The sequence below is a fragment of the Acomys russatus genome, chromosome 19 (genome assembly GCF_903995435.1).
Source record: "Acomys russatus chromosome 19, mAcoRus1.1, whole genome shotgun sequence".
Classification (NCBI taxonomy): domain Eukaryota; kingdom Metazoa; phylum Chordata; class Mammalia; order Rodentia; family Muridae; genus Acomys; species Acomys russatus.
Genome location: NC_067155.1, coordinates 55,942,241 through 56,086,419, shown reverse-complemented (window position 1 = coordinate 56,086,419; position 144,179 = coordinate 55,942,241).

The window sequence follows — 144,179 nt, the reverse complement described above, 5'->3', positions numbered from 1 at the left end:
AGGAGATGTATGGAAGCACCCTCCTCCCTGTACACACACACACACACACACACACACACACACACACACACACACACACCATGGAAAGAGACAAACAGGGGAGAGACAGGGGCTTATGCTGTAGGCAGGGACCCCAGGGCAGATGTGAGGGCAGCAAATCCCAGCTATCACTGTGTAGTGGCCGGCTTAGGCGGGTCCTTAAATTCCTTGAGCCTTGGTCTCTGCATCTGTGGAATGGGAATAATTACATTTTCTAAAGATCACACCAAAGGACAGCTAGGAAGCCATTAGCCTGGGGTGTAGGGCCTGGGCTGAAAGATGGAGAACTGTTAGCTCTCATTAAGATGGCGGTGTCCACAGGTTCCTGGCACATGCACACAGGCCCAGGCATCACGTGGGGAATGTGGTGTGGGCTTGAGGAACAACAGTGGGCCAAGTCCTCCCAGGCTGCTGGAGACACCCCTTGCTGCGTTCTGAGTGGCCATGAGCTGGGGCCACATAATGCACTTGAGTTCTCTCCCAGTTGTGTAGGTACTAAGGCCCTCAGGTCTGGTGTCAGCTGGTGCCCTTGGGAGCTCTAAGGAGGAATCAATTTCCCCGTGTTTCCCAGCTGCCAGAGGACACCCACATCCCTTGGCGTTTGGTCTCCTCTTCTCTACTCAAAGTCAGCAGCACTCTCTTCTCATGTCTATCTTCCATTGGCATATCCCTCTCTCTGGCCCTGATCCTCCTCCTTCTCCTCCTCTCCCTCCTCTCTTCCTCCCTTTTTCCTCTCCCTCCTCCCTCTCCCGCCTTTCCCTCCTCTCTCCCCTTTCCTCCCTCCTTCTCCTCCTCTCCTTCCTCCTCCTCCTTCTCCTCCCCCTCCTCCTTCTCTTCCTCCTCCCTCTCCTCCTCACCTTCCTCCCTCTCTTCTCCCATCCTCCCTCTTCTTCTCCTTTTTCTCTCCCCTCCTCCCTCTCCTACTCACCCTCCTCCTCCTCTTCTCTTCCTTTTCTTTCCCCTCCTCCTTCCTTCCCCCCTCCTCTTTTCTTCTATACTTTTCCTCTCCCCTCTTTTTCCCTTTCCCTTTTGAAATAGAATCTCAATATGTGGCCCAGGCTAGCCCCCAAATCACAATCCTCCAGCCTCAGCCTCCAGGTGCTAGTATTCTACCCCACTTCCCTCCCTCCTTCCTTCCATGAGGACCTCTGGTGACAGCAGCTCTTCCTACATAGACCAAGATTATCCCCCTATCTCAAGACTTGAAACCTTGGCACATCCACAAAGTCCTCCTTGTGAATCAGGTGACATCTTTGCTCTAGGAGCAAAGCTGAAGATGGTGTTGGGGCTCAACCTAGGCAACAGGAAGATGCTTGACTCCCTGAGATTAGTCCCATAGAGACTACTGAAGCACAGAGAAGTGTCATCATTTGCCCAGAGTCCCCCAGCTCATAAGTGGCTGGTCTGGGACTCAGCCACATGCTATGAGGCCTGGAACCTCTGGGTGCACTCCTGGGTGCAGAAGATCCACATGGAGAGAAGACTGGCCAGTGTAGGCTAGATAGATGAGGCTGCACACACCAGCACAGATGCTGGTACCCCTTCCCACACTTGGGTACCCACCTTCAGATAATCCCCCACATTGGACACTCAGTGTGTGCAGGTGACCTCCTGCATCCCTCTGCAAGGCACCAATTTGATGCTTGGACATCAGGCCCTATAAACATCATCACTGCCAAGTGTTTTACTTTGTGTGGCTTCTCCTTCACATATAACACCCAGTGGACAGGACACAGAAGATTTCATATTTATCCCCATTTCATATTTATCTGGCACCTCCTTGAGAGAAGGGTCTCTTTCCAACTGTTTCCATGATGTCTATGTTCCTACTGGGTGCCCAGCATTGGTATATGGTGGTAGCTGGTCGATCAATGTGCTTTGAGCTGAAAGAATAAATTAATTAATAAATGAATAAATGAATGAGTGTGTGAGGGCAGTCATCACAGGGCCACTCCTCTGAGGTGGGGACACAGCTTACCTGGATTGCCTATAGATTCAGGCATGGAAAATATGATGTCCAGGTGTGTAGATATCCCCATGGGTGCATATTCTCATCACAGCCCCTGACCTTCTTACACCATATTGCCCACAGATAACAAGACAACATCAGCTCTGTCTAAAATGCTCTCTGAGCTGTGGAAATGCCTTCTGGGTGACAATGACCCTGTGGCCAGCAAAGTGGCCAGAGTCTCTGCATAGTGTTCTTGACCATCAGGAAGCCATAGTGACTTTGCAGAGAAAAGTGGTCTACATCTGTGCTTGGTCTCTGCCACCGACCAGCCACATGGTCCCTGGGAGTTGTTTGGCCTCCCAAGTCTCAGTTTCTCTATCTACAAGCTAAGTCCCCAGTAAGAAGATACACCATAAGCAGGTATAAAGGGTTGCTATCCAGTGGGAACATGCATGCATGGTCACCACTACATGTTTAGGATAAAGGCACTAAAGGGATTGTGTGAAGCCTGCCTGTGAGCAACTCTCATATTCGGGAGTGCATAGGATGATACTCCTAAGTCCTTGAAAGCAAATAACTGCCAATTGAGAAAAACTATCTTTTAAAATTGGCGGAGAAATAAGGACATTTCAAGGCAAACTTAGGTAGTTCACCAAAACACTACAGAAGATTCTTAAATACAATATACAGTGGAGTAAGAAAGTCTCAATTAGGAAAGAGTAGATATCAAGGGAGGGCTGAGTAGAGGAGAGCTTGGGAGGAATCCATCATGGCCCGCACAGAAAAATCAATCAAACCCTGATGCTAATAGAAAATGAAGAACAAACAAAACTCCAAGCAGAAAAGCAACCAACAAGGTAACAGGAAGAATAAACAGCTCTCAAATATAATACTAGATGTAAATGGTCGCAATTCACCAATAAAGAGACATAGATTGCTGGCTGGATTAACAAAAATAGATGCAGTTTGATGTAGTCTCCGGGAAACACACCTCACTGGCAAGGCACCCACAGACTGGGCGTCAAAGGATGGAACTAAATTCTTCAAGCAAATTGAAGCTGGGAACAAGTAGGCATCCTGTTCAGATAACAGATAAAGTTGATTTCAATCAAACTAGACAGAAAACAATAAGGAAGATAGCTACATATAGTCATAAAGAATATATAGTAGACCTAAACATATATGTGTAAAACACTGGAGTTTCCAGCTTCATAAAATGAACACTAATGAGCATAAAGGATAACACAGGACATCATATATTAATAGTGGGTGATTTCAATGCCCCATGCTCATTTCTAGATCATGCATGCAAACTAAAAAATCAACAAAGAAACGTCAGAGTTAAGCTACAATGTAGGTCAAAGCTATTTTTCTAGATATGAACAGAACATTCCATCCAACAGCAGCAGAATTCTTCTAAGTAGCCCACAAAATCTTCTCTAAATTTAGACCACGTTCTAGACCGTTAAACTAAGTCATACCAAATAGGAAAGAATAAAAATAATCCTAATCTCTTACAGCATACCAAGTCATTCTACGTAAAAGAAATGAGAAGACTCAATAGTGAGCAAAAACAATGATGCTCATGGAAGAAATCAAGAATTAAATGAAAGCAAAAGCCTTTGGAACCAGATAGGGCATTTCTAAGAGGATCTCAAACAAATAACCTAATGATGCATCTCAAGGGCTTAGAAAAAACAAGAGCAAGCTAGATCCCAAAGGACTAGATAATAAGATACAAGAAACAAAAGGGCAGATGCTATTGAGATGGAAACTCAATAATGTATTCAACAGAAAGTTGGTTCTTGAAAAATAAATAAGATTGACAAAATCTTAGCCAAACTAACCGAAAGAGAAGGATCAGATTAGTAAAAGTAGAGGTAGAAAAGACAAAGGTTATCATGTGTGCCAATGAAATCTATTGAGTAATTAGAGAATACTTTGAAAAGTCTATATCTCTCACCCAAAATCTAAAAAAACAAAAAACAAAAAAACTTAAAGAAATATATTGTCAAACTATCTCAACCCTCTAGCTCCCAAATAACGACACAGACACTTATTATTATTTATGAAAGCTTAAGCTATTTCCCAACTGGCTTGTATAATTTAATTAACCCATTTATCCTAGTCCGCATTTGCCACGTGGCCTGTTACCTCTCATTTCAGTCCCGATATGTCTGACCTCCTCCTGTCCCTCTGGAAAATCTCCTGCCTCTCAATTCTCCCCACAGATCCTATCTCTGTCCGGAAGTCCCACCTTTCCTTTCCTGCCTCAGATCTTTGACTATTGGCTGTCAGATCTTTATTAAATCAATCAGAAAGGGATGGAAAAGAGTGTACACAAAATTCTGAAGCAGATGATGACTTATAAAAATCACCTTACCAAAGTCTGGCCAGTAATCAACTCTCTGCTGGTACAGAAATCAACATTCAAATAACACAAAGACAACCTCTATACAGTACACAAAAAGACCATCCCAACAGAAATGGGTGAATTCCTAGACACATGAGACCTACCAAAATCAAACCAAACAATGTAAACACAGCCAAAACGATCAAGAAGATTGAGTCAATAACCAAATGACTCCCAATCAAAAACAGTCCAAGAGCAGATGGATTTGCTACCAAGTTCTACCAAAGATTTAAAGAAAAGCTAACATCAGCTCTCCACAATCTGTTCCATAAAACGGGAATGGAGGGAACTATGCCTAAACCATCTTATGAAGCCAGAATCTCCCAGATACCAAAAGTAAATAATGGGCCTGAAGAGATGGCTCAGTGGTTAAGGGAATTGGCTGCTTTTGGAGAGGACTTGAATATGGTTCTCAGCACCCGCATGGCTGCTCACGATAATCTGTAACTCCAGATCTGGGAGATCCAACATTCTCTTCTGATCTCTAAAGCAGTGGTTCTCAACTGTGGGTCATGACCCTCACAGGGTCACATATCAGATATTTGCATTATGATTCATAGCAGTAGAAAAATTAGTTATGAAGCAGCAATGAAATAATGTTATGATTGGGGTCACCACAACATGAGAAACTATATTAAAGGGTCACAGCATTAGGAAGGTTGAGAATTAATGCAGTAGAGGAATAGACCAGACAGAATGAATATATATATTATATATATATATATATATATATATTATATTTCTTAGATTGGCTTGAGCAATAAGATCTGGGTAGTCCGACAGCAGCTGCCTCACACTGGAGAGGATGAGGGTAGGACACTAAAGGAAGAATTTGAAGAAGATTCTAGAATACAAAGAGGCCTCCTGGGTAGGCAGAGCATAATATCATGCAAATATTACTAGAATTCTGGCCCAGGAAGCAGGTCATTTAACCCTTTCATGTCTCTGCCTTTCATTCTAAATGGGGGCAAGGATCACTCAGAGTTGGCTTCCGTGTTGATTCAATGAGAAAACCCAGAAAGATGTTGAGTGGCACCAGGCCTGTCACAAAGCAAACACTGGGTGAAGGCATCAGGTGGCGAGGAGAGCTGAGGTGGGGACGAAGGGTTGACCAGGCAGGCATAACAACTGCATAGCCTGAAGGACAGACCAAAAAGATGGGTTTGGGCAGCAGATGGCTCAGTCAGGATAGTGCCCAGAGGACAGCCGGTCCTAACTCAGCCTGGGTCACAGCCCAAGCTGGGGAAAAAAAAAATAATTAAAAAATTAAGATACTCACTCGATTCATACCTCACTCCAGAAGGGTCATGGACCATAGCTTCTCAGTCATGGCACCATTAGCATCCATTGTGGGGGGTGGCCTGCACACTGTGAGGGATATGGCAACACTGTGCCACCACTCACGGCCAAGGGCATGTCCTGCTCAAGTGGTGACAGACAACCAGAATGCCTCTAGGCACTGTCAACCATCTCTTGATGGTACAATGGCCCTAGATGAACCAGTGCTTTTAAGCCACCTGCAAGAACCCACAGGGCCGCTTGACCTGAACCACTCTCATCTCCTCACCCCTCCTGGAACATTGCCCTGGGACAGGCTGTGGAGGAGAAAGCTCATTGGACAAGGAGTCAGCTTGACTATCCAAGCCTAGATCTGTCTTAGAAAATGGATTTGGGTAGCCAGAAGGTATGATGTTCTATGCCTTACTCCCCTGGTTTGGTCTACAGACTTCTGTGTCATTCGTGGTCTCTTTCTATGAGGCCATGGTCTTCTCTGGATCACCCCAGGCCAGTGGCTGGGCAAAGTGGTGCAAGCTGAGGGCACCTGCTTCTTAGAACCATACCTGTCCAATGAGCAAGAAGGTGAAACCAGGTCCACACTCACTTCCACCCACCATGGGTCTCTATCTCACTGTGACCATCCCGCTGTATCCCCTGCACTTCCTCTTCTCTTCCCAGCTCTCTAAGCTCTGTCCAAGATGACCCACGTGACTGAGGAGCCAGGGTCAGACTCAAGACCCTGAGCCTTTCATGGTCTCCAGGTAGGCCCAGTTCTCGGCCAGGTTTGGAAGTAGCCAGTGTAAATCTGGTTTCCTGCCAGCCCCGTCATTTCTAGAAACTTGATCTGACTCAGGATGGGGCTGTGTGATCGCAGCAAACGATGCTGGTCCTTGGTTTATATCTCTCCCCACCCTACCCTCCAAACACACACCCAGGCACTGCTGGCTCCAATCTTATTAGAAGACAGAGAACCCAGGGTCCTATTACCTCTAGCATCTTGCATCCTGTAACTTTGAAATACCCCAGGATGAAGAGATGGTGGCCCAAAAGGGGACACTTGGCTTTGTTCTGTCCCTTTCTTTGGACACTTCCCAACCAGACTTCCTGAGGCCATGGAGGCTGACTCCCATTTACAACATGGTGCATGGTGCCTGGCATGCTGTGGGTATGGGGTTTCTTTCTCTGTTGTCTTTTTTTTTTTTTTTTCTTGCGATGCTGGGTCCCCCACATGCTAAGTAAGCATTACACCACTGAGTGACAGCTCCAGCCCTCTTCTCATTTCCTATTTTGAGAAAGGGTCTGTGTAACTTACACAGTCCTTGAACTTATGACCCTCATACCCCAGCTTCCAGAGCAGCAGGGGTGACAGACTTACACCCCCAGGCCTGACTTGTTTCTTGAGCTGACTTACCACCTCTGTGAGCCACGGTCCAGTGGCCCAGGCAAACAAGATTCCCAGAGACAGTGTCTTCTGGAGCCACTGCAGCCACGCTCATGGTCGCCAGGCCTGGGATGCAGAAAGCTGGAGGAAGCTGTTCGGCTGAACCATACTGTCCTCCCTCCCCTACAGTACAGACACATTAGTGGCAGCAGGAAGAGGAAGTGGGGGCTTGTGATCTACTCCAGCGACACCTTGATGGACCTATATATCACCCGGTATAAATGGGGCCACTCCGAGCAGTATCGACAGTGGGCAAACAGCGGCACACGTGTGGATGGCTGGCTCGTCCATCAGCCCCCACTGCTACCCAGATCTACGCCATTGTGCCCCCCCCCCAGCTGTGCACCAACAGAGCACTGCCCCCTGCCACCAGATTAGCCATCAGGTCTGATAGTGTGTCCTCTTCTGTCTGTGACCCTTCTGTCTTGGATGTGAGCAGAAGAGGATGAGGACAGCAGGGTGGAGAGTGGTGCTGGGTGGGGCTGGCAGGGGTGGTGGACAGGTCAGGGCCATCACTGGTAATTACGGTGGATACAATCTCGACGGGTCCAAGACAGATGGCTATGGAGAAGGAAGTTCTGCTCTGGAGGACTCAGGGCTGGGGGTCGACTAGACAACAAGATGCAGCTAGCATGAACGACAGTGGGTGTGTGGCTTAGAGGACAGCTCAAGGCAGGCAAAGGGTGGCCTCTATCACTCTCCTCCTCTCTCTTACCTGTTTCTCTCCTGGTGTGTCTGTTTCTTTTTTCTCTCTACTTCCTGCTTCTGTTTGACACTCTCATACCTTCTCCTCCATTGCCTTCCTCCTTCCATCCTCTTGTTCCCAGCTTCCCTCCCTCCCTCCGTCTCCATGGGGCTCTTCCCTTGTTCTCCCTCAATGGGTGTCTTTGCTTGCCTCCATATAGGGCATCCGCCTCTGTGGCTCAGTTCTCACATGGTCTGGAAGAAGGGAGGGAGGGGTGGATGGAGGAAGGGTTGGGGGAGGGAGGAGCCCCAACCCTTGGTACCTATGGGCAGGATAAACACACAATTCTAGGTGGTGGCAGATTTGGTTTGGGTCCTTGCAGCTTTCAGTGTGGACCACATGTCAGTCCCAAGAGGAACATAGCCTCCGGTCCCACCCCAATCCAAGATCTACAGAATTGGGTTCAACACTCACAAGTGCGTCATTTCACACTTGCCTAAGTCTCAGTTCCCTCCTCTGGAAAATAAAAGGTGAAGGAGTCCTTCCCGCTTTGTCATAGTCCTGGTGCCAGCTGCAGTGGGACACTGTGTATGTAAGGTTCCACTGAATCCTCTCTTCCTGTCCCCCACACCCTACCTCCCACCCCTGCTAATGCAGCGCACCACTGTGCAGATGTTTGTACTTGTGGCTAGAACTCACAGGTCTGTCCGCAAGAGTGTGGTGAGGACTGCTTGGAGTTGAGTGTGCGACACTTCCAACAGTCTCGCATCACGTCATCCACATATGGATTTTCTCTTGATGCAAATGATCATTTGATGCAAGACCTCTTGATCAGACACACCCCTGCCTGAGCTGGAAGGTGTGGAGACCGGAGAGAGAAATTCACATTTTTCTCCTCACCAGAACCGGCCTGCGTCCCAGCCTGTCTCTTCTATAGGCCCCCTGTGGGGATCACATCCAATTACAGACGGACCTCAAAGTCCAGCGTCTGCTGCCACAACCTGTACGGCTCTGGAGGCTCTAGGAGTGAGTCGGCATTTATGGATGTTTGCCACGTACCGGGTGCGCGCTGGGCACTCTACAAACATTTTTATGGGGTGACTCGGGGGATGGTGTGCAGCATGCAGTGAATGCCTTTCCTGAGATGAAAAACTCCACCCACTGTAGCCTCTTCTCTGAATTTAATAACAACTGCATTGAACATGTGAGTTGCATGTTCCCTGCCTATGCTGAAAGTGGCTCACAGACAGAGTCTCCCCGGAGAAGCCAGCAGATCCCACCACAGAGCAGAGTGTCCGGGGGAGGTGTGTACACATTGGATTTGTATGGACATGGAGGTGTGAGTGTACTGATTGCAACTCCTCCCTTGTTTTTGGAAGCATTACAATACGGGTGAGGTCTGAGGATGTGGCTCAGTGTGCAGAGTGCTCATTAGGCAAACAGGGAGCTCTGGGTCACATCTCCAACATCTCATAACTGGGTTGGGAGGTGCTGCCTGTAGTCCCAATACTCAAAAGGTGGAGACAAGAGGATCAGAAGTTCAAGGTCATTTTTGGTTACATAGTGAGATTACATTGGTCTGGGCTACCTGAGACCCTGTTTCAAAGGACCACCTCCTCCCACAAACAAACAAACAAACAAAAAAAAAACAAGGCGGAGCATAACAAGTTTGAGAATTAATGATAAAAGGAAGTTTTCATTTCAAATGAAGAACTTGGGCCTCAGAAAGACAAAATTACTTGTTCAAGGTCACACAGCCGAATTACAGCTCTGATCTCTCAGGGTCATGCTGCCTGCAGCTTCACACAAAAGGACCTGCAAGGACAGCTGCAGAGGGCAGAAGGAGGCACTTTCCACCACATTGCATCCCACCCTCAAATAGAAGAGGTCACTCTCATTGTCATCCACGACAGTCAATTCTTGGCTTCTGATGCCAGTGGGAGATGCTATCAAAGGCTGGTCATTCTTCTTGTCAACCTGAAAGACCATCCCAGTTTACAGACACTGGTCCAGTTGCAAATATCCCTGGGGTTTAGCTTTTATTTTTCTAATTTCATTTGTGGTGTGTGTGTGTGTGTGTGTGTGTGTGCGCGCGCGCGTGCGTGCACATGTGTGTGTATGCATACATGTATGCATGGACGCACTTTTTTGTTTGCTTGTTTTCAAGACAGGGTTTCTCTATGTCGCCCTGGCTGTCCCGGACTCACTTTGTAGACCAGGCTGGCCTCAAACTCACAGTGGTCTACCTGCCTCTGCCTCCTGAGAGCTAGGATTATAGGCATAGCCACCCCTCCTGGCTGTGTATGCATGTTTGCATGTGTGTAGGGACATCTAGTGTGGGGGTATGTGCACACCTGTGTGCATGTGGACATCTGAGGCTGATGTCAGGAAACATCCTCCATTGCTCCTCCATCTTATTCACTGAAGCAGGATCTCTCGGTCAAACCCAAGCTTGCCAATATGGCTAGTATATATGTTTGGTTTGGTTTGGTTTTCAAGACAGGGTCTCTCTATATAGACCTTGGCTATCCTAGGACTCACTGTGTGAGTTCCACAGGCTGGTCTCAAATCAGAGATTCGCCTGCCTCTGCCTCCCTAGTGCTAAGATTGAAGGCATGGGCCATCACTGCAAAGCAACATGGCTAGTCTTGCCGTCTAACTTGCTCTGGAGATCCTTGAGTCTGCCCTCTAAGGCTGGAATTGCAGGCAGTCCACCCACCACATCCACCTGGCACTTGCATGAGTTCAGAACTCTGGTCCTCATATTTATGCAGCAAATGTTTTAACCCTTGTGTCATCTCCTCATCCCTTTCCCTGTTATTAGATGACATTCTGCAGAGCTTTACCATAGTGCTGTTGTACCATTTTAAAACAATAAGCCACATGCAGAAGAGCCTGTGTCGGAAAAGCCTTTGGCCTGCCATTTGGGTCTTATGTGTGTCACTTCCTCAGAGAGTATGGTGAGGTCCCAGTTACCTGGCTGTCTCTAGTGTATCGCCATATCTCACCCTCAGCATGACATCATCGTTAGCTGAACTGATGTGCCCCTTTGTGGGCTTGTATGTGAAGTGTTTTCCTTCATTCAAATGCCAGCCTATGAGGATTTCAGCCCATGGAAATGCTAACCTATTGGACTGTCAGCCTACGGGAATACCAGCCTATGAGACAGAGATCATATTTTCATTGTCTGCACTGGATCTCAATGACCAGAAGATCCTGGTATATACCAGTGTTACCTTGATGAGTCGCTGAGGATGGATGAGTGGATGGATGGACATGAATGAACAAATGAGTTGTGGATAGATGGAAAGATGGATAATGAATGGATAAGTAGAAGTTGCGTGGATAGATGGATGGATGGATGGATGAACAGATGAATGGATGGATGGATGAGTGGATGGATGGGTGGATAGACAGATGAGTGGATGGATGGATGGATGAACTTTAGACAGTCTGAGAGCTTTGACAAGATTACTTTTCTATCCTAGACTGTGAGGCCCCCAAAGGAAGACCACCTGTAAAAACACAACCAGTTTGAAGCATCATTGCCATGAAAGCAGAAACAGAGAAGTTCTCACCATGGAAAGAGAGAATCAGAAAATTAGCAGAAATGGCTAGTGGGCCCATAGTCAGGTGGGTTCTCTCTGATCTCCTGGGCACATAAGAAAGGCAAGGAACTCAAATTCTCTCCCACAAATTTCCTTGCTCTATGTGCCCACCCACGGGACCCTCAAAAACTCTGCAGGCTGAACTCCAGCCTCCTGCTCATGACTCTCTCTGGCTCGAGAGTAGCCCGCAAGGAGGAAGCTTCCTGGGCTTTGTTTCATTGTACGCATCTATGAAGTTCTCAAGAATAAAGAAAGGTTAGTATATTTTTAAAGGTCCACCCAGTTGAGGAAAAAAATGACACTAGAAATGGAAGGTGCAAGGGAGGGAGGGAGAGAGGGAGGGAGGGAGAGAGAGAGAGAGAGAGAGAGAGAGAGAGAGAGAGAGAGAGAGAGAGAGAGAGAGAGAGAATCCCTTAGCACCAAGAGAGCAAGCTGTGCCAAAGGAGCTAGAGGCTGGGTTATGCTGTGTCTGGAAGAGTGACCTTCCCAGGCTCCCAGTGGACCTTGGGGAGGTCTTGTGAGAGAGGAAGTGGGGAAGAGGAGAGGACCAGTGTGATACTATGTCTAGGATCAGCCTTCAGCTCTGGGCTCAGTCTGTAACTGGGATCAGGGCTCATATAAGAAATGGTTCAGTCTGTGACTGTGGTTAGAGTTCAGAGTTCGGCAGGAAAAAAATGTGGGGCTAAGGACCTGGGGACATGGCGCAGTGGGTGAAATGCTTGCTGCATTGGCATGAGGAACAGGGGTTGGTTCCAAGCCCCTGTATCAAAACTACATAAAGATAGGTGGCTGTGGCAGCCTGCCTGTAATGCCAGCAATGGTGCCATGGTGGGGAAGCCCCAGAGAAGGCTGGCTAGTCCATTTAGCCGAAATGAAGCACTCTAGGTTTAATGAGAGACCCTGCCTCAGTATCTATATAGGGGGGCAGTAGTTGAAGAAGATATCTGAAGTATCTAAGGCTTACACACACACACACACACACACACGTGCACACATGCACCTGCATACACATGTGCCCACATACATTCAGATGTGCATACACACAAACACATACCACAGAAAGGAAGAAAATGACAGTTTGGATTGTGAGTGGGAATAGGGCCCAGCCTGTAACAAGGATCAGGCCTCAGTCTATAGCCAGGATCAAGGCTCAGGCTGTAACAAGGATCAGGGCTCAGGGTCAGGGTTCAGGTTGCAGCATGAGCCAGGGCTTACTCTGGAGTCAGGATGAGGACTATATTCCAGTAGCCACGTATCAGATTGGAAGCTGGGGGTTCACACGCCAGAACCTATGTACTAAGCATTGACTTTGCCTCCCCCTATTCTGCCTCTACTTCCCCAGGAAAGTGCAACCCTGACTTGTCCTGCTGCCCCAGGTCCTCTGCTTGGTCCTGGTGTGGCCATGAGAACCGAGGGCTTCAACTGCGTACCCCATGCTTCCTCCTTGCCTCCCTCCCTCTGCCACCAGCTGCCGGCTCCGTCTGCTCGCTCCTCTCCTCTCCCCCTCTCTGCCTTAGAGACAGCTATAAGTCTCCCGTGAAATATATACAGTGTAAATATATAAAAAGCTTGTGCCTGCCTGCTGCTTATGTATTCATGAAATAGTAAATAAATTTTATGGGATAATTTGAAGGCTGCCAGGGAGCCGGGAGATGAAAACGAAGGCCTAATGAGATGGAATATCGGGGCAGCACACACGATCGATCGGCTGCTTCAGGCTCAACTGGGAGGAGTCCGGCTCCGGGGGCCCAGGGCCACGGGATGAGGGGCTCTGAGGGGTTTCCGGGGTCATAAACCACGGCAGCGGCAGCCGTGGAGGGGAGCGAGGGAAACCCCGCAGAGAGGAGATGCGGGCTGAGTTCTTTCCCTCTCTCTGCCAAGGAGGTAAACCAGCTGAGTGTCTACTGTGTGCCTCAGTTTCTCCACATCTCTGATGAGTGTCTACTGTGTGCCTCAGTTTCTCCACATCTCTGATGAGGGCCGAGACAGTCAGTCCCCTCAGAAGCCCCGGCCTGCCCTTGCCCTGTGCTTGCCGTGTGAATGACGTGCTTCCTGATGTTTAAGAGGTCTCTCCACCTCACTTCTGCGTGGTCTGAGCAATCTAGTTTATTCACTTAAGGTTTGTTTTTCCTATTTCTCAATAACGATTGACTGGTTAGATAATCAAGGGAATTAATGAATGGATAAGAAAAAAAAATCCAATCCCACTCAATCTTCTCACCCACCCCACCCCCACCACTACCCTGGCCAAAGCCACCAGGAACTATTGCTTGGACACCTACCTGCAGGAGCCGCTGTTGGGACCCTGCCTCTCTATAGGTTATTTCCCCACAGCCACTAGAGGGCTCCAGTCAAACTAATACATCAGGCTACGTCCCTCTTGGTCTCTCATCTGAGTCCTCCAGAGTCTTACCGGGGACCTGTCCCCTCTGGCCCCCATCTTCCTTCACCCACTATTCTTTCGTTCCGTCCTTCAAGGCGATTCAGTTAGTGGGATGCCTCGCCGCTCCGGGATGGCACCTCAGGACCTTTGCACTGGTTGTTTCCTTCTTCAAAGCAGATCTCACCCCTTTTCCAAACTTCCCCCCCCCCCCAAACTCTGCTCAGCTACAAAGCCATCCTGAGCCCTGTGCAAAAAACCCCAGCAGTCCGCTCACAACTCTCCCATCCCTCCATCCTGATTACCCCAACCAGCCCTTCCGTTGTAACGTGCGTGTGGCAAAGTCCCTTCATGTGGGCCCCAGGGGAGCAGAGGTGTTGGTGGGTGTTCATTGCAGACCCACCCAGAACACTGGGTGACACTCACTAGAGACTGTCAGTAATGAGTGGTGAGTGAATGAGTGAGAAAATCAATGACTAAGGGACCTTCCAAAGCTGATTTCATCATATTTGAAAGCTTGATTGATAAATTGATTGATTGATTGATTGATTGATTGATTGATTGTGCTGAGAATGAATCCCAGGGTTTTACACACACCTGGCCCCACATACACCAGGCCCCACATGCACTAGGTCTTACACACACCAGGCCTTACACACTCCAGCACTCATACACACATGCCAGGCTATGCACACGCCAGGCTTTACATATACCGGGCCTTACACACATCAGGCCTCATACACACAAGGCCTGCTCTCTACCACTGGGCTCCACCCACAACCTCATGTTGCTTTTTAGTTTGAGACAGAGTCTCATAAAGTTGCTCAGTTTGGCCTTGAACTAACTCTGTCACCCAAATAGGCACGAACCTTTTACAGAGTAACTTTTGAGGTGGGTTATAAGAATGGCAAAGGCCAGCCTGGGACCTGAAAGGGGACAGGTCCCACTGCATGGGACCCAGGCAGATCTCAGAGGACAAACTCACCAAGCAGTTGGGCCACTGTCCTGCCTTGAGGGATGAACAGCTGGTTTCCCCAGGAACACCCTCAAAGCTCTCCTCAGGGTCTGTGAGATTGTCAGGAAGTCCATCTTGGAGCTGGCTTAAATTCCACATACTGCGGTTTCTGCTCAATTTTATTCTCAGAGGGAACCCACGGAATGACCTTCACACACCTGGAACCTGGGGTAGATGGCACCTCAAATTTGAGGTCTTTACTAGGGTGCCGGAATTGAATTCATAACTGGGTTTGGTCGCTCACTTGATCCCTGGGCTTCGGGCATATCAATAAGCAAGCAGACAGGGCCACACCTAAGTAAATAGCAGGCAAGCAGTAAAGAAATAAAGCGCTGAGCTCAAGGCCAGATTCACAGTAAGCACCCCATCACAGTAGCTAGAATCATCATGGTCAAATGACCACAGGGCCATTGTTACTGGTCTACACGATGGCCTTGGACTTCCCAGGAGCACATTACTAGCTGCTAAGGGGATTTTTTTCCAATATACGCAAAGATGAATACACCCTATATATTGGCCATCCTGGCCACAAAGAGGTGAGCTCTGGGGACCAGGTGCCACTGGCCAGCGGGCTTTCTCCACCTTGCCAAAATACCTCTACCACTTGTCTCTTCTTCCTCTGCTCACCCTCCTCCCTTATGGTGCTCACCCTCCCCCCTCTGACACCATCTCTGCTTCAGCAGTGGGCTCACCCTCTCTTCCTCGTGCAGTATATACCATTCCCTGAGAAGGACTGAGTCCTGTCATCTTGGACAGGCAGAAACTACAGCTAAGTCACCAAGACCAGAGGGGCAAATCCCCTGGCCCTCTCCCCCCTCCCCCCTCCCCCCTCCCTTCTTGTCTCTTTCGCCTTCTATGAGGAGGGACCTAGTGTCTCCTACACTGCTGCCAGCCTGCCTCCAAATGGATATACAAAGGAGCAGGGTGGGTATTAAAACCAAAGAATAGGGAAATTGTAAGAGTCCCAGGTCACCCACATGCTCGCTGCGTGACCTTCCTCATCTTCCTCATCCAACAGGGTCCGTTAGATTCAGCTGAAGCGCTTAAGTGGGTCTTATGTGCCCAAATCCCTTCCAGAAGCTTCCATGACTTTGCACAGGCTGACCCCTCACAGTGTTTCTTCTTTCTTCCCCCTACCCACCATGAAACAAGGTCTCACTATCATAGATTCAGGCTGGCCTTGAATCACAGAGATCCACAGGCCTCTGCTGAGATTAAAAGTACGCGCCACCATGCCAGGCTCTCCCAGCGTTTGAGTGACTCCCCTCTACCCAGGCACTGCTCACCTTTTCTTTTGAGGTCCTGTCTTTTGAGGGGGTCTTTTGATAGCCTTCCCACCCCAGTCCCCAGTCAGGGTTCTCTGCTCAGAGCTTCCTCAAAGCTACCAATGGAAACTCCTGGCCCCAGCTCTCTCCTGGATAGCCCATCTTGCCTCTTTCCCAACATGATACTGGAGGTGCAGGAGCAATCACCCCAAGGAGACAAAAAAACAAGTCTTGGTCTTTTCACTGTAGCTCAGCATCCAGAGTCACAGAACACCCCCGCCCATGCGCACAGAGTTGTCACAACCGGGGGCTGAGGGGGGAGCTAAATTCAAGCATGCGCAGCCCAGACCCCTACTGGAGATGGAAACGGGCCTGGCTAGAACATGGCTGTGGTCTTCAGCTTGATGTGACATTCTATGCCCGACACTCTGTGGGGGAGTGCTGAGGCAGAAGGATTGCCAGTTCTAGGCTAGCCTGGGCTACACAGTGAGTCTCCTGACTCAGAATAGGTAAATACATATGTATTTTTAAAATGGCATCAGCTTTGAATACACAGGGTGGCTCAGCCACTGTCACCCTGGCCCATTTTTCTACCATAAGAACAAAGTGTGGTAGAATTGTATGGCCCCTGGGTTCTGGGAGAAGGAAAACAAGAGTGTGCACACAGCCGGCCCTGCTATTTGCACTCCAGGAACTCATCAGACCACAGAGAAGCTGATGGCTTCTGTATCCAGTTGTCACTCAATAATTGCTTCTTCGATGTGTGAATGTCACAGGAAGGTGTACTAGTAAGGGGCAGAGTCCAACCCCCAGGCCCCAAGTGACCCATGAACATGGCTTGGTGACATCACTTCCTTTATCTGGGATACCCAAAATGCTGTCAGTTCTCCCCTCCCCCACCTTCACCCTACCTTCACCCATCTCCTGCTTGCACTTGCCCAGCAGGCACTTTTCACACCAAGCCAGCTCCTCAGCATGGGGGGTGGGGGGTGGGGGGGGCAGGGGCAGCGGGGGCAGTGGGGTACTTTTAACCTCAGCAGTGGAGGGGGGGTGGAACTGCCTGTTCTTGCCCCTGATGGACTCTATGCAGAAGTGTGATTTGAGGGGGGACTTTGCCCCGCTCCAGCCTGTTCTTGGATAAGGCTTGGGAGGCATGGGTTCTGGACCTGTCCATCTGCCTGTCTGCAGCCGCCTCAGGATCAGCGAGGCAGAAAGTGTTTTCTTTTCTCTCTCTTCTCTCAAACCAATCTGTACATCGATTCCCACACCTCCACCTCCTGCCACATCCCACAGGCGACAATAGAGCCTGAGTGTGTCAGCTTTGCTCACAAGATCCACTGTGACCAGCGTTACCACCAGCTGCCACTGCGGGCTGCAGGGACCAGGCCTCCTGGCCCCGGAGCCTCTGGAGATGGACAAATCCCATTCTCTTCTAGGATCTGTTTGGGAGAATGCTAGGTGAGTCATCCATACCTCAGCATTGTCTGAGCACCTATTCTGTACCAAGTCACACTCAGGCTGGGGAGATGCCTCAGTGGTAAAGCTCTTACCACAAATGTTGAGGACACGAGTTCAAACTCACAAAAGCCACATAAGTGCCAGGTAGGCATGGCCATCCTCCTGAAATTCAGGCCTGTGAAGGGAGAGACAGCAAGACTAGCCATTTTCTCAAGCTCTGGGTTTGAGTGAGAGACCCTGCTCTGGCAAATAAAGAGGTGGAACAGTGGAAGGATGTAACACACACACACACACACACACACACACACACACACACACACACACACACACACAAATAGAAAGGGAAAATAAAGTCAAGCCACTGTGATTCATCCAACTACCACCAAATGAGCTCCTGGGTCAGAGAGATGCAGCAGCTTGTAGACTCCAACACCACATTGAAAGGCTGGGGGAGCAGCATGGGTGCCTTCCCAGCATGCCCTAGTAAAAATAATAAATTAAATAAATAAAATTGCCCACACCATCCTCGATCCATATGGATCCTTTTCCCTTGTCCTTATACCCAAATAATAGAGTGTCGCTGTCCCTACACAGACACACTGAGGTGGTGCACACTTCAAACCAGCACTTAGGAGAGCTGGGCACAAGAGTCAGGAGTTCAAGGCCAGCCTGGACCCTGTCTCAAAAGAGAGTGGGAAGCAAGGGAAAGGACAAAGGGGGTACATGATGTATGGTGAGACCCAGGTTTGCAAGTCTTTCCTTCTAATCCTTGATTGTGTATGCGCCAATGCATGAATGCAAATGTACCGGGGGAGGGGGGTGCGCATGTATGTCCCCACGGAGGACAGAGCAGGACACTGAATGTCTTCTATCAGACTTTGCCTTTTTCCCTCAAGATGGGGTCTCTCATTGAAGCCAAAGCTTGCCACTTAAGGTGCGCTGGTTGGCCAATGAGCTCTCAAGATCCACCTGTCTTCACACCCCAGTATTTGGCACCCATGCCAGGATTTTTATGTGGGTGCTGGGGATTTGAACTCGGGTCCCTTAAAGATTCTCCCAAATACCCTCTTTTATTTCAGCTTTTTAAGTGTGTGATGCCTACGGCTGACACAACACCTGGAAGACACAGAGGATACAAAGAATGAAGCCCTCATCTCTGACTTCCCCAGCCTGACAGCCCCATCGCTAGAAAGCTAGCAGTATTCACTCCTGTGATTCTTCTGGAGAATGTTCTAGACTGTGTAAATAATAATGCATAGACTGTTGGTCATCTCCATCCATGGTTCCATGACCACAGACTGAACCAATTACAGGTCAGTAATATTCACAGCCAGAACTACATCTGCACGGGAGATATACAGACTTTTTCTTTCTTATACACATATATACATATGTGTATATAGACATATATAATCAATACAGTGTGCTAAACGCGTCTCCAATATTGTGATGTATTTCTGTCTTGTTTTAGAGCCTCCACCCTGGCAAACTTTCCAATATCAACATATATATTTTCCTGCATTCTTTTATACAACTGCATAGTATTCCATCAGGTGCAAAAACCAACGTTTATTAGCCTGGCCCTCGTATGCATAGGCACACAGGACTTTTTTTTTTTTTTTTTAATGTTGAAACATTTTGGTTGTACCATCATTTTAAAGACTGTGAGACAGACCCCAGCCCTCCCGGATGGATAAGTGGAAGAGGAGGGGGCTTCTCTCATTACTACCCACAAAGCATCATTAAGCCCTGTGCTTCCCCACTCCAGCTTTTATTAAATTATCCCAATTTGTTCTTTCAAATAGATGTCTTTTCTTAAGTAGTGATTTACCACAATTAAGCCCCCCAAAATTAAATTAAATGAATTACGCCTCTCAGGTTGGGTGTCTGCAGGACCTAAAGTTGGATGCAGCAAGGGTCTAGATGCTATTAAAAGCGAAGGCAGGGGGGACTGTGTGCTGGGTTAGAAGGGAAAATTCATGGCTCCACTGATACGCCATGATAAATAATTATGAGTTATTAATTTTAAATTACATCTTTAATGCGATGCATGATTTTAATTCCCCTTACAGTATTAATATCGGACTGGCTTTGATTAATTTAAGGCAGAACAGAAAGGTGCCAATTAAGGAAGCTGGTTGGAGCTTGGAGGTGTTTAGAGCTGTCTCCTGGTACCCCTCGCTGGGGGCCCAAGGTCACTGCTCAAGGGAATCTGCAGATTGTCCCCAGGAACCCAGGCTGGGCCATGTCAAAAAGAATGGGAGATGGATGTTAACCCTTGGTGCATCTTCAGCGGCAGATGGAGAGAGAGGAGACCTGATTCTGTGACAGTCAGAGGAGTGCTTTGCAGCAGCTGGGTGGTTCATTCAATATGTGTTAAGAGAGGAATTGGACTGTTTTTCATAGTATGATGCTCTGAATGCCATTTTATCGGTAAACTTTGGTTTAACAAATTGGGGGGGAGGGATGGGCACCCAGACAAGGCCTTACTCTGTAGTCCAAGCTGGCCACGAACTTGTAGCAATCCTCCTGCCTCTGCCTCCAAAGTGATGAGATTACAGGCATGAGCCACTGTAACCCATTTTCAAAAGAAATCTGTGTCTGGTGTGGTGGCCCATACTTGGGAGGCTGAGGCAGGAGGATTGTGAATTTGAGATCAACCTAGGCTACAGAATGAAGCCTCAAGGAAGGAAAAGGGGAGGGGAGGAATAGATGGATGAGGGAAGGAAGGAAGGAAGGAAGGAAGGAAGGAAGGAAGGAAGGAAAAGAAACATAATGGGTGGGTGGGTAGATGGATGCGTCCTAGGTAGAGGATAGATAGATGGATGACAAACAGGTTGATGGATAGATATTGGATAAGAGGGGAGGGAGGGGAGAGGGAAAAAAGAAGAGGAGGTAAGGAGAAGAGGACGGGAGACTGAAAAACCATGGTTTCACAGCCAGGACTTCTTAGGCGGAGGGTAAATTTAAGTTGAAAGAAGAGACAAAAATAAAAGGGCCACTTAAAACCTCGCTGTCGTACATGTGAGACTCACCAAGGCAAACCATGATAGGGAAGCTAGTGGCCCTCAAGTGATTGTCAGTCCAGCCCAAGGTGACAGAGTAGCAAGCCATATGTCCATGGCCTCCAGCTAGGTCAGAAATGGCTTTCAAGGCAGCTCATGGTCACAGCTCTTGCCTCAGGCCACCTGCCATCAAGGCCTCATCTTAGGTTAACAGTCAACCCAGCTGAGACCTGCTTTCATGGGGATCGAGGCTTGGCTTAAATAATCCCAGCACTTGGGAAGGCAGAGGCAGGTGGATCGCTGTGAGTTCAAGGTCAGCCTGGTCTACAAAGCGAGTCTACAGAGAAACTCTGTCTCAAAACAAACAAACAAACGAAAATTATTAATTCAAGTTTTAAGAGCGATCCCAGGATCTGAGAATTTGTTTCCAGGACTTAGGTGTTTGCTGAGCGAGCACGAGGACCTGAGTTTGAATCGTCAGTGCATGTGAAACAGCCGGGCTGCCAGGCTGAGGCAGGGGCTTTCTCAGGCTCACAGCCCAGTCAGTGTAGCTCAATCAGTGAGCTCCAGGTTCGGTGAGAGATCCTGCCTCAAACACCAAGGGACCGGACAACGCTGATGGTTGCAATGACTCCACACAGGAACCACAGTGGTAAAGATACAATCACTGGCTCTTCAACAACACTGGACAGACATCCCAGCCCAGGGCTCACTAAGACCAAGGCGTAACGGGAATGCTATGCTCCACCAAGTGAATTCCCACTGCTTCTGAGAGGCAACCAGCCTATCCAGGGCTTGGAACTTCTTAAAATAAGTCCACAGAGCCTAGGAAACTGCCGGAATTGGGACAGAAGCCTTGAGGGTGATCGGAGTGTGAGGGGAGGGGCGGGAAGGAGAGGACCAGGAGGAAGATAAAGAAGTGAAGAGTCTGGAATTGAATTTTAGCACATGGGAGGCTGAGGCAGAAGGCTGCAGGGTGAGACCCTATCTCAAAACCAAACAAAACAGATGGAAGGAGAAGGAAGCAGCAGGGCTTGGTCACCACCAGCCATTTTCCCTTTTGGGCTCTCTCCAAAGAGACTTCTGACTCTAGTAACGGGCACGGCAGGTTTGTGCTTGTGTCCTCCTGGGTCCTGATGCAAACTGAGGTCCAGAGAAATAAAGCAACTTGTTTGAGGTCAACTAGCAATGGGGCCATGGAGTGTGTCCGTTGCAGTCTAAGATTCGAAGGTGCAGAGAGGTTGCACATCAGGCCCAAGATCACACAGCCACCAACTGAGCTAGGCTGCCCATCTGCAGGGGTAGGCGGGGAGGACAGTTCAGAGTGTTGGTTCTCAAGGTATTCTGGGTAGGACCCAGCTGCATCACTGTCAGCCCAGAGGGGCCCTTCTGGGGCCAAACAGAGAGGAGGTGTGCACGCTCCATGGGGCATAGACACCCTGACCCTGGCTCTGCCCAGTGTCCTGAGAGCATGCGCATGTGTCATGCTCCCCTGTGCTGCGGCTTCTGGAAGGCCAGCCAGAAGCCAATCAGGCAAGGCCCCTGGGGTGGATTAGAAAGGCGGGCTCTGCCAGGTGGGACTGCAGAAGCAGAGCGCCTAGCTGGTTCATGGCCAACACTCGGTCCTCTAGAGGAATTAAAAGCAAAAGTCTAATTCCAAATGAGAGATGGGCCAGGGAGGCCACTCCCAGAGATAAGCCAGTCAGCAGGTGCAAGCTGCCTGGTCGAAGGCAGCAAGATTCAACCTAAATGCCCAGGACACCTGTCTTTAGCTTCCTCCCTAAGCGGGGGTTCAAGGCCAGTCTGTGCAGACCATTGTCTTATACCAAATCCCACTATAGCTTTGAAAGATGGACAAGGATCCCACCAGAAGACTTGCTCACCAACTGAGGGAAGCCAGCCAGAGACGGGGCTAAACTCAGACACCAGATCAGCACAGCTGGCTCCTGACCCCCTCACTAGCATGACTTCGGTGGGTTATTTGTGAGTCAGTAAACTTCTGGCTTCCTTCTTCTTTGCAAGATCAGGGACTGAGGTCATGTCTGTTTCCTGTGCATTCGGCCTGAGCCCCGCCCCACAGAATCAAGCAGGTGACTGGCAGTGGTGCACAGAGTGTTTTTGTACAATGAGTGGGAAGAAAGGATGAGGGTGTGACAGAGAAGGAGGAAAAGAGGTAAGCTACACGGATAGGTGGATATGTGCAAGGATAGATGAATAGATGGATGAGGGAAGGAAGGAAGGAAGGAAGGAAGGAAGGAAGGAAGGAAGGAAGGAAGGAAGGAAAAGGAACATAATGGGTGGGTGGGTAGATGGATGAGTCCTAGGTAGAGGATGGATAGATGGATGACAAACCGGTTGATGGATAGATATTGGATAAGTGGACGGATAATGAAAGGATGGATAGGTATTTTGGTGGGTAGACAGATGGATGGGTAAATGGGTAGATGGATGGTGGATAGGTTGATGGGTGGATTTTGGATAAGTGGAGGGGTGCAAAATAGGGGGGTGATGAGTGGATGTGTTGCTGCAATAATGGATGGATGGATGCATGGATGGGTTTTGGGTGGGCAAATGGGTAGATGGATGGTTAAATGAGTGGATAGGTGGATAGATGGATGGGTGGACAGATGGAGATGGATGGTGGGATGAACGGATGGATGTATGGGTGGGTGGATGGGAAAGGAGTACAGATGGAGGAAAGACATGTGTTGCTGGGATGCTGCCTGTGTGCTCTGAATGAATGGTGATGTGTGCAGAGGGAAGATGCTGTGAAAAGGTTCAGAGGCAGGAGTGTGGACCCTTACGAAGACCTTCACCATGGAGATGGGATACTGGGTGGGTCTTGGGAGAGAGCAGGCAGACACTCCTAGCTCTGGAGCGACTCTGCGATGTACCATGCAGCAGTAGACAGTTCTGTTTGTTTCCTACTGGTGTCCTCACATGGTCCTGCCTCCCTCGTGGGACTCATGATGCTCTGCCATGGCTGATCTGGTGACAGTGTCATGCTACCTGCCATTAAGCGGGTGGAGTAAGAGCACAGATGCTGTCAGCCTCCACACTGTGCTTGGATCTTTGCTCACCCTGTGGCCTTGAATGACTGTCTCATTCTCTCTGATCTCATCTTCCAATCTATCCCTTGGGAAAAACTACATAAGCGCCAGCTTGCAAGGGGTGGTGCTGACTAAGTAAACTGGGCTCATGAGGTGCTTAGCGGAGTACCCAGAGCGTGACTGGCACAAACTGGGCAGTAGTGTCTTTTTGTGACCAGTAGCCCTTCAGCCATGTGGAACAATGGGCAGAAAAGAAAGCAGATGGATGGAGAAGGTGAAGTTGGAAATGACCAAATGGGAGCGGGGAGGGCCCAAGTTCAAATAGTGTGTGCCTGTAATCTCAGTGCTCATGGGCAAGACAGGAGGCGGGGCAGGAGGATTCCCGGAAGCTTGCTGGCCTGCGAAGCTGGTGGACACAGTAGCAAATAATAGGAGACTCTGTTTCAAATATGGTGGAAGGGGAAGCTGGTACACAAGACAGTCGTAGCATCTCTCACAGGAACATGTGCTTACACACCCATCACATTCACACATGGGAGAAGAAGGAGAAAGAGGGAGGAGGAGGAGGAGGAGGAGGAGGAGGAGGAGGAGGAGGAAGAAGAAGAAGAAGAAGAAGAAGAAGAAGCAGAAGAAGAGAAGAGAAGAGAAGAGAAGAAGAAGAAGAAGAAGAAGAAGAAGAAGAAGAAGAAGAAGAAGAAGAAGAAGAAGAAAATGGCTAAATTCTCTCAACTGGGAAAGGCAAGCTTGCAAGGAGCTGAGCTCAAAATGTCTCCTAAGCCTCTGCTGAGCTATGCTTTGTTTTTGGGTGTTGGAAGAGGTCCTACAGCCCACGTGTATCAGCTATTGACACTCACATGCGCTTCCTAACAAACACAAATGCGGGTTTAAGCTTTGAGTCCACCCACAGACACAGAGGCTTCAATACATTGCTTTCCTCCACTGTTCGTTCTTTCTCCTCTGAGGAAAGGGGACAGTTGTGGGACTTTGGGGGGGGGGTGACAGGAGGCTGGCAAACACTGCACGGATGGAGTGCCTAGCTTGGGAAGCTGCTGAACGCATGCAGAGTCACACCACTTACTGTCTGTGTTGCATCCGGGGACCCAGTCCTCTCGGGCTCCAGGCTCTGGGTTGGAATTCCCAGCAGGAAAAGGCTTTGTGTCCAGGTTGGGCCCTGGGCGCCTGTTGGCCATCTGCTGGGGGAGATTTCTGGTTAACAAGCCTGTAATCTTCGCTGTGATCACAGCTCCCAGCCGCCCTCCCCGGGGCTCTCCCAGGGGCTCTAGCCTGTCTTGCTAAGCCCCTGCCACAGCTATGAATAGCTGAACACCTGACCCGCATTTCAATATGCTCACTGTAGCCCGGGAACTGGGCAGCCCAGAAGCTGGGGCAGGCTCCCAAGCTGGCTGCGGCGCCAGCAACGTTTACTTATTCAAGTCTTTCACGCAACAAACATGTAATGGACATGCAAACTCGATGCCTGGCTAGACTCAAACATGGAGACATCTAGCTGCTGCTTCTGCACCCCAAGACCTTCCAGGACCCACTTATGGTGACAGAGGAAACATTTGGGCTGAACAGCAGTGAGAGCTGGCGAGCTGGTTCAGTGGGTAAAAGCACTTGTGGCCAAGCCTAACGACCTGAGTTCAATCCCTGAATCCAATGTAGAAGGGGAAAAGAAAAAATACTGACTCTGGCTTGCCCTTGTGTTGAGAACCCATGATTATATGGCTCCCAACACTCTCTCAAAGCTCACATGACATTGAGTAAATTCAGTGGTGACAAAACAAACAGAGGGATGGGCGTCTGAGGAAGGTGGGTTCCTGAGAAGAAGTCCTGATGGACACCTGGAAGGGCAGAACAGGGCAGTGTGACGGGCACGTGAAGTTTCGTCCCAGTCCACCAACTCCACTTAAACTGTCGTGGAGAGTCTAACATTTTGAAGCAAGCAGTTTACTGTCCTCAGCAGGAACCTGACATTGTCTATAGGCCACCCCCAGTGTCTGGAGGAGGCAGACCTAAGCCTCACTGTTCAAGGATAGGTGTACCGAATGGTTACTTAGTACCTGCGGCAGCTGGGCGCTGATGCACAGAACCACAAGAGACTGCCCATAGTCATCCTCAGTCTCCGCCCCCCCGGCATTGCCCCCGGCATTGCCCCACTCCTGGCATTGCCCTGCGCCGCCCCCCCCCAGCATTGCCCTGGCCCCTGGCATTGCCCCACCCCTGGCATTGCCCTGCCACCGCCCCCACCAGCATTGCCCTGCCCCTGGCACTGCCTTGCACCTCCCCACATTGCCCCGCCCCCAGCACTGCCCTTTCCCAAGCATTGCACAACCCCAGTCCAGGGTGACAGTGGTTGTAGACTTCACAGAGGCACAGGGAGGTGGCTTTAAGCAGTTTGGGATGCTACCTCATAAGATCTTGGAGAAACATCTCTAGTATTTCTAGGCTTCAATTTCTCGTTGTTGTTTTCAGGGTTTTTTTGTTTGGTTGCTTGGTTGGTTGGGTTTTTTGTCTATTTGTTTGTTTTTTGTTTTTGTTTTTTTGAGACAAGGTTTCTCTGTGTAGCCCTGGCTGTCCTGGAACTCACTCTGTAGACCAGGCTGGCCTCGAACTCACAGAGATTCTCTGCTTTCCAAGTGCTGGGATTAAAGGTGTGCACCATCATGTTCCACTATGCTTCTTTTTTTTCTTTTTCATCCACAGAATAAGTTATTGGTTTCCCTACAAGGTTCTCTAGGACCTTGGAGGCTCCAAATCCAGACTCTCAAGGCCCACAGTCTATGCCAGAACTCCAGTCTCAGGTTCCTCTCCTCAGATGAGGCAGCCCCTCCTTTCTTCCCTGAGGAACCCGAAACAGACAGCTGACCCTGTGGTCTCAGTTTCCCCCTCAAGATACCAAGTTGCCTCCAGCTCCGAGCACCTCTGAAAAGCAGCCCACGGAGCAAAGACATAGCTCCGACCATCTCAACCCTCTTCTGGGGGGCAGCCCTGGGCAGGCTTCATAAACAGAGGAGTGTCACCCCCATTTTATAGTGAATACACGGAGCCTTCCCTTTTGCAGGAAGGGTTTTGTTTTTCCCTACATGATTACACTGGCTTTAGTCCCTTCAAGTCAAAGCCAGGACAGAAAGTGGCCTGCTGTCACTCCCTCCACTGATGGTCAGATAAAGGCGGTTCAGCTACCATGCCTGGAGATGGAGAGATCTGCTCCAGGGTGGCTGTGCCCAACTCCCCGCCCCCCCTGCAGACAGGACAGCTGACACAAAGCTGGAACACCTCTGGGGTCCCAGAAGAGTTCTGGAACCCTGAGGGGACCTGACCTCACTCTGTAAACTCTCTCCCTGTCCTGGCCCGTATCAACCTTGCTCTGAGGTTTCCCTTTGAGCTCCCTAAATAAACTACCCTCCTGAGAGCCCAGTCCCAGGCTTTTAGGCCCAGGGCAACATTCAGGATGATACTGTGTGTTTTTACAGATAACCAAGTGTCCTCTTCCTAGGTCTAGGCATAGGGGAATGGGGTGGGGAAAAGGGTGGGGTGGGGAGTGCAACATCTGCCTGGTTGATACTGTTGCAGCCACTGTGCCCAAGTAGAGGTGGAGATGGTGGGAGCTTGGAGCTGGATTGAGTCTGGGTCACAAAGCCTCTCACCACCAAGGCTGCACGACCTGCCCTTTGGGTGAGGCCATGAGACACACAGGAACAAGAGAGGGTGGGGAAGGACAGCAGGAAGCTAAAGGAGGCAGCCACGACATTGAAAAGGGGAGGACTCAGAGCCACCCACGCACAGCCTGCACGCTGGGTCTCAGGTGGCTGTCTGCTGCGGCCAGCCTCACCCTCCACTTCAGAGGCACTCCAGTCATAATAGGGACACTGAGACCTGTCTTCCTGCAGCTGGGGTCCCCAGCCACCAAGACAGCCAGGCTCAACCAAGGACTTCTACAAAAGCCGGGAGACAGAATGGGCCCCCACCCCCCACCCCTGAAAGGAAGCATTCTGGAGGCCAGGGCAGGCTGTCAGGTGCAGAGCCCTCCCACAGAGCTCTGGGCAGGAATGAGAAATACAGAAAACCATTCTGCCCCTCAAGCCAGGTGGTCAGAGTACAGCTATGTAGTGATTTTGAGTCCAGCCTGATCCACAAGAGTCTAAATAAATAAATAGGAAAACCAGGGCTGGTTAAGATAGCAAATAAAGGCAGCTTCTTCTGAGCCTGATGGATGACCTGCATCTTACCCCCCAGGACTCCCCTAAATGTCCTGTGACTTCCACAAGTTCTCCGCTAGCACCTACATAAATAAATATAGTTTTTCCCCCCAAAGGACAATCTCCAGCTCACTGTATTTAAGATACTGTTTCAACACATCATCTGAAATGTGTGCAAATGACCTATTTTACATTCTTTTGTTTTTGCTCTACTCTGGGATTCTGCATTTTATCATACCACACGCCCCACCCCAGCCCCTGAAACACACTTTCCAGCATTGAGGCCCCTGGGTGACATGTGGCCGTCCTGGGCCACCCAGTTCACATAGGCATCACTTGAATCGTGCTGTACAGACCCCCAGAAGATACTCAGAAATACAGAGTACCAGGCTCGGTCCAGGACCTCCAAACCAAGCCCCCACTAGACTCCATACCCAGAACTCTACTGTCTGGACCAGCCCTGGCTGAACATTCCACAGCGGTGGATGCTTTTTACAGATATGGGACAGTTCAAAAACCTCCAGCCACCTGTACCCCGCCCTCCCGCCCCTGCATGCACTAGAAATAGGGAGTAAGCTTTATATTTTATTACATTTATGTTCGAGTAACCAAAAGCACAGTTCTTCGGGAAAAATAGGCATGCAATCCTATAAGTTCCCATATGTTAGCTATATGACTTTCTTTTCTCTCCCTCCCTCCCCCCCACCTTTCTTTTTGGTTTTTAGAGACTGAGTTTCTCTGCCCTGGCTGTCCTGGAACTCACTTTGTAAACCAGGCTGGCTCGAACTCAGAGATCTACCTGCCTCTGCATCCTGAGTGCTGGAACAAAAGGTGTGCCACCATGCCTGGTTGGTTATGACTTTCACCATCATGGATTTTTTTTTTTTTTTGTCTAAGGAAGGGGAGGGAATCAAATGCAGATATATTCAGCGATATGGACATGCCATGCATGCTTTACTTATTCGTGTGCTGTGTGGAGGATGGAGAACAACTTTATGAAGTGGGTCCACCCCTCCCTCTCTATGTGGAGTCCAGGGACAGAATGTGGACTCCAGGCTCATATGGCAAGCACCTTTACCTACCCAGCCAGTGTACCTCACTTTTTTCTTTCTTTTTAAGTGTGTGTGTGTGCATGCATACATTCTTAACGTGTATGGCTGTCTTAATTGGGGTGTCGATTGCTGTGATAAAACACTAACCAAAAGCAACTTGGGAAGGAAAGGCTTTATTTGGCTTATAATTCCACATCCCTGCCCATCATGGAAGGAAGTCAGGGCAGGAACTCAAGGCACAGACCTGGAAGCAGGAACCGAAGCACATGCCATGAGAAAAACAAGCCAGGAAGGTAACCCTCCTCCATGCCTCTGCCTCAATTCCTGCCTTGAGTCCCAGCCTAACTTCCCTGGAAGATGGATTAGGGCCTAAGAGCAGTAAGCCAGAATAAAGTCCTTTCCCTAAGTTGCTTTTGGTCCTGATGTTTTACGACAGCAACAGAAACCCTAACTAATTGGGGAGGACAGCCTTGGGTGCTAACCTCAGAAGTGTCGTCCACCTTCTTTGAGACAGGGTCTCTCAGCCTGGAGCTCACCAGTTAGGCTAGACTAGCAGCCAGCCCCCCGCCCCCCATCACTGCAACTACATTGTACTATACCTGCTGGACCCAAGCCAGGCTGGCATGCTTGAGAGGCGAGCTCTTTCATATATGCCCTCTCCTCAGATCCCTTTCTTCTTTTTATCAACTTCTAGGGAAGAGGCTGAGCGATGGGCCATCCAGCCAGATTTTGGAAAGTGCCTTTTGAGTCCTGTGAGCAAGAGAGTACAAACAACAAACAGTCCCCATGCTATCGGTGAGGTTCATTTGTGAGCCTGGACTCTCACAAACTGTTTTGACCCCCCATAACGTCCCAATGAGGAGATGCTATAACCTGCATGTCACAAAAGGAAGGCCTGAGAGGCTCAGGGAAGACTAGACTTTTGTCCAGGGTCACACAGAGCAATACTCATACATAACGGCCATACACAGCAGTCTCCCGAAGCTAGGCATGGATGGACCCGGTGTAATGGCAGGGCTTAGCTGGGCCCCGACGGTGGTGTGCATGTGAGGGGAATGAGGTAGAGGCCACTTCAGCCTGGAGATGCTCCTTGGAAAATAGAAACCATAGATTCCTTTGGGGAGGGTCCCTGTCTGTCTTCCAATTGGACAGTGGCAGCTGCCAGGCACACATGAAGGCCCAGGAGCCTTCGAGTGACTTCTGCAAGCGACGTTGGATTGGCTGTAGCTTCAGGGGACGTGAGTGGCCTCTTGAACAGCATTGTGTGTGGCCAGCTCTCGAGCCAGGAAGCCTGAGGAAGCGCCCCGTCCTTGTGGCTGGGCCTCGGGCTTCCGCTGTGCGCTTGTATTTAACGCCTCGCTCCATTTCCGAGCGAGTCTGGGTGCTGTGTGTTTGTTTGTCTAGCGACAGAAGGCAGCCTCCCAGGGAAGGGCCCTCCCTCAACCCCCTCCACGCTCACACAGCCGGCCTAATGCTGCGTGGCGGCAGGGCACGCTGATTAGGAAGCAAGCTGAGGATCTCCTGGCACCACCCACTGGATCAGGTTCTCCCCTGCAACGTGAGCCAGCCTGGATCCCAAACTGGCAAAGACTCAGGGTTAGGGTTAGGGTTAGGGGTACTTTACCCCACAGTGAAGAGTGCCTGAGCCAACCTCACAGAAAACGAATAGCTGGCAATAGAAGCCATTTCCTGTTTACCAAACACCATGAGGCTAATACAATCCATGCAGGAGCCTGTGAGAACACACATCAGGGCCAGGGAGGCATTGCCTCAGTAACATGCTGCCATTAAAAGCACAAAGACACGAGTTCGATCCCTGGGACCCACACAAAGAGCTAGGCATGGAGATGCCAACATCCTAACCCCAGCACTGCAAAGGCAGAGATACGAAGATATCTGGGTTGCATTAACCAGTCATACTAGCCTATTTGGTGAGCTCTAGGCAAATGAGAGACCCTTTCTCAGAGTAGGTGAACAGGTCCCTGTTAGGATGTACTTCCACCTCCACAGGCATGTGCACACAAATGTGCCTGCACACATAAGCATTCGAACACACATTTTTTAAAAAAAAATCAAAATTAAAAACAGAAAATCCAAACACACTCCATAATACTCCAAGCTAGACAAAAGCAGCTGAGTGTCCTGGGGCATCTTTAACCCAAGATCCACACTACAAGGGCCTAGGAAAGCTAGGGTTTGAATACAGAACTGTGATGGTGTTGCCTTTAATGCTAGCACTCCAGAGGCAGAGGCGGGTGGAGCTCTGAGTTCGAGGCCAGCCTGGTCTACACAGCAAGTTCCAGGACAGCCAGGGCTACACAGAGAAACTCTGTCTTAAAAAACAAAAAGGAGGAGGAGGAGGAGGAGGAAGAGAGGGGAAGAGGAGGAGGACAGAGCTGCCTGGCAAACACAAAATGATTTAAAATCCTGGTGTTGAGAGACAAAGGGCCTCAGGGCGTGTAAACATCACATATACAGTGTCTTTGTTGTATGATTACAGGGACCTCTTGGCCTCAGTTTCCTAATCTACAGAGTGGGTTGACAAGGCCAAATTTATATGAACAGTATAGAGTTGAGATCACACAGTGGATGGACAGGAGGGGTGTCACAAACAGCAACTGTTTGATGTGAGTTCACGCCACAGGGGTCTCCTCCTGCCTTAGTCTCCAGGATCTGGTGTCTGGAGGTCACAGGACTCTGTTCCCAAAGGGAATTTGGTGTGGCAATGAGCACATATTCCTCTAGGTGTATCAGTCCATTTCAAAGACATGGAAGCTGAGGGTCTAGCCAGTTTGTTGGCCCACTGGCATCTGCATGGGAGCGGGGTCAGTTGCTGGCTCCGGATGGTGTGAAGAGGTGTGCGCTCTCGCTCTCTCTCTCTCTCTCTCTCTCTCTCTCTCTCTCTCTCTCTCTCTCTCTCTCTCTCTCTCTCTCACACACACACACACACACACACACACACACACAGAGCTGCTTCCATTGCTGATGCTGTTGTCACAGACGTCCTTGCCCAACCGCTGGGGCCAACCATCACCATGGCAACTGCCAAAGGCCAGCTGGCCTCAGGTGCAAGGAGGGGCTGTGGTCACCTTGAGCCCTAGCCCTGGTGCCCTCCTTGACCGTGCATCATGATGTATGCAGCCTGGTGGCCTTCAGAGGTCCCTGACTCTAGCAACTGGGTGGAGGCTGAGCCCTTCCCTGAGGACAGACCCCCCCCCCCACGGTCCCCACCTGCTTCCCTTGCATCTCCATCCCTCCTCCTGCCCTGAGGAAGTGATGCCCTCAGGGTCCGAGGTCTCTGGTGGAGCAGGGTTGCAGACCCCACTCCTTGCGAGTGCTGCTCAGTCAAGAACTAGCTGGAAGAGCTTAGCAGCCGGCTCTGTGCTGCAAATATTAATTATCTGCTAACGACTCTCCAGGCAGTCATTAGACTCTGTTGCTGGCAGCTGTTCCCCCAGACCTACCAGAGGCAGCGCGGGCAGAAGGAGCTGCCCATGTCCGGAGTGGAGGAATAGACCCTGTGAGCAAGCATGAGGCTGGGGGGCTCTGGGAGAGAGGGGTGGGGAGGGCGCTGCGGTCTCTGGGAGAGAAAATTAAGGAACAGAGTGTGGGGCAGGCTGGGTACTGGGAGAGAATCCAAAAGGAGTGTAAGCCGTATCAACGCCAAGTCTTTGAGTCTTGTGAAACATCAGGTGCACTTATTGAGCACCTACTGTGTACTTCAATGATAGGGAATGCCAGCGAAGGCCTCTACCTGCAGATCTATTTTCCCCTCACTATGAAGGCAGAGCTGTCTCTACCCAATGATCCCGACTCCTGCCCTTCCTCAGAAAATGTCCCTGGTCCCTGGTCACCGGTGGTCACTGGTCACAGCTCCACACAGACCCTGAGCTAGAGACGGAGCCAGATTCAAGGGCAAGATTTTCAGTGTCTCCACACTTCATCTGCTCCTGCTGTGACTAAAGCCAGTGTCCATCACTTTGCACTGCAGCTGATGAACCACTGAGTGAACGGGACAGCATCCTCCTCAGGGTCCCCACAAGGACAGGCAGGCTTGATGGAGAAGGACATCTCCAGGAACCATATGAATATCTGGTACATCAGGGGTTTAAGGGCAGGTCAAGGCTCTGATGCCACCTCCCCTCACCCCACCTCCACCCTGATTGTCCCTGAAGAGAAAGGAGATCAAGGAGGAGGCATGTGGTGGGACGTGGCTGGAGTTGGCGACCACAGAAACTACCAGGCTAGGGCATCTCGCGTGACTATCAGTGTGAGGTACACAAGGCACACACTTGTAATCCAGCACTCAGGAGGCTGAGGCAAGAGGATCATGGGTTCAAGGCCAGCTTGGGCTACCTAGTGAGACTTTGTCTCCAACTAAAATAAACAAGAGAGGCCCCAGAAGCTGTCAGGGCCAAGCCTCATGGTGGCTAAAAGGAGTCACTCATTGTCCAACAGTGAGACCAGTCACCTAGGGTGGTGATGCGTTTCCTTTACCAAGGGAAATTTAAAGATCTAGATGACAGCCTGGCAGGGCCCCTTGGAAGAGGAGTGACAGAAGCATCCAGGCTGCTCAGATCCAGGTCTGAAGAGGCAGGAGAACCTGTGGGTTCCAAACCTCCCAGCTTTCATATCTTCAGAAAAATGGGATTACGGCCACAGCTCAGGACATCCGTGTTCCCTACTAAGAGGGCAAGGTGAGGACAGCTGAGCCCTGAGCCCAGGGCACAGTGCTCGCAAACTCCCTTCTCCTCTCCCTCCTCCCTTTCCTCCTCTCCCCTCCCCCTTCCCTCCTCTCCCTCCCCCCTTTCCTCCTCTCCATCCCTCCTCCATTTTTCCTCTTCTTCTTCCTTTTCCTCCCTCTTTTTTTTACATGTCCTTCCCTTTCTCTTTCTCCTTTGCCTTTTTTGCCCTCCTCCCCTTCCTCCTCCTTTTCTTCCTTCCTCTTTACACAGAAGTGTAACACACACACTAAGGCACAGAAGTCTTGACACACATAGCTCAGGCACTTTCAAACACTCCCCTCCCAGAGCAAAGCACAGTCTGCCTCCAGCTCCTGCCCACCTTGCCCTCCCCACCAGTGTGTGCCCACTCTCCAACCCCTGTGCCCCTGATGGCGGGTCTTCAAATCATGAATGTCAGTTCTGTTTCTAATGCAGTCACAATGCCGTGAAGCCACTGCCCCAAGAAGTGGTATGTAGGCCATCTCACCATTTCAAAAGGATGCCTGTGTTGCTCCATCATCACCGCCCCCAACACCTGGCACCCATCCTCCAAGTCATTGGCTACCCAAAATCTGCTTTATGGGTTTACCTCGTCTGAGTGTTTCGTGTCAGAGAAACTACACAGTTCATCTTTTGTGTCTGTGTCTCTCACTTATCATGTCCTTCCATGGCTTATCATGTAGAGGGGCTGGTCCTTTATTTCTTTTGTGGCTGTATAATATTCCCCTGAATGGACATACCGCATTGTTATTTACCCACTCCTCGGCGGATAAGTAAACATGTAACTTTTTATTTTATTTCTTTGACTTGCTTATAAGCCACTGGAACTCACCCATTCTATTGTGTTCTCAGATTTTCACTCCAACACAATAGTCCTGATTACCCACTACCTTTGTTGCCATTTTGGGTGGTTTTTTTCTCAGTATAAAGCAGTCAGGAGTATTCGTGTAGAGATTATCTGACAACTGCTTCCGCTGGGTGAGTCCCTGTGTGGAATCATTAAAGTGCAGCCACCTGTGTTTGTTTAGTAGCTTTTTAAATAAAGAGCTAGCAGGGCTTGGTGGAGAGTGTTGCTGGCTGTACCCTTTGTAAATGTCTGTCTCTTTCTTTTACTGTGTTTAGTTATTCTGTTATGTTCTGTTTATGAAAAGGGGATGTTCTGTGTTTAGTGTTGATCTCAAGAGTCTTTTTAAATGGTGTTCTCTCTCTCTCTCTCTCTCTCTCTCTCTCTCTCTCTCTGTGTGTGTGTGTGTGTGTGTGTGTGTGTGTGTGTGTGTGTGTGTGTGTGTATTAGGCAAGTTCTTTACTCATCAGCTACAGACCAGCCTTCAAAACAGTGCTTTTGGGTGGGAAATAAAAAGGAGTTAGTTCAAAGAATATTTTAGCAAATAATAAATAACCATACCGTCCAAGCTCTCAATGTTTGAGCTCTGGCCCTCTCGGCTCATCGAGTCCAGCCTGGTTGGAGTCTGAATGAGGTGGTGGGTGAGAACTCAGGACCCCTGGATAAATTCTAAGAGTGCGTGGCTGTTAGGTGGGAGATGAGGGTGAAAATGAGCAACTGACCGAAGGGGCTAAGACTGGGCTCTGGTGGTCGAGTGCCAACCTAACCTGTGGCGGTGACACCAGCAATCCCAGGGAGGAAGCAGCAGGAGGATTAGGAGTTCAAGGTCACCCTTGGCCACATAGCAAGTTCAAGCCTGAGCTAGGAGACACAAGCCCCTGTTTCAGAAAGAAAGGAAAAGACGGAAGGAGGGAGGGAGGGAGAAAAGGAACTATCAAATCACCAGCAAAGACCTGGCTTCTCTCCTACCACAGGGGTCCCAAGCCCAGTGACCTTCAACAAGCTCTTAGTTCCTCTGTGCCTCAGTTTCCTCAAATGCACCAGGAGGGTCCTCATATGGACCCATGCAAGCATTGCTTTTCAATTTTTATTATTTAATTTAAAATTATAAGAAACGTTTTGTCAGAAAATAGTTTTCTTGCCCAAGGGTGCATATACATTGTGGTGCTAGACTCCCTAAGGTCATTCTCAAGCGAATACATATTGCATGTTGGGCACACGGCCTGATGCGTCCCCACCCCTTCACCCCACCTCCTGTGAGTCTCCTATATTCCGCTGGATGTTTTTGTTTGTATTTTCTTGTCATCTATATAAATGTGAGTTAATTTTCTTAGCCCAGCTATCTCCAGTTGCCCTCATCTTCCTGCAAGTGGCCCTGCTTTGATTTTTACGGCAGCAAAAGTCTTTTGTGTGTGTGAACTGTATTTTCTTATGTGTTCCTACGTTGACAGGCAGGTAGGTGGGTTCTGTTACAGTGGCTGTTGATGAGCAAGAATGTCTGTGATTAGCAGGTCTGGGCAGCTTGGGGGCCTTCTGTAAATATCCTGGTGTGGCACGGGTGGGTCACATGGTGGGTCTATTTTCAGCTCTTAGAGGAACCTCTGTACCGATCCTCACAGAGGCTGTGCTCACATCCACCAGCACTGTTTGAGAAGCCTCCTTTCTGAAGCTGAGGCAGGTGGATCTCTGTAAGTTCAAGACCTGCTTGGTCTACAAAGAGAGTTCCAGGAGAGCCAGGGCCACACAGAGAAACCACGTCTCAAAACAAACAAACAAACAAACAAACAAACAAAATGTTTCTCCTTTCTGTACATCTTCCCCAGAATTGCTTGATTGCTTTCTCTCAAAATATTTCTCAATGGCTTATTTTATTTTATGCACATTATATGTGTTTTGCCTGCTTGCATGTCTATGTGCCACATGTGTGCATGTCTGAAGAGGCCAGGATATTAGGTTCCCTGGAACTGGAGCAGTAAATGGCTGTGAGCAGCTATGTGGGTGCTAAGAATGGAACCCAGGTCCTCTTTAAGAGCAACCACGGCTCTCAAGTACTCCCTGGGCCATCTCTTTTTGTTTAGTCTTTGTATTCTTGTTTTGTAAGCCAGGATCTCACTGTGCAGCCTGGACTCACCTGGCCCTCCCTCTCTTGCCTGGCCCTCCTAATGTTGGCCTGGGGGGAAGGACACAACACTCAGCCATGTGGCCTTCTGTTCACATCCCCACAACAGATATCTGGGATGTGAGGCGCACAGTAGGCCTTCAGCACAGCCCAGGGATGACTGAGGTCGTGAGTCCTCTCTAGCTGGCCCTCCATAGAGATGTCCCCAGCAGCCCGCAGAGTCCCTGGCTCTTCTAGCAGAGAGCGGCTGGGAGGTGGGGCCAATGAGTGGCTGCTTAACCGGAGAAATGAATGAGGCAGGTCTATGCTGACATAAATCTCGGGAAGAGAACATTTAGACGCTCTATACTGGGGCTGGCTATCATTTAAATTGCCAGGCTGCTGCCTCGGCCCACATTCTCTTATTAGTGTGTTTCTGAAGCTCAGGCCTTTAATTGCACATCACTGAAGACTTTGCCCACTGTCCCTGCCCACCTATTTGCAGATCCTCCATTCCTGGCTTGGCAGCACCTGGCCTAGGGACTGGGCATCAGAGAATACACAGACTGATACAGCAGAGTGTGGAGGGTGCCTCTCAGTCCTGCCTGCCTCCATTTCTGCCCTCTGCAGGGCCCCTTTCCAAACAGAGCCCAGAAAGACACAGCTGTGAATGACACCAACCTTGATCCCTCCTCTGGGTCCTAGTCAGAGCTGCAGAGATGGCTCAGTCAATAAAGTAACAGCACACAAGCATGAGCTCATTCCAATCCTGGATCCCGCCACCGTCCCATTCCACTTGCTGGCTGTGGTCCAGCCTCCTCCACCCACCTGGATCTATCTCAGGAAAAAAAAATCCCTCATGCCTCAGGACCTTGGCACCTGCTGCAGCCTCCTCCTGCCTTGCTCTTTCCACAGTGTTTGCCTAGTGGACTCATCCATCTGCCTCAGAACTCTGTTTTGTTTTGTCTTTCTAGGTCTTACCTAAAATATATCTCCTTTTGAGCCTCTGTGTTCCTGTTGACAGGAGGGCACAGGTCACTCTGGACCCTCTGACAAATGGAGACGTTGAGGCTCAGAGATAGGATGTGACTTCCTGAATCACATACTCCCAATCTGTCAAAAAGGTGGCACATGCCACCCACCCCGGGGTCTTTGCACAGGTTGTTCCCTGCCTAGAATGCCCTTTACTCTACTTCCTCATAACCTCTTTGTTGGAGCTCAGATCTTGACTGCCCTCCAAAGCCCCATGGTACCCAGCCCCGCAAGGGAGACATATATCTCTTAGGTTGTAGGACCTAACAGAGAGAAGTTAGATCCCTGGGGGTGTGCCTTTGAAGGGGCTCTCAGGACCTTGACCACATCTTCCTCTGTTTGTTTCTCTTCTTGTTCCATCATGGGTTCCTGCCGCCCTCTGCTGTCACAGACCCGAAGAACCAGGACCATCAAAGGCTGAAATCGAGAACTTTTCTTCTCTTTAAGTTGAAAAGCTCAGGTATTTTGTCACAGCAACAGAAAGCTGCTTGGCATACTCGTAGCCTCCATTCATATCTCTTTACCACATTCCCTCTTTGCAAGAATCCATTGCTCCCCATCTAAGGTAGATACACCTTACAGTTTCATGTAGCCCAGGCTGGCCTCAGATTCACTAGATAGCCAAAAATGTCCTCCAATGCCTGACCCTTCTGCCTCCATCTCTAAGTGCTGGGATTACTGGTGTACACTTGGTTTTATGAGGTGCTGGGAACAAAACCCAGGGATTCCTGACTGCCAGACAATCTACACCCTGAGCCACAAACCCAGTATCGTCTGGAGGTTCTTAGCCTGTCTTCTTTTCAGTATAAAAATGGAAGAAGGCAAGCTTGCTAGAGTATGGGTCTGCCAGAGGTGCTCCCTGGTGAGACACAGAAGAGACCACTGCAGGGTGTTTGGGGAGAAGATGGCATCTGTGGGCAGCTGGGTTTCAGCACCGCTGCGACACATTATGAGGACAGCTTGGGGCAGGGATGTTGAGTCGTTTGTCTAAAGACACACATCCCGTCTCCCCCACCCCCATCCCCTGCCCCGCCAGCAGCCATTGGTTTATAAGTTTCTCTTGGGACACAAACTCAGAGACACCTCTGGGGTCAAGCTCATACCTGCGGCTATTGGCAGCCCTCAGCAGTGGGGAGTGAGTGTTAGAAGTAGGGTGATCTCAGTATGTCTGAGAACTGCCCGCCCTTCAAACTGTCCAATAAGGACAAAGCGCTGTGTAATCACTGACAGTGTCTCAGCTGCAGCCTCCTGAGGTCATTGCTATTTTCACAGTTATAAAACCGTCAATCCACAAACAGTGCTTAGTAACTTGGTTCACTTGTCCAGCCCTGACTCTGAAGGAGACCTAAAACCTGTGACTTGGTGGCTGCTTCTCTGTCCCTGGGTCAGTAACTTCAGCTGAGGAACCACAGATCACCTTGGAACACTTCCAGAGTGGCAGACACACCCCACAGACAGGATGCCGAAGTGCAAAGAATTAAGGTGTTTGTTTTTTTTTTTTTTTTTTTTTCCTGAGGAGGTGGCAGCTAGTCAGAGTTGGTGCTGAAATCTGAACCCAGGGCCTATGCAGTTCCTCCCTTCATCAGCACCCCAGCCCTCCTCACAACAGCTCTTGTAGCTTTGTAACAGCACAGTCTCATGCCATAAGTGCATTTCTGTCTATCTTCAGGTGAGGAAACTGAGGCTCAGCAGTCCCATGATCAGAGAACAAGTGGGAGTCAGATGGAGGGGTTAGACACGGAGTCAGTTGCCATCCTGGAGGCTCACCTCAGCCACTGCTGCTCCATCAGCCCTCTGGAGACCGTCAGACAGAGGACAGAGCGGAAATCATAGGTTTGTTGAGAATCACAATCTGTTCCCCTTTGGTGTAGTAAATTCAAACCCATTCCTCCATCTCTCAGCCAGGGAAACTGGAGGCACAGGCTTATGGCTTTTCCCCGACAGAAGTGGCTCAGCTAGAATTCCAAGCCAGAGTAACAAGACCCCAGAATGGAGTTCCATCAGGGAATCCAAAGTTGATTGCCTCCAGTTGACAGAGAGCTCACTACCTCACAGACATGGGAGGCTGGTGCTGGCAGCTCCAGTGGCGTATGTGTTTGCTCCCAGGAGTATCCCAAGCTCCGGATCTGGACCCACTGAAACTTGTACTCCTTAGAACCCTGAGGCGCCAGTCTGGGCTTTCTGGACCAGGCTATCCTGTGCTCTACAGCAGTGAGGACCTGGCCTGATCCCTCGGTGGCATCCAGGCACAAAAGCAAAGAAATAGACTAAGACCAAATAAATACATATTCCAAATGAAGATCAGACTTCCCCATGGAAGACGCATGCCCAGATGTAGGGAACAGGCCTCCCTAGAGCAGGCTGTCACTATAGTCAGCAGCAGGAGAGGAGGGGATCTGGGAGGAGCTCTAGGGGTCTACAGCATGGGGGGTAGGGTGGGGGTGGTCCTAGAACCTACATCCACCTGAGATTATCTACAAGGAATCAGTCACCCCGCTTAAGTTCGAGTTCACAAGTCACAACCCATCACTCCATTTCCACCCTGATGTCAGGTGCTCACGGGTCCAGGGATGCAGGCAGGGAAACTGAGGTGCGCTCAATAAGGCTTCCGGTCCAATAAGACCAGCTGAGTGACGTTAGCTGAGATCCATCCCCCTCCACAGGTCCATCTGGAGACCTGCACCCTGTTACCTAGACTGGGTACATATAGCAGGAAAGGGGTGCAAAGGAGCCCCACAGAGGTCAGGCATGGAGGTGGAGCCTGGTCCCAGTCGCCTTCTGCATGGGGCCCACCACTCCCCACCCCACCCCCCCCCCGCCATCCTGATGCAGCTCCCAGTTCAGGGCCAAAGCTTTGTGGAGTCTTATCTTTGTCCTCGCTATTTTTCTTTCTGAGCATTGAAGTTCAAAATCCTCTCCCCGCCTCTCCGATGGGCGGTTTCCGTGTCACCACCATATCGCTGTTTAACATGTGCTGCTAAGAACTGGGGACAGTGGCCGGTGCCTGCAGATTAGCTATTCCCACGGAGAAGTGATTTATCGTGAAGATCCCCCTCCACCCCCCGGAACACATTCATCAGAAATTAAAGCTGGAGGAGGAGGGAGGGTGACGGGATGATGGGGAGGGAGGTGGAGAAGGGTGAAGAGACAGGAAGGTGGGAGAGGGGCCAGGTGGTGTGGGAAGGAAACATGGGGTGGGGGTGGGGGTAGGAGGGGGGACGACTTGGGATCTGGAGAAAGCAAGCGGTGTGGGGGCTGGTGAGAGGAGAGGGGAATGGGAGAGAGAAAGAGGAATTAAGGGGAGGAGAGGGAGGCTCGGGCAGTAAAGGGGGAGGAAAGGAAAGGAGTGAAGAGGAAAGGAAAGGGGAGGAGAAGAGAGGAGAGGGGAAGGGAAAACACTGGAGGTAGAAAAGAGTCAAAGAGTCAGAAGCTGAAAGCCACGGGAAGAGAGAAAGGGAGAGATGGGGGGCGGGAGGAGAGAAGCAGAAGAGAGAAAAAAACAGCAGAGCTTAAAAGTAAAAAGCAGACAGGACTGTGAATGTGGAAGCAGAGAGGAGAGACAGGAACCCACAAACGCGAGGGCTCCAATGCCAGTGGTCTCCAGGTGGGGACTCCTCCAGTGCTCCCACGCCAGATTCCTAACCCAAGTCCTGTCCCCTCTGCAGACTCTTTCCAGGGCAGAGGGAGGCAGCCTGCGACTCTGGTTCGGTATCTGCTCTTTTTGGGTTCGTTCATGGAGATCCATATATGCTTTGCTCCAAAAGGAAATATATCCGTATAAATCTCCGGCTCTGTCCCGCAGGCCCTGGAGATGCGTGGGCCTGGAGCAGAGGTGACAGCGATAAGCAGATTAGAGAGGGTTGGTTCATTTGTTGTAAGATGCTCCGGGAGGGGGCGGGGGTTGTTCTCAGAAGACCAACCGGAAGGTTATCTAAATAGGCTACGTCTGAACTAACCCAGAGCCGCCCCCCACTGGGACATTAATGGTACAAAGAGCGAAAGACAGGAGGGCGGACATGAGTTACAATGATTATTTGATTATCTTGGGCTTTAACAAACCCAGCCAGTTCGTCTGGGTGTGAAAAATTAACTGTTCTCACAGTGGCAAATTTCACAGCGCTCTGAGTTCTCTCTCTCTCTCTCTCTCTCTCTCTCTCTCTCTCTCTCTCTCTCTCTCTCTCTCTCTCTCTCTCTGCTCTCTTTTTCCAGACAGGCGGAGGGCGCTGGGCAATGGTGAGGGGGTGACAAGGATGCTCCCATTTCTCTTAGATGGGATCCCCAATAATGGGGTCCTCTGGATTGAAGAAATCGCCCATACATCTTAGGGCCCTTTCAAAGAAGGTTCTAGACCAACCGTTTAAAATGTAAACATAGCCTGACTTACATAACAGGTGCCTAGCACTCTGCTGCTGAAACAGTTTTCTTTTTAAAGTGAGAAGTGGCAGCCTGTAATCCTGGCATTTGCAAGAAGCAAATGGATGGCCTGGAGTCTGAGGCCAGCCTGGGCTATGTACACAAGTAGACAATAACAAAATTGTGTGTGTGTACGCGTGCACGTGTGTATTTTGGTGCACACATGTGTTGAGGTGCATGTGCCCATGTGTGTGTGTGTGTATGTGGGTGGGTGGGTGTGTGTCTGGATGGCAGAAATCAACCTTGAAGGTGGCTCCTCAGGCATCACCCCCCTTTCCTTTTTGAGACAGGGTCTCTCACTGGCGCTGGGGGCTTGCTGATGCTTCTAGGCTGGCCAAGAAAGCTCCTGAGAGCCACATGTCTCCATCTTGCTGAGTACTGGGATTACAGGCATGTCCCCCAACACCTGATTTTTCACATGGGCTTGGGTAAAATTCAGGTTCTTATTTTATACAGCAGGCTGTGGATGAGCCTTCTCCCCGGCCCAACAAAAATTATATGCACATTTAAAGACCTTCTTTACTTGGTGTCTATGTGTGTTTAGGGGGGTCCCTAAGCCACGAGAGGGCACATGTCCTCTTCTGTTCCTGCAGACACATAATACGCAGTTGGACTGGGCACAGGGGACACTGAGGAACAGGAGATGACCTATCTGTGATGGCATATGTAACCTCTGTGCAGGGCCCCTGCTGTCCCAGGAGGAAGCTGGGAAGGCTTCCTGTAGAAAGGAACATCATGGCAGGTTTTTTTGTTTTGTTTTTTGTTTTTGATTTTGTTTTGTTTTGTTTTTTTGAGACAAGGTTTCTCTATGCTATCTTGGCTGTACTGGACTTGCTTTGTAGACCCGACTGGCCTCGAACTCACAGTGATCCACCTGCCTCTGCCTCCCAAATCATAATGGCAGTCTTGAGGAAGGAAGAGAGAGCTGTGAGGAGGGCGCTGGGCTGGGGCACAGCGCACCTTTTAAGTATGGGGATGTCACATCAGCATCCCCCACACCATGGGAGCTACTGACACCTAGCCCCACCCTGAAAGTTTTATGAATGAAGAGAAGAAATATCCAGGAGCAAATCTGGATCCTGGAGCTGGGTTCAAGTTCTGTCCCTGCTGTGCAGCTCCTCAGACCCTCAGTGATCTCTGTAGAATGGTGTTCATGCTGCCTCCTCGCTGTGTGGTGCTGGGGGTGGAGCCCAGGGCTCCAATGTAGATCAAGCTGGCCTCAAACTCACAGAGATCTCCCTGTCTCTGCCTCCTGAGTGCTGGGATCAAAGGCACAAGCCATCACATCCAACCTTTTTATTTTAAAGTACAGTCTCACTACGTTGCCCAAGGCTGGCCTTGAATCTGCCATCTTCCTACCTTAGCCTTCTAAGTAGCTGGCTTGAACAACCAGTCCTGAATTGTCTGTCTGTCCTTCCTTCCTTCCTTCTTTCCTTCCTTCCTTTTCTTCCCTCTCTCTCCCTCTTCCCTCCCTCTCCCTCCCTCCCTCTCTTTCTCTCTATCCCTCTCCCCTCCCTTCCTCTCCCCTACCTCTCTCCTTCCCTGTCTCCCCCTCCCCTCCCATCTCCTTCTTCTCCCCACTTCTCCTCTCACTCTATAGCCCATGCTGGTCTCACATTTACAAACCTTCCTGCCTCAGCCTCCCACAGACTGAGCTTGCAGAAGTGCACCTTGCTAAGGTCATAGAATATTATGCCGGGCATTGCTGGGACCCAAGAGCACCCTCTTCCTCGCTTTCCTTGCAGTGAGATTGGCCAACGAAGAGTCAGTGGAAGTTGCTGAGCTAGTCTTAGGAAGCTCTCCACAGAAGATGCCACAGCTCCCTTCCACCTTCCACCTTCTTTGAGCTTGAGCTCGTCTCTAGCAAAAGCTCATGGCCCAGACCTCACTCACCATTGGAGAGCCAGGCAAGGACCAGACTCATGGTCACATCAAGGACATCAACTATCAGCTCAGCCTAAGCCACTGGGGCTGCTTCTCCTGACAGATCCGAGGACAAAGCACCTGGGATTCACCAGAGCCACTGTCTCCGTCCTGCCGCTCCTCCGTTGCCCTCCCTCCATCTCTTCCTGTCCCCTTCTTCCTTTCATGTCCCCCACCTCTACCCCACCTCCTCTCCCCCCACCCCATATCTCCTCTCTTCTTTCTCCTTCCTAGTTATTTTATCTCAACTTGCCACAAATCTGTCCCTCCACAAAGCAGCTGCCATCTTTGTTCTGGACCATTATGTGTGGCAGTGCGGCCCGAGTGGGGCCGCCGGGCAGACAATCACCGGCTAATAGAGTGTCTGTGAGCTATTGTGGAGTGTGCCCTGGCCGATCCATCACCCGCTGCCTGACACCTTGCACAGGCAGCCACAGAAAGCCCGCCAGGCCACACTTGGAATCTCCACCCCCGCCCAAGCACACAAAGGTCAGGGACTTGGGCTAGGGGACCCAGATGGGCCACAGTCACATTCTGGTTCTTCGGAGGTACTTAAGGACCAGCGGTTTACCCTTGCTGCCTCTCCATCCCAACAGAAGCAGGAAAGTGGGTTTAGTTGACTCTGTTTTAATGTAGGGGAGTCGGCTGACTCAAATGACACAGTGAAGTAGAGGTATCAATGGGATTAGAATCCAGTTTTGTCTGCCCCCAAAGCCCCGAAGCGCCATGTAATGGTGTTTCCAGAAATTGCTATTGCATATCTGGGACACAGGGTGATGTCCCACATACAAGTGAGGAGAGTCACTGAAGGAGTCAAGACATGCCACTCTCTCCACCTTGGATTTCACGGACTTTTATGGAGCTTGTGGTTGAATGGGAAAAGCAGGCAGGGCGGGGCGGGAGACCAGAAAATAATTATTATCATGAGGGGAGAGCAGACATAGTAGCTACCCACAGAAGCCCCGACTCCCTCAGCTCTACCCCTCCAGCTGCCATGGCTTGCTTGGGTCAAGTGGTTTCACTCGTCCGTGTGTGACTCGGTTTCCCTATGGTGAAAAGGTGAGGTTTCCACCCTGGGCTGTGCTGGGAAGGCTCAGTGCATCATGGGATAATGTGCCGGGTCTCATTTATTCTTATTCAACTCAAGGCCCAAATTTGATTTCCACTGGGCCACCCCCACCTCCATGGAGCTGTTTCAAAGATCAAAGTCAGGCCCATCAAGGTGGTCCTCTGATGTCCCCACTTTACAAAGAGGAAAACGAGGCTCCAAGAGGCCAAACCCTTCCTAGCCATTTGACTCCAAAGGGCAGGCTCTCTCTCTCTCTCTCTCTCTCTCTCTCTCTCTCTCTCTCTCTCTCTCTCTGCCAAACACAAAAAGCAAAGTTCTCCTGATACTCAGAGTGTCCCCAGAAGTCTGAGTAGGACCTTCCTCCACAACCACAGAAGGAGTGCCCCCACCCCACCCTCCTGGTGACTTCACCTGGTCCTCTCCCGATAGGCACAAGACTCAGCAAGGCCTGATGTTATCTGTCTACCAACCAACTCCTACTCACCATACAGAGCCCAGCTGAAATGTTCCCATCCCCAGGAAAGACTCCATCTTGGGCCATTCCTCCTGTGTTTAAAGCCTCTTGTCAAAAGCCATTCTCCTGGATTTCTTATGTTTGTTTTCATGCATAGAGTCTTGCTGTGTAGCCCAGGCTAGCCCAAAACTCACAATTCTCCTATCTCAGCCTCTTGAGTACTGGGTTCACAGGCTTGCATCACTATACCCGGCTCTCCGGGGCTTCTTGCTGAGACCCACTGGGATTCATATACAGTGTAGGCCAGGGTTTTGTGCATAGCAGACGTGGCTCCAGAATATCCCAGGGACACCGACACCCAAGATGTCAGCTCCATACATGCAGTGATGTAGTGTTTACTCAGAGCCTACACACGTCCCCTTGTCCACGTTAAACAATCCCTGGATCTTTCCACACATGAGCCAGGGCAAGTGGTGTACACAGGTCCCAGCATTGATCAAGGAATTGTGCTTTAAAAGCCCAAACACAGTCAGTGTACACATACAACTTCCCCTGGGATAGTTTCCACTCTCTTGGTTGAACTTGTGGACCTAGAACCCACCAAAATAGAAGTACAGGCAGAAACTTCAGCAGCTGCCCTCCGTGGTGACCTGCTGTGTGCCAGGTGATGGCTATGCCCACCGCAGCAGTTGTCAGTCACAGAGACACTGCCCACCATCCTTGGTTGGCCTGGTAGCAGTGGGCTGGGCAGAGAGCATCGTCAGTGCATTTTTTTTGTTTTTTGTTTTTTTTGTTTTTTTGTTTTTTTAGACAAGGTTTCTCTGTGTAGCCTTGGCCATCCTGGACTCACTTTGTAGACCAGGCTGTCCTCGAACTCACAGCGATCCGCCTGCCTCTGCCTCCCAAGTGCTGGGATTAAAGGCGTGTGCCACCACGCCCGGCTCGTCAGTGCATTTCTTAGACAGGAGAAGTGGTGCTTACACAGAGGCCGGGGCTGTCCAAAAAGAGGCGAAGGCAGGACAAGAGCCACAGGGTAGGCGCCCCACCCAACGGAAGTCCTCCCAAACTGCTGGCCAGCTCCTCACTTCAGCTCTCATCTCTCTCTTCCTTTGCTCCCCAAAGACGCTGCTGCCCCACCACATACACACTCATATTTGTTCACACACACACACACACACACACACACACACACACACACACACACACACACCTGGGCCCACCATACCTTGGTCCTGAGTTTGGTGAGGGGCACCATGGAAGTATATGTGAAAGCCAAGGAAGGGAAGGTGAGGAAGGGTAGTGGCTGGTGTCATTTCTAAGGCCACCTCTTGTGAGGGGAGAGGGCACCCATGAGGTATCCAGCTCCAGTGAGACGCAGGGAGCCTTGGGGACAGCAGAGGGGGCTGAAAGGTAGGCCTGGAAGCGGGGTGGGGGGGGGGGGGTATGGGAGGGTGGGGAGTGGAAGGCAGATCGGCAGGGAGGCCCACCAAGACCTGGGGACATGAAGAGAAGGTGGGGACCCTGTAAGGGTCATGATAGGCCTCCTGGATAGGGAGTGAAGGAGAGAGAGGAGAGACAGCTCAAGAATGGGTAGGGGTCTGTGTGTGTGTGTGTGTGTGTGTGTGTGTGTGTGTGTGTGTGTGAAGACAGATATACTGTAATGGTCATAGGACCTTTCCTCATTGCTCAATTCTAAGAAACACACACATACACCAGACTCTGACTCTGTGCACTTCAAAGCAAACATACATATACACATACATTCCCATATATAATATTATTCATTATATAATTGTGTGTGTGTATATATGTTTGTATATATACATATATATATCCATTTCACAACCCAGAGCTGAGGTGATTTTTGTGGGGTACAGCCCCCCACAAGCCAGGATTCAGAGGTAATTAACAAAGGAACCTCGGTTTCCCCTACCCCCTCGCCCCATGTTTACTGATCTCTGCGCGAGCGCACTACGAGGTGAGCCGGGCTGAATGGCTGATTTCCCAGAGGCTTTAGCTCCGGCTTGCTGCAAAGTTGTGAACAAAATGACTGGCCATGCATTGAACTGGCTTACACAGCTCTCCATATGGAAATGAAGATAATCCAGGCCTAGCTTTGTGTCTGGGCTAAGGCAGGGGAGCCAGGAGGGGAGCAAGGAGGGAGGAGGTGAGGCTGGCTCCGCAGCCTTTCAGGAGGATGTTCTGCCTCGCAAAGGCTTGGGAGGGGGGAGGGACTCAGCTAGATTTTGTTGGTCAAACACTTAGGAAGATGTCTTCGTCCTCCCCCCACCTCACTTTCCCCACACGCCCAGCTCCGGCCACCCGGGCTCAGGACCTCAGTGTGATGTAAGGCTTGGTTGGGGTAGGAAGGTTTTAGGCAGCAGTACAAAAGAGGAGGGATTATGGGTAAGGTCAGAGGGCGCAGGGATTAGAGATATGAGGTTTTAAGAGGGCAAGGCTCCAAGAATGCTTCCCGTTTCTATGAAGCTTGTGTTAATTGATGGGGGGGAGTCTCTCCCCGCCGACCCCTCCCTCCTCACTGCACCCTTCTCTCAATCTCTTCTCAACAATCCGTGCTCACCTCTCTCTTGCTCTCTTGTTTCTACCCACAGCTTTCCTGGATGTAGAGGATGCGGAGTAAGAATGGGAAGTGCCAGGCCAGAGAGCCTGGGTGTGATGGTGGAGGTGTGGACTCCGGGTTCAAGCTGAGTTCCTTGCAACCACGCAGACAGACACACACACACACACACACACACACACACACACACACATACACACACATACACACACACACACACACACACACACACGAGACTTATTCAATCTCTCTAAACCTTAGTTTTCTAATCTGTAAAATGGGACTAAGATATTATGACTACTTGATGGTGTTTTGTTTTGTTTTGTTTTGTTTTCAGGGAGAAGTGAGGATGCTAAGGGGAGCCCCAGAGGGAATCAGGCAGGACAGAAAGGTGGGGCAGAGAGAAACCTTATCCCAAAGGAAATGCAGAAGTCTCCTGACATGAGGCAAAAACACAATCTATTTGCATTTTATAAGATTTATTATGTATTTAGTGTGTGTGTGTGAGAGAGAGAGAGAGAGAGAGAGAGAGAGAGAGAGAGAGAGAGAGAGAGAGAGAGAGAGAGAAAGGTATGTGCATGTGATTGCAATTGCTCACAGAGGCCAGAAGAGGGCATCAGATCCCTGGCACTAGAGTTAGAGGCACCCAATGTGGGTGCTGAGAACCAAATTCGCACCCTCTCACCAAGCACCCTTAACATTGGCGCCATGTCTCCAGGCCCCACTTGCATTTTTACAAGGTCACGGTGGAGGAGGGCCCTGGAGCTTGGCTGGGTAGCAGGAGGCAGGCTCTGGGGCCAGGTGACAGCTGTGTCAACCTCTCTCCTCTTCAAAGAGAAACAAGACTGGAATCCAACGTGCACCTGTCAGTGCCAAGTAAACTTGAACAAGTCAGTTAACCTCCCTGGACCTCAGCTGCTCTGTCTGTAAAATGGGGACTCAAGTAACTGAGGATTCACAGAATTAAATGAGCCTACATTGGGCGAAGCGTAGGGACAGGAGCTCCCCAAGGAAACCAACAGAGCCAACTCACCAGGGCCCAAAAGGGCTTGTAGAGACTGAAGCACCAACCAAGGACCGTACATGGACTGGACCTAAGTCCCCTACACAGATGTAGCTGATGGGCAGCTTAGTCTTCACGTGGGTCCTCTGGTAAGGGGAGTGGGGCTCTGTCACTGACATGGCCTTTTTGCCTGCTTTTTGATCACTTCCCTCTGGTGGGGCTGCCTCACCAGGCCACAGGAGAAGAGGGTGCGCTCAGTCTCCTGATGTGATTTGATGTGCTGGGGGTGCTGGAGGGGCTCCTCTTTTCTGAGGAATAGGGGAGAAGGGAGCGGGGAAGAGAAAAGGAAGGAGGGACCAGGAAGAAAGGAGTGAGGGGCTATGATTAGGATATAAAGTGAATAAGTAAATTAATTTTTAAATACTAAATAAAAATATATAATACTTCTTTTTTTTTTTTTTTTTTTTTTTTTTTATGAGCCTACTGGGGCTGGAGAGATGCCTCAGAGAACAAGGGCACTAGGTGCTCTTCCAAAGGTCCTGAGTTCAGTTCCCAGCAACCACATGGTGGCTCACAACCATTTATAGTGAGATCTGGTGCCCTCTTCTGGTATGCAGGCACACACGCTGTATAACTAATAAATAAATCTTTAAAAAAAAATTTTTTTTTAAATAAAATAAATAAATAAATAAGAATGAGCCTACATATGTAAAGAGTCTGCCGATGGCTAAAAAGAAAAGACTTAGTGGTGATGAGATCCAGCAGGATTTTAGTGAGTGCCTTTTGTAGAATATAAAGATGTTAAAACAACAACAAGGTTCACGGTGAAAATAACAAGTGAGCAGTTGCTTGTCCGACACTTCACTCCTACATCCCTAATTTCCCAGAATCCCCTAAGGCCCCTGTCTCGCTGTCATCTCCATATTTATATAATAGATAGATCTCTATGAGTGACCAACAGCCAAGTTTTGACTTCCAGTTCTGGGGCAGTTTCAAGCCCTCCCTCCCTTGCCCTTAACTATGCTGATGTCACCAGGTTTTGATCAAATTAAATATGAACAAAGGCCACGTTTTTTGCTTCCTAAGGAAATATTTCATTGCCGGTGTTCTCCTTCCCATCCTCACTTGCTCTGGGAACATCTGTTGTGATAGAAAAGTGATATAAAGGTCACTGACCCTCAAGATGGGTCCCTTTACAACTTCACTGAGTAGGGGTGCTCTGCTGATTGGCACCAGACAAGGAAGATGAGCCTTCCCTGTTTTAGCCATGAGATCGTTGGACTATTTGTTACTCAGCATGATCCTGCCTGTACTGACTGGTACAACTCCTACCCAAAAGCTGCAATCAGAAGCATTGTCTGGATATGTTCCAGTACAACACTGCTGAGTGATCAGCTCTGGAGCCTCTAGGAGCTTTCTCCACCTCTAGAGCCTCATACTTATATTGTAATCCAGCACAAAGTAGAGGCTCAGGCCCCAGTCGGCAAATTCTGGAAAGAACCTCAGTGGAGCCTCCTTCTCTCGGTGTCTCATGTCCAAAGCCATACCTATGAGTAATGACACCCACACAGACACAAAAGGAAATAAACACCAGTGAGCGTGAGACATCCCCGGGAACACATCCCCTCTCTGCTAATGAAGGGACATGTTGCTCTAACCAACAGCCACCGGCTCCTTAACGAACAGATTCCTCTCCGCTAAGCACAATGAGACACTTGAAACACTGTGAGCAGGGCTTGATTTTTTTTTTTTTTTAGAAGAATGAAGAAAATAATTATTCGGTTCTAAGGGGTTTGCTCAGAGGCATTGTTCTTGAGGAGATGGTTGACTCTTGGTTTCCTTTTTCTTCTTCTTTTTTTTTTTTTTTGGCTTTGAGAATTGTTCAGGGGCTAAAACTACATTTTGTACCACCTGCTTCATTTGCATGACATTCATCAGTCCCTCACTTGCAAACGCTAAGAATGTGTCCTCTTCTTTCGATTTCTTAAGATGCTCTTGGGTCTGTGGGGGAAACTGAGTGTTGGCTTGTGGCCTCTGACAGCAGAGAGCTGGAGATCCCGGAGACACTGCTGGGGCAGTAGATAGGTTCCAGAAAAATGCACCTTACTACCCAGCCAAGGAACAGCCTGCTGAGTTGCTCCACACACAGCAAACCTGGCCTCCTGGAAGCCACTCCCAGGGTTAGTTCTTTGGCATGGAGACTGGGCAGGTCCTCTACCTCACAGGGACCACAGGACAACCAACAGTGACACTGTGTGACTTCCTGGTTGGGTCTTCTTTACCTGGTTGTGCCCTGGAAGCAGGTCCTGTCTGAGGACTCTGATTCTCTTGCTAGAGAGACCACCACATGAGAGAAAGAAGACCAAGACTCCATGTAGGAAGTGGGGGGTGAGAGTGATCACCGTGAGCATCATTCACCTTGGTGTGTGTGTGTGTGTGTGTGTGTGTGTGTGTGTGTGTGTGTGTGTACCACTTGCATGGGCTGCTCATGCCCATACCTTTTAGGTTTACGTAGAGGTCAAAGGTTAATGTTGGGTGTCTCCTCCTCTACTGATTTCTATCTTACTCTTTTAAAATTACATTTATGTACTTATTTGTGTGTGTGCCTGTATGTGTGTACATGCATGAGTGCGTGTGTGTGTGTGTGTGTGTGTGTGTGTGTGTGTGTGTGCGCGTGTGTGTGTTCGCATGTGTATGCCATGGCATAGAAGCAGAAGCCAGAGAAGAACTTTGGGGAGGGGGGAGCGAGCCCTCTCCTACCTTGTGGAGCTCAGGTCCCCAGGACTGGGGGGCAAGCGTCTCCACCCACTGAGCCCTCTCCTGGGCCCTTACTCAGAATTTAGGATGTGGGTTTCTGTTGTGACTATTTCAGACCAGATCCTCGCCCTGACCCTGCTCCTTCACTTGGACCCCGTGAGGGCGGCTGTTTATCTGCAGCGTATTTACACAGCCACTCGCCAGGCTTTGATGACTCAAATTCTCAAGAGCCCCTGTTATTACCCCGCGATAGTCCCTCTTGATTCATCTTTGCTCCTTATAATTCGATTTCAAGATCCTAAGCATAACTGGCTTTCTCTTTAGGCCACTGACCGGCCATTGGCCCCAGCTGTCTGATTCTCTGTTATAGGCAGATTTGAGAGCAAGCTCTTGCAGACCCGAAGCCCAGGGCCCACTTGAGTTGGTCAGACTCTGTGGCCCGTGGGCCCCAAATCCCCAGAAATCTCAAACCCACACACGACTTAGTCCCTGGGATTGAAGACTTTTGATCCGCAATCTCACCTAGCCAAAGAGACTTTGATTGGCAGAGGCAGAGGCAGGCCAGTCCTGAGGAGTTCTTAAATCAGACCCCTGCAGCCAGAGTGTATGAATCCATAATCCCTAGCTCGGGCTGGAGTGTGTGATACATCACCATCCATAACGGTAATGCGGCGCCATATATCAGCCGCCTGTAATAAATAGCAGATCATCTGCTCATCATATTTTATCATATATCATGACATCGGTTCCCAACATCATATTTTAAGTGATTGACACTCAGCATCTTCCCATGAGAAGAGCATCCTCAGGTGTGTTTGTCTAAAAAGTGCCATGACTCTTGTTCAAAGATGAAGAGTTTCCCACAAGTCCCTGAGGCCGGGCTGGCCGGCACAAATAGGCTCTGAGGTGCAGTTACAGCCAGGAGCAGTCAGAGATGCAGACCCTCAGCTCGCTCTGGCCTGCTGACTCCATCTGGTCTGGGGACAGATTACTTTATGAAGAGTGGGGCTGACGTCCTGGCTACTGCTCATGGGCCTGCCTAGCATGCCTGAGGCCCTGGCTTCTATTCCTAGCACTCATGAAACCAGCACGGTGGGTGGCACATTCCCATCATCTCAGCGCTTAGAGAAGACATAGGAGTTCAAGGTCATCCTCAACTACAAAGTGAGTTTGAGGCCAGCTTTGCCTACAGGACATAGCCTCCAAGGAAGTGCTCTCCTGTGAGACTAGAGGGCCCCTGGGGCTCTGTGTGGCCCATAGCAGCAGAAACATGACACAAGCATGTGTCTTGGAAAGCTGGAACCCAGCTAGAACCTCTCACAGGGCTGCGCTCCTGCCTCCCCCAATGATTCTAAGGGAGACTTTTGGAATCCTAGGGTTCATTTGTACTGAGCATCTGCCATACATTTTCACTCAGTTGTTTAGCTGGTAAAATTAAAAAAAAAAAAAGTCTCTGTCTCTCCTTCTCTTTGTCTCTTCGTCTCTGTCTGTCTGTCTGTCTGTCTGTGTCTTTGCCTCTCTCTCTGTCTCTCTGTCTCTGTCTCTGGCTCTCTGGCTCTCTCTCTTTCTCACATACACACACACACACTGGGGCCAGACTGGGGTCAGACTTCAACCCCCTTCCTCAGCCTCCGCAATGCTAGGATAACAGACATAAGTCAGTTTTTTATATCTGTTCATGTATTTTAACATCTTATTGCTTAAAACCATCTTTTTAAAAAAATGTACAAATCCCCAAATCTTCCCTCACTAGTATTGCTAGAAAATAGAGTCCCATACTTATAAAATAAACAAATAACCACCTCTATTCCCCTAGACCTGAGCCTTGGTACCATTGATTCTTGAGCTGGATAATTCATTTCTTCCTGGCAGAGCTAGAGTGGAATCCACCAGGCAAGCCATGCTCTTGTGCCCTGCACTGCGGCAGGATCAGCAATATCTCTGGTCTCTACTCACTATAGACCATTAGCATCTCCCTTCTCCCCTAAAGAAAAAAAAAAAAATGGCTGGGACATTGCCACTATGAGATGTGTCAAAAATTGGCCCAGGATTCACAACTATCATTTAAAAGCCAAGGGTGGACAACAGGTTTGTACAGGTTGGTACAGGTTGGTACAGGTTTGTACAGGTTGGTACAGGTTTGTACAGGTTGGTTTTACCTCTAGCCATGAATCACCAAACTGGGTGGAGCCTCTGTCCATCACCTCCCTCCCCTTAGCCAGGCCCCTGTGTGCCCTGCGTGTACTGGTGGCTGAGCACACGCGTGCAAGCTGTACGTGTGTGTGTGCCCACAGTGATTCTTTTATCTTCCCCTCACACCCTGGGCATTAGGGGCATTCATCAAAATAATTGACGCGGATGAAATTAGCACTTCCTCCTATGTCGGCCAGATAAACTTTGGTGAATATTGATTCCACACAAAGAAAATGACATGTGCTTGGGTCTAACCCTTTATCTGGCCGGGCCAGGGAATGAGACAGGAGGGGGACAGAGCTGGCCGCCTCTGGTGGAGATGCAGCCTTAAGACTTACTTTTATCTCCCCCTGAACCAGAGGAAAAGCTCAGATAAGAAACCAGAGGGAGAGAAAGTGCAGCCTGAGATCTGCAGAAGTCCTGGGATCGGGCAGTCCTGGGGGACCAAGAGGGAAGCTGGTGTATTCAGAAGAGGGGGGCAGGGCGGGATGGAAGACAGTAAGCACGTGCTGGGGCTGTGTGGGACACCACTTTGGGGCACCAGTCATAACCTGGTTCCTGCAAATAGGATGAGCAGCCAGGCCAGCTTGCTGGGGTCTCTGAGTTTTCCCAGGATATGAGGGTTTGGATGCTGAAACTCAAAAACCAAAATGATCCAGGGAGCCAGTTACATCTTAGCCTTGTGACCTTGGGTAGCAGGACCTGACTTTACTCTGTAGGACTGACTGAGGTGGGGACCACCACCAGCCTGGGTTGAGGGAGGTTAAAGCCCCCTGGAACACCCAAGTAGGTCAACAACAGCTCTGGACCGAGGCTGCCTTCCCCAGGAAGCCCTCCCTACCCATCCCAGTCACAAGCTCTCTTTCTAGAATGCAGCAGCACTGACTTGGTTAGTTAGGGTGCATCAGCTTTCTCTAGCTGCTATTTGGAAGTAGGGAACTCAGAGCCTCGGTACTGGATGTCTGCGTAAAGGAAAAATGCTTTGCATTCCTGAGATTCCCAAATTTCCAGAATACACCCTCACATACATAACATATACATAAACACACACACACACACACACAGAGTAACACACATTCACATGCACACTCACACACACATACACACACACTCACACACAGACACACATACAAAAACACACAGAACACACACTCACATGCACACACATTCACACACACAAGACCACACACACATACCTATACCCACACTCACACACACACATACTCATAAGTACACACTCACACAAAGACACACACAGTAGCACACACTCACATGCACACACAAGACCACACCCACACACCTACATCCACGCTCACACACACATACTCAAAGACACACACTCACAGGCACAGGGAGGCTGATGCTGCTACATGTGCCCATGTCCATCGTATGTGAAGTTCTAGGTTCCATGCCCAGCACTGCACAAAGCAGGCTTAGTGGTGTTCACCTGCAATCCTAGTGACTGGGCAGTAGGGGCAGGAGGATCCAGAGTTCAAGGTCATTCTTGGCTACCTACATACTTAAGGCCAGCCTGGGCTACATGAGAACCTATTTCAAACAGACAAGGCAAGAAAGGGGGAAAGGTGCTTTGCCACCAAGCATGACAACATCGTTTCAAGCCCCAGGACCCACATAGTGGAAGGACAACTAACTTCTAAATGTTAAAAACAAAACAGCTGGCACACGCCTTTAGTCCCAGTACTCAGAGGCGGGCGGAGGCAAGTAGCAGATCTCCGAGTTCGAGGCCAGCCTGGTTTATAGAGCAAGTTCCAGGGCTAAACAGAGATACCCTGTCTTGAAATAAAACAAAACAAAAGAACAAAATAAAAAACAAACAAACAAAAAAAACAAACAAATAATATCACCAGCAAAAAAGAGCTATTGGTATTTGTAAGACACTCAAAGTTTGGAACATGCCTGGCCCCTAGTGAGTATTTGCCGCTTGGACCACGTCAGAGTCACTGGATTGCTTGACTGAGCACTATGGGAAAGCATCCGCCGGAGTATAGATCCACCATCCATAATGGGGGAGTTGCTGGGACAATGTCACCTCCTCCGAGGTGTCCTCCCTGATTGCTCCAGTCCACAGAGAACTCCCAGTGTAAAGGTCCAGAATGCCAACTGCCCAGCTAGCAGTTCTTCCAGAAGAAATGGGGAAGAAGTGGCTGGGGTTGAGTCAACCTAGCTCACTCATCCCCACGCCCCACCCCATCCAAGGTGATGTGCACCAGCAGGCTCCATTGGAAGAGGAGAACAGCACTACCACAGTCATATTCTAGAGCCAGGAGACCAGGACAGTGACGCCATGTCCAGGTGACCCAGCAGGAATCCATTCATCCCGCCAGGAGTTTCTTCCCCTACAAAATGAAGGTTCCGTCCCTGTCACTGAGGGTTGAGAGGACTGACAAGCATTTACAAAATGATCTAAGTATCCATAGTAGTGGAGTGGGTAGTGGGGAGAGGTGCACGGAGGTGGGACTCAGCACCCCTCTGACAAGGGGGAGACACAGTTGGCTGTAATACCCCTCTGGTCTGCCCAAGCCTTGGATTTGAGAATGGGTGCCCCTGCATCACCCCTGTCCAGCTCCCCCAAGTCAGGCTGTGAGACTATCCAGAAGCTCTGCCTGCTCCTGCCTGCCGGCAAGTAGCTCCACCCCCTTGGCCATTTCCCACTTGGTGCCTGCGCCTCCAGTCCCAATGGGGGGCCGCGGGGCTGCAGCTAATTGCAAATCGCGTCTCAGAACTCCCCCGCTGTTCGGCTAAATTCACCGGAACTAATGTGTCCCGAAACAAATTTCACAGAAGAGCGGGGCAATTACATGATATTTAGCTCTCCTTCCACGTCCCCCACCCGAGGCTTGGGCCGGGGTGGAGGGGACTGAGCGAAGGGGGGCAGGCTGCTTTTCCTTCCTACCTTTGAACCCCGCCCATCCAACCTTCCTCGATGGTCCCTTCTACTCTCAGATCTTACAGTTAACACTGGGTCAGTCCCTCTGGGTCAGCATCTCTACCCGTGGATTTAGAAGCTGGTTCATTATCAGTGACATAAGCGCTGGCTCTGAAAGCAGACCCAAGTTAAATGCCAGCTCTGGCACTTCTCAGCTGTGTGTCCCTGGTCGACTCTCTTGACCTCTCTGGGCCACAGTTTCCTAATCCTTAAATAAAGGTGTTGGCTATTATGAAGAAGAGACATAAAGACAGAGCGAATAGATTTTTCGAGAGGCGGGGGGGTGGGTGGGGGGAATCATCTAGCATGCAGGAGGCCTTCAGTAAACGCTGATTACCTTCAGTACTCCAAAGTGGTCTTTTCAAGTTCAGATGAGCATGTACCCAGCCTGATCTCTCAAAAGCAATGAGCTAAGGTGCATCTTCCGGGCGCCACCCACACCTGCCACTCACCCTCTCCACTCCACTGCAACCTGATGTGGTGTTCCTCCAGTCAGCACTCCCCAGAAGCCTGTGCTAGAACCTGTCTCCCTTTCTTAGTTGACTTGAGTCCCGCAGGCACATGACCAGCTTTCCAGCATAGTATTCACAGTGGGCAGGCTCAGGCCTGCACTTGACCTGCAGGGGGTAGTTTTCCTACAAGGTAGCATGCCAGCCTGCAAGCAGGGGCTTGAAGCAGTGGGGGGATGGGATGGGGGGCCCGGTGGGGGGTTTGGGGGGGACTCCACTGGATGATGAACTTCATGCTACGTTCGTGTTCTAATTGCTCACCCACCTACAAAGACAAACAAAAGAATGCAAACGCCAAGGTCAAGGGTTAAATAATACCACCACTACGCCCAAACTCCCCAATGCAGGAACAAAGACGTCCAACAAGAAATGAGAGAAGCCCGGGTATGAATGATATAAGACAGACGATATAAGCCGGGCGTGGTGGCGCACGCCTTTAATCCCAGCAGAGGCAGAGGCAGGCGGAACCACTGTGAGTTCGAGGCTAGCCTGATCTACAAAGCGACTCCAGGACAGCCAAGGCTACAGCTAAGGTTCAAAAAACAAAACAAGACAACAACAACAACAACAACAACAAAACAAGAAGATGATACAAGGGTCCCAGACACCTACTAAGGGTGACCCTGAGATGTGAGCCTTGGGGTGAGGAGCTGTGCTCAATATCTCCTGAGACTAGCCAGTGCAAAGGCCCTGAGGTAAAATGGCTAGATTGAGATAGCTCGGGAGTGAAAGAGATAAAGGAGCTCGGCTAGGTTGGGGTTCTGAGGGTTGGGGGGGCCCTTCTGATAGAGGCCAAAATACAGAGAACGGGTGAGAGGAGGGACCATAGGCCAGCAGGGAAGCTAGTGTCCAGAATGACAAATGACAAATGGGGGAGGCGAGGCACAGATGCCCACAGCATCAAAGACACAAGACCTGGCCAGGCGTGGACGTGGACCTCGCTGTTCCTCACAGGAAGAACAGAGCTGCAGTGAGGAGATATGTTCCAGTCACGAGCCCCAGTGGACGGCATGTCCCTCGAGGTTGCTGAGGAAGGGAGAGTCGGGCATAGCAGGGAGCTCCCGTGGGAGCAGGGGGTTACCTCTGTGTCCCATTAATGAACCAAGAGCAAGCAATATAGAAAGCAAGCGTGGGCAGCTGCAATTCTACCTCCCTGTGTGCCAAACTGCATGCCCAGGATATCTTTGGAAGCTTCCATTTCACCTACAGGGAGGGAGGGGTGGGGGGAGAGAGGGAGGGATAAAGGGAGGGGAGGCAAAGAAGGGGAAGGGGAGAGAAAGAAGGAAAGAAAAAGATAGCTGGAGATGCACCGGGTTCCCCATGCACCCCCGAGGCTCCACCTCTCTAAACCTTGAGGGTCCCCCAAGGCCATCTGAGAACAGGCCACAAGGTCTCTGGCACTCTCAAATCCATTTTCTGCCAGGCACTGTTTATGGCCAGTGTCCCCAGTGTCTCAGGGGGAAGGGCAGCTTCCCTCCCAGCCTGCCTGCCCCCCCACCCTACCCACCCCCACCCCAGTCTGTGAATCCGTGCACAGATGAGTGAGTTGTCTCTCACGACCCCACCTGCCCTTGGCTAAATGAATGCAGTGTCAGCCCAGATCATTCCACAGTCATAAAGATGATATATTTATATAAAAAAGTGGGGCGTCACGGGGGGGGGGATGGTGGTGAGAAGGTGATTACAGAAACAGGGGCTGAGCTGGCGGGCCAGCTTCTTATCTCCCCCCAGCAGGCCTGGCTGGGGGGGGGCGCTTTCTGGAAGGGAGGGAGCCTGGCTAGACCCTCCCTGCCCCCACCCCAGTGTAGCAGGAGGTTCCAGGCAAGACCCATCTAGTTGAGTGCTGGGTTCTAGAACTAAGCAGGAGACAGGGCAGCAGCCTGAGAGTCATCCCCAGCAGGAAGGGAGTGTTCAGGGCTGCACTAGAGGGGTCCTTATCTGCTGGGGGGACACCAGCTATAGTGGGGAGGGGGAATGTCCTGGTCCTAGGATGCTGGAAGTCATCCTGAACAGCTGGATGATGTTTGCAGGGGGCAGGGGGGTGGGCAGAAGGCAAGTGTTCCTGGGGATACGCCAGGAAATATGGGAAGATGTGCAAGAGAGGACCACTCCCCCCCCCAACTTTCCACTCAACCCCCACATGACCCACAGGGCAAACATTCACCTTCTGTCCCTGCACAGATGGACAGACAGACAGACAGAAGCACAGACGGGGCTCAGGAGGTCACTTCCCATGATGCCTTGCTCACATTGATCTCAGCTCAGGGTGGAAAACAGAGAGGCCGCTGAGGAATAGCTACAGAGAACCTGCGTCTGGAGTACACTGATTGCCTAGACTGGTCCACTGATTGGCTAGACTGGTCCATTGATTGGCTAGACTGGTCCACTGATTGGCTAGACTGGCTGGCCAGTGAGCACCCAGGATCTGCCTGGCTCTGTCGCCTCAGCTGTGCCTCAGTTTCCATAGTATGAAATAAGGGTATAACCCACTTTTTTCTTTTTTCTTTTTTCTTTTTTTTTTTTCTTTCTTTTTTGAGACAGGGTTTCTCTGTGTAGCCCTGGCTGTCCTGGACTTACCTTGTAGACCAAGTTGGCCTCGAACTCACAGAGATCGGCCTGCTTCTGCCTCCTGAGTGCTGGGATCACACCAGGCTTACTTGGAAGATGGCACGGTGAGGGTGACCCTGACCAAGAGACAGGTGTGAGGTACAATGGGATCAGAAGGGTACCTTGGCTCCTTCCAGAAGGCCCTCAGAAGAGACTGAGTGCCCAATCTTTGGGAAGAGGAAGAGGTCCCGAGATTTCAGAGGGTTGGAGTGGAACCTGGCTGGGGAGAGGGGTCCCTAAGCTAAGTCACGCCTGAGCGGACATCATCCCTTCTAGCCTGTGCCCCTGCAGGATATGGTATTTATTGAAAGGATAGTGGAGGGACCTTCCAGTCACCAAGCGGCCATCACCACCCACAAAGACAGCCACAGTCCAGAGAGTCAGACCGCTTAAGTGATTGTGTGCGCATGCGCATGCGTATCCTCCACACTCAGGAGTTCGTGCCTTAATAGACACCCGAGCACTCCAAAGACTGGTTACAGACACTGAAGTAGAGGCCAGGAGACAAGATCTCAAAGGCAGAGATGGGGACAAAGTGACAGAGAGATCACTCGAAGCACAGAGCTAGCGAGACCGGAGGCAAAACCAGAGAGAAGTTGAGCTGGAGACAGGGAGCCGAGCAGACAGAGAAGAGAATGGATAAAGGAGGCCCTCAAAGGAATCAGGAACAGAACCCCAAATGCTTTTTTTTTTCTCCTCTCCAGGCTACCTCAGGTTCAGCCCTCAATCCCCTTCTAAGCGTTTGCCTGCTGCTCACAGCCCTGCTTCGTCCATCTTGCCCCATGCTCTGATAGGACCCACCCCTTAACTCCACTATTACCTCCTGGGCCCTTGCGCCTACCCTCACCCCTGCACCCTGTGTTGTACCCCAACTATGTCCCTGTATCCCACCATTACCCCCACACTCCACCTGTACCTTTAACCCCACCCCTGCACCCTAGCTATCCCTGTACCCGACTCCTACCTCTATCCTCACCTTATGCCCCTGGAATCTGTCTTACACTATCCTTGCATCTTCACTCCACCCACCCACCCCCGCCTCTGCCCCCACCCTCGTGTCTCCTCTTGAAAGCCCCCGCCTCTCCACCTCCTTGCCAACACCGCAGGGTTTTCTGGCGCCTTTGTGGCCGCCCTGAAGTGCGCGGCGACAATAGCCGGGTGACAGGGTTAATTCGCGCGCGGCGGTGGGAGCGGCGCGGCGGGGACAATGCGGCGTCTTTGAGCGCGGCCTTTGTGCCCGTGTGAACCGGGAAATCTGTTCCTGCACCCGGCGGGCGGGGCTGCGCAGTTTAACCCCCTCCCGGCCTCCTCGTGCGCGGCCTTGAACCTGGGTTGCGCCAGGAGGTGAGAGCTGCAGCAGACCTGACTGGTCAAGGTTCTGTCCAGAGACCTCAGACCTGCAGGGTGACCCGGATAAAACCCAGACCCTCCACCAGCCTCTCATCCGGGGAGAATCAGCCTACAAGGCCACGTGTGACTGGTTCAGCAGCCTTGGGGCTCTGCTGTATCCAAATGGCCAGGCTCGAAGGTCACTGTGCTTTTTCACCCAACCCAGCTACACAGCTATGCATCCTTAGGTCAAGGGCCTGCTGGATTTGGTGGCTTCTCCCCTGGATCGAAAGTTGCCTGGCCTACCTTAGAAACCATGAATTAGAGAGGAGGCCAACTGTTAGCGGGTCTGTGTACATGGGAAACCTCAATGATAACAGCCCTCCCTGCCTGGGCCCTTCACTCTTGCCTGGGACTAATCTTATTTTTTAAGCACTTACAGAATTTTGTACCACAAACATGCATTGAACCTCATCATTTTTCTAATGATTCCTTATTCGCCTGTAAAATGGGAGCAGGGGATCTGCACCCACAGGCAGAGAGTCCTCTTCCAGAAGCCTTCATGCTGTACTCTGACTTGCTATGGGTACCTTCCATCATGTTTCCCATCCACCTCTGACCCTGAGGAGGAGGATGTGTCTATTAAGCCGCCAGTAATAGATTCCCACCTCCTGAGAAGGGAAAAACAACATCTCCCTGGGTATCACCACCCGACTAGTGTGGTCTTCGTCTCCCACCCCTTAGTGAGTGGGAAGTCCGGGGATTGAGGGGTGTGTGGCACTCAGAATCAATATGGAGGTGCTGTAGGAAGGGGGAGAATCAGGGAAGGGTGGAGGGTACCTGTATGGCAGAGGGTCGCTTTTGTTGGGACTTCTGATCCTTTTTGCTCCTAGTGTGAAAGACTAGGAGGATCCTTCTAGAACAATGGACGAGGGAAGCTGGGAGCCCGTGGAGTTGCCCAGTCCTCTAAGGGGTTGTGGAAGTTCCAGACTCCCTCCATAGGAAAAGAATCATTTACTCAGAGGTTTGACTTGAAGCCTCAGGTGGCTGTCACAGTTGTCCCATCACCCTTAAACATGAGGGCAGAATCAGCAAGAGGGCACTGAACTGGAACAGGCAGATCTGGGCTAGCCTCAGACTCACAGCATCCAGTCCACAGCTCTCCTTTAGTGAGATTTCCCATCAGAGGCTCAGCTTAAACTTCTCCCAGGCACACAATCTGTCTGTTGAAAAACTACCGGGTGCCTCACACCAGGGCTGGGTCTTGGTGGGTGTGAATCTTGTCTGGGTGGCCTTTGTGTGGCTGACACAACACTATCCGTGATGCGTGTGTCCACTGGTCCTTACTTTGGTCTTCCTCCCCGTCTCTCACTCCAGGGTTTTGTCTTTTTTGTTTTGTTTTGTTTTTCGAGATAGGGTTTCTCTGTGTAGCCTTGGCTGTCCTGGACTCATTTTGTAGACCAGGCTGTCTTTGAACTCACAGTGATCTGCCTGCCTTTGCCTACCAAGTGCTGGGATTAAAGGCATGTGCCACCCCGGCTGGCAGAATTTGTCTTTTCGTTTTAAATTATTTGTTTTTTTACGACAGCAGGCCAGGGTGTCTTGGGGTGGAGGTGGGGGTTGTCTCCTATATCCAAATTTGACCTTGGAGTTCTGAGCTTCCTGCCTCTATCCTACCAGTGTTGGAATTACCCAGCACCACCATACCCAGTTTCTGCCACGCTGAGGATGGAAATTAGGGCTTTAGGCATGCTGGGCAGTACTTTGCCAACTGAGCCACACACCAGCCTTTATCTTTCTTCTACCGGAAGTTGGAAAAGCCTTTCTGGTAAGAAGGTCAAAGCTAAGTTTCTAAGCCTCCTGAAGGTTCGGTTAGGCTCACACTTTTACAAGCAGAGGGACAGGGTCTCTCGAAAAACCTCAGAGTTTTAAGAGGAAGCAGCCGGGACAGGGAGGTACCCACGAGGCCCAGTGTGCCTTGGCCAGCACAGATGGAGTGGCTATGGGCTGGGGCAAGGGGCAGATGCGACCATCCCCTCGGTCTCAGCTGCCATCTTATCTCTTCATTGTCTCCTCAGTCACCCAGACCCACCCCCTCCCTATCGTCCTTCTGTCGTCTCTGTGTGTCCCAGGCCCAAACTCCAGAGGGAACCTGGGCAAGGGTCCTTATGGGCCTCCTTGTGTTGGACCAAGTGGGAAGGTGGGGGCTGCGGGAGGGCAGGAAGGAGGGAGGTGGAGAGGCCAGGAGGGGGGGTGTCAGAGTCTATAAATCACGGCCCACTGAGCTCCTGTTTAACATACTTCTCCAACGAGTTGTCAGCGAAACCGTTAATTAATTAGGTAATCCCGCAATGAAGTGGATTCTAAATGGCTCCCCCCCTCCCAACCCCTCCCATTTAGATAATTGCTGCAGAGGGATCTTTTGTGAGAGTCATTTTTTTCCAACAGGGATGGGCCTGGAACAGGAGGGAGATGGATTTAAAGGCAGGGTCAGTGTGCTGTTCCTGAGTGGTTATCTTTGGGGTAATTCCTGTGGTTTTGTTTGAGACATGGATGTAGCTCAGGCTATATAGTCAAGGATGATCCCCGCCTCCAGCTCCCAAGTGCTGGCTGCTAGAATTAGCAACACTGCCACACCCAGTCCAAGAGCCCCACCCTTACCCTTTTTAGAGGTAAAGATTGAAGCAGGTTGATTGCTGGTGACAAGCAAGGGACAGGCAGTGGGGCTGAGCTCTGGTGCTTGAGATATTTTTCTGAGCTAGGATGTTGTGTGATTCTACAGAAGTCTTCCTGGCAGAGTAATTATGTTAATAAGTACAGTGGTAGGTGGCACTGATCATGATGGTGATGGTAATGGTGGTGGCGGTGGCGGTGGTGGTGGTGGCAGTGATGGTGGTGGTGGTGGTGGCGGTGGTGGTAGTGGTGATGGTGGTGGTGGCAGTGATGGTGGTGGTGGTGGTGGTGGTGGCGGTGATAGTGGTGGTGGTGATGATGGTGGTGGTGGGTGATGGTGGTGGTAATGGTGGTGGTGGTGGTGGCTGTGGTGGTGGTGGCTGTAGTGGTGGTGGTGATGGTGATGATGGTGGTGGTGGTGGTGGTGGTGATGGTGATGGTGATGGTGGTGATGATGGTGGTGGTGGTAATGGCCACTACCAAGTTTGGATTGCTAACTAGGGACAGTTAACCCATAGCTACAGTCTTCCCACTCATGATCTGTAGCAGATGAGTACGTGGGGCTATGGAGAATTAGAAAAACTGAAGTCTATGAGGAGAAAAGGAAGTGACCTGGCCAATGACAGAACTAGAAGGAACCAAAACCTCTTAGCAATTTGTTGACTTTGTGAGAGTCTAGGGACACCGGACACATGGCAAGGGTTGAGTCCAGTCTGATGTCACACAGGGAGAGTAAGGAATAATAATCAGATAACACAGAACCCAAGTGACTTACGACTCGGGATTTGCCCTTCCCGTGTCGTGTCCCAAGTTAGCCCTTAGCGACCTGCAGTCCATGTCACATCAATGGGACTGACTTCAGCTATCCTGGAACTCCAAGGGAGGGCGCTGCCCAGAGTGGACAGTCAGCATCTGTTTCCCAGCACAAGCTCTGCCCTAGACATACTAGATTAGCGAGGTATAGACATGTGACCCAAGTCAAGGCACCATAACTGAGGTCGTGGCTTCTTGTTGGAATTGGGATTATGGAGGAGGCATTGCTCTCACTTCCTGGGTCATGAAGCTGCTATGATGTGTAATGCAAGTTGCTGGGAGCGGTGTCGCAATCATAGAGCTCACAAAACCACGATATCTGGTAACAGTATTGACTCCCTTTACAGCTATGCCTGGCGGCCATGTACACTTAGATATCTTTCCCTTTAAATAAGTTTTTACTGGTGCAACATTTGCTACTTGCTGACCACCAGCCTTCACTGTCTTCTTCCTGGGTTTGTCTGAGGCAGATAGACACCCAGTAGTCACACCACGTGGCCCTAGGGACAGAGTTCTGTCCTTCTGCCCCCTCTGCCTGCATTGCAGACCCTTACTCCTCTCTTCGTTTACAGTTAGTTGTGGGGTGATTGCCACGTTTATTTATTTGGCTGGCTCTGCACTGCCTTTACTTGCAGCCAAATGCAGTCCTAGGGGACAGAGTGAAGGTCCCCACATTTACCACTGAAAACCCTTGCCTGGTGTGCCCTATCTGAAAGATGGCAGATTATCAGAAAGAGAAAATGAAGGTGGAGAGATCAGCTCTGGGAAGCCCCTACCTGCTATGAGATGGTCACCCACTGTGTTCCCTCATCTCTGTAGCAAATGCAACAAGTAGGAAGGACCATAAATTGTAAAGAGATACTAACAGAATTGGTTTTAGCAAGCTCTGCTCCAGGTAGTATTTCAAGATGAAAAGAGATGTAGACAGCCCTTATTATCTCTTCATCCATGCCAGGTCCCAGGGCCCACAGATAAGTAACCTGCAATTTACAGCACTCACTGGTCCTGTGTCCTAGTCTCTCAAGGACCCGTCACGGAGCCTGAGAGATGGCTCAGCAGTTAGGAGCTCTTGCCGCCTTGCAGAGGACCTGCATTCCAGCACTCACAGCCCGCAGCTCGTAGCCTCCTGTAACAACAGCATATGTATATCTAGCGCCCTCTTCTGGCCTCTATGGGTAACTGCACCCATGCGTGTGTGTGTGTGTGTGTGTGTGTGTGTGTGTGTGTGTGTGTGTGTGTGTGTGTGTCACACACACAAAGTTAAAAATACATCTTTAAAAAATAATAATTCCAGCCTTGGCATGGTGGTACCCACTTTTAATCCCAGAACTCAGGAGGCAGAGACAGGCGGATCTCTGTTGAGTTCAAAGCCAGCCTGGTCTACATAATGAGTTCCAGGAAAACAGGAGCTGCATAATAGAGAGACCCTGTCTCAAAACAGTATAATAATAATAATAATAATAATAATAATAATAATAATAATAATAATAATAATAATAATAATAATAATAATAATAACAACAACAACAACAATAACAATAATAATATACCTTAGACATACAGGATTCTAATGTGAGTGTGGTGGCGAGACATACCTGTAAACCCTGGGAAGGCTGAAGCAAAAGGATTTCTATGAGTTTGGGGCCAGCCTGGACTACAGTTGTAAGACTCTGTCTTTAAACAAAGAAAAGGAAACAAACACAAGCCAGGTAGGGTTTGAGATTTATAGAAATCTACAGCATTAGATGCGGAGCTTCTAGAATCATAGCTTTATAAGACGTCAGACCCATAGAATTACAGAATTAGAAATGTCTTTAAAAATGGAGCACAGGAAGCCTAGTAGCTGCCAGTTTGTGGACTCTAAGGCTCATGAAATGTTCACAATGTACTGAGTAAAACCTTAGAATAAAAAAAAAAAATTCTAGCATATGAAGCTAAATAATTGATACTTGTTAGATGTCGGGTAACAGATCATTGATGTCTTAGAGTTATATAAGGTCATGGAAACACCGAATATCAAATTAATAAAATCTTAGGACAAAATATAAAGAATGAGAATTGCTGGGGTTTTAAAAATCTTAGAATTACAGACTTCAGAAGAGCCCAGCCTTGTGCCTCAGAACTGTAGTCCTAGCACTGGGGAGACCAAAGCAGGGGAGTTACAGGTTCAACATCAGCCTGAGCTACAGAGGAAGCTCAAGTTCAGCCTGGGCCATTTACTGAGTCCTTACCTCAAAATGAAAAATGCAAAAAGAGAACTGGGGCTATGGCTCTGTGGAAGAACGCTTGCTTGGCATGCTCAAGGCCCTAGGTCAATCTCAAGCACCCTAAGGAGTTAGAATTGTAGGACCTTAGAGCAGCCAAAGGTAGTGGGTTCTTCTCCAGTGACCAGCAAGGAGCTCTGAGAGCCACAGTCACTTGTGAGGGCACAGACTAGGGGCTCTACAGAGACATCAAGTAAAAATACCTTTTAAGTAGAACCACTAAAAGAAGGGGGAAAAAATACAGTGTGTAATTTCTCAAACAGCAAGGTGATACTGATGCCCTCAGTCTTTCCTACAGAGAGCAGGGAGGGGGTGTGAGGAAGGGGGAGCATCCTCACATCGTTGCCAGAGAGTGAAAACTGAAAAGGCAGAAATTATTTCATCTGTGCAAATTACAATAAATGTAAATGGTTTAAGTATGTTTTTTAAAAAGACAGGAGAGAGTGGGTGAAAGCATTTCCTATGCAAGCATTAAGAAGATGAGTTTGGATTCCCAGCACACATGTAAAAACCCTACATAGCAGCAGATGCCCATAATCCTGCTGCGGATGCGGGATGGACACCGAAGGATCCCTGGTGTTCATTGACCAACCAGCCTAGCCAAATCGGTGAGCTCCAGGCATAACGAGAGAACAAAGGGGAAAAAGAGGCTGGAGGGGGCTGAAGAGATGGCGCAGGAGTTAAGAGCACCTGCTGTTCTCGCAGATGACCTGAGTTTGGTTCCCAGCACCCACATGGAGGCTTTTACAATCATCTATAACTTCAGTTCCAGGGGATCTGATGCCACCTTCTGGCTTTTGTGAGCCTGCATATACGTGATGCACATAAACACACACAGGCACACAAACATATACACATAAAATAATAAAGAAACAGACAAAAACTACAATGGAGGCAAGATGGCTCAGCAAGTAAAGATGCTTGGCACCAAGCCTGACAGTCAGAGTGTGATCCCTGAAAACCAAATGATGAGAAGAGAGAACCAGTTCCCGCATGTTGGGCTTTGACCATCACAAGCATACAACAAAAATATATAAATGTAATTAAAAAATTTAAATAACCCATGAGCATATACAGGGGGAGGAAGTCCCCCTCAGTCACCGTCATAGGGGAGGGGAGTAAGGGGAAAATGGGAGGAGGGGAGGAATGGGAGGATACAAGGGATGGGATAACCATTGAGATGTAATATGAATAAATTAATAAAATATTTTTAAAAATTTTAAATAAGAGTGAGCTTTTTAAAGGAAGGTGCCTAACAATGAAGGATGGGTGAGCACTCTTGCACACACATATCATGAACGAATAAGTGAATGAGCGATGAATGAATGAATGTTTTTTTCCCAAAAGATCAGGGTTATTGAGTCAGATAAAATATCAAATTGATGACAAGAAATAAAAGGGTGTTAGGGCAAATTAAAAAAGGGCAGGGAATACTAACAGAAAGATCAAGCTGATGTAGCCGTGTTTGTAACATACGTGATAGAGTTTAAAGACACTAGAAATAATAGGTGCTGGATAGATGTTTGTTGGTTGAATGCTTGTTGTCAGCTTTGCATAAGAGCTCAGTGTATACTCAGTATATGCTCAGTATAGCTCAGTGTCTACGCAAGCCAGACCATTGTGATGCTATGGACTAGACACTCTCCTCACCACCCACAGGTCCCTCCATTAACTGGAGCTCACCAATTCAGCAGGGACGGGCAGTGAGCTACAAGGACCCTCCTTACCTCTGCAGGAGACACAGGCTGCCACCATGCTCTACCTTTTCACATGGGTTCTGGGATAGCAAGCTCAGGTCCTCGCGCACACATTCACGTTGCACGCCATCTCTCCATCCTGATGCAGGGGAAGCAAGTGCAATGTGTGTACCAGTTGGTGAAAGAGAAGCCAGTCTGATGAGGGTCTAGATCACAGGATCCCACTCATGAGATGCTCCAGAAAACAGAAAAGCACGGAGACCATGAGTGATTCTCTATGTTCAACGTGGGCGCAGGGCTCAGACTGATAGCTGCCTCCAGCAGGGGGAAGTTTTAGTGCAGTAAGATTATTCCACAGGATGCTGAGCTCGTGGGTAAAAAACACTGTGGCTATGCAAAACCTGTAGACGTTTATAGAAAAAAATGGGGTCCCTATGCACACACATTTTACAGTTATTAGGGGATAGAGGGTGCATAAATGTGACAAAATAGTTCCTGTTAAAGGTGTCTGAAACAACGCTGGAGGGTGGGGGGTGGGGGGCACCATGGCAGTCAAGTGACTTTGGATGTAAATGACATTCATAATGACCAAAGGGACTCCCCATGGGCATAATCTTGTTTGATAAGCATGTTTCCCACAAGAGCATCAAGGATGATTCTGAAGCTACGCTGTGGTGTGCTGAGATTGAACAATAAAGGGGATTGAACATGGCAGATGGTGGGAGCCAGGCTCTCACTGTTGAAGGGGAAGGTTTCCCATAGGCCAGGCAAGGAGGAGGAAGATCCAGGCACTGATGGCTCAGAGTCAGTTCCTATAGAATGGTAGAAGATACACACATGGGTGGAGTCCAGCCATAGAGCTCCTGCCTAGAATCTATCAGTGAGGATCTGGGCCATCTCCATGGTAAAATGTGTGCCTAGCATGCATGAGGTCCTAGTGTCTACCAGACACTACAGAAAATACACATGGAAGATTATAGATAGGTGAATAACAGGTGGATTATAGATATATAGAGGGTTGATGGATGGATGAAAGATATAGACGATAGATAGATAGATAGATAGATAGATAGATAGATAGATAGATGATATATATAGATAGATAATAGATAAAAACAGATATAGATAGATAGATAGATAGATAGATAGATAGATAGATAGATAGAAAATAGGTGGGTAGATTATTGATAGGTAGAAGATAAATGATTAATAGGTAGATGATAGAGTACTGATAGATAATGGATAATTGATAGATAATGGATAGATGTGATCACACATAAAAGCAGAGAATCGCTTGCTGTAGTGGTGTACCCTTTGAATCCCATCACTCAGGAGACAGAGGCAGGCAGATGGATCTCTGTGAGTTTGAGGCCAACCTGGGCTACACAGTGAGATCCTGCCTCATAAAACCAACCAACCAACCAAACAAAAACCACAAAGAAACAAAGCAGAACAGCCTGTGTGCTGGAGGGGTTAATATTCACGAACCTTCCCCTGCTCTGACAGCCAGGCCAGGCTTGAAGCGAGCCCAGCCAGCCCAGGGGCAACGCATACATTTAGTGGCTTATGCCATTCCACTGGAAGGAGCGAGATCTCAAGAGTGACAGCTGTGCCAGGTGAGGGAGGAAAGGCACAGGACGAACCTGGAATCTCTTGTTACATTAGAACCTAGCACTTTGCTCAAAGGATGAACACTTGATAGAGATGGCAAATGGCATGAGGCCCTCCTGAGGGAGTGCCCATTGGCCAAAGAATCTGAGCAAAAAACCAACCAAACAAAAAAAGAATAACATAGAAGTAAGTTCTTACCCATGCTACAAATTACGTAGCCATGACTTCATACTGACACGAAGAAATGATCAACCAGATAGATCATCTCAAGGGAAAGAACTCGGCACACACACACACACACACACACACACACACACACACACACACACACACACCAGAGTCCCCAGGAACTGATCATTCTGGGCTATTCCCCCAGGAGGTAGTTCTAAACACCTTAATCCTCCAACTGGTTGGCGGGAGAAGGACTCCGGGGTGAACAGGAACAGTGATCTCCACTCCCAGAATGCAGTGCAGGACTGGAGATGCTTAGTCACCAGCCAGAGTGCTCACCACACATGTGCAAAGCACTGGCTTTCTTCTCCAGAACCTTACAAGTATTGCATCTGTGATCTCACATCTCAGAAGGCAGGAGGATGAGAGGTCCAAGGCCATCCTTGGACACATAGGGTGTTTGAGGCTAGCCGGGGCTACATGGGACCCTATCTCAAAAGGGGAACCAATACCATGGAAAAAGGGGGAGGTGGGGTGTTTACAGTGGTGACACTCAGGAAATAGAATCTCAGCCAGACGCTCACAGTTGGTACCAACAGCCATAAGACACGAGGGTGGTTTGTTGTGATATGTGATTACGCCACACAAACGTATCTGGTAGAAGGAAGTTCATTTGAGGAAAGGGAAAGGGAAAGAAGTTAGGGCCTGTAGGAGGAGACGTAAAGGCAGACATGTAGACAGACAGACAGACAGACAGAGACACAAGCATTAGGGCTGAAAAGGACAGAGAGGAAAAAATGTGGGGACATACGGAAGATGGAAGAGAGAGAGAGACAGAGACAGAGACAGAGACACAGAGAGAGGGGGAGAGAGAGGAGAGAAGGAGAGAGAGAGAGAGAGAGAGAGAGAGAGAGAGAGAGAGAGAGAGAGAGAGAGAGAGAGAGCGCTAGAGTAGGGGTGGAACGGAGGGGATCCTCTTATCCCAGAACACACCTGGTGCACCTGGTGGTGGTGGCAGGTGATGAAGTAAGACCCTAGTTGCTAGGGTCCCAGTTGCTAGGCCCCTAAAGGCAGGCCAACGGGATCGACTGTACACTAACATGGTTGATGTTGGATGGATTGGATGTATGCATGTGCGTGTGTGGGGGGGTGTATCCTGTACCACAGCCTTCCTATCCAAACTCACCATACTAGTCTGATCATGGAGAAAACCTGAGATGTGTGAACAAAGCATGATTTCATGACAGTGGACCAGACCATGTTTGCATGAGGGTTAATGGCAGGGGCTCTGGGCGAGGCTCTTTGTACTATCATTGTGGTGATTCTGTGTGTGTACAACTTTTCTGACAGGAAGTCAATTTGAAAAGAAACAGAGCCTTTAATCCCAGCACTTGGGAGGCAGAGGGAGGTGGATCGCTGTGAGTTCGAGGCCAGCCTGGTCTACAAAGCGAGTCCAGGACAGCCAAGGCTACACAGAGAAACCTTGTCTTGAAAAACCAAAAAGAAGAAGAAGAAGAAGAAGAAGAAGAAGAAGAAGAAGAAGAAGAAGAAGAAGAAGAAGAAGAAGAAGAAGAAGAAGCATTAAAAGAAACAGAATGGATTTACAAAGCTCTACCCATTCTGAGTCAGTATACAGGGTGTGTTTCCAAGCCACAGCAGGAGCTGGGGGGAGCGGGGCGGGGAGGCTGGAGAGACACCTCAGCTGTTCAGAGCATTTGCATTTGCAGAGAATCCAGATTCAGTTCCCAGCACTCATGTGGCAGCTCACCACTGCTAAGACCTACACAGCTCGGGTCCTGGAACCTGACCAGGGCAGTAAGGAAATGAAGTAAGAGCAGACACACATATTGAAAACCTGGGGTCACACTCTGATGGAATAACACTTACTACCTCCCCCACCTGGGACCTCAGCCCTCTTATTATGTACAACATGGGGAGGGCCAGCTAGTCTCTGGACGAGGCCTCCAGAGTTGAACAGTCTCAAGCTGCAAAGAGGAGAGAAGAGACTAAACTTGCTATTTTTTTTGTTCACACTTTGCTAAACACCCCTGTCCATGGATGGCAAGTCCTTTGCTTTTCCAGTTTCCCAAGTGTCAGAGGTTTGGTTGTTTTCTACAGAGCTGGGTCCTGGCCAACCATGCACGTTCCCTGATTCACTCACTTAGCCTTCCTCCATATTCTACACACAACTACCTGTAATTCCGGCTCCAAGGAATCTGAATGCTGCCCTCTTCTGGCCTTCATAGGCAACTGCATGCATGTGTTACACACACACACACACACACACACACACACACACACACACACACACACGTGCACATTAATTAGACAGGCAAATCTTTTAAAAAAAGAAGGCGCCTAGAGTGTGGGGAGATATGACAGGGCTCCGGGTTCTGTTTGCAAAACACTTGCCACAAAAGTATGAGGAGCTGTGTTTGATTCTCAGAACACACATTTTCAAAAAAGCTGCTGTGTGCACAAGGAGATGGAGAAAGGCAAATCCCTGGGCCTTACTGGCCAGATGGTGACCTCTGGCCCCCACACATGTGCATACACACATGTATGGGCACACACATGTGTGTGTACTGATACACCCAAAGCCAAGCCCACACAATTTGAATGATTCCATCCACACAAAGCTTGAACAGGTGCCAACTCCTGCCTAGTGACTTGAAGACCTGTGGCCATGTAGGAACAGGAGGAGGGGCAGATTTTTAAAGGAGGCTCACAAGGGGGGGGGCAGTCTTTAATGGGGTCTAGGTGTGGCGGCAATCTCCACTGTGGCCGTGGCTTCACTGTTTATCACAAATCAAAATCACCTCAGAAACCCTGCTTTTCAAAGAGACACAGGTACAGAGGAGGTACATTTGGAGCTGTGCCCATGGGGACATGGGAAGGTGGCCAGACTACAGGATGGGAAGCTGGGAAGCTGGGAGTCAGCCCTCTCTGGTTCTGATTGGCTCGAGGAGCCAGTGGTGGCTAATTCCTCCTCCCTGGGGGATCCTGGGAAAGCAGGCCTCATTAGTCGAGGCCTGGCCCCGTGGAACTCCATGTTTGTTAAGAATTAATGGGGTGTCCCCAGAGTAAGAGTAGAGGGGTCTCCTAGACTGGCTCCTTCCAAGTCAGCCCCCTGCCATGCTCATGGGCAGTCAGGAGAGCAGGCCACCACCTGAGAGCCCAGAGGGAGGGACTGAGCTGGCTAATGGGCCTCGCCAGCCTCCCGCAGGCCTCAGGATTCTGCCACAGGCCAGAGAGAAAGGAGCTAGCAATACTGTGTCCTGGGCTTTTTCTAACACAGCCCAGAACTCAGCCATCCCAAGAGGCGTGATGCCCTAGACGGGGTGGTCATGGGAGGCCATGAGTTTATCCTAAGGATGAAGATGTATCCAAGACAACTTCTCAAAGCCACTCCTCTCAGAGAGAGGTCTCCTTAGCACATCTCCTCCCTGTGGATTGGGTCTTCTTCTGACCCATGTTTTCCATTTCTGGAAATAGCCGTAGGATGGGTAACAGACATGACTTCCTGGCCCACATGTGTCTGTCATGTCCAAGCTTGGTATCTCTGAGCTGAACCACAGCTTTGTCTCCACTAAACCCAGGGACTGAGCAGCCCTTGACATCCAGGAGGTGCGCAACAGTTTTTGGTCCCTGAGAGGCAGCTCTGTGTATTTCCTACCACCTTGTACTGACCTTGCCTCAACTCCTGCATCAGCCCCTCCTAGGGCCCCACTGAAAGGAAACAATCACAATTTTGACAGCTTGAATCCACCCAGAACTTGGCTTACAGTCAGAAGGTTCACACCCTATCTTAGCTCATAAGGCCCCACTCACATCCCTCCAACCCTGCCTAGTCCACAGCCCCCTTCCCCCAACCCAGTCTACCAAACTGGGGTTTCTTGCTGCTCCTTAGTTACCCCCAAGCATGCTCCTGCCTCAGAATGGCTGTCCTCACAGTTCCCTCTGCTTACAGACCACTGCCCATTTCTGCCTAAGACCCTCTCCAGCTGGGTGTGGTGGCGCAGCCTTTAATCCCAGCACTCAGGGAGGCAGAAGCAGGTGGATCTCTATGAATTCAAGGCCAGCCTGGTCTACAAAACAAGTCCAGAACATCCAGGGCTAACACAGAGAAACCCTGTCTTGAAAAACAAACAAAAAAAGACCCTTTGCAGCTCCCTCCTGTTTCTCTATGAAAACACCTGACAAAAACAAGCAGAGCTTTAATGTAATTGTGTGTGTGTGTGTGTGTGTGTTTGCACATGTGTATACTGTGTGCATGTGTGTATACACTTACAAGTGTGTATATACACTTATGAGTGTGGTGCACATATGCGTATGCACTTACAAGTGTGGTGCACGTGTGTGTATACATTTTTGAGTGTGGTGCACATGTGAGTACATGTGGAGGTCAGAGGGCAACCTCAGAAGCGCTCCACCTTTTGTTTTTGAGACAGGGTCTCTCACTGGCCTAGAGCTCACCACATAGGCTGGGCTGACTGTCAGGGAAGTCTACCCATGTCTGTCTCCCCTGTGCTAGGCAAGCTCCACCAGGCCTGGGTTTTTTGTTTGTTTTAATGGTAGCCCTGGGACTTGAACCTGTGCCCACATGCGTGTGTAGCAAGCACTTTATGGACTGAGCTATGTCTGTGGCACTTATGTAATATTTTTTAAAGTTATTAATAGGAAGGAGAGAGAGAGAGAGAGGTGAGGTAGAGGGACACATGGAAGGCAGGAGTGAAGTCTATGCAGTCGTGTCTCTCAGCTTTATTTGCGTTTCAAAAGTCAAACTCAGACCATCAGTCTTGGCCACAGGCACTTTGCTGACTGCATCATCTTGCTGGACCAATGTCAGAAGTCTAAATAACCACAGGGCCTGTGGCAGTACCACAGAGATCCCATGGAGCCTGAGGTGACAAGGGAAAGGGTTTGCTATCCTGTGCCCCCTCTTGCCTGGAGTCTGGACTCCCAGGAGCCTTTCTGAACCATCTACTGTGCTGGTTGGTTTCCTTCACCTCACCCGGCCTTCTTGGTTCATCTGCTGCCTGCTTCTGTACGTAAGCTCCAGAGAAACAACGAATGCCCAATAGGAAGCAAGGCATAGGTACCATAGCCTTCCCACACCCTGTCCCGCCTGACTCAAGCCACTGGTGAATGAGTGAAAGAAGAAGGGAATGTGTTCAAGCTGGAACAAACATGTTACCTAGACCCCAGAAGGCAGATACAATGGAGACCAACAGATCATCCATTCATTCAAGATGGCGAGATAGACTACCCCCACCCCCCCAGCACTGGAGCATGCTGATCAAAGAGGCTGCTGCCAGTGCCAAGGATGCCTCTGTCTCTCCCCTTAGAGCTCCCCAGGCCTTGGTGTAGGGAGGAGGTTTCCAGCTGCTAAGGGAGCTCTGGGGACTGTGGTGCAAGGAAGGGAATTTGTGATGTTTGCTCAGCAAATACCGTGGGGGGTGGAGTGGGGGGAGGAAGCTGCCGCAAGGCTTTTAATACACGTGGTGTCTGTTGGCAAATACTTCAGCCAGCCAGGCCTGGGGATGAGATTGCTGGGGCCAAATCACGGGAGAAGGTAGATAGAGACTCCGTCCCCATGGGATGGAGAGGGACAGAAAGCAGGGCTCACACATATTTACTGTCTAGCCAGGCTGGCAAGACCCTCCAGCTCCTTCCACATCCAAGGCAGTGTGAGGCCTAAGCATCCACAGTGGATCAGACATACAGGGCCCACCAAAGCCGAGCTCTAGCCACTTTCTTGCTGTTTGACAGCGGATGGGGGTGGGGGTTGGAGGAGTGGGGGGTGAGGGGGTGGAGGGGTGTCACACAACATATCTGGGTCAGGCATCCACATGCACAAGGAACCAAACTGCCCAATACTCCGGAGCATGTGCCCTACAGCTTCTAACTCTCCCAAATCTCAGTTTCTGCAACGCGGGGGGGGGGGGGGGGGGGGGGGGGGGGGGGGGGGGGGCGGGGGGGGGGCGGGGGGGGGACGACGACAATCATGCAGTCACCCTCGGAATGTCGCCTTTCCTGCTCATGTGACTGTTTCAAGCGTAGCAACAGGGGAGAAGGAAATGACTGTTCGGGTGCTTGTGTTTCCTGTGCTTTCCTTCCTTCCTATGCGGTTCTCCCTGCCTCCATCTGACCATCCGCCAGCCCATTTTCTACTTTCTTTCTTTCTTTGGGCCACTTGTAATTTTGCAGCCCTGTGGTTGACTCATCCCCAGGTTTTCCGTGTGCACTTCCTAACCGCAAGGACCACGTGGAGGCATCATAAGCTCTCAAGGACGTTGACATCTCCCCCCTTCTGTTGTTGACAGACGTGGCATAAGCTTTTTAATGAATTAACTAATTGATCGATTGATCTATTTACTTACTTATGTCTATTGTGTATGTCTATGTACAACGTGCAACGAGGTGGCCACAAAGGCCGGAAGAAGGCATTGGATCCCCTGAAGTGAGCTTCACCTGAGGCTCTTAAAACATGCCTAAAGGTGTCATCCTGGCCACCTCGAGCCAAGCCCTGCTTCCCATTTTTCAGGGTTCCTCTGTGCCCCCCTCCCTTCCTCCCCATCTGCCTCTCTGCCACCAGTTCTCTCCTGGCAACCATCACTGTTGACCCCGGTTGGATTGCATTCTTGTAAACCGAACCATACATGTGTGTTTGATATTTAAACATAGACCTATAGTTTGTCCTGGGAGGCTCTATGTGCCTGTGATATCTGACTGATGTTGTCACTGGACATGTGCAGGCTCTGTTAAGTATGTCTTTCCAATTCTTCTTGACTACGAGGCAAAGTTCATCATGGGAACCGCACCGTGGAATTTGACAGCTCTATAACTGGGATTTTTTTTTTTTTTTTAGGGCATTATTGAATGTATACAAAAGCATTAACACTCATAGTGGTTTCAGATACACAGCACTCTCTGTCCTCTGGTCCAGAAGGTCACAGAGGTGAGGGTTCTTTGCTTTATTTAAGAGACATCTTGGCTGAGTTTGGTGGCGCACTTGGGAGGCAGAGGCGGAGGCAGGTGGATCTCTGTGAGTTCGACGCCAGCCTGGTCTACAAAGTGAGTCCAAGTCAGCCAGGGCTACACAGAGAAACCCTGTCTCAGAGAGAGAGAGAGAGAGAGAGAGAGAGAGAGAGAGAGAGAGAGAGAGAGAGAGAGAAGAGACAAATCTTGTGGCTAGAGAGCAAGCACAGCACAGGAAGAAATGAACTCATCCTATGCCAAACCAGGATGGAGTGGAGTCCACAGGAGCTTCTAACATCCCTTCACCCTCCCAAACCCAGCCTTGGAGCCCAGAAAGTTTAGGCAGGCTCCCTGCTAAATTCTCACCTTCCCCCTCTGAACACTCTAAGGGCCTCATCATCTTATTCCCCCACACACACAGACCCTCCCACACACCCCCCCACCCCCGCCTGCAGTATGCAGCCTGAAACCAAGGTAGCAGGTTTTCGGCCCAAGAATGAGTTCCCGTAATTGGGGCTCCTGGTTGTGATTTCTCTGTCCTTCTATTTTATCCGAAAAATGCCTGGCAGTAATTGCCCATCCTTGGACATGGAGAGGAGCCGGTCCTTTTCTCGTTCATACTCCCAATTGGACTATTACTGCCCTGGCCCGCTTTCCCTTAAATAGCCCCTGCTCAATTTGTCGGCATTTTCTAGGAGAGAAGATTCATCTCTCTCAGACCTGGGTAGAAGGAAGAGACAGCCAGGCTTGCTTTGTCTGTCTGGGGATGGAAGGCAATGTGATATTCTCTCTCTCTCTGTCTCTCTCTCTCTGTCTCTCTCTCTCTCTCTCTCTGTCTCTCTCGCTCTCTCTCTCTCTGTCTCTCTCGCTCTCTCTCTCTCTCCCTCCCTCTCTCAAAAATTGTTGCTCCCATTTCATAGATGGGGAAATCAAGGCTAGTGATTAATTGTTTTAATCATGAAAACAGGACTTAAATCTGGCAGCGGTTCAGATTATTAGGAGGCAGACCTGATGAGAAGATACGATGGCTCCGCCAGTAAGAGTGCCTGCTGCTGCCAGGTCTGACCTAACGGACCTGAGGACCCCACGTGGTGAAAGGAGAGTGCTAGGATTCTGCTTCAGTCGGCCTACCTGTGACGTCATCGCCTACCTGCCACAGGTGTGTGGCCCTGCCCAGGGCTATATAAAAGCACAGTCCTACCTCACCCATCCTTCTGACTCTCCCCCTCTTTCTCTTCCTCTGTCTCTGTCTCTCTCTGTCTGGAGTACCCCTCCCCCCTTTCCTTCTCCCCCCTCCCCATGCTCATTTAATAAACTCCTCTATAACATAATATCTGCTGCCTGGCACCTCGTTATCTTATTGCCTTGTATCTTATTTTAATCATAAAAGAGAGCTCTAACTCCCACAAGTCAAAATAATTTTTTTTGGGGGGGGAAGAAAGATTATATTTAGGAACCCAGTGACACTTGCAAGGAATGAAGGGCTCAGAAGAGACTAGCACTGAGTCCACAGACGGTCCTAGAAAGTCCAGTGTGTGGGGGGGAGGGGTTCACGGGTATTCATTTTACACAACGGGAAGGAAGGGAGCTGGAAGCGAGGGAGCTGGTTACTCAGGACAGAGGAAGCAATGCATCCACCTCTGGGAACATTTCCCAACTCCATGGAATTTTTACAAGCTGGTCTGAATGTGACGTAAAACACATTGTGTTGCTGGGGTGTGGTGGTGGCCTGCCTGGCATCCTAACTCTCACAAGCTGAGGCAGGAGGATTGATGTGAGTATGAGGTCAGCCTAGGCTACAGTGGGAGACCTTGTCTAAATGAAACATAATAATAATAATAATAATAATAATAATAATACATCTTGTAAATATTTGACATCCAGTGTCTATTGGTTTTGAAATATGGGATCGCTTTTCCTATTTTGCAGTTTCATGTTTTCTGCCAGCATTTTAAAATGCTCATTAACCAATTAATTAATTTATGTGTGTGAGCATGCAATCCATAGCAACGAGTCAGACAACTTGCAGAAGTCTCTCCTCTTCTTGCACCATGCTGGTCCCAGGGATTAAACTTAGATTGGCACTCTTGGCAGCAAGCACCTTTACTGGCTGGGCCATCTTGCCCAAGTCCACATCTTTGGTGGGTTCTGACAGTCCGAAGCAGGACCCCTGACTCAGTGGATGGAATGGTCCAGATGGGTGCTGAGCAGAAATGTCCCCAGTTGGACTTGGGCCATTTGAGTCAGGCTAGAGGCCCCTATACCTCCCCTGCCTGAATTACACTCTGGTTGCCTCTCTGTCCTGTCAAGGAAGCTGACAAAGCCCACACCCGAGGCTACATCTCTATCGCCTGTCACCAGGCGCCTGTCACCCGGCCACCTTCACACCTGCCTTTTCCCTCCCCACCCACGTGCCACCTCTACAAAGCCACCCTAGGGCTGACCGAAAGCCGGTGCCTTAAGCCAGAGGCCTCCCCAAGCCTGTCGGGGGTGGGGGACGGGGGGGGGGCGGCAGTGGGCTGGTCCCCAGGAAGGCCACTGTCCTCCGCTTTCCCCCTCTCCTCCCTTCCCCCTCCGGATTCTCCGCAGCCTCCCGGATCATCGCTGAAAGAAATACTTTGCAGCGATGTTGGGTCTTTGTTGGGGCGGAGGAGGGCGCAGCATAAAGGGGCTGAGAGAGTGAACTGGGGGGCGCAGGGCGGGAGGGGAAGAGGACGGATTCTCTGTGTCTAAAGGGGAATTAAAGTGCTTTTACCGGAGTGAAGAAATCAGATGAAGAATGGGCTGAGAACAAAAGGCGAAAGTCTGCGCGCAAGGCCGGCTGAATAGGCCCCGATCCCCTTAAGTTTGTAAACCCCCTCCCCATCCCTAAGCCTCCCTTCCTCGCTGCTGCCAAGAACAAACGCGCGGGAGGAAAAACAGAGCAGGGGAGGGGGAGGGGGGACGGCAGGACCAGGGCCCAAAACCCCTAAAATAAAAGGTAATCCCTCGGGCACTCTGCCCTCCTGGACCCTACCGGGGGTCTGATTAAAGGTCCCACATGAAGCCACCCTTCCATTCACATGCAAGGAGCAGGATTTACAAGAAAAGAGGCAGGGGAAGAATAGGCAGACAGGAGAAAAGGGGAATTATTTGTGTCCCGTAATGCTTGTTAAGCGCTCTTCTTTGAGGTGCACCAGACAAGACAAGGCTCAGAACTGGAAGAGAAATCCAGGGCACCCCACCCTCTATCCTGCCCCTCCAGCACCCCCCAGGGCCCCTTAGCATTTCTCATCCACTCAATACAGACTGGGGGCCAACAACACACATACACACACACACACACATCAGACATGCACACACATACACACATGCACACACCCAAGGACACATGTGAGCAAGGCTATAGACTCACAAGAGAACAGTAATTAACCTCAGGTCCCCGGGCTGACAGTGATCTAATCAAAGCAGCCCTTCACATCCTCTCTGTGCCCAGAGCTGGGCTGCCTAGGTGGTGAATGCTGTTTGGGAGGAGGGCTGAAGATCTCAGAGCTTGCAGCATCCTCTGGGGATAGATGGGCTGGGGCTGCTGCTGATGGGGGTAGCCCATCTCTTGTGTAAGATGCCTTGCTGGGTCCTGCCTCAGGACCTTTGCACGTGCCAGGCCTTAGCCTAAGGTGCTGTTCACACCCCATAGGTCAGAGTTAGCTTGTATGTCAGAGGAGAGAAAGCAATGCCTTTTTGCCTGCCCTCCCCATCCCACTAAACTGCCTCACCTTTCCTTCATCCTAACTCTCAAAAGCCCTCCAGACCCAGCAATTTACAGTTAATGGAATGTTACAATTTACGTGTGACACACTGCAAGGTTCATACGATATAAATAAATGTATGGCTGTGAGTGTAAATGCATTAGGGATGTGTGAAAGAAGGTGACATTTATTTCTTGGTGAAATTGTTGAAGAGTCATCCGATCAACGCCAGGATGGCGGAGGAAGTGAGCCACTAAAGTTGATCTCGTCAGGACGTTATTCCTGCACTCTCATCCCTGTTGTTATTTGGGTCTGGCCAGCCATGATGTGAACCAGCCCCTACTACACGCTCTGGCGGCTACCAGCATTCCCCCTCCCCTGCCTTCTATTGCGGACTGAAACCATCTGAGACTGTGAGCCCAAACAAACCTTCCCTCCTCTCAGGTTCTTTCTGTCAGGTATTTTGTCATAATGACTTGAAAATAACTTAGACACCCAATATGAAAGATATCTATGTGTCTGGTCCCTCTTGTGCCCTATCTAGTTGACTCTCGTCTCCTCTCTTTCTTTCTTTTCTTTCTTTCTTTCCTTCTTTCTTGTGTGTGTGAGTGTGCACCCAAGGTAGAGGCCTTGGGTATCTTCCTCAATCGCATTCCATGTCATCATTATATCATTATTTATTTTATTTTGAGACAGGGTCCTACTATGTAGCTTTGGTTAACCTGGAACTCCCTCCTAAAGACCAACTAGTGCTCAGACAGATGCTGACCATCACACACAGACGTATACATACATGCCCACATACAAAGACACATACACACACAGTCATAGACTCCGCAGATACACACATGCTCACACATACACACAAGGACACACACACACACACGGACACATACATGTACACACATGACATTGATGTTGAGGAAGAACATTTAGGAGTTTTGAATAGAAGAAGGAGCGTCCAGACACCTTGACCCTCCTGCCTTTCAGGGCCTTCCAAAAAGGATGAAGAACAGGAGAATGGATTTGGAAGAGACACCTGGGTGGGTGCCTTGAACAGAGGTAGGAGCCTTGCTCAGCACAAGGCGATCCCATGCAGGCACGCACACGCATGCGCGCGCTCATACACCTCAATTACACCTCGGCAAGCAGAGCCGAGGGAAGCTGGATTGATTCAAAGATACCAATTAGGGAAGAGCTCTAATTCCTGCTGTGATTGCGACACTCAGTTTATTTTTAATTTGTATCCATAATAAAAATAATAATTACAAGGGCTGGCAAATTGTAGCGTTAGCTGAGAAATTAGAGTGACACCGCCCACCTTCCCCCCCCCACCCCCACCCCCACCCCGCGTCAGGAACGGAGCCTCCTCTCCTACACGGAAGCTCCCCTGCTCTAGAGCCTCAGACCTCACTTTAAATATATAGAGAGTCATTAGTAAAAGGAGGCTGGAAGTGAAGTTTCTTGTAGTCTACTGTGGGCTGGGCAGGATGCTAAGTGAGCGCCCTGTAGATTGGTGCATTTAGCCTTCGGGGTGGCCTGGGAATAGAGAACTGCAGCCTCTTCTCCCTTTATGGAGGAGGCACAGACTCAGGTGCTTGCTGAGGGGCACCCAGCTGGCAGTCCACAGGCCTCGGTGTGATGCGAGGTTCAGGGTCCAAATTGGTTCCTCAAAGACCTCTGGGGGCGGGGGTGTGGGTTTTTCTTCCTTCACCAGAGAACACAGTCGTCCCACCAGAGTGTGACACAAACAGCCTAAGGACAAGGACACATCAAGGCTCAGGTTCAGAGTCTCTGTCTAATGCTTAATAGGATGAGGGAAATGACAAAGATGAGATTAACCCAGACTGGGGCCTGGGGGTGAGGTGGGGGGAGAGGAGGAAAGAAAATAAGGAAATGAACCCATGCTTGGCCTCAGCCCTTTCTCTGGTGTGGTCTCCCAGGATCATGCGTGTGGGTGTGTTCAGTTTGAGGCCATCCATCCGTGCAGCCTTCCGTGCACATGTATGTGTACAAGCGTGCACATGGGGTCCCTAAGCACATGCGCGTGTGGGGGCCAGAGAGGACATCAGGTGTCTGCCTCTATCTCTCTCCACCTCATATTTCTGAGACAGGGTCTCTCACAAAACCTGAAGCACCAGCGAATTCCCAGAGGCAGAGGGATCTCTGAGTTCGAGGCCAGCCTGGTCTACAGAGTTAGGACAAGAAACCCTGTCTCAAAAAACCACCACTGCCAACAAGAACCATAAAGGTGGCTCAGTTCACTTCTCGGCACTGAAATAAAGATTCTGAACGCCAGGAGTCAGGGCTGTGAGGACTCTAGATGTCTCCTCGGTTCCCTCCTGCCATCTAACTTGAACTCCTGAGTGTGGCTCCCAGCCCCACCCACAGAACACGGGAGCGTCCATCTTGAATCCCATCCCTTTAGTTACCAGGTGACTGAGCTAAACATTCCTTCCTACGGAGAGAAGCTGTGTGCTGTGTGCCTTTGTGGAACCTCAGCATAGACACAACATCAGACCCTAGCCACCACCCCAAATCCAAGCTCAGGTTCAAGAAAAAGGGTATGTAGGCAACCCGAGTGGAAAGTCCACATGTGTCACTGAAGGACAAAGAGAGATCCCAAGGTCCCCGTCTGAGATTATCCCCTTTCTACCTCAGCAAAGCTAATCCAAAACACAGCGTTGGCCTCGTGTTTAGTTTAGAGCATGACTGACTGATAGGGATTCACGTGGGAGGCGGGCAGGGAGGAACCATGGAGAATGAGCAGGCATCTGAAATCTAGAAAGACTCATTCATTATAGATGGTGCCGCCAATCTGCCATCTTGGGCAGGTGCATGTGGGTGACAACTAAGTCAGTCCTTTTTCAAGGTCACTTCCTGTGTGTGTGTGTGTGTGTGTGTGTGTGTGTGTGTAGCCTTCAGTCTGCTCCCAAGGCACCATCCCTCCAAGTGAATATTTCTTGCTCATCCAGTCACCTCTCAAATGCTGGCACTTCTCCCCCTCTTAGGGAGGGGATTCTTGACCACCACGCCATTGGGTAGGCTCTCTGAGCCATCAAATTACCATGTCTAGAGCCTGGAGAGATTCAGCAGTTGAGAGTACTGACTGTTCTTCCAGAAGACACAGGTTCGATTCCTAGTCCCCACATAGTGACTTACAACCACCTATAAAGTCAGGTTACAGTGTATTTGATGCCCTCTTCTGACCTTCTCTCTGGTATGCGGCACAAATGTGGTGCACAGACACTTGTGCAGACAGTACACACTTACACATTAAATAAGCATCTTTTTTTAAAGTGCCATTTCCATGGGTCAAATCACAGCCCCAACCAAGAACAGAAAGAAGCAAATGCCTCACGCCTCTTCACTCAGGCTTTCCAGAAACAAGGTGCAGAACGCTAGCTTTAGTGTTAGGCCAGTGGTGGTGCATGACTTTCATTCAAGAACTTGGCAGAAGCCGGCAGATCTCTGAGTTCATAGTCAGCCTGGTCTATAGAGTGAGTTCTAGGACAGGCAGGGCTACACTGAGAAACTGTGTCTGGGGTGGGGGAAAGAAAGGAAGAAAGGAAGGAAAAATAGATAATTTGGGGTTGGGATCCCCTAGAAGCCACATTTTAAAAGTCAGGTTGGAGGGTGAGGTTATAATCCTTGTTTTTGAGAAACAAGGACAGAAACATTCCTAGGGCTCTCTGGACAGGTGGTCTAACTATCAAACTGAAGATTCTGCAAGGGACCCTGTCTTTAAAAAAAAAAAACAAAAACAAAACAGTGAACTGGGTGTGGTGGTGGCACACACCTTTAATGCCAGCACTTGGGGAGGTGGAGACAGGTGGATCTCTGTGAGTTTGAGCCCTGCCTGATCTACAAAGGGAGTTCCAGGTCAACCAAAGCTCCGTAGTAGGACCCTGTCTCCAAATAAAATGAGCAATCATAATGATGACATGGAATGTGATTGAGGAAGACACCCAAGGCCTCTACCTTGGGTGCACACTCACACACAAGAAAGAAAGAAAGACAGAAAGAAAGAAAGAAAGAAAGAAAGAAAGAAAGAAAGAAAGAAGAGAGAGGAGAGGAGAAGAGAAGAGAAAAGAGAAGTCAACTAGACAGGGCATAAGAGGGAAAGTGAAGGGCAAGGACTTGCCACATGACTAGGTGAGACCCAGGGCTGATTTCAATGCTTTGTTCTCAAGGCAGAGGCTGGAGAGCCAGCCATTTTCAAAGGAAGATATGTTTGTGTGTGTATGTATGTATCTCCTTGCCATACTTAGGGATGAATTGGCCTATTCCATTCTCTTCTGGGCTAATGGCGTTGTTAGCTGTGGCCCCTCGCAACTGCTGCCTGGAAGGAGGGGACAGAAGCTGGGTTGGGGATGAGGAGGAAGACACTGGCTGCTTCAGAACACCTAACTTCTTCACACACTCTGAAGCAGATTGGTGGGGCAGCTCTCTCCCCTCATGTGGCAAAACACAAAACATTAATTAAAAATAATCGCCACTCCCTCCCCAGAATTAAGAGTGTGATGTGCGGGTTCATTTTAAGAAAGGCAATTTGACGCCAATAAATCACAATTATAAAAACTTCATTACAGTCAAGAGCAAGCTCTCTGCCATTGTCCTAATTACACACTGTAGGGATAATGAACGTTAATGATTTAACGTGCAATAATTGCGATTGAAAAATAAAACACAGTAATCGCCATCGTTATTGTTATCAATAAGACAGCTATTTTGGCATGGCTAATCTCCACTTGAGTCTGAGATGAAATTGTAGATATCTCTCTCTCTCTCTCTCTCTCTCTCTCTCTCTCTCTCTCTCTCTCTCTCTGTCTCTCTCTCTCTCTCTCTCTCTCTCTCTCTCTCTCTCTCTCTTTCTGTCTCTGTCTCTGTCTCTGTCTCTCTTCCCCCCATTCTTTCCCATTTTTGTTAATATGGTTCAGAGCAGGTGTGTCACCCATCTTAGACAGTCAGTAGAGTTGAAGGTTGAAATCCAAGACTCCTCCTCACTGACTGGGAGGTCATTTTGACCTCCTTCCCAAGATCAGCAAGGGTGGCACTGCCCACTGCCTCGGACAAGAATACGAAAATAAGGACCCTTGCTGGGCGTGGTAGCACACACCTGTAATCCCAGCACTGGGGAGGCAGAGGCAGGCGGATCTCTGTGAGTTCGAGGCCAGCCTGGTCTACAAAGTAAGTCCAGGACAGCCAGCGCTGCACAGAGAAACACCACTTCAGGGAGAAAGAAAAGAAAGAAAGAAAGAAAGAGGAAGAGAGAAAGAGAGAAAGGAAGGAGGAAAGAAAGAAAGGAAGGAGGAAAGGAAGGAAGGAGGACCCCCCTCTCACCCACCCCTTGGGGATCTCGGGATGGTGTCTGGCCAAAGCTCTTTAGTGAAACCGTCTGTAACCCCCTACCAGAGGAAGAAGACACCCAGGTTCCCCAGTTAACCTGTGTAACGGGAAAATGTGTCCTGGGCTTGAGCCTGCATTCTGTCATGAGCTGGAGGGGAGGGGCTTTGATGGGTCCTTTCCACACTTCTGCATCTTGCCCCTTCCCCATTTGATGAGGCTTGAAGCAGAGGCCACCTCAGGGTTCCATGGGTTTAAGTGGGGGCGACATAGCCAAAGAACTTGAAACAAAACAGGCATGTAAAGCACTTCTCAATGAAGAGCAAGATGCCAGCTGGGCGTGGTGGCGCACGCCTGTGATCCCAACACTCAGGGAGGCAGAGGTAGTAGGGTCTCTGTGAGTTCGAGGCCAGCCTGGTCTAGAGGACAGCCAAGGCTACCCAAAGAACTCTTGTCTCAAAAAAAAAAAACAATTACTAATTAATTAATTAAAAAGGAAAAAAAGAGTGCACTGTTCTCAACTGCTGACATCAAATACAACCCTAGCCAGCCTTGGCCGCCAACTGGCTCTACAAATGGCCTGCATCTTCCCTGCCACACAGCTCACTGTGAGCAGTGCCCAGTCTCCCAGGCAAGCTTGGCCATCCATCCTTTAGGACACCTTGCCCTGCTCTCAGGCAAGCCATACTTTCTTCTTCTGTGACATATCCAAAACTCCAGTGTCATGTTCTTTATGCACCGGCCTTTTCCATCTCATGCTAAGGTTCTTCATGTCTGTGTCTTATCATTCTATGCATCGCCCAGAAATATTATAAATCCTCAGGAAGAATTTTATGTTGCCTCCATTTTTGTGTCCCTAACATAATGCTCAGTGTAGAGGCTGAGGGCATAGCTTGGTGGGTTGAGTCCTTGCCTAGCATACACAAGGCCCTTGGTTCTATCCCTTAACACCGCATAAACAGGGTATAATAGTTTTCACTTGCAATCTCAGCACTCAGAAAGTGGATGCCAGATGATCAGGAGTTCGAGGTCATCCTTGGCTACATGAAGAGGTGGAGGCAAGCCTGGGCTACATGAGACCCTGTCTCAAAACAAAATAAACCAAATTCAATAAAAAGAGCTTCACCATTTTAAAATCCGTTTTTATTACATTTATTTGTCCACTTTATGTAAATAAATACACGTGTGGGGGCACATTGTCAAGCCATGATAAGCCCGTGCAAATCAGAGGACAATTGTGGAGTCACTTCTGTCCTTCCACCTTGTGCCTCCTGAGCATGGAACTCAGATCATCGGACTTGGTGGCAAGTGCTTCTACCCAATGAAGCATCTCACCAGTCCTACAAGTACTGCACACAGTATAATGGAATAGTTGGAAAACACACACACTGAAAAGGAGAAACATATGAGCCAGCCACACATCTATGAGTCTCTGCCTCGTCTACGCTGTCCACTGGTTTTGTCTTATTTCACCCTGACAGCCACCTACACGGTAGGTGCAGGCTGTCTCCGCCACACGTACAGGGAAACGGAAGCCAAGTGGTTCACAGACTGTCCCCCAGCTGGCATACGGCCAAGCCTGGCTCCCACACAGGTGCCTGGCCTCCAGCCACAGCAGCCAACCTTTGTTGCAAATGTATAAGCAAGGCCATTTCCCGTGTTGTTAGACTGTCTTACATATCTCGCAGCCATACATGCCGTGTGAGTATTGCCACTTGCTTCTCCCGCCTCTACAATTGGACATATTTCATCTATGTGCCATTACTCATGATAATATATAGTCCTTGAGGACCATTAATGTTTATAAATCTTTGCCCACATCTTGGATAGTTCCTTGGGATGCCGTCTAAGGAGGAAGACAAGAGAGGAGGAGGATGTGCACACTCTGGTCACCTGCTTCCTTGAGCTCCAGTTGATGAATGATGGAGGCTAGCCAATTCTAGTTGTGGGAATCAACGCGCTCTGATCCATGATAGAGGGCACAGTAACCAGGGAGGTTCCATCACCCAGAAGGTGTTTCTGTGAAACCCAGCCTCTTTGCTCTGTGCTTTCCAACCCCAGACCACCAGAGTCTACTCTCTGTGACTTTAGCTGTGACTTTTCAAGTATCCACAGAACCACGACATTTAAAAAAAATTTTTTAATATTTTTATTTAATTTTAATTTATGTGCATTGGTGTGAGGGTGTCAGATCTTGGAGTTACAGACAGTTGTGAGCTGCCATGTAGGTGCTAGGAATTGAACCCGGGATCTTTGGAAGAGCAGACAGTACTCTTAACCACTGAGCCAACTCTTCAGCCCGACATTTAAAATTTTAAATTTTTTTAAAAATTATTTTTATTGATGTCTGTGTGTGTATGTATGCATGCAACATGTTTGTAGTACGTAATGAGGTGAAAGGGGGCACTAGATTCCCTGGAATTGTAGTTATGGATGGCTGTGAGCTCTTATGTGGGTCCAAGGAACCAAACTCGGGCCCTCTGCAATGGCAGGCAGTGCTAACCACTGAGCCATCCCTCCAGCCCCCTTCCTGACTTCATTCTTATCTCCGCTGCTGTGCATGTCAGCAACCCCCTTGTTTTTATTGCTGAACCCGTGCAATGTGTATGCCGCACTTTGAGACCCCTTCATCAGCGGATGGCTGTCTGAGTCACAATGACTGGCCCTTCTATTGAGTTGAGAACATGATTCATACTCTTTCTAGACTTAAGAGCCGTGCCAGAGCAGGGGGCCGCTCAGCTCCCACAGAGTATTTGCACCTGAGAAACACCTAAGCACTATGTTTGAGCCTCTTCCTCGCTCGGGGCTGTATCTCCACAGGACTTGGTGCTGCAAAGCATTGGAAGGGGGTCAAATGTTTAGCTGAACAGAAGCATAATGAAACAAATAAGATATGAATGTGAGTGGAAGAAATGAGAATAATATGACAAGCATAAGATAGTAACATGTTAATAATCCCTAGGTAAATTCTTGATTCTATGTGAGAAAGAAAACGTGCTGCTTGTGACTGCTTTGCTCAAGGTCCCGATTGTCAGTTCCATCCATTTTTCCTGTAATGACTTTTAATTTAATTCTTCTTCGTGGCTGAGTAATATTGTGTGTTTTGTATGGGTGTGGGCGGGTGTGAATATACGTATATACATATATATGTATATATAAAAATATATATTAATAAAACAAATGTTAATATATTGATAATATATCGCATTTATGATATCTATGTTGATTCTATGATATCTACTGTGAATAATTTAGCCGTAAACATTGAGAGACAGCTCAGTGGGTAAGAGTGCTCGCGCTGTGCAACATGAGAACCTCAGGCCAACTTCCCAGGACACACACAAAAACTGGGCGTGGCTATGTGTGTCTGTGACTGCAGCATTTAGAAGCGGACACAGGAGGATGGCAGAAGGTGGATGACCAGCCCTTAGCAGAAAGAGGCAGCTTTAGGCTCAACAAAACCTCGTTTCAAAATGTAAGGTGGATCGTGTCAGAGAAAGACCCCCTCCGTGTCCTCCTCTGGCTTCCACATGTATGAGCACATGCACATGAATGTACACACACACAGAGACACATTCACACACAAGCATACACACAGAGACACACTCACACACAAGCATGCACACAGAGACAGACACTCACGCATACACAGAGACACGCACATGCATGCACACACAGACACACTTGAACTCAGATACACACTCACACACATGCATGCACACACAGACACATGTGTACACAATACATATGCATGCACATAAAGACGGACACACATGCAAACACACAGACACATGCACTCACACAAAATATGCATGTGCAGATAAAAGGGGCGGGGAAATCACCAAATAGTCCTGCTTCACTTGCAACAGCTCCGCCCAGACTTCACGGGGTACCCCAAACCCCCAAAGAGCTAGTTAAGTCACCAATTCCTCAGCCTCAACCCAAGATTCTGATCCTGGAGATCTCGGGTCAGGGTCGGGAGGAGCATGGGAGCCTGAATTTCCAAGGTGCTCCTTGTGGATGTCACCATGGGCTCTGGCAAAGCCTTACAGTCTCTACCAGTGACCGATGATGGGCTGGAAAGGTCAAGACCAGGTCTCCCAGAGGCCCCTGCAGTGATACCTTGGACCAAATCCTCCTTTGCTGGACCTAGACCCACCTTTGACCCATCACAGCCTCTCAGAAGCAAGGCCCTGGAACCACACGTTTTACAACATAGCCCAGTTAAGCCTTATAATGCAGGCAAATGGAGGCAATCCATGTCCTATGTAGTCCAGGCTAGCCCCAAACTACAAACTACTAAATGTGTAGCTAAGAATGACCTGGCTTTCCTGACTCCAAATGAGATCACAGGTGTGAACCTACCACGCCCAGCTTATGAGTGCTGGGGACCAAAGCCCGAGCCATCCCTAACCCATTTTTTTTTCAATCCCCAAGTTACAGATGGGGAAACTGAGGTTCTGAAAGGTGCAGATGCTTGCCCAGAGTCACAGAGGCTCAGCTTCCTCCAAGCCTGGGAAACAGTGCCAAGTCTGACTGTAGGGAAGATGAGACACTCACTCTGAGGGAGCAAGCCAGATGAAGCACCTCAAAGGCCCTGAGGAGGATAAAAATAGCCAAGCATGGGTGTGGAGGTGAGGCAGGCCAACGCTCCTAATTTACGGCTCCCAAGATGGTGAGGATGCGGGCTGAGAGGCAGGTGAGGACAATGTAATTAAAGAATTAAAAGGTAATTTCCAGGGACAGAGCTCACCAGGGCTCAAGAAGGGTAATTGATGGTACAGTTCAGGGAGCAGCCCACAGCAGCCTAAGCTGGCTCTTCCCCCTCCTCCCACTCCTCCCCATACGCCCCCTCTTCTCCTTCTACCCCTCCTCTTCTTCCTCTTCCCCCACTCTTTTATCTTTTCCCTCTCTTCCTCCTCCCCCTTTATCCTTCCCTACCTCTTTCCCCTTCTCCTCCTCTTCCTTCCCTTCTGTCTCCTCCTCTTCCTCTCCCTTTTCCTCCTCCTCCTTCTCCTCCTCACCTTTTCCCCTTCTTTCTTTAGCTTGCTCACTGGCCTCTCTCTTTTCCACTCTCTTCTGCACCCCTTCCTCAGGTTTCCCTTCCCATCTCCCCTTTTCCCTCCACTCATGGGGCTGGTCTTGGGACCCCAGAAGAGACTATCTGAATTACTGCCACAGAACTGCCACCCTCACTCCTGCAGGCCTCCTCCTTGTGGGGTGGGCTTGAGTCCTGACACCTGTGCAGGTCCCCAGCCACCAGGTGCTTGGATCTCATGTGCAGAGGCCCAAGTCTGTCCTCAGGAAAGGTGCAGGGGGATGAGTCGGTGAGCAGGGAGGCGGCTCGCGTTGAGTCTTAGATAGATGTTTGGCTGGGTGGTTAGACGGATGAGTCTGGAGCTGAACGGTAATTGTGTGGGTGTGGGAAAGAGTGAGTAGAGAGGCGGGCAATGGATGGGTAGATGGACGATGGTAGATAAATAAAGGACTGGCTAGCATGTATGAGCTAGAGCAGTTACATTTGCTGTGGAGAGGAAAGCTGGATGCCAATGGTGGGGTCGGGTGGGTGGAGCTATAAATGCATATCTGGGCAAGGGAGCAGACAGTAGGTGGGAGATAATTCAGTGGATGGATGGATGGATGGGTGGGTGGATGGATAGATGGATGGGTGGACAGATGGATGGATGGGCAGATGGATGGATTCAAGTGTGGGTTGTTGGGCGAGTCCACGCCTAGTGGATAGGAAGGAAGACATTGATAGATGCTGGGTGGATGCATGCATCGATGGATGGTACATGGGTGCACGCATGAGTGCATGGGCACATGAGTGTATAGACAGGTGGACTGGTGTATAGGTAGGTGAGTGGGTGGGTGCTAGGTGTCGGTGGGCAGATGAAAGGGTGAATGCATGGTGGTTGATCTGCAGGAGTGGGGGAAAGCAGCTGGAGAAAGGGTGGATGGGGCAGATACAGGGGAAGTGTACACTTCCTGGTGAGCTAAGTAAGGAAAGCCAAGGACAAGCACAGCCAAGAGCAACTTGTGGCTCCCAAGGCATCCCACAGCGCTGGACTCTCAAGGACCAAGGCTGACTCTTCCGTAATCTGTGATCTCTCTTCCAGAGGCCCTGCCCTGACATCTTCGCCTCCTCACACTGCGACTTTGGCCTTCACACAGTGCCACCCACCCGAAGCTTACCCAGTCAGTCATTGTCCACCCTAACCCTGACACGCAGGACCACTAATGCCACGGAAGAAAGTACAGATTTGATTAGCAGGTGGATCAAGTTGCAAAATCCTTTTGAAGCTCAAGTCCCTTCAATCTGTGTGTGGACCAGCTCTTGCCAGGGCCTGCCCAGGCCCAGAGAAAGGATTCCCCACCCCTCAGTTTTCAGCATACATGAGTGAGTCTAAGACTGACATTGATTGTTGACCATTAGGGAGGAGGTCTTATTTGAAAGGGTAGCAATCCATTTCTGTCCACTGGTCCTTCTGTTGTGTGCTGCCTCTCCCTTCTGAGGGGAAACAACAGGCCAGGAGAGATTGTCCCTCTGCACCCCCAAACTAGTCTATCACCCTTGCCCCTCTCCCTGCCCCCCACGCCCCAGCCCAGGTCTAACCTAAGAAGTCAGGATGGGACCGACCACCAGCAGAGGATGGCTCTTTGTTGTAACATAGAGAGGTAAGGGGGGAGGGTGTATGCTGGGGATTAGGGAAGAGCCTGGAGGCAATTCCTTTCTTATTGGGGCTCAGTGGGGAAGGGTGCTGAGGGGAGGCATGCTCACTGGGGAGGGGTGTTGAGGTTGGAGTTTTCACCTGCCCCAGAGCCTGCCCCAAAGCTGCTTTCCACCTGCTGGGCAGGCCCAAAGCCAGTTTGCAAGATCTGCAGGGGTGGCCACCCAGCACACCTGGGCCAAAGGACAGGGTGAGGTGGGGGTGGGGGCGGAACAAAGGGGCAAGATTTGTAATAAAATATAGGTGCTCCGTGCACATCACCACAAGTACACACAGATGTGGGGGCGTGGTTAGGTGGGTGTGCACGAGGGCTGTACACACTCATGTCCAGTCACACACACGCAGGAGGCCATCTCCGGCCCACTCATAGTTCCACGAATGATCACAGTCAAGTATGGCGCATGCACGGGCGCGCGCGCGCACGCACATACACACACACACACACACACACACACACACGCTCACTGTGTGGCCTCACTTGGCTTTCTCTCACAGATGACTCAGCCACTGGGGTAGAAGCAGGAGGATCAGGAGTTCAAGGTCATCCCGAAGGCCAGCCTGGACACGGGAGCCTTGTCTCAAAACACACAAACAGGGCCTTGGCTTAGCAAAATGCTTGCCAGTGTGTTGGAGGGCCTGGGTTTCACCCCCCCCCCCTCTGACCTAACAATTCTCTCTTGCTCTCCCAAGCCAGAGGACTGTGGTGTGCTGTTGCTATGGACGACTTAAGGCGCACAGTAAAGCCTCTTCTCCCGCATCCCTCCCTGAAAAACAACTATGATCTTACATGTATCACCAATTACTTCAACCAACCACAGAGCACCTGACACTGAGCAACCCCACCCCCCAAAAGTGCACATCCCTAAAGAACACACCACTAGGCATGCCTTCCCACGGCAGGGTCTCTGACCCAAGGGCTGGATGTTTCTCTACCCGGGAAGGAGCTGTGCCGCAATGGCAGGATATCGCAGTTTTCCTGGTCTCTTCTCACCAGCTGCCAGGGCCACGGTGCCCACCCCAGCTGAGACAACCAGTAGCAGACTTTCTTAAGACTTTGTCATGTTTCCTTAGAAGACCAGATGCCGGAGGCTGGGAGCCTCACTCCTGTCCCCTCTCAGTCCCTTCACTGGCTTGCCTTGTCCCCTCGCACTGCACCTCCCTGGCTTGCCCTGTCCCCTCTCACTGCACCTCCCTGGCTTGCCCTGTCCCCTCTCACTGCACCTCCCTGGCTTGCCCTTCTCCACAATGAAGCCTTGGAGAAAATCCCACGCTCATTCATTCACAGCTTCTGCTGTGTAGGAAAAACCTCAGTCCACGGGACTTTCTCTTTGGGGCCTTCACAGCGTCCCTCAGCTCTGGTGCTTACAAACAGAGCGGCTGGGGATGGCATTACCTGGAACACAGGTGCAAGCTTGTCTGTCCCTCCATCTGTCAGCCCCTGCTTCCACGTTTAAACTCCATCTGTGCCTGGACTCATTCAGGGACCCAAATAGCAGCCTATGACCTCCTGAACCAGGTCCAAGCTTCTCCACAGAAGGAATGCTGGGAGCTAGGATAGCAATTCCACTTGTAGCCAATTCCTTTTCTAAGTTGCATCTGATTGTTTATAATTGGTTCTTGTGAAGGGGGCACATATATGGAGATCAGAGGACAGATTTCAGGAGCTGTTTCTCTCCTCCCTCTAGGGATTTTACTCAATCCTTCAGGTTTGGTAGCAAGCACCTTTCCCCCTCCTGAGCCACCTTTCTCTGGGTCTCACTTTTTCCTTTTCTAAGGTGTTAATCATGATAGCCAGAGGGAATTCAGGACTTGCCAGCCTCATCCATGAAAGAGAACAGCAGTTGGAGAAGAAGGTTCCACTCCACCTTTGTTTTTCAACTGGGGAAATGAAAACACAGAGAAGTTAAGCAACTTGCCCGAGGTCACACAGCTAGTAAGTGGCAGAGCTGGGATTTGAACCCAGATATATCTGACTCTGGGGCCCATGCACTCACTCATTTGATAAGTCGCTTGCTTATCTGCTATATGACAAAGCCTTGGTCTCATCAAGATAGCCAAGATTTTAATCATTAGCCTCTTGAAGGCAGGGATTGCAAGAGAGATTCATTGCATTTGTTTGTTAACTTGCATAAGCAGTGGCTCCTGGGAAAGCAGAGGAATGGTGACCACTCTTGTCAGGGAAATCCCTTCCAGCGGGCATGTCATCAACTGAGACCTCAGTATTCTAGAATCTTCTAGAATAAGGCTAGGGCAGCTCTAGAGGGATCTAGAAACAGGAAGAGGCAGGGGCAGGGTGGTGGGAGAGCTCAGTGGGAGCTTTGGAGGCCTTCCACACACTGACCCCACCTCCTCAGCTCCCACTTCCCTGCCCAGCCCTTGGTGTCTGCTCCAAGAGAGAAGTGGGCTGAGAGGAGAGGTCATGGCCTGCCACCCAGAAAGGTGGCTTCCTGCCTCATTCCCAGGTGGAGCCTTCACATTAGAGAAACAGGGAATGTGGGTAGCTTTATATTTCCTTGGAACCCAAGTCACTGGCCTCAAAAGAAAGTGTCCCCACTGAGTGAGGATCATATTCCAGTTTAGAATTCCTAGATCTCTAAGAAACTACCCAGGGAGGGCCAGTGGCCTCCTCCCCCTTCAGGAGAAATGCAGATGAACAGAGTGGAGGGTGCTGTGTGTGGAGGATGCTGGGTGTCCGAGAAAGGTACTGTGTGCCCTCAGGCCAAAGGCATAGCCTCTTTGACTCTGCTTCTTTGCCCAGCACATGAATGAAGCGTTGAGGAATAACTCTCGCCTTGCCCATGGTACACGGGAACCTTTCAGCCCGTATTAATTCCCAGTTTCCTTGGGGACTAATTTTTCAACCCCGGGGAAGCTGGCTTTGGCACTTTCGATGAAGGCTGGCCTGAGTCCGTGAAGGGCTTGTTAAAATCTGCCTAGCCTTGATTGCCTGCCAGGGCAAGCTATTTCCTCACCTCTTCTTGGGGCACATGGGGGGAGGGGGCTTCTCTTGTCTTTGGTGGGGGTTTCCCACTCCCCTCTGCACCTCTGAGTTACAGCTCTCTGACCCAGGTCACAGAGCAGGGAGACTGGGCAAGGGCGAGGATGACCTCAGGGCTCTCTGGGACTCAGCACTGGGTGTGGGGCTGTCATGCGGGTACTTTTTCCTCGCTCTTCCTAGAGGAGGAGTGAGGGCTTTCACACTTGTCTGGGCTGACTCCAAGTGTGTGATCACTCTCTCCAGGTGTCAGAGCGGCTGGGAGATTTGTGATATGCCTGGTTCCTAATTACCTCCCTGCTGCCCTCCCTCCCCTCCCAGCTCTTCCCAGAGCCACCACCACCTCCATCACCTCCAGCTGCCAGGTCTGTCCCCCACACTATCTACAGAGGACAGACATGGCGGGAAGCTCAGAGAGTCCAGGTTACCTCACACTGGCTTACTAACCTCACAGAGGCCTGATAGCATTGATGAGTCCCTTTATCCCACAGAGGCTGCATTAAATTACAGAGGCCTGGTCATCCCACAGAGAACTGGTCACCTCACAGAGGCCTGGTCACCTCACAGAGGCTTCATCACCTCACAGAGGCCTCACCACCTCACAGAGAACTCATCACCTCACAGAGGCTCAGGCACCTCACAGTGGCCTGGTCACTTCACAGAGAACTGGTCACCTCACAAAGGCCTGGTCACCTCACAGAGGCCTCAGTCACCTCACAGAGAACCAGTCACCTCATAGAGGCCGGGTCACCTCACAGAGAACTAGTCACCTCACAGAGGCCTCAGTAACCTCACAGAGAACTGATCACCTCACAGAGGCCCAGTCACCTCACAGAGAACTGGTTACCACCTCACAGAAGCCTGGTCACCTCACAGAGGCCACAGTCACCTCACAGAGGCCCAGTCACCTCACAGAGAATTGGTCACCTCACAGAGACCCCAGTCACCTCACAGAGAACTGGTCACCTCACAGAAGCCTGGTCATCTCACAGACAACTGGTCACCTCACAGAGGCCTGGTCACCTCACAGAGAACTGATCACCTCACAGGGGCCTAGTCACCTCACAGAGAACTTGTCACATCATAGAGACCTGGTCACCTCACAGAGAACTGGTCACCTCACAGAGGCCCAGTCACCTCACAGAGAATTGGTCACCTCACAGAGACCCCAGTCACCTCACAGAGAACTGGTCACCTCACAGAAGCCTGGTCATCTCACAGACAACTGGTCACCTCACAGAGGCCCCAGTACCTCACAGAGAACTGATCACCTCACAGGGGCCTGGTCACCTCACAGAGAACTTGTCACATCATAGAGACCTGGTCACCTCACAGAGAACTGGTCACCTCACAGGGGCCCAGTCACCTCACAGAGGCCCAGTCACCTTACAGGGGCCTGGTCACCTCACAGAGGCCCAGTCACTTCACATACTCAGATGTGTATAAAGTGGCCAGAGGCCTACCCTTTGTATAGGGGTTATCCCAGGAATGCAGGCACAGTTCTGGCATAAGCAGTAACACCAATCACCGCTTTAAAGGAAAATGTCCAGCTCATCCATACCCATGCCAACAAAGAATTCAGAAGACATCCTGGTTCAGACTCCAGAAAACAGACCCTCCTCATCAGATGTGGTATAAAGGAACAAGGGAACTGAGGCATGAAAGGACAGATTCCTGATTCTTGGGAAAGCAGAACTTTGTGGGGCACCCCCCGTGGATGTGCCTCTAACGCAGTGGTTCTCAGTCTTCCTGATGCTGTGACCCTTTAGTACAGTTCCTCATGTTGTGGTGACTCCCCCTCCCCTGCAAACCATAAAATGATTTCGTTACTACTTCATAGCTGTAGTTTTGCTGCTGTTATAGAGTGTAACATAAATAGCTGCCCTCTTCTGGCCTCTGTGGGTACTGCACATAGATGGTGCACATAGCCCCACACAAATACACATGCTCCTCTTGCTTTCCCAGCCTCTGTGAGCACTCCATCTCATATGTTCATGAAAATTATGTCATCTATTCATCCTCCACAGTTCCCCCAAATGCCTTCCCCCTTCTTGCTCCTCATTGTAGGCATGCACACCTGTATTCTGTTTACTGAACTGCAAGAACAGGGAACCAGAGATTGGGTGGTGCTATTTCGTCAATAACGACACTTTGGGACATGGAGGAGTCATCTTCACATCCCTATCCTAGCACCATGTGTCCTTTCCCGTGGCTCTTAATGTAACAACTGAGAGTTGGTAGGACTATTTGGGGATTTGTATTTAGAAAATCACCCGGCACAAGGCAAAGGGACACTGTTGTGGCTTGTCTGTTCATCCCAAGGGCCCAGAGCAGCACAGAACTCCTTCACGAGCAAATTCTGGCTTGTAAATATGCCTCCAGGGGCTCTGGTTCATTTTGAGGCACAAAAGTCAAGAGACGCAAGAAGGAGTTAGACCCAGGCCCAGGTCTCCAAGGTCAATGGTGCCTCAAGGTAAAAAGTGCAAGAAACACTGTGCCTAAGTCAGAATCGAGCTCACTGGGGTCGCATCATCTCCCCAGCCCATCACTCTCTTGTCAGAATAGCCGGTCTGACATGGAGGCCTTGGGAGGGGAGGTCCACCTTGGGCTGTGCAGCAGACAATGCCTGTTCTTATTCTAGCTCATCACTTGGATGCATTCCAGGCCGTTATCTTATCTCCTTCAGGCTCCTCTGCTGCTGAGTGGGGACGGTGACAGTGGCTGCCATTGTGGGGCAGCTCCAGAGTCTGACAGAAAACCCAGACCAGAAGAGCTGAGCGGAATGCCTACACATAAGCCCTCTGTTGATGCTCTCCCTCCCTCTCTCCCTCCCTCCCTCCCTCCCTCCCTCTCTCCCTCTCTCCCTCCCTCCCTCCCTCTCTCTCTCTCTCTCACACACACACACACACACACAAACACACACAAATACATGCATATACACACATATACACATATATATGCATATAAACACATACAAATATATGCATATATACACAGACATACACACAGACATATGCAGACACACACACACACACACACACACACACACACACACACACACACACACACACTCCTGTCCCACAGATGAGACACTTAGGTCCAGGGAGAAGGGGGAAATGTCGTATGTTATGCTAACTATATTGGTTCTCTCTGCCACAAAGCTGTTTTTATCTTGTGATTTTCTGTATCCTGGTCAGCTCTAGACACCTGAGACTCTATAAGGTTTTACAAAGATGAAGAAAGGGGCTTCTGGAGGCTTCTCTAGCTGCTATTGAGCCAGCATGAGACTAGACCACAGTTGATTTACTGGATCAAATCCACTTGGTGTGAGTGCCCCACATAAGGGGTCCTGTGTTCCAGGCTTAGTCCCCAAGACACTAGTGTTAGGTTGGTTCAGAACCCTTAAGAGGTGGAGCTGACTGGGAGGTTGTTGCTGAGGCTCCTGCAAAGAGACTGGTAGTCCCTTTGTTGTCATAAGAACAAGCTGCCTGTCCCCTGCTTCCTCGTTTATGATGATTCTCCCACCATTGACTGCCATGCAATGATACTAAGGGAATGATTGCAGGTTCCTCCACAAGAGCCCATGCCATGCCACTGAGATGTTCAGCCTTAAAAACACTGAGCTAAGTGTTTTATACTTCCTATTGAATAAGGTAGCCAGTCTCTGGTGTTTTGTCACAGCCTTGAAAAGGCAATTAATGTTGTTTGGGTACCTCTGGGTCTCATTCCAAAGGAGGTACCAGGACTTTTGGGTTAGGTAATAACATCAGTTGTCCACTGCCTCCGCTCACCACAAAAAGGACATGAAGATACCTTCTCTCACCTCAAATCACATTTCAAAAATGGGCATTCTTAACAAGGTAGACCATTGTATGTTGACATAACAAGTTCAGTAAAGGAAAGAATTAGGAAACAGCACAGACCCTGCTTGGTCCAACCCATTTGCTCAAAGCATACATCTGGGGGAGACAGCAACAGTGTATCAAACCAGGAGGTACTGCTGCCTCTGGCTGAGAGTGGGACACAGAACTATGTCCATAATATCTAATTTTACATTGCTTTCAATTCAGGAATAGAGCGTAGGGGGAAGGCCATTCTTTGGGTCTTGGACAGTGGAGGAGGCCAGGTGGATTGGCAGGAGAGTTCTAGAACAGGACTCTGGCCAGAGAGACCACCTGCCCAAACTGGGGAATTCCAGCCTTCATCCAGGATCGAGTCCTTGCCAGCAAGATGAATGCCATCTCCCCGGGGTGACACTGCCCCTGGAAGCTTGCAAGAGACAAGTGTTACTGTTTCGCCCCAGGAAGCAGAGCCAGTAGCCAGGGAGCAAGGGGACAGGTAGCAGATTTACCTGTCCTTGGTGTCATCTTCACCATGAACAGTGTGAATACATTCCCACTCAGAAAAGAAAACAAATGTGGATCTAAGTGCACATGCGTCAGGGCACATGTCGAATATACACCATTTGTGGACAGCCATTCGAAACAATGGATTCATTTAAAACACCCATTAAAGAGAGAGAGAAAGAAAGAGAGAGAGGGAGAGAGAAAGAGAGAGAGAGAGAGAGGTATCTTACTTATTTTTTTCACTTCCAGTTCCACCACTCACAGACAAACACTTAACGTTTTCTTAGCGGCTCTCTTCCAAGCCTGTTGTGTGTGGGCTGTTTGTTTTGTTTTCATAATTAGGGTCATTTTATGTCAAACTTTTAGTAACCACTTTGGAAAGAACTGCGTGTGACTAAAAGGCTCATGATCATAGTATATGACTGAGCAGTCTCGTTCTCTGTTGTTTCTGCTGGGGTTAGGATAGCATCAGGGCCAGCAAGCTCTGCAGGTAAAGGCCTTTGCCACCAAGGCCAATGACCGGAATTCCACAGTGGAAGAACAGAACTGACTCCACAAGGTTGCCTTCCGACCTCTGATCTCTGTGCGCTCTCTCTCTCTCTCTCTCTCCGCTCTCTCCTCTCTACTCTCGCCTCTCTCTCTCTCTCTCTCTCTCTCTCTCTCCTCCCTCTCTCCCTCCCGCTCGCCCTCCCTCCTCCTCCCCGCTCTCTCCCTCTCTCTCTCTCCCCCTCTCTCTCCCCTCTCTCTCTCCCCTCTCTCTCCCTCTCCTCTCTCTCTCTCTCTCTCTCTCTCTCTCTCTCTCTCTCTCTCACACACACACACACACACACACATTAAAATGTTATTTTAAGAAACGTAAAAACAGAGATGGAGAAACAGCTCTGAGGTTGAGATCACCGGGTGCCCTTTCAGGTGTCCCAGGTTCAATTTCCGGCACCCATATGGCAGCTCACATTGACTGTAACACCAGTTCTAGGGGATCTGACACCAGTGCATAATTAAATAAAATTATATTTTAAAAATTAAAAAAAAGAAAAAAGAAATGTAAAGACAGGGCCTCCTGTAGCCCAAGCTGTCCTGGAACTTGCTATGTAACTGAGGGTGACCTTGAACTCCTGATCTTCCTGCCTCACTGGGACCTGCACTGCACACATGCTAGGCAAACACTTCCAGGGAACTACTCTCAATCCAGGTGTTTAGAGGTAGGTGCCTGTGGTCTTCCTCTGCGGAATGATGCTCTGAGAAATCTCCAGGAAATTCTGTCTCCCTGCGTGTGGCTGAAGGGGGTTGGGGGAAGGGAGGGAAGCTGCCGGATTTTACCTAAGCATCACTGGCCACCCTGGGTCTCAGGACACCTCACTCTCCATCACCAGCCCTACACTGTTTGTGTTGGAGAGCTGGAAAAGAGGGTGAGGGTCCATGGGAGAGTGACGGAGGTGGGTTAGAGGAGGATGCAGGAATGAGATGATGGATGGAAGGAGTGACAGCCCAAGACAGGGAAACTGCCAGGGAAGGGTGTGGGAAGCGGGGATGGGGATGCGGGAGATGGAGATGCCAATGCTAGCTGGCTTCAGCTTCTTCCTCCCTGGAAGGGTGCAATATGGTGAATCTGCTGGAGTGTGGGTCTACTGTGTGCTGCAGAACTACTATGTGCTGCCGGCCTACTGTGTGCTGCTTCTGGGGGAACTTGGCTCCAAGGAGACTTGTGAACTTCAGTCACTGTGTGTGAATCCTGGGTCTTCATGGGGACAGGATCCGAGCCACTGGGGGGGGAAGGTGTGGTCGCATGGGGGGATGGGGAGAAAGAAGAATGAAAAGCAAGGTGGATCAGGGAGAGAAACCAGAGGGCAGGACAGAACTGAGGAGACCCCAGATGCCTGGTGCAGGAGAGGATCAGGAGGAGGGTGACAGAGATGGAAAGAAATGCACAGACTGGCACTGCAAACTGAAAGGGTGCTCCCTCCGAGGCCTGCAGAGATGGGGACATGGGGACAGGGAACACTGAGGCCTAGCCAGAAACAGGGATGGGACCTGGCTTCTGTCTCTGGCATCTTGGAGCCTCCTTAGGCACCCATCCATCTCCCTTTCTTGTTGGCATCCAGGCCCTCAAGGCTCACCGCACTCTACACCATCCCAACATCCCACCTATGCCCGGACCCCACCCCCACTCTGACCCCACTGCAGCTGGGTCCCATGCTTACCCCACCCACCAAGGCTCCTCTGTCCCTTTCTCCTAAGACAAGAAAATTGCAGCCAGTTCCCTGACTGGTGCATGATGACACCGCAGTCCAGAAACAGAAAAAGCCTAAGGCAAGGAAGCCCAGATTCCAGGAACAAGGCTATGTAAATAGAAGCTGCAGGCAGAGGGACCCAGACCCCAGCACCAGCCTGACTGGACCTTAGGACCCTGGCATCTCTAAAACACACTTCTGGGTCCCCCTCTTCTGCGTGGTAGTTTCTCTCAACGAAGCCCAGCTCCCATCAGTCTTCATTCTGTTTATCTGGTCTACCACCAGAGACAGAGCAGAGTTTCCTGGGGTGGGCGATGGCAGGAAGCCTGAGAGGGCAGGTTTGGACTTGAACCTGAAAATGGGTCCAGGAGGCCCAGGCACAAAGGAGGACGGGGAGGGATGCTGGAGAGTTGGCTCAGAGGTTAAGAACACAGACTGCTCTTCCAGAGGACCAGGGTTCAAATCCCAGCAACCACATGGCAGCTCACAAAGGAGGAAGGAGGATGCTACAGAGGGAGGAGTGTGACCCAGGCTCTGCCTTCCCTCTCAACCCTTTGCTTCCTCGTTGCAGACCTCTCAACCCTTTTCCTGTCCTCTCTGAAGACCCACCAGTTAGGCTTGGGGAAGCAGCTGAGGTCCAGAGCAGACATCACCTGCAGACCACACAGCAATAAACCTAGGGCTCCCCGACCCCTCCGTTTCCTCCTCCCTCCTTGCTCACTCCAAACCCAGCCCATCTTTCTCCTGCCTCTGGTTCCATTCCAAGCCACCTTCCTCCTCTTCATCTTATACCTCCTTGCCCAGAACTGTCGGATCTCAGCCTTCATCCATATTTAACCGATGAGCGTTGTTTTCTTAGTTCTAACGGACTCCCCTGCCACGTGCTTGTCCCTTCCCTTCCTTTCCCTCACTCTCACTCTGTGTGTGTGTGTGTCTCTCTCTCTCTGTCTCCATGCCTTTTTCTATATCCGTCTCTCTTTGTCTGTCTCTATTCATGTGTCTTCCTCCCTAACAATCCCCCACCCCCAACCACATTCTGACCCCGTGTTCCTTCTCCCTGTCCCCAGGCCCCTCCCTGACTTGCCCCTCTCTGCATCACCCTCTTCTTCCTCCCTGTTAGCTTCCACCTCCTCCTCTCCTGCTCCCCTTTCTGTCACACAAGCCAGCTATACACACACACACACACACACACACACACCCTCACTCCCAGACACATATGTGTGCAGGCTGTCACACACTCACACACCTGGGGGCACATCACACCCACATGCACATGCACATATTCGATCTCATCACCTTCCAGTGAAAAGACACCCCCACCTCCCCCCCCCCCCCCCCACCCCACTCCCCACCCCCACCCGTAAGGCCAGCGCTGCCTGTCCAAGTTCTGGAAGAAGGGAAGAAGATAGGAACACGGGGGGGGGGGGGTGTCTGGGGAGGAGCAGAGGACAGTGGGAAGGGTAGTGAGTGCCCCTCCACACTGGCCCTGTGCTCTGAGCATGTGGCCAGATATTATTTTAATAAACTCGGCACATCTTGCCCTCACACCAGCTGCTGCACGCCCTCGCCCATCCTGCGGATCTCGTTTATTTCTCGTTAACAAAATCACCTGTTTGTCAAATAGGGACAGCTCGGTGAGACATTAAATTGTGGTGAAGCTGAAGGGGCTCGGAGACCGCTTGCAGGTGGCGGGGAGGGTGGGAGGAAGAGGAAGGGAGACAGAAGGTGGAGGTGACCTGAAGCCTAAGGATAGTCTGCCCATGGAGCTGAAGGCTCCATCCCAACGCAACAACTGTGCAACAGTCACAGAGAACAGGGCCAGTCTGGGGCTCAATTGGAGGCAGAGATTGAGCTGGGGAACACCAGGGACTTAGTGGCCCACTTCTGCCTCTTGGAGAGAGATCTCTACAACTGTGGAGTTGTACCCCACAGTGCACTGTTGCCTCAGCAAGAAGGCAAGGACTCTTATCTCCACAAAGCACAGGAGATCTGGAGTGAGCAGGCCTGTGTTTGAATTCTTGCTGGGCTACTCTGTGCAAGCTGAGGCCAGTCCCTTCCTCTTCTCTGAGCCTCTTTCTTATCGCTCTGATGTGAGCCTTCTGTCTGGAGCTGGGCGGAACTGGCTAGTTGATTCTTCAAGGGGACACAGTGCACACCACACTGCACCTGCTGCCTGGACAGAAAGAAAAATGTGCCTACCTTTGTCCACAGTCAAATTGGAAAGAGAGCAACGATGTCCCCACAACCACCCATGCTGCCATTGCCCTCGGCTGCCTTCTTGACACCCCTTCTCCTGTTCTCAGGGTTGTCCATAGCTATTGACCTATTCTAAGCTTCATGAGGTGAGAGTCCCTGTTGCTTGGCTCATCTCAAGGACAAAGTATTTTAAGACCTGCTTGTTTGGATTGCTGAGGCTCCATAGTAAAGCACTTGCCTAGCGTCTTCCACCATGGGCAAAAATAGACACCAGATAGGTAGCTAGGCAGGTAGGTAGGTAGATGGATGAATGGATGGATGGATGGATACACACATACATGGTAGATGGATAGACAGATAGATAAATGGATGCTAGACGCATAGATAGGTAGACGATATATAGACAGATGATAGATAATAGATGGATATACGAAAAATAGATAAACAAATATATGATAGAGAGACAATTGTAGATAATAAATAGATGAGAGAGACAGACAGACAGACAGAGAGACAGAGAGGGAGAGAGAGAGAGAGAGAGAGAGAGAGAGAGAGAGAGAGAGAGAGAGAGAGAGAGAGAGAGAATGGGTTGAAAAGCTGCTAGCGTCACACTGGCTCAGCCTCTGTTGCAGACCTCCTGTATCAAATTATGCTTTATCAGGGAGCATTATAGGTTGAGAGCACTGGACAGCGCCAGTGAGATGTCGGAGAGAGCTGCTGTGCCAGTCACCCAGGGTCCCCAGGAAGACCATCTTGCAGAGCTCCAGGACAAAAACACAAGCAGGAGCTGACAGGGGTGCAATCTGGCCTCTCACAAGCCAAAGGGGGGGTACACTCTCCCTTTCCCTTGGCCTCCTTTATGGGTGCATTTAGTTCTGAGCAGGTTTAGCACATGGGTAGTCATGTGGCTGGTGGCCCTGGGAGTCAGGAGACAGAATATTCAGGCAAAGATTCTCCTGGCTTCCAATGCCACACCTGCCTTCTGCCCTATACCTCCATACTCTCTCAGCCAGCTCAGGGGCAATGTGCCACACGTGTGCCATGGCTGAGAGCAAACGCCAGGAGACTTCTCTCTTCCACATCCTCTCAGTGACAAGAAGTCCTAGCTGAGCATCCTCTAACACTTCTCCCGTGGTGACGATTCCCTGTGTGACCCTGAGCAAAGTCTTGGCCTCTTGGGATCTCTCTCCTTTCCCTGAATGTATATAATGAAGCTACGGTATTGCTGGGGCAATTAAATGAGATAAAGTTAGCAAGCGGTTCTGAGAAGTCGGGGAAAGATCTTGGGGCCACTCCAGTGGCTTCCAACCATCAGCGGGAGCTTGAGATGCTCACGGCTGCATTCTTCACAGTCAACAGTGACCCACAGGGCTACAGCCCACGAAACTCATGCCAGCACACCCATGCAATAGAATATCTTAAAATGCCCACTTCGTGAATAGATTAATTGCAAAAAAAGATATGTATACTGTGCATTGGGTACTTGACTGGCTCGGCTTGGCTTTGGCCACAGTGGGGGTGGAACCACAGCCTTCCACACGCTGGGAAAGTATACAATGCTCTATCACAGAGCCCATTTTATCAATGCTATTTTATCTATTACCACTGTATTGAGCTAGGGAGAGGCACACGTGTCAGAGTCAGAGGACAAGGTTGTTTCTTCGCTCCCTGAGGACCAAACTCTGACTCTCAGGCCTGCTTCTACCCCTGAGCTATCTTGCCAGTCCTGAGCCATTTTTTCCAGACAGGGTTTCTCTGTGTAGCTCCAGCTCTTGGATTCACTTTGTAGACCATTCTGGCCTCAAACTCACAGTGATCTGCCTGCCTCTGCCTCCCGAGTACTGGGATTAAAGGCATGCATGACCACACCTGGGTCCTGAGCCCATTTTTACTAGATCTACATAGAAAAATAAGTACATGAGTGATGTTACAAACAACTTGTAAACATGGAAAATGAAGTCTGGGCTCCCCTGTCACCTACACCAGCTGTTTCAATACCACGCCTCAGAAGGAATTCCTGGTGATGGTTCTGTGTGTATCTGTCAGGACAGTGTGTGTGTGTGTGTGTGTGTGTGTGTGTGTGTGTGTGTGTGTGTGTATGCACCAATAGGTAACTTCTCACCTATCCATTATGTGCTAGGTTGCTAAAGGAGATAAACTATTTAATAAAACAGCACGCACGCATCATATGATATTCTCTAAGTAGATGCCGGGGGAGAAAGTACCATCTCTGAAAAATAAGCACAAAAGCTTAGTAGCCAGTGGGAATGGGAGGAAAGCTGAAAACCAAAGTGAAAATTTCTACAGTATAGAACAGTGGTTCGCAATCTTCCTAATGCTGTGACCCTTTAAGACAGTTCCTCGCGCTACAGTGACCCCCCCCCCCCTCCCCTCACAACCACAAAATTGTTCCATTGCTACTTCCTAACTGTAATTTTGCTACTGTTATGAACCTGATATGCTGGGCATCTGACATGTGACCCTGAAGGGGTTGCAACCCACAGGATGAAAACTGTTGCTATAGAGTATATAGATTCTATACTGTGAGGCATACAATGTCCACCTTTCCTGGCTTCGTTTTCCTCCTCCATAAATACGACTACTACTCAGTGGCAACTCCTAAGGGGACATCTGGCGTGTTGGTTAATCACGGTTGGCGCAGGTGGCATCCTGTGAGTAGAAAACAGGGTGCTGCTTGGCCCCCCACAGCACAGACTTCAATCATCGTCCTCATCAGTCAGGTGGTAGAGGCAGGAGGATCAGGATTTCAAGGCCGGTCTAGGCAACTTTGCCAGAATCTGTCTCAAGATGCAAGAAATTGATTCACAACATCCAAGTGCCAAAGGCAGAAATACCTTGGCTGGTACCTGTGTTTGCTTTCCTCGCTGGAAGTTTTTTATCACCATTATCACTGTCACCAGTAGATCACCACATGATCACAAACACTGAAAAGCTGACAGGGTCTCTTAAGCCTGTGAGGGTCTGATCCTTCTGCCTCCACCTCCCAAATGCTGCAATCATGGGCGCCTGGTCTGTGCCATGCTGGGGATTGAACCCAGGGCTCCGTGCAGGCTAAGCAAGCACTCTACCAGCTGGAAAATGTCCCCAGCCCAAAGTCAAACTTTTTTTTTTAACCTCCAGGATATGGTCCACTTCCTAACCCTGACCTCATAGGCAGCCAATGGGCCAATTCACTAGCCAGATGAGCACACAGCTGTCCACACACTTGCTCCAGAGATCAAACCGTAAGAGGCTCGCCACTCTCTTGCCCAAGACCAGGGGTAGCAGGGTACAGGGCAGGCAGGCAAGCAGATACACACGGTGTGCTGCCGGCCTGGCATGGAGCCCCAGCTGGGGGGCTGACCAGCTGGCCAAGCCCTGGGTGAAGGCCCAGCTGCCCAGCTCAGGCTCTGGCCCTCTGCTGCCTTCCCGGCTGCTCCAGGAGCAGGAATTAACAAGAAGGCGGCCTGCGCACCTCCCAGGCTCATTAGCCCCCAGTCTCATTCACCACCAAAAGCTAGAGTTCTGCTTGTGGCCTCATGCTCCACTGCTGGGCCTGTGATTGCGGGCCAGCCATTCTCCTGCGTCCCACCAGGGGCCACTCCTCCCCATCTGCTCCCCACTCACAACCCCTCGCCTTTGTCTTCCCCTCCCCCCTCCCACCTCCCTCCCCGCTGCCCCTTTTGATTCCTGTCATCATCTCTTTGCTCTTCTTGGCAGAAGCCACTAGACCCTGCCGGCTCCTCTCAGTTCCTGAGTCAGACCCCACAAGAGCCTCAAATCCCTCCTGTCCTTCTTCTACAATGAGGGAGAAGAAGAAGAAGAAGAAGAAGAGGAAGAAGAAGAAGAAGAGGAGGAGGAGGAGGAGGAGGAGGAGGAAGAGGAAGAGGAGGAGGAGGAGGAGGAGGAGGAGGAGGAGGAAGAGGAGGAGGAGGAACACCCAGATGATTTCTAGACGCAGGACCAAAAACAAGACTTTTACCATGGTCACTCTACAGATGTGAAAACTGAGGCCCAGACAAGAGAAGACCTCAAAATCGAGGGCACATTGGAGGAGGGCTGGAGATGTGGTTCAGTGGATAGAGAACTTGCCTAGCATTCATGAGGCCCTTGGGTTCAATCCCCAGCACTGAATAAGCCAGGTGTGATCGTGCATACCTGCAATCCCAATACTGCATAGGCCAGCCTGTGATAGTAGAGGATTGGAACACTTGTCACTTGTCAACTAAACATCTGAGGAGTTCGCATTTGGCTCCACACTCTGCCTCAACCCTGGGAATACCACACAAGCAAGACCTCCATGGGGAGACACATAAGAATGCATTAAGACCAGGGACAGGGTTCGGTTCAAGACCCTGTGAGGTCCACACCTGCTTCATTGTTGGCCGGCTCCCTTTCAGCCAATATCAAGCCACAGCCCCTGTCCTGGGGGAGCTTTCTGTCTAGACCATGGGTCACAGGTTGGACATTGAGTATCTTTGCTGTTTTCCTACTTTGTAGTCCCTGGTGCAGAAATTCAAGCCTGCCTTGTAAGGGACAAGACATATAAGCGAATGAGCACTACTGGGTTTCAATAAAGCTTTATTTAAAAAGTAGCCTCTGAGCTGAATTTGGCCCTCAGGGTTCCTCTCCTAATTATTTTTATTTGGGGCTGTCTCTAGGCCAGCAGGAAGAACCCTGGGCATACCGGAACCCTGGGATAAGCCCTTAAGCTGAAAGCCCATGGGCAGGGGGGAGGGGGCTTCTTTTCTTGGTTTCAGCTCTGTGCCTCAGTTTCCCTGGAGTTAACAGGAGGTTCCTGAGCTTCCTTAAGACTGGGAGCAGTGTTCATTGAATGGTTTGTGTGCTCCCATAGAGAGGCGGGAACACCCACCCTTTATACCTGTAGAACACAGTTTCTGAACACAAACTCCATACACCAGGGTACCCACTGGACTGGGCATCAGCCATCAGGAAGCCCATCATACTCCTTGGTAGCTGAAAACCTCAGGTGCTGTCTGAGTCTCTGTCAACTCCTTCGAGACCAGAGTACCTGTATCCTGAGCCACTGTGCATGAAACCCCCCCAGTGCAGCCTAGAACTATGACACGCAGGCAATAAACTATGACCACTGTGACCATGTCCCCTATCCAGATACCTCCAGTCAGAGGCTGAGAAGACACATATCCTTGTGCCCACTTGGCAGATGGTTGTAGCAAGGCAAGGAGCGAGCAGCCCGGAGCCCCACCCAGAGCCCCTGTTACCCACGGGGCCGCCGTAGCAGCAGCTTGTGAAGAGATTCACTTGCCAGGACTCTAAAGCCTCAGGAAGGGCTCTTGTTGGAGGAAGATGCTTCCCCAGGCTTTGTGTATCCACAGGGGCTTGCTCATGCCGCCCGGTGCATGGACCAGGTTCCTTTCCACTCAATTAGGCCATGTCTAAAATGAGAAGCCACCTCTATAGCTCCCCAAGAGAAAGCTAGGCCGCCCCCACCCACAGTCCAGCCCAGCCTCTCCCTCTTTGCTCAACCTGCCTGGTTCCTTCATCCTACAAGAATTCACCAGAGTACAATCCATTAAGTCATGTGATGCTGCGAGTCCATCTCAGGGGCCGTTTGCCAAGGGAAGCTGTCTCAACCTGCCTGGATCCACCTCTGGAAACCTGCACCAGGCTCTGTATATAATGTTCCTAGCATGCTGGACCCATCGCATCACATCCTCACTGGCTTTCACGTGGGGAGAGTAAAAACATGAATCTAAACAAGCACCTTCACTGCCCTCACTACATCTGTCGTCTTTGCCAGCTCTGCATTTTCAGAGTTCTGCTACGCCTCACATCCAGGCAGGCTTAAAGCTGAAAAACACCCCACCCACCCACCCACCCACCGAACTTGATGACTGCTGAAATATACAATGCTGGACCCCACCCACTGAGCTTAGGGCTCACTGGGTCTGGAGACACTTGAAAACTTGCATTTTCAAATTCTAGGTGATAAGAGTTGCTGCTGCTGGCCCAGGGACCACACATTGAGAATTGGAAGCCAAGTGGCCGAGGGGACAAGGTCAATACTCAAAGACACCTGCTTTTAAACACTGACAACACCTGCTGCATGCCGCGTGACCTTAGGCAAGCTACCGACCCTCTCTGAACCTCCGTTTCACCTGGTAGGAAACAGATGAAGAAGGAAGGTTCTTCTCCATGGGTGAAATGGAAGATGAGAAGTGGGAAAGCTCCCCTCACAAGTCAAGTGCCCAAAGTGTAAACCCTGTATGTATGATGGCCACATACTTGTCAGTCATCATACAAGCTTTAGCTCATGATGACTTACTTGAGCAGACACAATCGATGCGTTATCATTAACCAAGACCACCAGTTGCTGTTAGTCTCTCTGTCTTGTTTTGAGGATGGTCCCCACCTCCACACACTATGTGTTTGTGTTTGTTTGTTTGTTTGTTTGTTTGTTTGTTTTAGACAAGGTCTCGTAGTGCAGCCCTAACTGACTTTGCCATGGAACTTGCTATGTAGAACAGGCTGGCCTCGAACTCACGCAGATCCACCTGCCTCAGCCTTCCCAGTGCCAAGAGATTAAAGGTGTGAATTACCATGCCCAGCATTTTGGTCCATTTTTCAGAGGAGCAAACTGAAGCATGACCTTGCCAGAGGCCAGATGTCCAACCTATGCTCCACCCTTCCCTCAGCTTCTATCCCAGGCCCTATACAATCTCTCCTCCCAGAGCTTCAATGGCCTCTCTGGACAGGCATCACCCCAAACAAGGAGAGAATAAAGAGCTTCCCGTCCACACCAGAAGAAAAACAAACCCCCACCACCCTCCATTGCCCGCAAAGGCGATGATGGATCTCTGTTATTGCTGGCGTTGAAATCACTACCAGGGGAAATAGATCAAGGTAGGCTTTGCTGGCAAGAGCTCTCCCGGTGTCACAGACAGGGCTGCAGCGGGAAAAGCCTCCCACTTTCTCTTCCCATGCTCCTCGCTTCCCCCTGAATACTCAAGGTGGCTGGGTGGACTCAAAGAGGCATGAGGCAGAGGTCCCAGGATAGAAGAGACCCAAGGTGGCTATAGGTTGGGGATGGGGAGCTGTTGCTACCTTCCTCCCTCCCATTCTCTGGCTCCATTTCTTCCTTTTGCAAAGACAAAAACCAGCCAAGTATTTTATCTGACTCTGCCCCTCTCACTGCTTGTAACGATGAAGAAGGGGTGGGTCACAGGCAAGATGGACCCAAAACAAAATATCATCCACCGAGGTTGGATTTGGAATGGGTCTGGAAAGCAGTCATCCATCCTATATCCTCTGGGGACATTGTGGTTCAGAACTCTCCGCTCTGCTCTTCCTATGAGGAGTCAATATGGACCATCTGGGGCTCCAATCATGGTGGAGGATATCATATGGGCGGGGGTGGGGGGGCTCCTGTTCATAGGCTCTGCACCCACATTGGTAGATTCACAGTGGTTACTACTGGCTTTGCCTAATGCTTGGCCTGAGGCCGTGCGAATCTGGCCTCTGCTGAAGCTGATCACACGCCTTCCTTCTCTCTCCAGCCTCACACCAGGAAGTGGGAGGGACAAGGGACTTTGCCCAGTTTAAATACAGACAGACAGACAGACAGACACACACACACACACACACACACACACATACACACGCATACACACACAGTTTTTAAAGGTGATATGAGTCTCAAATTTTCTTCTGTAAGACTGGGTCATCTACTTCCAAAAGGTTAAAGTAGATTAAATGACAGTCATAATCACATCCATTAAAGGCCTTGAAGAGTCATGGGAGCTGGGCTGGGCTGCCTCTGTTTTTACTTCTATGTGGATTCATTCCTTATCTTTACCAGATGTTTCTGAGAGCTGGGGAGGCAGCTCGGTTGGTAGATGGGTCGCTTGTGTGTGTGTGTGAAGCTTTGGGTTCCAGCCACAGCACGCCATAGCTGAACATGGTGGATCGTGCCATCATCCCAGCTCTCGGGAGGTGGAAGCAAACTGGTTTAGGAGTTCAAGTCCACCCTCTGCTATACAGAAAGTCTGAGGGTAGCCTGAGCTACATGAGACTCCATCTTTTAAAAAAACAGAACAGCCCAGACCTTCAAAGGCACTGTCCAAATTTTACAGAATCAAAAGCTGAGAGGTCATGCGTGCCTCAGTGACGGGTGGAGGGATGCAGAGCAGGACTTCAAACCAGGCAGGCAGCTGCACCGTGCCTTCTCCTCCAGGATCCTGCAAGTTGCTGCTCACTCCTGTAAGGCCCTCCATCCTTCCTTGCCTTGTCCCTGCACCCACCCCCAACCTCACCCCCACCCCCACCATGCCCTGTCTTAAATACAAATGGTCTTAAAGACATCATGCTGCCTGACACTCAGGTACTTGACAGGGAGGTTTTTTGTCATCTCTGTTTCATAAAGAACTCAGTTCTGGTCACTGGGAGGGGTGGGGGTGGGCAGAGTCAGATCCACCATCCGGAGCTGTCATGAGTCCCCAGGGCCTTATGAAAGATGGCCTATAGACCTCCCTATCAAAACCTCTGCTTTGGGACAATGTGCACAGAGGCCCCAGCTACTATCCCCCCTACCCACCCCCACTCCTACCCCCACATATCCCCAGCTTCTTGGGCTCCTTCATTTTGTGCTCAGAGAAAAGCTTTCTTGCTCCACCCCAACCCCCAGGTAAACTGCAGCCTCTTCTCTGGAGAGAAAACAAACAATCAAACAAACAAACAAAAACATAGTTTGGTAAACCTGCCAAAGGCCTCAAACCCACCCAGCTGTGGGCCTGCTTGTTTACTGCCCCACACATTCCACGAAACTCCTGTATTCTACTTTGCAAAAGGGATCTTACATTGACCAAGCCCTGGCTTCTTGTGGTTAGATAGGCATGTGGGCTGGGGAGCTTAGTGGCTATCCATGTAAGAATGTGACAGGACCTGCAGACACCTTGAAGTTGTCCTTGACACTGGGAGCAGCCTGACAGACAAGCTTTTCTGGCCATGGCTGCTAAATAGGAAGACAAAGAACAGGCCATTTTTGGCCACACAGAGAAAGACCCAGTACAGCTCAGGAACCCTGGTCCACAGCCAGGAAGAACTTGCAGAGGTACAGAGCATCCTTCCTGCTAAGAAGTGAAGACTGCTTGGGTACATACAGGCTGGTGGTCTATTATGGGACGGATGGATGGATGGATGGATGGATGTGTGGGTGGGTGGGTGGGTGGCATCCTGGGTACCAAGCCCTGGGCTGAACTCAGAAGACTTAGAAACTATTTAAACAGCTAACAAGTTCATGCCAACAAGAAAGGCACAGGTCACACTAACACAACTCAACATGGTGAAATATCCCAGTATGCACACTCAAGGTTTTCATTACAACCGGCTACGAATATCTTCTGTGGCATTTATGAGTTTTCTCATTGCATTCCCAACTGCATTCCAGGAACGCTACAACCATCATGTATCCTGAGGGTGAAGACCACTCTGGACTCGGATCACATGGAGAATTCTTCATGTCGTTTTAACAACAGTAAAGATCTCTGAAAAGAAAATCCTTTCATGCTATATAACATAGTTTGCCAAAAATGATCAAACCCCCTGGGAGTCACCCCCCCCCCTCCCTGGGAACTCTCTCCCTATTTGAGGCTGGCAGAAGGCAGTAAACAATCACTCACATTTCACCAAGCTAGGAGCCACCAGAAGACATTCAGGCTAAGGGTCTAAATTAAACCCAGCATCATGGAGCTGAGCAGGTCACTAGAATGAAATGATTATGAAGACCTTCCAGTAGAATACACTGCATCCATGGCAAGGGTCCACACGCGAGCTACCCAAAATGGCAACCCATACTCAGGCTATCTAACATGGTAGCCTACATCCAGACTCTTCACATGGCAGCCCACTTTCAGGCTATGCAGTATGGCAGCCCACATCCAGGCTACCCAATATGACAGCTCACTTTCAGGCTATGCAATATGGCAACCCACATCCAGGCTACCCAATATGACAGCCCACTTTCAGGCTATGCAATATGGCAGCCCACATTCAGGCTACCAAATATGACAGCCCATTTTCAGGCTATACAATATGGCAGCCCATCACCAAGCTACCCAATATGGGAGCCATAGTGCTGTGGGAGCAGTTGAGATGTATGTGGCATTTCTAAGTTTGGTTCATTTACCTTTGAATTAAAAGTTTGTTGTTGGCTTTTTTGGAAAGTACCACCTCGACATTTTTGTCCCCAGTAGGGGTGGTGATCAGCATGAAGAGCCTTCCACAAACCAGCCTTCCTGCAGCAATGGCTGCCATGTCCTAAGCACTTCCTGAATGCCAGGTACCAATAGTTTGATTAACCCTTTAACAACAGTGGTGCTTCTCGGTCTGTTCTCAAGGTGAAAAAGTAGCAGCTTAGGGGGGGGGGTGAGGGGTGGGGGTGGCATTCAATGACTTGTTCAAGTCTCTGTGACCAAGAATTTGTGCCTGGGTCAGTTCAAGTTCCCTCTCTTACCCCATAACCACATGGCCAGGTTGGTTTCTACAGCACCTGCAGAGCCAGCCTTAGGATCCAGAGGAGGACATCTTTATGCTTTTTAGCCTTTCTCAGAGGGCACACCAACCACTGCATACCAGTGACTCACTACTAGTGTTGGGCTGGACACTAGGGAGATAGAAGGCTGGGTGGTTGAGGAAGGCAGGGGTGCCCCCCTGGGGAACTCCTTGCCTACTTAGGCCTGTCAGAAAGCAGGAAACAATCACTCACAATGCATCAAGACAAGAGCCCTGAGAAGAGCCACATCCTCTCCAGTCACTCAGCCTAGCCTGGTCCACCTGAGCCCCCTCCCCCCAAGCCCCCCACCACCCCTCCCTCACAAAGAAGACTGCGGGGGCCCTCCCCTGATGCATCCCACCCTGCTCAGAAGCGAGGGACAGGAGCCCCTGCCTTTCAGCCCTTGCTGAGTTCAGATAAATCTCTCCCTTCTCTTGCTGCGCCTCTGAAAGTGCCGGGTCTAGCTAGGGTTTCTCCCACTTACGCAGCTCATGAATATTTAACAGCATCTGCCGTGGAGGCGATAAAGCCCTACCAATCCTTGACAAATATGTCCTAATCTTTTCAATTTCGGGGTGCAAATATGCCTTCTGAGTCCTGTTTGTCACCTAGATTAATGGCCCAGGGTCCCATAATCCTTTGGTGCTAATTCAAGTGGTGGCTGGCCGGCGTGTGCCTGCCAAGGGGATGCTGGGAAACACACACACACACACACACACACACACACACACACACACACACACGATAATTAGTCAAGAGAAGACTTGTAGTGTGTGTGTGTGTGTGTGTGTGTGTGTGTGTGTACACATGTGCGTGTTATGTGTATGGTGTGCCTGTGTTTGTGTCTCCACTCTGTGTTCACAAGCATTTAGATGTATGTAAGAGTTGTTATTCCCTGTGTTCACCTGTGTATTCTGTTTGTACGGATGCATGCCAGTGAGCCTGGTGTAGAAGGATGGACACAGTGTTTGCGCCTCTCTTGGTAGAAGGAGGTAGGGAGCAGGTGAATCAGTTTTGCGTTCCATCTGATTTCTTTGCCCTGTGTGGGTGCTGGTGAAGAGAAAATAGATGGTGGTCATCGGTAGAGAAGACAGGGGAAAGATTATCTGCAGGGAAGATTCCCATGGAGTATGTTTGGCGTCTGTCTGAAAAGCAACTCCCATACCCCATCCCTTTGGGAGCCATGTTAGTTTCCAATGTTCTGAGTCACTGGCCCTGTGAGAGGCGTAAGGTCAGAGGTCTGTGGGAGGAGACAAAACTGATCTCTATGTGTGCGGTTTTGTGTAAGTCTTTGTATGAGGGTGTGCTGTTTGCAGACCTTCAAACACGAGTCTAGCATAGACACAGGAATCTAATTGGCATGCTCTTGTCTGTTTTGTAGGCCCTCAATCTCCATGCACTGCCCCCCACTCCCTCCTTTTCTCCCTCCCCACTCCACTCCTCTCTCCCACTACTCTCACCAAACCTTCAATATTTCACCAAAACGCCGGACCAAGGCCATGTGGACCTAGCCTCTGCTATCCTCAGAACCCAGCTTCCCTCTCCCATGGGTCGGTTCTCAGCAGCCCCATGGGAACTGGGACGGAAGGAGCATCATGGGTTGAAACCCTTTCTTCTTCATCTCCCGTCACTAAGATCTACCCCACTCACCTAGAAGAGCAGGTGGAATGAAGCAGCTTCATGCAGATGGGCATAAGTAGGATGAGGTCCAGAGTGGAAGATGCTGAGACCCAAAGCAGGGACCAGTGTAGAAATGTTCACCTTGCAGCATGAGACGCCTCCTCCAAAGCAAACAGAACTCTATTCAGACACACGGACTCATCGCAGGACAGAAACAGGTGCTGTACACAGGTGACCCGTGTACTAACACGTTAATGTCTGCCTCGGTGCACATGTGCACAACATAGCTGCCTGCCGTGGTGCTCTCACCCAACCAATCAGAACTGAGGATTCTGACATAGAAAAGAGAGACTGGTACCCTCAGACCTGCAATAAGACATTCTAAGGACTGAGGCGGGTGGAGGAGGGCAGGGTGGATAGGGAAATCACTTGAGCTGCCTTTGACAGAAAAAGCAAAGGCTAAGTCCATCGCTTTGCCAGGGCACAGAGCTTTGTGGACAGATGCACTAACCCTACCCGACCATACCGCATAAAGAACCCTGGGAGGGGGGCAACACTCAGTGACCGGCCGAACTGGCTCCTGCACCAAAGGAGGCTACATATGAGTCCTATATAAGACCTTGAATAAGCCATCTCCCTTCTCTGTAGCCCCTTGTCCTGGAATGCAGCTGGGAACCCTGGGATGCCATCAGGTGCAGGTATAGCACCACTTGGCAAGGGAAGAAGCCCTGGTATTATTATCAAAAACCATAATCTTCTGGACCCACCACTCTCTACTCTGTGAAAGAGAAATGTCAAGAGTTGCTGATGGCTTGATCCTACCAAGTGGGTGGAGAAAGCAATCTCCAGCTTATGTTCCCAGTGGGAAGGGTGGTTCTAGAGGAGGGAGCCTTCCCATAGTTAAACACAGGACCATCACCCTTGGGATATAGAGACTGTTCCCCTGCAAAGATCCTGGTTTATGCCCTCAAAACAAAGAGATCCTTCCCTCCATGGTTATCCCCATATCCGAGAGCCAAGGGGATCAGAAAGCAACTGTGACCCTACTGAGCAAGGGCTGCCTGCCTGAGAGCAGAGAGAGGAATCTCTTGTCATGAACCCAAAGGGATCTGCAGTAGCGGTTGAAAAATTCACACTCTAGGAGCGTGTGCGCTGCACACCTTTTGATAAGAAAACTCTCCCCAACTCCTCATCATGGGAATTTATGAAAGCCAGGCCACAGGCCGGAGAGAATTCCTGCCCTGCCATTCCAGTACCCTCACAAAGAAAGCAGAGTCTCTCCGTCTTCATCTTCCATAGGCTGTGAGGAAAAACAACGTGCTCAGCTTTTTTTTTCCCTAATGCTAGTGATTTTTCAACCAGCAGTCACCCTCCTCTTAAAGATCCCAACCAGATCTATCCACAACCAAATACAATCTCTGTGTCTTGGTTATGATTGGATGGAGGACAGCCACCAAAACTAAGAGAACTCTGTGGACATTCAGGGTTATCTGCCTTAGCTTTTAACAACGTACTAAGGAACACAGGAAAGAAAGCCAGAATATTTAAGCAACTTGGCTATCACTGAAGTCAGCCATAGCGTACAACAAGAGTAACGGTAGCCATCAGCTCCTAAGATGACCACTTTAAGATGACTGCCTCCAAGATGGCTACCACTGCCATGGTGCCAGTAGTTCTCACAGAGTGGGATGGACCTAGTAATTCAATTCTAATTAATAGACTGCAGCAAAAGAGATGGGTATCATTTCCAAGACTTAGTTTAAAAAAAATTATTGTTTTTATTTGTTCTCTTTCAATTTCCTTGCTTTAGGGGATACAAAGCTGCAGTATTATGGGTAATCCTAGATCCACGTGGCAAGGAATCATTGTTCTCAGCCCAAAACTAGTGAGAGCCTTCACTAATAGCCACACGAACAAACATGGAAGCAAGCCTCTCCATAGTTGACAGAGAGACACGACTTGTATACTCATCAACACTGGTTGGAACCTGTGACAGTCCTGACCCAGAGGCCCCAACTAAGCTGCTTGCAGATTTGTGGCTCACAGAAGTTGTGAGAGAATAAATGCTTATTTAAAGCTGCTATGTTTATGCTAGCCTGTCGTACAATGACCGAGCACCGACTGCTGTGGGCTCAAATTGTACGGCTACCATTACCCTTCTGTCTAAACATGTATAAATCATGAATCTCTTGGCTGTTGCTGGATATTTGATCCATTGTGAACCCTGAGATTGTGAACTGTAAGAAACCTGCTTCTTGTTTGGTGTGGCTCATCCTTAACACACAGCTCTAATCCAAGAACTTTCTGTTGATTGTAAACACATAGTTATGGTGAGGCTCTGCCCTAGCACACACCTTTAACCCCGAGAGCTTTCTGCAAACAAGAGATAAACAAAGATAACCCTAGGCCAAAAGACGGAGCAAGAAACCAGCTGACAGGGAGTGAGCAGAAAGAAGGGCATTAAGTTGAAGGGTATTCAAGGCAGCATGGAGAAGGGGCTTTTGGCTTTTTGGCTTCTTCCCTATGGGATGTGAGCTGAGTAGAAAGGCTTTTTCCTTCTGGGTGCTTTCTCTGCCTCTCTGAGCTAGCAGATTTCACTCCAGCATCTGGCTCTTGAGTCTTTATTGGTAAAATCAAATGATTGAAATTTTCTTCTTTATAACAACACGTAGTGAAGTCCTTGTCTGTGAAGGGGAAATGATAGGACTTATCACAGGGGATTATAGTGAGGATTAAATATTTGTATTAAGGTAACATTTGGTATACAGAGAGCACTCCATAGGAGTTGATGGCACCAATATCGTTACCCATGAAGGCCTCAGAAAACTCAAGTGACTCAAGGGGACAAAATTTCCCATCAAAACCTTGAGAACATGGGACTGACTGCTGCCTTCACCCTGTCTCTTTATGAACCCCCACATATGCCTCCTAAGTTGAAGCCTTCATTGCCCAGCTGCTGGCACTATGGAAAGCAGACTGGATCTTGAGAAAGCAACTTCATCAATGGGTTAATCCATTGACTAGTCTAGCTGAGCTGGTGATTAGGAACTGGAGTCTTGTAGAAGGAATTAGGTCATAGGTCATTGGTCATTGGGGGTGGGGGAAGAAGGTATGTTTGAAAAATGTATCTTGTATCCAGGATCAAAATCAGCGTGTCTCCCTCTCCTGCCTTAAAGTGAGAAGCCATCACACTTTTGAGCCACACGTTCTCACTGTCACAATATCCCCTACAGCAACGGGGCCAACAGACCATGAGTCAGTGAGCCAAATCGAGTTCAAGTTGACTTCTCTCAGATCCTTTCCACAATGAAATGTAAAGCAACACGCTGTTCCAAGGTGATCAGCTCCCATTTCCAGAGTGTGCAAAACAGGCTCCTGTGTAGCACAGGTTTCCCGGGAAAGAAGGAGTTCAGCATGAGTGAAAGAAAGAAGGAAAGGAAGGGAGGGAGGGAGGAAGGAAGGAAGAAGGAAGGAAAAAAGGAGAAAAAAGAAGGAAGAAAACAGACTAGGTGTGGTTGTGCACACCTTTAATCCCAGCACTTAGGAGGCAGAGTTTGAGGCTAGCCTGGTCTACAGTGTTAGTTCAAGGACATCCAGGGCTACATAGTGAGATCCTGTCTCAGAGAGAGAGAGGCAGAGAGAGACAGACACAGAGACAGAGAAAGACAGAGAGACAGAGACGACAGAGAAAGAAGGAAAATGTACCAGGAAAAGTTGAGGCAGTGGTCCCAGCCATGCCACAGAGTCAACGAGGGGAAAAAAGAAATCCCCCAACCCTTACCACACAACTGCCCTGCACGTGGAAGCTAACCTTATGAAGCAAGGGTGTCTGGGAAAGGCAGGGCCAGCAGCTCAGAGGACAGAGCAGGGTAGAGGCAGGTGGAGACCCAGCAGGCTCAGCAGTCAGACAGTTCCCAGGTCCATTCGTGAAACCCTCCCTGGCAAAACCTAAAGAAGAAACTCCTCAGGGGCCAAGTGGGGCTGCACAAAGGCACAGGCGTCCACAGGCCTTACCACCACTCCCCACCCTGCAGGAGCAGCTCTTAATCTTTGTACCACATAACCCTCCCTGGGACTCCCTTGCTGTGAAGCCCCAGGAGTACCCGAACCCTGCAGGACAGTGAGGATGTCTTCTACTTGGTTTGCAGGGCTTTGTATCCAGGCGGGCTGCCAAGACCTGCTGCCCTAAGGGTGGGGGAAGCTCATCAAGAAATGACCGTCCTGGCAAGGTAACGGGAGCAATGGCTGCCAGCCCTTGCCCACTCCGTGGAGGAGGGGAAATCAGGACAATTACTAGAGCTCTTCAGTGCCAACCTTGCTTTGGGTCCTGGACTGGAAGCCTAGGCCTCCTGAACAATCAATTCCTTCTCCCTTGAGGGGATCAAATGTGCTGAAGCCTCAAAAGTCTCAGAAGCGCTACCATTAAACCTGCATCACTTAAGAGGGAATAAGGCTCAGAGAGGTTAGGTCACTGCCCAGTGACACACAGCAAAAGTCGGGTCTAGAGCTCCAGGCTGAGTTTGATGAGACATAGCTGTCTCCAGGCCCCCACCCTTCAGCCCCTCCTCTGTGTCTCTTGCCTGGTTTCCCACAGGCCTCATCACCCACCTAGGCTGAGAAGAGAGCTAATATTTAGTGAGCCCTGAGGGTGTGGCAAGCACTGCTCTCAGTCCCTAGACCCTCCAGTTGATGCTGTAAACATTCAGTACTTAGCCTGCTGGGCCTCAGCCTCCCTCCTCTGTGAGAGGGAGACAGGGAAAACTCATGTGATGGGGGAACAGGTATAGGGACAGAGAGAGAAAATTCTAACACTTGAGTGCTTGGCCCCCATGCTAAGTCTTCCCATACAGTGTCTCCCCGAGTCCTTCCTGGGACTCTGTCAAGGGTAGACTAGTATTTTTGTTTGGCAGATGAGCGAGATTTGACTTGCCAACTACTACATGAAGCAAGAAGCAATGGTGGAATTTGAAGCTGGGTCTGATGGATCCCAGAGTTCTAACCAGAGGAATGAGTACCACAGCTGGAAAATGCATCATCCATCCATCCATCCATCCATCCACCTATCCATCTTCCATCAACCCATCCATCCACCTATTCACCCATCCAGCCAGGCATAAATTTACCCCCACACCCACCCACCTACCCATCCATCCATCCATTACATACCATCTACCCATCCATCCATCCATTACATACCATCTATCCATACGTCCACTCATCCAGCCACCTACTGAACCATCTATTCATTCACTGATTCATTTACCCTCCCAGTCACCCACCCACCCATCTATTCATTCATCCATCCACCCACCCACAAACGTACCATCTATATCCATCTATCTGTGCATCCTCCCACCCACCTACCTATCCATCCACCCATCTATCCACCCATCCACCTGTCCATCCACCCATCTATCCACGCACCTACCTATCCATCCACCCATCTATCCACCCATCCACCTGTCCATCCGCCCATCCATTCATCTCTACATCCACTTTCTGTGCATGCATCCATCCATCTATCCATCCATCCATCTATCCATCCATGCAGACAATGTTTGCTAAGCACCTGTTGGACCCTGGGATTCTCTGGCATTAAGAATGCTACCCATCAACAAGAGAAAGTTCTTGGCCTTCTAGAGCTAGTTGTCTTTGGAGGAGAGATGGACAGGAATCAAGTCAACACACAGATAAAGTGTCAAATCATAATAAACACCTTGATGGGGAGAGACGGGTGCCGTGATAAAAAAAAAAACAAGAAGAAGAAGAAGAAGAAAAGAAAGAGGATCAGCATGAACAAGGAGCACCTCTCTGAAGGGATGATCTTTGAACAAGGAACCAGAGGACCATGACCCAAAAGAAGGAGCAGCAAGCACAGAGGCCCTGAGGCAGGAAGGGGTCTGCCCAGCAAGGCACTGGAAGATGAGGATGGAGGGAGCTGGCACTGGGTGACGCAGAAGCAGACAGCAGCCAGGTCAGCCAAGGAGTTTGTGGATCGAGGTCAGACTTTGGCGTCATTTCTAGTGGCGTGGAGAGCTTTTGGAGGATTATGGCTTTGCCACATGGATGATAAGTTGGAGGCTTTCTCTGAGTTTGGCAGGACTCACGGGAGAGACAAAGAGCCGGTAACTGTGCATGGACAGATGACCCCAGAAGGATTCCTGCAGAGTGCAGACTGCTGGCCACTGCCCGTAGCACATTCACTCAGCATCATCCTTCAACTTGGCATGCAGTTTAGCTTTTCCCACTAAACACAGTGAGGGGGTAACCAAGTCACAATGTTCCCGCCATTGCCTCTCTGGTACTGAACATATAAGAACCACAACACTTAGCTTTTAAAAATCTGTTATTCTTGCTATAAGTTCTTTCTTCCATTCAACAAATAGTTGTTGATCACCTATATTCCAGGTACTATGGTGACAGATAGACAAAGCCTGATAAGGCTGATGCTAAACAGGAGGGACAGAGCCATGGGCAATAAAGGAATTATGACCTTTGTGACAAGATGTGTTAGTCTATGCATGAATTGAACAATGAGGGTCAGGAAATCAATTTTATTCTAGAGCATTGAGAATAGCATGCCAGGCAAAGGAATAGCCAGGGCAAAGGTCCTGAGGCAGAAAGGTTTGGGGCTTTAGAGGTATATTAGTCAGCTCATGCTGTGTAACAAATTACCCCAGAATTGAAACTTATCAAACAATGAGGAATGGTGAAGCTTGCTCTGCTTAGATGAACTGAGAGGTGAACAGGATATCCAGAACATCAAGTGTATAGATGTCTCATTTTGCCCATGTGACTTTCCCTGGCCGATGGGACATTGGTATGATATGCCAACAGATTTAAAGCATTCTTGTGCACCAGAGTTGCATCTTGGTGCTCTTTGGAATCCTGAGACCACCATGAAAAACAATCCTGACTAAATCCCCTGAAGAATTAGAGATCATGAGCTGCTCTGACAAGTAGCCCTTGCAGAGAGACGTGTGAGTAATGCCATTCTCTGCCACCTAACATCATATGAACTGATCCAGACAAAAATAGTCAGCCTAGCCAGCCAGCCCATCTCAGCCAAGCTACAGCCTCAATAGCTCATCTAACGTAGTGATATTTTTAGATGCTTCATTTTAAGGGATGCTTGTTACACAGCAAAACCTGACTGATACATTCAACTGCTGATGACTTGAGACTAGCTCATTTGTTACAAAAATTTTCCCCACACCCTATTGGTTTGATTTGCTAAAGAGGGAGCGACAGTATTGCACTGGGCACACTAGTCTCCAAGGCAATTTGCACAGCTGAGTAATGCTCATTTGTGTGCATGTGGGACTTAAACTCCTACTCAAATAAAAACACAGATTGCTGCTTATGCCATTTAAAGACTCCCAGCCTCCTGAATGAGTCTACTCCAGCCACCCATAGCTTCAAGTACCTGCTTTCTGCTCGTTATGGAAGGCAAATTGCTGCAGAGAATCAGGCAAAGCTGATCCCTGCCTTTGACTACAGTGGGCAAACCTGGGTTAACTCACAGAGTGTGTGATGAATGGGGTCTGACGATGTAGGTAGAAAGGGCCCAGAAACATGTCAGACTAGTGTTGTAGGGGTGAGTTTTAAATCACAGTTAAATCAAACAAGGTGTGCATCTTCAGATGAGGACAGTTGAGAATATATTCTGATTCTCTCCCCAGTTCTGTTCCCTCCCTCGTTACTACCCTGTCTTTGACTAGAAGCTTGACGAAAAAAAGGACGCTCTCACCTTTATGCTATGGTGGACTCAGCCATGGTGGACACGGGCAGGATGCTGCGTGCGGAACCAACTGGCAGGCGTGTCTGGTTAGGCCTTGTAGTAGCTGGGTTTGTGTCAACTTGACCCAAGCTAAACTCATCAGAGGGAAGTGGCCTCAGCTGAGGAAACGGCTTCATAAGATCAGGCTGTGGGCGAGCCTGTAGAGTATTTTTTTAATTAGTGGCTGATGGGGGAGGGCCCAGCCCATCGTGGGTGGGGCTATCCCTGGGCTGGTGGTCCTGGGTTCTCTAAGAAAGCAGGCTGATGCTTTTCAAACATGACCCTCTGGCGGGGCTGCCTTGCCTGGCCCCAGGGGAAGAGGATGAGCTCAGTCCTGATACGACTTGACTTGGGGTGCTGGGGTGGGTTGATAAGGAGTGGACTCCCTCTCTTCTGTGAGGAGTAAGGGATGGAGAAGGAGAAAGAGGAAAGGAGGATGGGACCAGGAGGAGAGGAGGGAGAGGGCTTTGATTGGGATTTAAAAAATGAATAAATAAAATAAAAATAAATTTTTAAAAAAGAAAGAAAAGAAGCTGGGCATGGGGACGCACGCCTTTAATCCCAGCTCTCGGGAGGCAGAAGCAAGGAGGATTGCTGTGAGTTCGAGGCCAGCCTGGTCTACAAAGTGAGTCCAGGGCAGCCAAGGGCTACACAGAGAAACCCTGTCTTGAACAACCAAATAAATAAATAAATAAAATAAAAAAGAAAGAAAGAAAGAGAAAGAGAAAGAAAGAAAAGGAAAGAAAAACAGGCTGAGCAAGCCATGAGGAACAAGCCAGTAAGCAGCACCCCTCCATGGCCTCTGCATCAGCTCCTGCCTCCGGTTCCTGCCCTCGTTTGAGCTCCTGTCCTGATTTGCTTTGATGATGAACTGTGATATGAATGAAGCGTAAGGCAAGTAGATCCTTTCCTCCCCAGGTTGCTTGGGGTTGTGGTGTTTCATCACAGCAATAGAAACTGTGAAGACAGACAGACCCCTTGCTCCTTTTGTGACTTCACTTCTTATCTCTTTAGTTTAGGGATGGATGGGCTTCTTCTTACTCACACAGAGGCACTCTGTCCTTCGTGTCTGCATTTATGTGGGAAGTTTTTTGCTTGTAGTATACGTTTGTGTGTGTGCTGTGTGGGTAGGTGGGTGTTTGTATGCAGGTGTGTACTTGTGCGGGGGGGCAGAGCTCACAGTTAGGTGTCTATTTTGTGAGGCAGGATCTCTCTCACTGGGCTTGGAGTTCATCCATCACTAGACTAGCTGGTCACTGAGCTCCAGGGATCTGACTGCCCTCCCCTCCAGTGCCAGGGCTACAGATGTGAGCCATGCCGGAGTTTCAGAGTTCCTCGTGGATGGTGGGGGTCGTGACTCACGCTTGTGTATGAAGCTGTCTACTGAGCGATCTCCCCAATACAACCCATCACTCTGTAAACACATCTCCCCCACTCCCCACCCCGAGGTGTCCTCCTTTGAAGATGGACCCAGCTGGCTTCCATATACTTCTCTGTTGCCGTGATGGCCACCGTCCTCTGTTGTTGAGTGACCCTGCTCTGTCATCTTCCTGACTCACCACCCCTTAGACCTGATGTTCACCTCCCTCACATGACTGTAAGTCAGGTGCTAAATCCTGCATCAGAGAGGGCCACACCTACCCCACCCCCACCCCTCTCCCAGGGGACCTCCCAGGTAAGGAAGAGAGGCTGTTTCAGCAGATAGTCCTGAAAACAAGCTGTCCTCCTCAGGTACCAAAGCCAAAGTGTTTCGAAGGACCTTTCTTAATTTACTATTTCCCATTGGTAGGGAACGGGGCTTGTAGACAACTTGGGGTTCAGGGCTGTGTACTGAAGCGTCCTTCACACAGAAAACAAACCCCCACAGGCCACTTTCTCCCAGGCTCTCCCAGGCCTTGCTAGCCTCCTGCTTCCCTCCCTCCTCCTCCTCCTCCTCCCAGACCCCACCCCACCCCACCCCATCCATCTTCTCCCTCCTCCCCCACCAGGCCTCCCTTGCTAGGTGACAGCCGCAGTTGGAGAAAGATGGATGGAAATGACACCCCAGCGCTGGCGTGACCGCCACTTGGTGATGCATTGGGAACCATCTCGGGCTCACTGCAGGAGCCATACAGATGAGCTGGTGACCTCTCTGCGCACAGGGTCAAGGACACTGGCAGGGCAGAGGGTGGGAGCCTGGGCAGGGTAGCCTGTGCCAACTCATACCGGCCTCTCATTGCCAAGGTTCAGCAGTGGACAAAGGGAAAGGGTCAATCACCTCTGGACACTACGACCATCCCAAAGAGGACAGTGAAAGAGAGGGGAAGAGCAACCTAGACAGGTCATCAAAAGGTGTGTGCCTCAGTTTCCCCACTTGTGGAGTGAGAACAGTAAGCTTTTGGGGATTGAGCCGTAGATGTCACTGAGATCAGCACACTTGCCACAAGCTAAGTCAGCCTCAGCACAAGGCAGGGCCTGTGCTGGTTTGGATGTGGAGTCTCAGGAGGCTCCTGGGTTGAACGCTTTGGCTCCAATGCCACAGGGTTCAGAAATGGCACCAGGAAGTGATGGGATCACACCCTGTGACCTCATGGGAACACTGAGCCCTGCACAGATTCATATCTGAACATGTTGCTTTGAGTGGAGGGGGCAGGCAATATCACACAGCTAGAGAATCAATCTCTCTCTCTCTCTCTCTCTCTCTCTCTCTCTCTCTCTCTCTCTCTCTCTCTCTCTCTCTCTCTCTCTCTCGCCTTTGTGAGATGAGCATCCAATAGCAATGGAGGCAGCTGCTAGGACCACAGAGACCATGAGCCCAAATAAACTCTCCCTCCCTCCCTTTAAGTTGCTTTTTCCTAGGAATTTTTGTCATAGCCACAAAGTACTGTCACAGTCATGTCAGCCAGTCAGGCGTCTGCGCACAATGAATGGAACAAAACCAGTGTGCCTGGCAAGTTTTCAGGCGGATATGACCTGCCTGGGTCTCAGACTGTCACCACAGTGTGGGGTTCAGGGCCCCCCCCTCCTCCCTGCACCATCCTGGTGAGGCTAGAGAAGTGAGACTGAAGAAGTCCTGGAACTTTGATGTCAGCCAGTCTGCCGCATCCCAGCCACATACCTTGCTCGTCTCTGGAACTCTCCGAACCCGTTTTCTCACCTGAGAAATGACAGCTATAGTTGTATGCAGTTATAGTATGGATGCGTTTCATTCACTTGTCTGCTCACTTTTGCAGCCATATTTGTTGGGTGTCCACAGCAAGATCTCGGCTTCCATGAGCAAATTCGCATCCCTTTGTGGGCTAGCTCTGCCATCCACAGATGAACTATTTGCTCTCTGCCTCTGTAAAACCATTATATTTCTCCTCTCTTTTCTATCTCGCCTTCCCTGGGGTCCCCTCAGATTCCCTATGAGACCCTTTTTTTTTTTTTTTTTTTTGGTTTTTCAAGACAGGGTTTCTCTGTCTCGAATTCACAGCGAGCCGCCTGCCTCTGCCTCCCGAGTGCTGGGATTAAAGGCGTGCGCCACCACGCCCGGCGAGACCCTTCTTTTAATCCCTGCACCTTCTGGCCTCAAACAGGACAGCATTCCTTCCCATGGTTTCCCTGGGGCCGGGACTTGTCGCCATACAGATGCTTCTCCGATTATGGAAGGTCTCTTTCTGATAACCCTTTGCAAGTTGAAAATATCATGAATTAAAAAAAAAAAATGTGTTGCATGCGTGCGCTGATGCACTGAGACGTAAGACACTGGAGAATGAGGCTTTCTTTCTCGTGGGTGACTAAAGCCAACCACCCTGGATAGAACCAAGCCAATCGGCGATTGTCGTGTGAAAGCCATGGTATTCGGGGCAGCTTGTTACCCGTCGTTAGCTGACTGATATAGCAGTCTAATCAAGGCAATTGAAGCCTAATGGACGCATTTTATGAACTGTGGCAAATAGCTTTAGCCTCTTTGAGGCCTCCTTGGGTCCATGTGTCCACATCAGCACAGGACGTGGGATCTGATTCCCCTCTGCCCTGTACACACTGACTCTGTCAGTTCTGGAAAGCTAAGGAAAGGTAGTTAGTGGAAGGTAGAAACATGAGTTCAAATCTTGCCTCTGCCATTTACTTCTGCGTGACCCACAGGAGGAGCTCAACCTCAAGAGTCTTTATTTCTCTACCTGTGAGACGTGAGTGACATGGATGACGGAGCATCTATCAGCTCATAGCAAGTTAGTTCTCGCTCCCTGGAAGCAACAGCAGCAGCATGCAGGCTGAGCTCTTAAAGTGAGCTTGCAAGCCAGGTGTGGTGGTGCATCCTTTTAATCCCAGCACTCAGGAGGCAGAGGCAGGCGGATCACTGTGAGTTCGAGGCCAGCCTGGTCTACAAAGTGAGTCCAGGACACCCAAGATAAAATAGAGAAACCCTGTCTCAAATTTTTAATTAATTAAAGTGAGCTTGCCCTACCCCAGTTTCTAGTCCCCGTGTCCATGGCTCTGGAGTCAGGATACCTATCAGGTCCTGCCTTTCCTGGGGTGTCCTCATGCAGGCATCAGCTCTTCTGAACTGTGGGGGCTGTTTTCTGTGAGTCACGGAGTGTGGGATTAACTGCTAAGTTATATGAGGGCTAACTTCCTGTTAATGTGGTGGGGAGAGATATGAAGGGAAGGACAGAGGGAGGGACAGAGAACACAGAGTGGAAGGAGGGAGAGACAGAGGAGGAGAAGAGAGGAAAGAAAGGAATGAAGAAGGGAGGGAGGGAAAGGGAACAGAAGGAGAAGTGGAGGGGAAAGAGAGAGGAAGGGAGGGAGGGAGCAAAGACTCCTGCATATGGTCTCAGGCACACATCCTGAAGCTTCTCAGAAGCATGTGACATTCTGACTTCATCACCTACACCAGCCGGGAGTTTCTTTGAAATGAAACAAGAAACACACATTCCACCATGATATGGGGATGACTTGGGCCATAGGCACACGGTCATCAAGACCAGCCCCACCCTATGCATGGTGGAGGGCCTCCCAGCAGCCTGCCAGTGGTGGCCTGCTCTCTGCTCATCTGTTTTGTGGCTGTGAGGCTACCTGGCTCTGGGGCAGGAGCTAGGGTCAAGGTTTGCCTGAGGAAGAAAACTCAGTGATAAAAAATCAAATTAAATAATTAAATTAAAAATGCCATCAGCACTAGAAGCCAGCCCTTGCCATTTAAGCGGCTCTGTCCTGTTTGAGGAGCCTCATTTGAGGACAGAATTCTCAAGCCCGAACTTGCTCTGGGAGTAGGGGTCTTCTGAAGAGCTTGGGAGAACCCACTGTGCAGGAGCCACTCCAAAGCATGAGCTTGTAGTGGAAACCTATGTGGGCACCGACAAGAGCACACCCTGGGGACCATGACTCTGCATTCCCATGTCTTCCCCTGACCCTAGTGTCGGTCCCAGGAAGCCAGAATGTCATATATGTCCTCACATCCCTCACCGTGGCCCAGCCCAGCTCCCACAGGCCTGAAGCCATCTTCATGCCTACAATGTCACCTCTGTTCCTGGCTTGGCACAGCAAGAAGAAGCAAATGATGGATGTACCACAGCCCAGCACAGTCAGCACTGACAGTCATGAAGTCAAAGTATGGACCAAAGACCAACGGAATGGCTCAGTGGGTAAAGGAGCTTGCAGCCAAACCTGACAACCTGAGTTCAATCCCTGGGAGGGAACTAACTCCTACAGGTTGTCCTCTGAGCTCCATGCATGTACTCTGGCACACATGTCACACACACATGGTGCACATATGAATCCAAGTAAAGAAGCATAAAACAAATTAAAGTATATACATTAAACAACTCTGAAATGCATTAAAGATGTCCCATGATGCCCTGCAGTATCAAACATTCAGGCAAGATTTGATGCTTCATGGAAAAATTAAACAGCATTTTCATCTCATTAGTATGCAAATGTGCTTTCATCTTTAATAAATGGTAAGATTATATGTAAAGCAAGTAATTGGTTTCAAATAAATGTCTTTTCTTTTCTTTTGCTTTTGTTTTGTTTTGTTTTAAAGACAGGGTTTCTCTGTGTAGCCTTGGCTGTCCTGGACTCTCTTTGTAGACTAGGTTGGCCTCGAATTCACAGAGATCCACCTGCCTCTGCCTCCCGAGTGCTGGGATTAAAGGCGTGTGCCACCATTGCCAGGCACAAAAATATATGGCCAGAAGAGTGACCTCTATGTTTTTTTGTTTGGTTGTTGGTTTGGTTTGGGTTTTTTGGCTTTTAATTTTGTTTCTTTATGTAGTTCTAGGTGTCCTCGAACTCACTCTGTAGATCAGGCTGCCTTCGAACTCAGAGATCTGCTTACCTCTGCCTCCTGAGCTGGGTGGGTGGAAGTTTAAGAAGCCTTGCCCTAAGGGAGGGTGCCTGAGAAAGAAGGAGGGGCAAATCTTGGGGCCTGACACCATAGGACCCTTGTCCTCCTATGGAATTCTATATGAATTATCTCTCCTTCTGTATGGCAAGCCTTCCCTAAGCTGAGCACCCTGTAAACATTTATCTCCACAATTTTTTAAAACAGTTTATGTATTTTCCTTTTATATGCATTAATATTTTGTCTGCATGTATGTCTGTGTGTGGGAGTTGGATCTTCCTGAAGCTGGAGTCACAAGCAGTTGTGAGCTGCCATGTGGGTGCTGGGAACTGAACTCTGGTCCTCTGGAAAGGCAGCCAGTGCTCTTACCTGCTGAGCCATCTCTCCAGCCTCTGAGCTCCACATTTCTATAGCTTTGAACGTGAGAGACAATTGGCTCCAGGTCTTTCATGATGTGGCAGAAACTTGGCAGGCCTGGGCCTGCTTCCTACATGGCTGGGGCTGGCACAGGCTGCTGGCTGGGGGTCCTAGCTTCTCAGAGCTCTGTTCCCACAACCTGGCAGCTGGCTTCTCTAGAGTCCCAAGGACCCAGTCAGAAGCTAACATGCTTGACAAGGTTATACCATTCTGCTATTCACAGAAGGAGCCCCAGCCACTGTCAGGGTAGGGACCACTCAGGCCACCCAACCTTGAGGAGATTACAGCTCTTCCCTGGTCTCAGATCTGCTATCTGAAAAATGGGGGGGGGGGGGGGCAGTGATGGGCCACTGCAGACTTCACAGTTACAAATACACTCATATGACAGATGATACTAGTGGAATGTCCTAGGAGAAACGCAGTTCAACCCATAGGACTAACCACACCCCAGCTGGGGAGACAGCACAGCATGTAAATGTGCTTACCTTGCAAGGACCTTAGTTCAAATCCCAAGAAACCGCTTAAAAGCTAAACAATGGAGTGTGAGTGGCTGTAATCCCAGCACTCCTGCAAGGCAGGCACAGGGGAATCCTTGGGACCTTACGGGTCAGCTAGCTTGGCGAACACAGCACAAAAACAGAGAGATCCTGCCTCAAACAAACTAGGAAGGAAGAACTACCTCCATGGTTCATATACAGGAATGCAAACACTACACACACGCACACTCAAAGCTAACCAGGCTCACTTCTACCCTTTCCTTGGGACAGACTGTGCCCCCCCCCCCATGCACCCCGGCCTCAGCTCTCTGGCTCGCTGGCTTGCTTTCACGCTGCATATTCTATCCTATGTCATCTCATCTCACGGGAGCTGTGTCAAGCACCCCACCCCCATCCCTGCCCAAAGCTACCTCTTAACTTCCCATTCAATGACTAAGAACAGCTCCCCTGCATTGAAGGCTCAGCCTGTCTCGCTCCCAGCACCCTCTCAGCCCTCGGCACATAATAACTGCTCAGTAAGTGTCTGTTGAGCAAATGAACAAAAAAACCACACACAAAGACTGCACGATGTCAGAGCTGAGGGCCCTTGTCCATCTCCGGGGTTTGGGGGGGGTTGTCCATTCTCCAGGGGGCTTCCTTCCCATGTGTGTCCACTCAAGGCGGCTGCCTTTCACAAGGGACTCTGGCTGTCTTATCAGCCTCTCATCTCCCCTCCACACTGGTGTCACGCTTGTTAGAAAAGCTGAGTGCCCACAGCCACGCTGGCTCCGGTTTGAAATTATCTGTCACTCAGGCGGCTGCCCATCAATTCTCTCACCTGTGGAAGGCGAGGGCCTGGGGGCCACTCCCCCTCTCGCCTTTGTTTCCAGCAGACATCAATCTTCCCCATTCCTGGCTGGCAAGCCCCTCCCTCTGCTCTGATGGCCGCTTTTATGTGGATACCCCCCACCACCACCTTCCTTTCATCCCTACAGTGCACCCCATTACACTTCCCCCTCCACCAGGCTGGACCACGCTGAGGCGGGTGGGGGGTGTCCCCAGAATGCTGCCTCCATGCAAGCTCGGAGGTGCCAATGTGCCAGACTCTAAGTAGGCTCAGAGAGACTCTCTCATCCCCTCTTCTTGGGACAGTGACATCAGGCATCCTGTCAGCTCATGCTCAGGACGTAAGGCACTGAAATGACCTCTGTTTAACAGCTGAAGAAACTGAAAATCAGAGAGGCCAACTGGCATGCCTGATGTAGCCCAACAAGAAGACTGCAGGGTGGGGCTTGGAGCAAAGAGGGCTGGGCTTTCCTGTGACAGTCTCATTCCTTACTGTGTTTATGGCGCTATGTAGTCAGAAGCAAAGAAAGATCGGGGAAATTGTATAAGCACAGATGCGTGGGTATGTGGACAAGCATGGAGGCCAGAGGTCTACCTTGGGTGTTCCTCCTTAGCTGCTGCCCGTCTTGCTTCTTGAGGCAGGGTCCCTCATTAGCCTGGAGTTAATCAGGTAAGCTAGGCTGGCTGGCCTAGCTGGCTGTCCCTGGGGATTCATCCACCTGTCTCCGCAGCCCCAGTACTGGGATAACAAGCACGTGTCGCCACGGAGCCCACCTTTGTTTTTTAAGCAGCTTCTGGGCCTCGAACTCAGATCCTCGTGCTTGCAAGGCAAGCACTTTACAGACAGTGCCTTTTCCCCAGCCCAAGAGAAAACTTTCCAAAATCATCTAGACCAGTGGTTCCCACCTCCCTCCAAAACCCAAGCCCTGGAAGACCCTATGGGGAGGAGGCGATGGAAATCAGAGAGATCCAAGGCCCTTCTTGTGTTGAAACTGGGTTTGAAGGTCAGAGCTTCAGGAAAGGGCCAGGTGCAGCTAGGCTTCTGGGTAAAAGCTTTGGGCAAAGAAGCACCCAGTTAAGGATGAAAGCTTGTTAAAGCAGGAGAAGGGCAAAGGAAAAGCAGGCATCGGCTCCCGGAGCAGGGATCTAATTCCAAGAAGGACAGGGACTAATGGAGCCAGGGTGGGGACAGGCAGGAGAGGAGACAGCCACCTTCGTCAGAAGCGCAGGAGCAGCGATTTCCTGAGGTGAAGGGGACAAGAGTCGCCCGCTCAAACGTTGCCCATTTGGAATCGCAAAGCAAGCATTTTCCACCCTTAATGGGGAAGCCCAACCAATCCACAAGACACCCTATTTCTCTTTGTCTTTTTCCCCTGCCAAGTCAGCGGGCTGACTGAGCTCTCCCCCCCCCTTCACCCCCCCGGGTGATTAATTTTCCCCTTGACACCCTGGGGAATGAGACATTTGTCCCAAGGGTAGAGAGACAAAGAGGCAGGTCTCAGTGTGGCTGAACATGGTGCCATCGCAGGCCTGGCTCACCTTCCTGGACAGCCACAATCAGGGACGGTGGGGATGGAGAAACCACTGGACAGTTTCCCCCCTGTCAGGAAGTTAGCAGGAGGCCACACCAGAGGCCAGAGTAAGATCCTGGGCCACAAAGCAGGAGACACTGACATCCATCCCTGTGGGGACACAATGGGCCTCTTGGTGGACAGAATTCAGACAAGGCTGTAGAGCATAGTGGGCTAGCTCACCTCCAGAGCTGCTAAGACGCCAGATAAAGCAAATTAGAAAACGACCCCTGTGAGGTCATAGATAGGGGTTATATACTTTCCCTGGGTCTTACTTCTGCTGCAGCCTGGTCATGGCCCACACCATCACTAGGGCTGAATTCTCCAGATGCAAGTCTGGCACTGGTCACTTGCAGGCTGTGGATTTGGGACAAAACACTAACCTCTCTGGACTCCCACTTCCTTATCTCTCACATAGCTAGCACATGGCAGTGCTGGCACACCTAGCGTGTGCTCACACCGGCTGCCTCTTGGTCAGCGTGCATGAGGCTGAACAGGGTGGGGCTTCCTCACACTGGAGTCTTTGATTGGTTGGTTTTGTTCTTTGTTTTTAGTACAGGGTTCCTCTGTGTAGCCTCGGTTGTCCTGGAACTTGCTCTGTAGACCAGGCTGGACTCAAACTCAGAGATCTGCCTGCCTCTGCCTCCTGAATGTTGGGATTAAGGATGTGTGCCACTACTGCCCAATTTGAGTCATTTTCAAGTTCCCTAATCCCTCTGACACAATTTACTTAATCTGTGTACTTCAACAGATTCTATCTCTTCATTAAGTTTAGTACAAAACCAAGAGTGTGGTGCCAGGCAACTATCATCCCAGTACATAGGAGACTGAGCAAGGAGACCCGAGAGTTCAAGGTCAGGGAGCTGGAGATGACTCAATGGTTAAGAGCACCTACTGCCCTTGCAGAGGACCCATGTTCAGTTCATAGCACCTACCTCAGGCAGTTTACAAATAGTAGTATCTCTAGCTCTAGGGGATCTGGCACCCTCTTATGGGCACCTGCATGCACATGGTGCACATAAACACAGGCACACATAAACCTTAAAAAAACAGAACAAAACTAAGAGTTAAAGGCCAGCCTCTGTCACATAATGAGTTCAGGGCCAACATGAGCTAACTACAGGAGGCCCTGTCTCAAAACACAAAAAGCAAATAAGTAAACTTACCTTTAGAAGGACACTTCTTCCTTATCTTAAATGGAAAAATCACCCAAATACCATAATAGGGTAACAAGAAAGGAGACATCACTAAAAGAAAACACTGCTGTAGATGAAGGACAAGCCCAGGTACCTTCCCTGCACTGTAAGTAAACTGGGGTTGTAACCAGAGAAGATACGGTGCCAAGGCCAGGCAATACCAACCTCAGTTGTGCTGACCAAATTCATACTGTCCTAAAGAGAATGGTTTCAGGACCAGGTGACGTCTCACACAAGCAGCGATGAAAACCCTGTGGGGAAGTCCTAGGGTTACCCACCCTGGCAGAGTGGGTGAGTAAATGGACACAGGGATGGAGAGATGGGCAGACAGGTGGAGAGAGGTGGGAGAGAGGGGTAGTCGCATGAATGGGTGAGAGAAAAGATGAGAAGAGGGATAGATGAAGAAAGGATGTGTGGATGGATGAAAGACAGATGGGTGGTGGATGGATGGATGGATGGATGGATAGATGGATGGATGGAAAGACAGATGGGTGGTAGATGGATGGATAGATGGATGGATAGATGGATGGATGGAAAGACAGATGGGTGGTAGATGGATGGATGGATAGATGGATGGATGGAAAGACAGATGGGTGGTAGATGGATGGATAGATGGATGGATAGATGGATGGATGGAAAGACAGATGGGTGGTAGATGGATGGATGGATAGATGGATGGATGGAAAGACAGATGGGTGGTAGATGGATGGATAGATGGATGGATGGAAAGACAGATGGGTGGTAGATGGATGGATGGATAGATGGATGGATGGAAAGACAGATGGGTGGTAGATGGATGGATGGATAGATGGATGGATGGAAAGACAGATGGGTGGTAGATGGATGGATAGATGGATGGATAGATGGATGGATGGATAGATGGATGGATGGAAAGACAGATGGGTGGTAGATGGATGGATGGATAGATGGATGGATGGAAAGACAGATGGGTGGTAGATGGATGGATAGATGGATGGATGGAGAGACAGATGGGTGGTAGATGGATGGATAGATGGATGGATAGATGGATGGATGGAGAGACAGATGGGTGGTAGATGGATGGATAGATGGATGGATAGATGGATGGATAGATGGATGGATGGAGATACAGATGGGTGGTAGATGGATGGATGGAAGGAAAGACAGATGGGTGGTAGATAGATGAATGACAGATGATGAATAGATGGATGAGTATGTGGATGGATGATGTATGGATAGATGGATGATGGATATGGATGGATGATGGGTAAGTTGTGGATGGATGGATGATGAATGGGTGGATGGACGGACGGATGATGGATGGATGATAAATAAATGATGGATAGGTCACTTGATAACAGGATTCAATAAACAAGTGGCCATTCCAGGGTTTCTCTGTCCAGCAGCACACACTTCTTCTAACATCTGTGTAACACTGGCACCTGGTTCTCTATACTCTTCACACTTCTAGTTAGACCTGTGGAGCTACAAAACAGGGATGCCAGTGGACCTGGTACCCAGGCCCACACTACCACTGTGAGCCATCACAGTAGATTCTCCTTGAATCTTAGGAAGGGGCCATCCTCCTTAACATCATAACTCTTTTCAAGTGTGTTTTTCCACCAAACTCCAGAATATGGCACACACATGCACTCTAAGACTTTAGTACCCACCTTCCTTACATCCAGAATGTTCTACCTCCGGATCTTTGCTGTAAAAGCGACACACCACTGCAATACACACAACCATGAGAAGCAGGCTTTGGTCCAACATTTTGTGAGTGAACAGCTGGGGTGTGGAGCTGCCTCTGGCTCACAACGGGGCTGTGTACTCAGATCTTTCCCAGTCTGCCAAGCAGAAGCAGAATGAGGAGCCAGGGCCTGTCTCTGCTGAAGCCCTCACAGGCCAAAGAAAACAAACCAAAGACAGGGTGAGAACTCCGTAAGCCAGCAGGCTGTGCATCCGCACCTGACACCAAGGCCTAGGGCCCACCTGGTCTTCATATTACAGAGAGCTGCAGCACGGTGGAAGGGGCCCTCGGGTGCTTTTTGGCAGGAGCAGGGAAGATCTAGGACTCACACCTTTAGCAGGGCAGGGCAGGGGGGGAGAGACAGGGGTCCTCTGAAGAGGAGAGCAGAGCCACTTCCTGCTGACGGGGATGATGGGCAGGAATCTGTATGTCACCAGCAGTATTGTAGTTTTTGCATGATTCTTCCTGTTCCTGGCTGGGAAGGCTGGCAGGGTTGGCTGCAAGCCCTGTCCCTGGAATTTGCTGTCTCAATTAGGACCCAGGAAGAGTACAACACCTGACAGGGAGATGGAGAGGCACGGAAAGAAGCCGGAATGGAAGACGTCCAGTCAGGATGGACTCCAAGAAGCTGAGAGCCAGTGGCAGGGCATCAAAGGAGACCTCAAAGTCCTATACTTTCTCCTGCTATAGAGCAGGTGTAATGGAGCCAGGGCTAGGAGCCCCGACCCAAGCTGGGCCAGCTCTGTCCTTCCTGCACAGTTAGCCATATGAGTCACCATCCAGTGGCCACCTACCACATGCCAGGGAGGATACTAAACATTGTGCATGCAACACCTAATCTTTCTAATGATCATTGCAAATTATGCATTCATTCATTTGTTAGTGCATCCATTCACTCTTACAAGGATTCCTGAAGCCAATAGAACCCCAGGCCCTGTCCTCCATTCTGGGGAGTTGTGGGTGTTCTTTCTAGACTAACACAGCCATCTTCCCTTGTGGACTTTCTAATCTGCTCAGAGGGCACTGGAAATAAACGTCAGGGGCTTGCAGGGGTAGTCTCTAGAGTGAGCAGACGATATTTGAGTGGACAAAGAAGAGAAAAGGTCATATAAATGGGGGAAGGATGGGCAAGGTCAAGGGAAGGCAGTACAAAGGCCCTGGGGTGAAAACACTCAGAGCAATAATCACAGGACCAAGGCAGCTGGCGTGGGAGCAACAGCATACTGTGAGAAATCAGAGCAGGAGACATCAGTCTGCCAGGCTGGGCCTGGGTAGCTGTTGGGGAGGATGTGGGGTGTGGAAGGTTTTAGTTGTGGGGGGAGGGAGTGACATGGCTCACCAAGGGCCCTTTGGCAGGACCCTGGGGGAGCATGGGAGCCTGGTGTGGAAGTGAATGTCTTAGGACAAGGGAGAAAATGGCAGCTTGGACCAGTGGAAACAGACAGAAACATAGGACTTGGCATTCAGTTTGGAGATAAGATCCAAGGAGAAAAAATACCCTGAGGCCAAAAGGAGAAGGCAAAAACTTGGATGGCGACCTAAGTTCCCAGAGAGTTGCTGAAGACAGGAGACCCATGTTACCATCATCAAAGGCCATAAAGAATGTGCATACATGCATATGCATGTGTGTGTGCCTCTGTGTGTGTGTGTGTGTGTGTGTGTGTGTGTGTGTGTGTGTGTGTATTGGGGCCAGAGATAGACCTCTACTGTGGATATTCAGACACCGTGAATTTGGTTTGTTTGCATGAAGATACTATGTAGCCCTGGCTGACCTGGAAGTAAATATGTAGACTAGGCTAGCCTAGAACTCACAGAGATCTACCTACCTTTGCTTCCAGAGCTCTGGGATTTAAAAGTGTGCACCACCACATGCTTCATGTGTGTGTGTGTGTGTGTGTGTGTGTGTGTGTGTGTGTGTGTGTGTGTGTGTGTGTGTGTTCATGCATGAGTGAGTGCATGTACATGATCATGAGTACAGGTGCCTCAAAAGCCAGAAGAAGGGATCAGACTCCCTGGAGCTTTTATGAGCCGCCCTCCATGAGTTCTGGGAACCAAATCAGGATCTTCAGGAAGAACAGAAAGCGTTCTTTTTTGTTTGTTTGTTTGTTTGCTTGTTTTCCTGAGACAGGGTCTCTCTGAGTTAGCCTTGGCTGTCCTGGACTTGCTTTGTAGACCAGGCTGGCCTTGAACTCACAGCGATCCACCTGTCTCTGGCTCCCAAGTATTGGGATTAAAGGTGTGTGCCAGCCAGAAAGTGTTCTTAATCATGAGCCATCTCTCTAGTCCTCTTGGTTTTTAAGAGAGGGTCTCTCCCTGGACTGGAGCTCACTCATTAAGCTAGGCTGGCTAGCTAGCAATCTCCAGGGATCCTCTCTCTCTCTCTCTCTCTCTCTCTCTCTCTCTCTCTCTCTCTCTCTCTCTCTCTCTCTCTCTCTCTCTCTGTGTGTGTGTGTGTGTGTGTGTGTGTGTGTGTGTGTGTGTGTGTGTGTGTGCCTTTCCAGCACTGAGTTCCAATTGGGGAGCCATGCTCTGTTTCTTCCCACGGTTGCTAAGGATGGAACTCAGGCCTCATGTTAGCATAACAAGTGCTTACCCACTGAGCTGCTTCCCCTGTGCCCTCTCCCCAGAAGGGTTCTCTGTGAGGAACTATGTTGGACCTTGTAGCCCACATAGCCTTCACTCTGTCACAGTGCTTTCCAGTGCAGCCAACACTGTATGCAAAGGGGCTGGTGTGTGCCAATAAAACTTTATTAACAAAGACAGGTGATTGGCTATAAGGGCCATAGTTTGCTGACTTTGGTCTAAAATAAGATGGGAACATCTAGGTGCAATGGCAGATTCCTATCATTCCAGCACTTAAGTGACTAAGGCAGGAGAATCACCCTGAGTTTAAAACCACACTGGGCTATCTCACACGATCTAAATAAATAAATAAATAAACCAATAGTTCAGTGTGTAAAAACAGAGCCACTGGCATTCCCACTTAAGCTAGGAGAGCCCCGCTCTGCTGAGAAACCCAACTTAAGCCCTCTGAGAGAAAGGAGTTGAAAAGAGCCCTGCTGGCTGGTGACAGGACCTCGGGAGGTGGGCAATCTGCGACATCCCGAAGCCATTAATGTCACAGATGTGCGCTGGCGATGCCTCCAGACCGTTGGCACTCCGCTTGTGTCCCAGGAGGGAGAATGGAACACAGATGCTTCTCCTGGGCAGAAACAGGGTAGGGAGCTGGAGGCAAAGCTGGGCCAGAGGCTCATCCAGCCTGTCATTTGCATTAAGAATATTCTCCTTCTCTACTGTAGAGCGAGCCTGGGTCTATATGAGAGTCCTGTTTTTTCTCTTTAACTTTCTTCTTGGGGTTGCCATATGCACAGGCTGGGTCTTTGAGCTGTTCCAGCTTTGCTGTCAACACAGCCTTGGCCTAGTTAAATGTCAGATTCCTTCTCTTTCCCTCCTCCTCCTGCTCCTCCTCCCCCTCCTCCTTCCCCTCCTCCTCCTCTTCCTCCTTCTCCTTCAATGTTTGGAGACAGGGTTTCCATGTAGCACAGGCTGGCCTCTAACTCTATATGGCAGAGAATGACCTTTAACTTCTGGTCCTCCTATCTCCATCTCCTGAGTACTAAGATTACACCAAGCTCTTCTATGCAGTACTAGGGATGGAGCCCAGGGCTTGGTCCATGCTAGAGGAGCATTCAGCCAACTGAGCTATATCCCCGCACCTTTGTTTTTTCCTTTTTGCTTTTTTGAAAATCTTCTTGTTCTATAGCCCAGGCTGGTGTCAAACTCCTGCTCTGATCCTCCTGCCTCAGCCTTTGACCACAGGTGTGAGCCACCAGCATTTGCTTCAGCTTCCTTTGAATCGGGAAGGAAGTAGGAAGTGGCATCTTCCTGGGATGCTTTCCCATTCAACAACCCCTGCACTTTGTCAGACTCCCTTGGGGAGCTCAAAACTCCCCACTGCCAGGCCTTCACTCAGGAACCCAGCAGAGCCACCCAGGGGAGGATTCAGCTACCCATCTGTTCCAGGCAGTTCTTAGGTGTGGCAGGGACACAGACCCTGGATACTGGGTGGTCCTCGGCTGGGATATTGGTGATGTTTGGTGGGGAGGGGGGAGGTAGGTAGCACCCCTAGTTAGAGGCCAGGTACCTTTATCACCAACTTCCAGTATACTGCACAGTCCCTCAACACAGAAAGATGGACAGTGCCAAGACAGAAACCTGACCTAGGGAAGAAACTGTCACCTGACCAGACAGGGAAAAGACCCAAACAGGCAGCTTTGATGCAAAGGGTCAGCAAGGCTCCACTTACAGGCTTGGGTTATCCCAGGAAGCCTGAACTGCTTCCTGCTCCACATGCAGCACCTTCTGGATCCTCAAATTCCAGGTAGGTCCACAGAGGACATTGGAGCCACCACGGTATCTTGTGGAATAGGGGAGGCCAGGCGCTGAGGAAACGGGGAGCTCAAGCAGGAACAATGAGGAGACTAGGACCCTTGTTTGACCCTCACATGAGAAACAGCAGCTAGGATTGGGTGACCAAGGCCTGGCCTAATGGTAGGCAGCTCTCCAAAAGAGGTTGGTCCCATAGAAGAGATTAATTGTCCAGAAAGCTGTGCTGGTGGATGGAGGCAGTGTGTCATGGCTTCACCATCCTTCCAGCCTGCAGGCTAGAAGCCCTCATACAGGGTACAACAATGATCAGCAGAGGGCCGGTGATCCCCAGACACAACCTTTCTGCCTATATTCGAAACTAGTGGTTCTCAACCTCCTTAACGCTCTGACCCTTTTTTTTTTTTTTTTTTTTAGATTTATTTATTTATTACTTATGCAATCTCCTGCCAGCATGTATGCCAGCAGGCCAGATCTTATTACAGATGGTTGTGAGCCACCATGTGGTTGCTGAGAATTGAACTCAGGACCTTTGGATGAACAACCAGTGCTCTTAACCACTGAGCTATCTCTCCAGCCCAATGCTCTGACCCATTAATACCGTTCCTCAGCTTGTGGTGAGCCCCCCCCCCCCGTAAAATTATTTCTGTTGCTACTTCATAACTGTATTGTTTGCTATTGTTATGAGTCACAATGTAAATCTCTGATATTTCCGATGGCCTTAGGTGGCCCCTGTGGAACATGCCACAACATGCCACCAAAACCCATATGATAAAGCTACAACCATTCTACCAACAGATATTATCCCAGCTTAATTTCAGAGCTGGGAGAAACAAGTGTGATTATACAATCACAATCAACGGGGAAGATGGTCAGGGTTTCTCCTTTCCATAGAGATGTCAACAGAAGTCACTCTGAAGCTTAGGGAGAGAAACGCCACCTGACTATGAGGGAAGGGCATCTCAGGGAGAGAAATAGCATGTTCAAAGACCTTGGAGCACAGTGTGCCCGGAGAACAACAGAATCCTGCGATGTAGGAGAAGGCAAGCTAACAAGAGGGTTTGCAAGGGTCAAGGTGCTTTAGGTTTCATAGACCCCAAGTTCAAGTTTAAGAGACACACAAGTGCCGGGCGGTGATGGCGCACGCCTTTAATCTCAGCACTTAGAAGGCAGAGGCAGATGGATCACTGTGAGTTCGAGGACAGCCTGGTCTACAAAGCAAGTCCAGGACAGCCAAGGCTACATAGAGAAACCCTGTCTCAAAAACCCGAGAGAGAGAGAGAGAGAGAGAGAGAGAGAGAGAGAGAGAGAGAGAGAGAGAGAGAGAGAGAGAGAAAGGAGCATGTCTAGACACTGTGGCACACGCCTCTAATGGTAACACTTAGGAGATGGGCAGAGACAAAGGGATCAGAAGTTGGAGGCCAGCCTTGGCTACATGTTCAGTTGGAAACCAGCCTGGGTGTCTCAGAAAACTAAAGAAAGCCTTTCAGTCATTAAAACACTTGCCTCACCCATGTGATGACCTAAACTCAAGTCCCTAGAAGCCACATACATGGAAGGCGTTTTGCAGCATACTTGTTATCCCTGTGTTGAACAGAGACAGAGACAGGCAGATCCCTGGAGCTTGCCAGCCAGCTAGCCTACCTGATTATACCAATGGGGTAACCTTGTCTCAAAGAAAATGTAGAAGGTGCCCAAGAGCCAACAACATCTGACCTCCACATATGTAGGCACACATATGGGAGAAAAAGAGAGATGGGGGTGGGGGACCAGAACCTCACATGGTCCATTCTGCCTCTGCTGTGGAAATACAGGCCACCCTGAATGAATGAAACGTCTTCCATCCATTTGGACTTGTGAATTCTCCTGCCCCCAAAATGAGGGCTCATTAAAAGACCTTCAATCCTCCATCTCCCCAAGATTGAATATATATATATTTCAAATACCTGTCTTGCATTGTGATTTTATAATACAGTGAACATTTTAGTATATAAAAATCAGAAAGAAGTGAAACCCCAAAGGTGGTCCATGTCCACGTATTAGCATATCAGCTCTATGCAAAGTTCCCTTCTACCTGCAGATTCTCTCCCTGTCTCTTTGAGCTGGCTGCCTCCACAGGCCCTGGTGTCCCCTGTCCATTCCCATAGCAGCCCAGGAGGCCAGAAATGAGTCAGGGTCAAGAGGGGACCCAGCTCAGTCTCCCCAGGAGGGACCTCGA